The following is a 144179-nucleotide window of genomic DNA, read 5'->3' on the forward strand; positions in this document are numbered from 1 at the left end:
CTCGTCGTGTTGTGGCTGTCCAGCATGGTGTGTAGTTAGACAGTTGAATGTGTAATTCGTTGTGAGCACCGATACCGTCTGTGTTAATGAACTCCCTGTTGTGTGCTAGTCGGGTGGAGCGGAAGTTATCCTGTCGCTTGGTCCGTTGACTGTCTGTCGGGTTGTTGGGCCGATTGCCTGTCTCACTTAAGCGAGCGTTAGTGTTATTATTCCAGGCCGACCCGTGGAAATTTCTGAACGCCGTTTGATGTGCTGCCTTTTTTTATTTGTCCTTGTTGTTTGCTTATGTATGACTTACAGCCGATTTTAAATTAAAGTTGTTTTGCCCTTAAGGCGTAGATTGTTTAGTCCTTCAGCCCGATTGAAGGAAAATTTAGGATAAGGCCTTCTGCCTTTTAAAATTCAAATTCCTTTTTTGAGCTTTAAGTTATTGGTCTTCTGCCGATTTTAAGCTAAAGTTGTTTTGCCCTTAGGGAGTGAGATTGTTTGGGCCTTTAGCCTAATTTAGAAAAATGTTTTAAGGTAGGGCCTTCTGTTTTTTAATTTCAAATTCCTGTTTTTGAGTCTTAAGTCATTGGCCTTCAGCCGATTTTAAATTAATGTTGTTTTGCCCTTGAGGCGTGAGATTGAATGGCTCATTTAGCAAGGAATTAAGTTCTACAATTAATGTGACCATGTAGGCTTTCCCGGCGTAATAAGTCTTGAAAGTCCCTTCGGGTTTGCTGCCGGATCCTAAAATCAACTTCACTCGATATTTCGGCGATCCAACTGACCGACATCTTCATGAGAATTCTGCTTCTGCTGATGAGTCCCGCTGAGAACTGACGCCAGGCTGCAAATCGACTTCATACATAGGCCACCGTTCACTACACGGCGCATGCGCCGCCCATCACGGTTGCTGCCCTCCAAGACAGGGAGATGCCGCCGCCCTTAGTAGAACACTGCTGGCAACGATATATAATACTCAGGGCCGCGCCGAAGAAAGTTCAATTATGATGCGAGATAATACAGGATTCCACGCCTTGCTAAGAAGAAACCCATTTTCTCTGCCGATTAAATTATCTGCCAACCTAATTTCAATCGTCTCTTTGTTCCAAAAACCGGAAATGTCGGCAACTACCACAGTTTCATCAAATTTCATACTGTGTCCCTCATTTAAGCAGTGCGCTGCTACTGCCGATTTTTTCGGCTATTGTAGCCTCGTATGATGGCGATGTTCCACACACCTGTCATGAAATGTGCGAATCGAATGGCCAATGTAAGCTTTCCCACATTGACACGGAATTTTGTATAAATCGCGTTTCCTAAGCCCCAAATCATCTTTCACAGAGCCGGACAGTGCCCTAATCTTAGAAGGTGGGCGGAACACACTCTTAATGATAAAATTCCTTAAAATTTGTCCAATCTTAAACGATATGCCTCCAGCATAAGGAAGATAGGCCACCGATCTATGTTCCTCTTCAAACACGTCCATAGCCCGACGAATCTGCTTCTCGGAGTATCCATTTTCCTTAAAAACAGCCATCAAATGCGCAAGTTCTTGGGTTAAGCTGTCCGCATCAGAAATGGCATATGCTCTGTGTACCAAAGTCCTAAGGACGCCACTGCGTTGGTGAGGTGGGTGACAACTCTTAGAATGCAGGTATCGATCTGTATGTGCGGGCTTTCGGTGAACGCTGTGTCCCAAAGTACCATCTGGTTTTTTATAAACCATAAAGTCTGAAGTTAATGTTTGGCTTGCTCTGTTTTCAAGGTTCAACGAGGCTGCATGCGCTCTCATCTTGTGTTGGCATGGTCTCGTACCGCATTCTCCCAATCTATTCCCGAGAAGTTCCCCAGACCAGCACAGATACGAAGAAGTTGTTAAAGCATTGACCGATTATTACAAGGAGAATCTTTACATTGTGGTGCGCCTATTTCCGCACAAAACGTGCACCTCAGCAGATTTACCTTGAGTGGGTAGCAACTGTGCAAGGCCTAACTGTGAATTTTCATGGTTCAAATGGCTCTGAGTACTATGGGACTCAACATCTGAGGTCATCAGTCCCCTAGACTTAGAACTACTTCAACCTAACTAATCTAAGGACATCACACACATCCATGCCCGAGGCAGGATCCGAACCTGTGACCGTAGCGCCAGTGCGGTTCCAGACTGAAGCGCCTAGAACCGCTCGGCCACAGCAGCGGGGAAACAAACCACATGCAATGGAAATGAGTGCTGTAAATTGGCCTCCAGTACCTGTGAGTTTGCCCGATTGTGACAATTTCGCTTGTGATGCCAGTGCACGCCGACGAAAGAAGTCCCGCCACCCACGATCCGCCTGTGAACATTTGTCAGTGAACATTACTTCTCGGAAAGACATTTTTCGCTGACGACAGAACAAACTTATTGTCGACTTGCACATTCAGAATCATATGATTTCTTTTGAGTTGGACACTGCAGCGTCTGTTTCACTAATGAATCGTAAAACTTTCGAATTGCTGGGTTCACCTCCACTGCATAAAACTAATGTTACATTAGCTACCAAAAGTTGTCGAAGTATCCCGGTATTAGGGCTGTGCAGTTTGCCAGCGACATAGCGTGGACAAACTCAGGTGGTTTCCTTTCATTTACTGTGTTCAAATATTTTTGGTCTTGATTTATTTGGTGTATACTCCTTAACTGTGTACGATGAGGTACTAGGCGTCATTAAAAGTATTTTTCGCCAGGTTTAGGTTGCGCGAACAATTTTCAGGCGAATATTGAATTGAAGGACAATGCACAGCCTAAATTTTTGCGCGCTCGCACAGTGCTTCACGAGCTTCCAGATGAAGTTGCTAAAACATTGCATGAACTTGAGGATCAAGGGGTGATTGAACCGGTGACAGCATCGCTATGGGCATCACCGTTGGTTGTCTTAATGAAACCATTAGCCAAATTAGGACTATGCGTGGATTTTAAAGCCACCGTCAATCCTCAACTTCTTGTTCCAACATTTCTTTTGCCACATCCAGAAGACTTGTTTGATAAATTGAGTCCATTAGATTTGCAAGATGCCTATCTTTAATTTCCTTTGGATGAAGAATCGCAGAAGATTCTCGTCGTGAATACACATTTATGTTTCTACAAATTTAAAAGGCTTCCGTTCGGACGTGCCTATGCACCGACAGTATTTCAGCAGTACTTACAGACTCTTTGTGCGTCGATTCCTTCAGTGTTTAATTACCTAGATGACATCATAGTTTCTGGTTCTACGCAAAACACTTGCAAAATTTGAGAGAGTTGTTTTAAATGCTCCGTGAAAATGGACTTAGACTCAATAAGGAGAAGTATACATTTTTTTCAGAACAGTTATACTACATGGGACATGTGATAAACTCTCAAGGCATCTATCCAAGCCCGGATCATTTAAGAGCAATATCAGAGCTACCAGCACCCAAGACGGTTAAAGAATTGCGTTCAGTTCTGGGCACGGTGAATTATGATCACAAGTTCTTGCCTAACGCATCGTCTCTTGTAGCACCATTATATCGTCTGTTTCGGAAGAACGTTCCGTTCATTTGGTCGCCTGAATGCTAGCGTGCCTTTCAGCTTCTTAAATATGCATTGTCATCTAACACATGTCGTACTCCCTTCGATCCTGCAAAACCTCTTGTCCTCATGGTAGACGCTTCTGATTTCGGGATCGGAGCTGTCTTTGCTCACAAATTTGGCCTGCGCGATCGCCCGATCGCATTTGCATTGAAGCTACTCTCCTGTGCGCAGCGTAACTACTCGCAGATCGAGAAGGAAGCTCTTCCTCTGATTTTTGGATTACAGAATTTCCACGACTTCTTATATGGCAAGTTTACAGTTATCACCGACCATAAGCCTCTGACGTCTGTGGTTCACCCGTCAAAGCCCGTGCCTCCGAGTACAGCTCAAAATTTTATTCGCTGGTCACTATTTTTGTCGCACTACCGTTACGACATCTTGTATCGGCCTACTGCCCAGCACGGTAAGGCCGACGCGTTATCATGATGGCCAATAGCTGGAGACCCGCTGTTCGACTCTTCCGAATAGGCTTGTATGTTCATTGATGTGCAAAATGAAGATGTTGTAGAAAGTTTTCCTGTTGACTTTCATCGTATAGCCACAGCAACAGCTAACGAGACAGTAATAAATGTTGTTTTGCTTTATGTCACTACGCAATGGCCTTTGCCTAAAATTCGGATTGAAGATCCGTTGGTTCGTCGTTTTTTTTGTGCACCGACAAGGCCTTTTTGTACAACGAGGTGTCCTTCTGCTCTGCACGGAGAACGATCAGTCTCGTGTTATTTTTCCACCTTTGCTGCAGTCAGTCGTGCTACGACTTCATCACCAAGGTCATTGGGGCTTAGTAAGGACAAAACAGTTAGCTCACCGTCACTGGACCTGGGTTGGAACTGAAGCTGACATAACCAAGATCTGTTCCTCTTGTTCTGCGTGTGCCGGAAAACCAATCGCAGAAACTTTTCTCTTGGCCTAATGTAACTTTGCCATGGAATCGGTTGCATTTAAATTGCACTGGTCTTTTTTGGGACGCACGATGGTTAATTCTTGTTGATGCTTTTAGCGGTTTTCCATTTGTTGTTCGCATGTCATCAACGACATCGTCTGCTACCATCAAAGCCTTACGTTCTCTCTTTTGCGTAGAAGGACTGCCACAAGTTTGTCACGGATAATGGACCTCCATTTGTGCCTGCAGAGTTCGAAACCGTTTGTGAATCTAATGCTATTCAGCAATTAACTTTCGTAGCGTTCTCTCCTCAATCGAACGGAGCCGCTGAAAGATTCGTACCGACGTTTAAGTCGCAAATGTCTACAGTGCGCGACTCCCATTCTCGCCAGGACGCTCTTTCGTTGTTTTTATCTTCGTACCGATCTCAGCTTCGCGACGCTACTTCGACGGCTGAATTGTTGCACGGTCGACCTCACCAAAGTGTGATGAATTTGTTGCACCCTCCGCACCGCGTTTCTTTGCCACGGCAGACTCACAAATTCCTGCCAAATTATATTGTCTATTTTCGTAATTTCCGCAGCAGTCACCGGTGGTTGAAAGGGCGCATTCTTCGCTATCTTGGCCGCTCTGTGTTTGTCATACCAGGTCTACTTGGTGAGGTGCGCAGGCATCAGAATCAGATGCGCCTCTTTCGTCGTGGGGTCTCTGCCGCTCGCCCTACGCTTCCGGTGTCGGCGCCGACGGGGCTGCCCCCCCGGGGACCTCTTCCTCGCCCCTGGCTGCCAGCGCCCGTAGCTCCGTCTCTGCCACGCGACGACGCGCCAGCGCGGACGCCGTGTTTCGCGCCGGACTCGCCTGCAGTGCCAGCGTCGCTGCGGCGACCTGATGATCATATGGACCAGGAGCCTTCGACTGTGATAGGGCACAGTGACGTTCCGGTTACAACGCCGTCCACCGCCGTAGAACAGTCTGCACTTCCTGGTTTCCAGTCATTGTTGCCGGTCGTTTGCCCCGACCCTTCAGCTCCTCCCATTGTTGTTCAGGCGCAGACACCTCATGTCGACGCGCACCCTGGAGCAGGTTTGCAGGCGATTCATGCCTCCCCTCGGTCAGAAGGGCAGGATGCGGGTGGGCGTGCCTCGCCTGGAGTCAGGTTCCCAACCCCAGCGTGGGGTGCTGCACCCGGCGCTCGTAGGCCATATTCGACGGCCGTTCTCAGATTTTCGGGAGAGTAATATGGTATTAACTTTCAATACCACACTTGTTAGGGGCTGTAGATGTCGACCGCGGTCCGTAATAGATATCGATGGACCCGTGAGTCGCGACCAGCGCAGCTAGCGCCGCCCCGCGCCTCTTGACAAGTCTCTAGCGAGCTCTTGTCCACTCTTGCTCGGGACGTCAACTAGCATAGCCTTCAGCTGATAGGAAGCAACCTATAACAAGGCGCTTAGTCAAGTATGGCATAAGGAATGCCTCTCTAGATATGTTTTTTTGCAATTACATGCATGTGGCATATGAAGAAGCCTGTAACACAAGTTAAGTCCAATATATATTATTTTTTACCAACGACTACTAATTACTTCATTCTTTGCAGATACAGACTATGCAGCCAGTTCCCTACTGATTACACTGTCAAATCTGAAATATGTGTTTCTATTTACCTGTCACCGTAACAACTGACGGCAAGAATTATAACATTTCCAACCCTCGTACACGAAACTCTTGCACGTAAGATTTAAAGCGTCTAGGTGCTGGATGACAATATTAATTTCGTCGTTCTTGTTAAATGTCGTTGAAGCGTAAGGTTTATGCCAGAAGTATTCCTGGCGTATGATTCGCTCATCATATTCCACTGGGTGAGACATATTGACCGACGCCATTGGTATGTTTCAAGCTCTCTAATTTAAGATACTCATAGGTCTCATGTGTTATCACCTTGCCGTTCTGCTGCGAAGTACTGTGCTGTGCGCTGGTTTTATACCTTACACCCATCTTGCCTTAGATCTAGTCATACAAAGATTTCCTCACCAGGAAGGTCAACAAGTTGGTTTTTCTCCAGATAGTCCAATGTCAGAACTGTCAGACGGCATACAGCGTTGGTAGGAGCCTCCAACAATCTTGTACCATGTTCCAGCTGATGGGAAGAATCTGTAAACCGAATGAACAAATCTATCGATCAGATATAATTCGTTGTAATTTTACAGCAAACCGGATTGTACTGATAAGGATAATATCCACTGTCTGACCATATTTGTAAAATTTACTGTGATCCGTCGTCACCAGTCGTGGGTCTATGGTAGCTTTCTGCTTAAATCCAATCGATGCTTTCACAGTCCTTATTTCAGATTTAATTGTATTGATGTTTGCACGGAGTTCAACCCCTTTCCAGGACTGTTTTAAAACTTCTTTTAAATCATCGATATCGTATGCATCAGGTTCAATTTCCACAATTTCGGTTTTACCATTACTTTCCAGATGCAGTTTATTGTTAGCTTCTGTGATATTTCGGATGGTGTTGTATGTCTCCAGTCCAATCAGCGCCTTACTCCAATCTACAATGCTTAAATCACGTGGTGGGAAGTTCAAAATGATTCAGATGGCTCTGAGCACTATGGGACTTAACATCTATGGTCATCAGTCCCCTAGAACTTAGAATTACGCACACATAACTAACCTAAGGACATCACACAACACTCAGTCATCACGCGGCAGAGAAAATCCCTGACCCCGCCTGGAATCGAACCTGGTGGGAAGTAATTCGCAAGCAATACAGATGATCGTTCCTTTAAAGTAAGAGTGTTCGACATTGCTTCCAAACATCAAATGTTGAATATCAGTCTACGGGTAGCGTTTTTCATTAGCAGCCGCGCAGAGTGGCTGCGCGGTTTGAGGCGCCATGTCACAGATTGCATGGCCAGTCCCGCCGGAGGTTTGAGTCCTCCGTCGGCCATGGCTGTGTGTGTTGTTCTTAGCATAAGTTAGTGTAAGTAGTGTGTAAGTCTCGGGACCAATGACAGCAATTTGGTCCGTTAGGAAGCCACAAGTCGCACAAATTAGTACATTTTTTTAAAAAAAATAGTAATCAACCAGTTCCGCTTCTAGCACCGAGCCGACAGGTTCTTGTTTATTTCACTTGCCGCAGCGTTGCTTGTGTGGAGTTTTCCTCGTTAGTGGTGTTCTTCTGCCGCGTGAGTCGTAGCGCCTCCGCTTCTCCTTGCTGTCTGTGTTCGTCTGCTTGCTGCGGCGTCAGCCACTTCGCTTTGGTTGCCATGGTTTCCATGTGTATTCCACGAAAATCAACTGTTAGCTTAACTTTCGATAAATCCTCGCGTCACGTGCAGCCTGGGTCTCTAGAAATCCACGATTGGCTTGTCGATGCAATTTATGTGAACTCTGATCAGGTCCACACCTCTTATTTTCACCCGGACGAGTACGCGTTGAAACATGTACTCGTGAAATTTATGGATCCCCTTCACGTTGAAAGATTGGTTCTCAAGCCCCGTTCTAGCACCACGGTAGTTGAAGTACTATGCTGTCCCTCCTGACCGACTCCCTACGGTAACACGAAAAACTTCCGTCGTTAACGTTGCTCCACTCAACACAATTTACAGTGCTACAGTGAAATTCGTGCCGTAGAAATGCATGTCAAACGCAATATCCCATCACATTTACAAGTGTGTGGTTACAGCGTTCATGTCATGTGCACTGGTCTAGAGGGAACCTGCTTCCTATGCAATGAAAGTGGGCACTTTTGGTCTAATTACCCGCGGAGGATTTTTGTATTTAAGTCGTTATTAATGCAGCGTCGCAAATTGATCGTTGCTCATCTTGTTCCTTCCACTCACGACGTCAGACCTACTTCTGCTTCAGATCATAATGAACAAAAAGTCAGATCTGATAATCAAGTGAACAAATTTCCACCTTTACCTCTGCGGCAAGTTCAGCATCCTCTTGTCCCCGGGATAGAATCTGTAACTGTAATAAACAAGCGACGTGTGACTCAAGATGGTGATGGTGCGATTTGGCTGTGCCTTCTGCCCTAACCGTCTCCTCATCGATTATGTCCCATGCTTCTCTCGGTGCTACCGAGGTCCGGTGAATGGCGAAGAAGTTATCTCCAGCATTCTTGCTACTTGGGAAGTGACTTCTTCTGAGCTGCCTGCGTATGGGCAGGGAGCGGAGTCCTTATCCTTCGTCGTTATGTCCTCCGTTACAGTCTGAGACGATGCAATGTCCTCGTGCACCTTCGTCTTCAGCCGCCGGCGGTTTCCCGAATTTGCTGTCTACAGCAAGTTTCGAGGAGAATAAAATTAGCGACCAAGTGTCACCCGTTGCATTGGTACTTCCACAGAATGCTTCTGCCTTAGTGACGGGATCTACATTATATGATCTTTGTTCTGAGGAGCAGGAAGCTGTGCCTATAGCCCCTCCCACACCTCCATATGCAGAGGCCGCCATGCAATGTTGCCGACAGAAACAGTGTATGTTTATGATGAAGCAGTAGTCGATTTCCAAGAGTTAGTGGATCCAGTATTAGAAAGAATTTAAGAGAGCTTTGGACGACTTAAGATCAAATACGACCGAAGGGATAGAGAACATTCAATCAGAATTTCTAAAATCATTGGTGGAAGCGGAAACAAAATGACTGTTCGCGTAGGACTGTGGAATGTATCAGTCTCACGACATACCATCTGACTATCGGAAAAATGTCATCCACGCAATTCCGAGGACTATAGGAGCTGACAAGTGCAATAATTATCGCACATTCAGCTTAACAGCTAATGCATTCTAGTTGCTGACAAGAATAATATATAAAAGAATATAAAAGAAAATTAAGGATGTGTTACCGGCCTGGGTAGCCGATCGGTTCTAGGCGCTACAGTCTGGAACCGCACGACCGCTACGGTTCAGGTTCGAATCCTGTCTCGAGCGTGGATGTGAGTGATGTCCTTAGGTTACTTAGGTTTAAGTAGTTCTAAGTTCTAGGGGACTGATTGTAAGTAAGCTATTTAGGTTTTTTTATTGGTAACGCCGCCGCCACATAACGCTCTGTATAAAAATCACTGGCTGTGCCGTGTGCAGTCTGTGGCTGGTTTGCATTGTTGTCTGCCATTGTAGTGTTGGGCAGCGGCAGCTGGATGTTAACAGCGCGTAGCGTTGCGCAGTTGGAGGTGAGCCGCCAGCAGTGGTGGACGTGGGTAGAGAGATGGCGGAGTTTTGAAATTTGTAAGAATTGGTGTCACGAACTGATTTATATATTATGAATATTAAGGTAAATACATTGTCTGTTCTGTATTAAAATCTTTCATTTGCTAACTATGCCTGTCAGTAGTTAGTGCCTTCAGTAGTTTGAATATTTTATTTAGCTGGCAGTAGTGGTGCTCGCTGCATTGCAGTAGCTTGAGTAACGAAGATTTTTGTGAGGTAAGTGATTTGTGATACATATAGGTTAATGTTAGTCAGGGCCATTCTTTCGTAGGGATTTTTGAAAGTCAGATTCCGTTGCGCTAAAAATATTGTGTCTCAGTTTAAGCACAGTCTTGTAATAATTTTTCTAAGGGGACGTTTCATATGGCGACCCTGCCAGGATACCTCACTGGAATCTTCTGATTTTTTCCCTTGTAGTTTGTGTAATTAGTGTAGCTTTTGTTTATTGCTAGTGCATAATTGTAGAGAGAATTTCCTCTGTAGTTGCAGTCTTTCATTGTTGTACAGTAAAATATTTGTGGCATGCATGTAGTTTTGCACGAAGTATTTCGCAGCTGCGCTTGCAGTTAATTAGATATTATTTTCAGTGCTATGTTAATGTGTTCTTTTATTTTTGTTCTTCAAATTGTTTTTTTCTGTGTTGTCGTATGAAAAATTGTGACAATAATGGCGTGTGAAAAACGTAACACTAGGCTCCAAAGTAAACTGAGAAATGACAGTGAAGACGAAAGCAGTGTGTTAACGTCACCATGTAATGAATTCACAATGTTCAAAGTAGTAATCTGGTAATAGCGCATAGGGAAATGGAGCGAGTTGCAAATAATGGTGTAGACAGTGAAACAATTAGTGAACAGGGAAGCATTATCGATCGATCGGTCGGCAACAGCTCGCCTCAGGATTCCGAAATGACAGGACACAATCTTGCAAATACTGTAGATTCAGATTTTGCGTCCTCACCGTTTTCTCAAATAAATCAAGACACATTTTCTGCTTTTCAAAATGCGAATATTGCTGGTTCAAATGCACTGCCGAAAAGCACTGAGGATTATGTTTCAGACACCAGTGCACTGTTATTACAGTTAATGCAACAAATGGGACAAAGGTTACAAAAGTTAGACACAACGCTTGAACAAAATCAGAAACAAATGGGACAAAATCTTCAAAAGTTAGACACAATGGAACAAAGTCTTCAAAAGTTAGACACAATGGAACAAAATCAGAGACAAACACAGCAAAAGCTTCAAAATTTAGACACCACACTTGAACAAACGCGTGAAGATTTACCTAATGAGTTACGTAACATCGAATCGAAATGTCAAAAAGTCTGTAATGACGTAAAAACACAAATTTGTGAGCATTTCCAACCTATTTTTTCGCGGCATGAAAATGCATTACAGAATCACGAAGCAGCCATAAAAGAACTGCAAACTATTGTTCATGAAAATCATGAGAACTTGCAAGCTAAAATTGACTCAGTTGCATCTACCGATTCGGTTACGCAACTTGCAAAAACTCAAGCGAACTTAAAGGCCACAGTAGATACTCTGAAAATTGGTTCAGAAAGACACACAGAGGAAATAATTTCACTGTCGGATAAAGTAGCCGAACTTTCAGATCAGTTCACTAACTTATCTACGAAGGTAGATGATGATCTGAATGACACAAAGCATGTAGCCTTCACTGACACTGAAGAGTATGAACAAATTAGGAAATTCAAACAGAATCAAAATCAAATCAACACACAGTACAAAAGAGAAATGCGGGAAGTACAAGATCAGTTGGCTCAAGTAATACAAGAATTACGTATTTCAGAGGACACTCGCGCTCCAACACGGGAAGAGGGACTTAGAAATACGGAAAAGCCACAAAATGATAACACAGGGCATTTCGGAAATCATGAAAGTAATTGGCAAGGTGCACGGAATTTTGAGATGGAACCGGCGATACGACGTAACAATGACCGATATGCTACCCGCCGACACGATGATTTTGACTATAAGCTGTTCATTACTGCACGTAAATTCAAAACATTTAAGAATTCTGGCAACGACATTCATCCACAAGCGTGGCTCCATCAATTCTCTCATTGTTTTCTTCCCAACTGGTCATTAGAACATAGATTAGAATTTATGTGTGGCTACTTAGAGAATGAACCAGCTGTAAGAATGCGATCGGTCATTCACGATTGCCACAGTGAAGGAGAATTTTACCATGCCTTCCTCTCAGCATATTGGTCCCAAGCCACACAAGACCGAGTAAAACATAGCATCAGAATGATGAAACATTTCGAACAAACTGAATTTTCCAGTCTTGTCAAATATTTTGAAGACATGTTACATAAGAATCAGTATCTTTCAAACCCATACAGCCCCTCAGAACTCATCCGCATTTGGTTAATCATATTACCTGAACATTTACGACAGATTATTTTAGCACGACGATGCAAAGACGACATTGAAGCTTTTCGGCGACTCTTACAAGAACTGGAAATTGACACTGACAATTGCGGAACGCGAAAACAGAAGCACAACAATTACAGGTCATATCTGTCGCAATTACGCGGTGAAAGAAATAATAACTGGACACGACAAGGCTATTCTCACAATACAAATCGTGACCAAAACAGACACCACCCGTATGACAACCGTTGGCAGAGTAGTAATTATTACAAGGAAAGATCACCTCTCCGCGGTAATGACTACCACAGAGACAATCAGAGGAACAGACAATATGGAAACCAAAATAATTACTGTCAAGGGAGACAGAATAACTTAAAACGCAACGGTCCAGCGCGCAGTTACTATTCAGGGAGAAATTCTCCATCACTTAACCGACAAGAAAGAAACTACAGGAACTACCGACATGACGACAGACGATATAACCATAACGACCGACCGGAATTTCATCAGAACTGGAGGGATTCAAATAGAAGTGGGCCCTCTCGGCAGGGTGAATTTGTAGAAGTTAGGTCTCCTAATCCCAATAATGGCGAGCGTCAACAAAGAGACAGACAATGACTCGCACCGCAGGCAGCCGCGTGCGCCGGCTGGCTCAGAGAAAAATAACATAGACGCTAACCTTGAGCAGAATTCCAGTGTTCCTTACCGACGTAATCACATGATAATTGCTTTTCAGTTGACAGTCTGCGTGCTAGGACGAGTAAAGGTTTACACCACATTTAACATGTAAAACCGTTTATTGAAAGATAATCTGCCTTTTAACTTTGTCTTTGCCATAAAACATTTCACTTCACATTTCTAGTATGCTTTGTCATACTGAGAAACTATTAACATGCAACAATGTTTTGAAGTTAACTATCCAGTCTAGAACTTAGAGAACTTATTTAGACAGTATTTACGAGTGCATTGTTATAGTGAACAGACGTCACAGTTTTATTGTGTGTGTACATTCTTGCTTGTTAGTTGCACGATTACGTAACGACTGTAAGGCTTACATACTTAGAACGCTTACCAGTACTGCTAATGAGATTTTAATGCAACATTTTGGTTTACTTGAAAATACGTTCCTTATTTGAAGTACATTTGGTGAGATTAAAGATGACTTGGCATTTGGTTTCTCTGATAGCTACACGATTTTATCACGACGCTACTAATGAGTGACAATTTACAATGTTGCTTTTGCAGTTTATCTGTTTTATATCTGCACAGTTTTTCTGAATTTTTCTGGAAAGTGAAACATGTTTTAGTAGTAACGTTTGTGGTATAGCTACAATGAGACAGCCTTTTCTGTAGCACAACAATACGTACAGTACAGTACTTACTTCATCACGGCAATAAGCGTAATAACTAAGATATCTATACGCAAAGCATTTCAATTTCGTTTATCATGAGGTAAGTACATTGACTTCTGCAGAACTTAGCTTTCGGAGGACAATAACTAAGACACTTCCACAGAGATTGTCTTACAGCGAGACGCACATTTAGCGCTACAGGACACGCATTAAACTATTTATTTTTCAACATATTTGAATTACAAAGAAAGTTTTCCGTAATACATTTCATTCCATTGCTGTAATCTGTAACACCTGAGGATATAATTACATTAATCCTCAGGGGGGTACACGCTTACTTTGTGTACCATGTGTATGGCAAGCACAAGGAGCCCTAGCTAATATGGTATTTGCTTATACAACTTTACACATCGGTACCATATTTCTCTAACACATAAATTACACAGCTATCTGATCATTTAACTGAGAGAAACAAACATTTATTTTACTTCATCAGTGACAGATGTTTACGTAATTACACTGTTGGATAACTTCACACTTACGAAATTGTATTTTGTCTGTACTTTGTGAACTGTTCACATTTTTTCGGAACCATTGTGATACTACGAGAGCTTTGAATGACATATTTGGTATGGGATCATGATTTTTAAAGTACGTTTGAGGTAGATGACACTTTTGACATGAGCAGAGAATTTTTTTAGGTTTTGAAATTATTGGAGGAAGCTACGACGATTTTGAGAATTTGACTGAGGTGTTATGATGTTATTATTACGATGACGATGTGTATTATGCTGTTGTGGCATGTTTATGATCAATAAGCTGATGCTATATCAGGAATTTGATTATGCTACGTATTTGTTATGATGAAATATTTAAGAAGTGTGGACGAATATGTATATGTGTAATAAGGTAAGGAATAATGAGTAGTGGTTAGGGACTCTGGTTTGTGAAAAAGGTGGTTGGAAACCAAGAATCGTACTTTAAGAGTTATGAAATGTATGTAAATGCGTGAATGTATTACAATGCTGACGAAAATTTTTTGGACACTCTTATATTTATAGGATTTTATTTTCTACACATTTATAACGCAAATTCTCAACCTGTGAAAATATTTTTATAAGAGACTGTCACTGTAGCGGAAACTGCTGTCGTAAATTTTTCAGTAAGAAAGGTAAGTGACCACCTGCACGTAATGCGTCGTGGGCACCCAGCTGCGCGACAGCCACCAGGAAACAAGCCATTAGTGTGTGCCTTTCAGAGGCACAGGTAAAAAAAAAAAAAATAAGGGAAGCTATTATCCTCGCTATTGACATTTCTTTGTTGAAAGCGTCACAAATAGGACATGCTCATTACTTGGAAACATTCTTACATCTGCACACATGATTAACAAGTGTCTTTCTACGAGAGTTGAGAGAATGTCTACTGACTTATGAAATGCCACATAGCTATTGAATGATGTTTTTATTCTTTGCTTTGCATAATTGCTTATTTCATTTGATATCTGTTTTCCAGCTGTGTTACAGCATTGGTTTTATAAAATAAAATTAAATGTATTTGCTAATGTGAAAACTTTCTGTCAACAGATCTATTAAATAATTATTTTATGATCCACATTCTTCGAAAAAGGAGCTCTTGGAATGGAAAGAGCAATAAGAAGCGACTAATAACAGTAACTGTATATATAATTTTCTTTTCAAGTACTTGGTAATTTATTTAATAGAATAAGTTGTGGTGCACCACTTTAATTACATAGTCATTAAGATGTGATTATAACTTTCCCTTATCTGCATTGTTGTCTTTAGTATAACATTTTTTTCTGCTTGAGCTTTGTCATGTTTAAGTATAAGTTATAGCATTTGCTGCGGCTGTTTGCCATTGATAGTGCTACTGAATGTCGCTTTGTATTACTAGGTTAAGCCAATTTTATTACTGATTTATTTTTCTTGTTTGCTGCGCATTGCCTTTATTAGTTGTAATGTTGCTGCCTTTTTTTCCCAATTTCCATTTTTTTTATCATTGCTGTTTGTGTTAATTGTTTTGTGCTGCTGCATTGCCTCGTCCCTTAGTTTAGTATCTGAGCTCAGTAGATTTAAGTTAGCTTAAGAGGGGGTAGACTATATAAGAAACTAACTATGATGAATTGGAAGAAAAGCATTGAGAAGCTATAAGGAAATGGTTTGGCCAAAAAAGTAGTGTATAGTGGAGAAAAACTATTTTTGAAAGAGGATATGAGAAAAGTACAGAAAGCATGTATAGATAGGACTTTTTGGAAATAATGAAGAACGAATGGAGATCTCCAAGAAGTAAAGAAAGTTTTGTTTGCAAGATACTGCAGTAAAACAAACCCTGTCCTTTCCCTTTCTATTATTCCGCTATGTGTTTGTGTACTCTTGTATATTTGTGTTCTTCCTGTCTTATGTGTTTAGCTAATAATATTTACATTGTAGAATTTTTCTGATGTTTAGACATTATTTATTCTCTTTTATTTTAATGCTAATGTGTGAAGTTGATGTTTCAATAATTATTCTGATCTTTTATGTATGTACTTATGTCATAATTTTTGCAACACCTATGAATTTGTTATTTCGATTCTTTTGTAAAGCCTGTACTACTGCAAATGTTCTCTGTCTTGTTATGTTATTTAAAGATGTATTTTGTACCTTTGTTATTGTATTTTCATGTTATAAAATTGTAATTGACACCAGTTCATCAAATTAAGTAACTTGTAAATTACATTCCATTGCACACGTTTCTGTTGGTCATAGTATATGGATAATATGTGAGAAGTAGGGACTGATAGTGTTTGCACGTGTGTTAATAATTCAGCAAGGGACTGGATAACAGCATTGCTGGTGCTAAGGACATTTCAAAAAAATAAAATTGTGAGTGCACAAGTGGTGGTTATGGACTTGCTATATTATTCGCAAGACTCTTCAATGGTGATTGTGCGCCTGCGCAGTCAAACAGATGGCTGCTGGCCATCTCTACAAGGACTACAGTTGGTCTACACCTTTGATGACCCACCAATACCATTATTTCTACAAGGTCTACAGTCGGTCTGCATCTCTGGTGGCCCACCAATACCATAATCTCTACCAGGACTACAGTGGGTCTGCTCTGAGATGACCTACGTACCAATATTCTTCAAAACTTCGACTGACTCTGCTGTGGGTTTGCTCTGTTGTGGCCCATTACCTGTCTGCATGTCAAGAGTCAGCACTGTCTTACCGTTGGAGGGACAACACTACTTCTTCAAGACTGTATGGAAATCCACTACTTCCGTGTGCATTTTCTTTTACTACTCAGACTTTGAGAAAAACACTGCAATTATACTTTGATGAATGATCAGGACTGTCTTTATGGACTGTGAGAAAATTATAGCTCTTGACCAACATTGTATCGATAAGTGTGTGCATTTCATTTCTTTGTTATTGTGTTGTTGTTGTTGTCTTCAGTCCTGAGACTGGTTTGATGCAGCTCTCCATGCTACTCTATCCTGTGCAAGCTGCTTCATCTCCCAGTACCTACTGCAACCTACATCCTTCTGAATCTGCTTAGTGTACTCATCTCTCGGTCTCCCTCTACGATTTTTACCCTCCACGCTGCCCTCCAATGCTAAATTGGTCAAAACATGTCCTACCAACCGATCCCTTCTTCTAGTCAAGTTGTGCCACAAACTTCTCTTCTCCCCAATCCTATTCAATACCTCCTCATTAGTTACGTGATCTATCCACCTTATCTTCAGTATTCTTCTGTAGCACCACATTTCGAAAGCTTCTATTCTCTTCTTGTCCAAACTAGTTATCGTCCATGTTTCACTTCCATACATGGCTACACTCCAAACAAATACTTTCAGAAACGACTTCCTGATACATAAATCTATATTCGATGTTAACAAATTTCTCTTCTTCAGAAACGCTTTCCTTGCCATTGCCAGTCTACATTTTATATCCTCTCTACTTCGACCATCATCAGTTATTTTACTTCCTAAATAGCAAAACTCCTTTACTACTTTAAGTGTCTCATTTCCTAATCTAATTCCCTCAGCATCACCCGATTTAATTTGACTACATTCCATTATCCTCGTTTTGCTTTTGTTAATGTTCATCTTATATCCTCCTTTCAAGACACTGTCCATTCCGTTCAACTGCTCTTCCAAGTCCTTTGCCGTCTCTGACAGAATTACAATGTTATCGGCGAACCTCAAAGTTTTTACTTCGTCTCCATGAATTTTAATACCTACTCCAAATTTTTCTTTTCTTTCCTTTACTGCTTGCTCAATATACAGATTGAATAACATCGGGGAGAGGCTACAACCCTGTCTCACTCCTTTCCCAACCACTGCTTCCCTTTCATGCCCCTCGACTCTTATGACTGCCATCTGGTTTCTGTACAAATTATAAATAGCCTTTCGCTCCCTGTATTTTACCCCTGCCACCTTTAGAATTTCAAAAAGAGTATTCCACTCAACATTGTCAAAAGCTTTCTCTAAGTCTACAAATGCTAGAAACGTAGGTTTGCCTTTTCTTAATCTTTCTTCTAAGATAAGTCGTAAGGTCAGTATTGCCTCACGTGTTCCAACATTTCGACGGAATCCAAACTGATCCTCCCCGAGGTCTGCATCTACCAGTTTTTCCATTCGTCTGTAAAGAATTCGCGTTAGTATTTTGCAGCCGTGGCTTATTAAACTGATAGTTCGGTAATTTTCACATCTGTCAGCACCTGCTTTCTTTGGGATTGGAATTATTATATTCTTCTTGAAGTCTGAGGGTATTTCGCCTGTCTCATACATCTTGCTCACCAGCTGGTAGAGTTTTCTCAGGACTGGTTGTCCCAAGGCCGTCAGTAGTTCTAATGGAATGTTGTCTACTCCGGGGGCCTTGTTTCGACTCAGGTCTTTCAGTGCTCTGTCAAACTCTTCCCGCAGTATCGTATCTCCCATTTCGTCTTCATCTACATCCTCTTCCATTTCCATAATATTGTCCTCAAGTACATTGCCCTTGTATAAACCTTCTATATACTCCTTCCACCTTTCTGCCTTCCCTTCTTTGCTTAGAACTGGGCTGCCATCTGAGCTCTTGATATTCATACACTTGGTTCTCTTCTCTCCAAAGGTCTCTTTAATTTTCCTGTAGGCAGTATCTATCTTACCCCTAGTGAGATAAGCTTCTACATCCTTACATTTGTCCTCTAGACATCCCTGTTTAGCCATTTTGCACTTCCTGCCGATCTCATTTTTGAGACGTTTGTATTCCTTTTTGCCTGCTTCATTTACTGCATTTTTATATTTTCTCCTTTCATCAATTAAATTCAATATTTCTTCTGTTACCCAAGGATTTCTAGCAGCCCTCGTCTTTGTACCTACTTTATCCTCTGCTGCCTTCACTACTACATCTCTCAGAGCTACCCATTCTTCTTCTACTGTATTTCTTTCCCTTATTCCTGTCAATTGTTCCCTTATGCTCTCCCTGAAACTCTGTACAACCTCTGGTTCTTTCAGTTTATCCAGGTCCCATCTCCTTAATTTCCCACATTTTTGCAGTTTCTTCAGTTTTAATCTACAGGTCATAACCAATAGATTGTGGTCAGAGTCCACATCTGCCCCTGGAAATGTCTTACAACTTAAAACCTGGTTCCTAAATCTCTGTCTTACCATTATATAATCTATCTGATACCTTTTAGTATCTCCAGGGTTCTTCCACATATACAACCTTCTTTCATGATTCTTAAACCAAGTGTTAGCTATGATTAAGTTGTGCTCTGTGCAAAATTCTACTAGACGGCTTCCTCTTTCATTTCTTAGCCCCAATCCATATTCACCTACTATGTTTCCTTCTCTTCCTTTTCCTACACTCGAATTCCAGTCACCCATTACTATTAAATTTTCGTCTCCCTTCACTATCTGAATAATTTCTTTTATTTCATCGTACATTTCTTCAATTTCTTCATCATCTGCAGAGCTAGTTGGCATATAAACTTGTACTACTGTAGTAGGTGTGGGCTTCGTGTCTATCTTGGCCACAATAATGCGTTCACTATGCTGTTTGTAGTAGCTTACCGGCATTCCTATTTTCCTATTCATTATTAAACCTACTCCTGCATTATCCCTATTTGATTTTGTGTTTATAACCCTGTAGTCATCTGACCAGAAGTCTTGTTCCTCCTGCCACCGAACTTCACTAATTCCCACTATATCTAACTTTAACCTATCCATTTCCCTTTTTAAATTTTCTAACCTACCTGCCCGATTAAGGGATCTGACATTCCACGCTCCGATCCGTAGAACGCCAGTTTTCTTTCTCTTTGTTATTGTAATTATTAAAAAAATTTTCAAATCTGTATTGGCCACTGCCCAAAACAATTTGTAAATTTTTTTGTGGGGAGCATGGGGGCTATGTAAGTAAGCTGTTTAGGTTTTTTTATTGGTAACGCCGCCGCCACATAGCGCTCTGTATAAAAATCACTGGCTGTGCCGTGTGCAGTCTGTGACTGGTTTGCATTGTTGTCTGCCATTGTAGTGTTGGGCAGCGGCAGCTGGATGTTAACAGCGCGTAGCGTTGCGAAGTTGGAGGTGAGCCGCCAGCAGTGGTGGACGTGGGTAGAGAGATGGCAGAGTTTTGAAATTTGTAAGAATTGGTGTCACGAACTGATTTATATATTATGAATATTAAGGTAAATACATTGTCTGTTCTGTATTAAAATCTTTCATTTGCTAACTATGCCTGTCAGTAGTTAGTGCCTTCAGTAGTTTGAATATTTTATTTAGCTGGCAGTAGTGGTGCTCGCTGTATTGCAGTAGCTTGAGTAACGAAGATTTTTGTGAGGTAAGTGATTTGTGAAACGTATAGGTTAATGTTAGTCAGGGCCATTCTTTCGTAGGGATTTTTGAAAGTCAGATTCCGTTGCGCTAAAAATATTGTGTCTCAGTTTAAGCACAGTCTTGTAATAATTTTTCTAAGGGGACGTTTCATGATGACCTCAGAAGTTAAGTCCCATAGTGCTCAGAGCCACTTGAACCATTTTTGAGGATGTGTTAGACGCTGATCAGTTTGGCTTTAGGAAAGGTGAAGGAACGAGAAAGGCAATTCCGATCTTGCGTTTGATAATGGAAGCAAGACTAAAGAAAAATCAAGACACGGTCATAGGATTTGTCGACGTGGAAAAAACGCACGACAGTGTAAAATGGTGTAAGATAATCGAAATACTTAGAAAAATAAGGGTAGGCTGTAGGGACAGACGGGTAATATACGATATGTGCAAGAGCCAAGAGGGAATAATAAGACTGGTCGGTCAAGAGCAAAGTGTTTGGATTAAAAAGGGAGTAAGAAAGGAATGCAGTCTTTCGCTCCTACGGCTCAATCTGTACATCGAGGAAGCAATGATGGAAATAGAAGAAGGATCCAGGAATGGAAATAAAACTAAAAGTGAAAAAATATCAGTGATATGATTCGCTGATGACATTGATATCTTGAGTGAAAGTGAAGAAGAATTACATGATCTGCTGAATTTAATGAACAATATAATTTACATAATATGGATTGAGAGTAAATCGAAGAAAGACGAAAGTAATGAGAAGTAGCAGAAAGGAGAACAGCGAGAAACTTAACACCAGGATTCATAGTCAGGAAGTAGATGTAATTCAGGAATTTAGCTACCTAGGCAGTAAAATAACCAATGACCGATGAAGCAAGAAGGACGTCAAAAGCACACGAGCACTGGCAAAAAGGACATTCCTGACCAAGAGAAGTTTCTGAGAATGTCCATCTAGAGTACAGCATTGTATGGTAGTGAAACATGGACTGTGGGAAGAACATCGAAGCAATTGAGATGTGGTGCTACAGATGAATGTTGAAAATTAGGTGGACTGATATGTTAAAGAATGAGGAGTTTCTGTGCAGAATAAGAGAGGAAAGTAATGTGTGTAAAACACCGCTAAGGAGAAAGGACAGGATGAGAGGACATGCATGGGGGTATGACTTCTATGGAACTAGAGGGAGCTGTAGAGCGCACATACTGTAGAGGAAGACAGAGATTGGTATATAGCCAGCAAATAATTGAGGACGGAAGTTGCAAACATCACTCTGAGATGCAGAGGTTGGCACAGGGGAGAAATGTATAGCCGGCTGCACCAAACCAGACAGAAGACTGCTCACCAAAAAAAGAATTGCATATACCATTCGAAAACATCAAGAGAAACATGATGCGTATATGTCCATATGAGTATGTATTAAAGTCATGGCAGCATCGAAAATTGTAGAAAACATGTCGTCTGCCTGTGAAATATAGTTGTAATTCTTCTTGAGGGTAGCAAGTCACCGAATGAGTAAAAATGTTGTTGTTGTTGTTGTTGTTGTGGTCTTCACTCCTGAGACTGGTTTGATGCAGCTCTCCATGCTACTCTATCCTGTGCAAGCTTCTTCATCTCCCAGTACTTACTGCAACGTACATCCTTCTGAATCTGCTTAGTGTGTTCATCTCTTGGTCTCCCTCTACGATTTTTACCCTCCACGCTGCCCTCCAATGCTAAATTGGTGATCCCTTGATGCCTCAAAACATGTCCTACCAACCGGTTCCTTCTTTTTGCCAAGTTGTGCCACAAACTCCTCTTCTCCCCAATTCTATTCAATACCTCCTCATTCGTTACGTGATCTACCCATCTCATCTTCAGTATTCATCTGTAGCACCACATTTCGAAAGCTTCTATTCTCTTCTTGTCCAAACGATTTATCATTCATGTTTCACTTCCATACATGGCTACACTCCATACAAATACTTTCGGAAACGAATTCCTGACACTTAAATCTATACTCGATGTTAACAAATTTCTCTTCTCCAGAAACGCTTTCCTTGCCATTGCCAGTCTACATTTTATATCCTCTCTACTTCGACCATCATCAGTTATTTTACTCGCTAAATAGCAAAACTCCTTTACTACTTTAAGTGTCTCATTTCCTAATCTAATCCCCTCAACATCACCCGATTTGATTTGACTACATTCCATTATCCTAATTTTGCTTTTGTTGATGTTCATCTTATATCCTCCTTTCAAGACACTGTCCATTCCGTTCAACTGCTCTTCCAAGGCGTTTGCTGTCTCTGACAGAATTACAATATCATCCGCGAACCTCAAAGTTTTTATTTCTTCTCCATGAATTTTGATACCTACTCCAAATTTTTCTTTTGTTTGCTTTGCTGCTTGCTAAATATACAGATTGAATAACATCGGGGAGAGGCTACAACCCTGTCTCACTCCCTTCCCAACCACTGCTTCCCTTTCATGCCCCTCGACTGTTATAACTGCCATCTGGTTCCTGTACAAATTGTAAATAGCCTTACGCTCCCTGTATTTTACCCCTGCCTCCTTTAGAATTTGAAAGAGAGTATTCCAGTCAACATTGTCAAAAGCTTTCTCTAAGTCTACAAATGCTAGAAACGTAGGTTTGCCTTTTCTTAATCTTTCCTCTAAGATAAGTCGTAATGTTAGTATTGCCTCACGTGTTCCAACATTTCGACGGAATCCAAACTGATCTTCCCCAAGGTCCGTTTCTACCAGTCTTTCCATTCGTCTGTAACGAATTCGCAGCTGTGACTTATTAAACTGATAGTTCGGTAATTTTCACATCTGTCAACATATACTTTCTTTGGGATTGGAATTATTATATTCTTCTTGAAGTCTGAGGGTATTTAGCCTGTTTCATACATCTTGCTCACCAGATGGTACAGTTTTGTCATGACTGGCTCTCCCAAGGCCGTCAGTAGTTCTAGTGGAATGTTGTCTACTCCCGGGGCCTTGTTTCGACTCAGGTCTTTCAGTGCTCTGTCAAACTCTTCACGCAGTATCGTATCTCCCATTTCATCTTCATCTGCATCCTCTTCCATTTCCAGAACATTGTCCTCAAGTACATCGCCCTTGTATAAACCCTCTATATACTCCTTCCACCTTTCCGCCTTCCCTTCTTTGCTTAGAACTGGGTTTCCATCTGAGCTCTTGATACTCATACAAGTGGCTCTCTTTTCTCCAAAGGTCTCTTTAATTTTCCTGTAGGCAATATATATTTTACCCCTAGTGAGATAAGCCTCTACATCCTTACATTTGTCCTCTAGCCATGCCTGCATAGCCATTTTGCACTTCCTGTCGATCTCATGTTTTAGACGTTTGTATTCCTTTTTGCCTGCTTCATTTACTGCATTTTTATATTTCTCCTTTCATCAATTAAATTCAATATTTCTTCTGTTACGCATGGATTTCTATTAGCCCTCGTCTGGTTACCTACTTTATCTTCTGCTGCCTTCACTAATTCGCCCCTCAGAGCTACCCATTCTTCTTCTACTGTATTTCTTTCCTCCATTCCTGTCAATTGTTCCCTTATGCTCTCCCTAAAACTCTCTACAACCTCTGGTTCTTTCAGTTTATCCAGGTCCCATCTCCTTAAATTAGCACCTTTTTGTAGCTTCTTCAGTTTTAATCTACAGTTCATAATCAATAGATTGTGGTCAGAGTCCACATCTGCCCCTGGAAATGTCTTACAATTTAAAACCTGATTCTCTGTCTTACCATTATATAATCAATGTGATACCTTTTAGTATCTCCAGGATTCTTCCATGTATACAACCTTCTTTTATGATTCTTGAACCAAGTATTAGCTATGATTAAGTTATGCTCTGTGCAAAATTCTACCAGACGGCTTCCTCTTTCATTTATTCCCCCCAATCCATATTCACCTACTATGTTTCCTTCTCTCCCTTTTCCTATTGACGAATTCCAGTCACCCATGACTATTAAATTTTCGTCTCCCTTCACTACCTGAATAATTACTTTTATCTCATAATACATTTCCTCAATTTCTTCATCATCTACAGAGCTAGTTGGCATATAAACTTGTACTACTATAGTAGGCGTGGGCTTTGTGTCTATCTTGGCCACAATAATGCGTTCACTATGCTGTTTGTAGTAGCTTACCCGCTTTCCTATTTTTTTTATTCATGATTAAACCTACTCCTGCATTACCCCTATTTGATTTTGTATTTATAACCCTGTATTCACCTGACCAAAAGTCTTGTTCCTCCTGCCACAGAACTTCCATAATTCCCACTATATCTAACTTTAACCTATCCATTTTCCTTTTTCAATTTTCTAACCTACCTGCCCGATTAAGGGATCTGACATTCCACGCTCCGTTCCGTAGACGCCAGTTTTCATTCTCCTGATAACGACGTCCTCTTGAGTAGTCCCCGACCGGAGATCCGAATGGGGGACTATTTTACCTCTGGAATATTTTACCCAAGAGGAAGACATCATCATTTAATCATACAGTAAAGCTGCATGCCCTCGGGAAAAATTACGGCCGTTGTTTCCCCTTGCTTTCAGCCGTTCCCAGTACCAGCACAGCAAGGCCGTTTTGGTTAATGTTACAAGGCCAGATCAGTCAATCATTCAGACTGTTGCCCCTGCAACCACACGTTTGTCTGGCCTCTCAACAGATACCTCTCCGTTGTGGTTGAACCTACGGTTCGGCTATCTTTATCGCTGAGGCACGCAAGCCTCCTCACCAACGGCAAGGTCCATGGTTCATGGGGGGGGGGAGGGGGGGGGGGGATGAGTCGAAATAGTAGACGTTATTTCTCTCTTTTTTTTCTTTTTTTTTTAAGGTCATGTTACCCAGTGAGTTCCAGGTCCCCCTGACACATCCAGATTCCGCACTCTCCTGATTTTCACATAGTATTCGGCAATGTATTCCGCATAATCAAACCTCGAACTCACAGCATATTGAATTTCTTCTTAACAAACTTAAGCAGATGTGTATTTGTAAGCGCCCTGTCTGGTGGGACTGCTAGGGGCTTTCTCTTTTTTGTTCATGAAGAGAGCTAGTCATTTCTTGTATGGTTTCAAGTACAGCCCTTTTGCGATGACTGCTGTCTCCGTCATGCGGCTATAGCTGTGTGCCACGAGCAGCTGCTCCTGTGAGTGTCGTGCATTCTGGACCGTCCTGGGAACAGCGGCAGCACCGCCGCCAGTGAACCCGCCGCTGAGTGACTGTGGGAGATTGCGGGGCAGCCTCACTGCTGGTTTGGTGTTATGCCAATGGAGTGTGATCTTTACTGCGATTTGATGAAATGGTGGGCAGTAGTTAATGGTCTTGTTTGCGTGCCCTAGAGAAGGAATGACGGTAAGCTTTAAATGCGTTCAGAGGAATAGGGTGCCGATTTAAATGACTGCACTAAAAGCTGCGGCGATAGCGGACCCAGCAAAACGCATTTTTTTCTACATAACGTGTGGAGACATTTCTGGACGGCCAAGTTCCGCAGTCTCATTGTGAAGATACATTTAGCTGGCGCCGGACGGGAGACAGTCGCGTCCAGGTATACAGACGAGCGCCGAAAAGTCGCCGATGCACTGGCCAACGCATTGTAGACCGGCAGTAAAGCGCATGATGGGCCCTTTATAGGGAGGAAGCCGAAAAAAGAACTGTGAACATTCTGCGAAGTTCCGTGGGACAGGCCGACTGGCGCCCACACGTCCAGACTCTGTTTCAAAGCACATTTGTGAAAGCACGAGGCTTTTACTGAGTTTATGGCCGTTCTTTGGAAACTTTGTAATGCACGCAAGAGGAGAGATAAGAAGCTGTTTATGGAGGGCTGTGCTTCCATCCTCAGCATTTTGTTATCAAAAGACACGGGAAACGCGTGGGAAAGAGGCTGCGAAGCTGAATCTTTTTTCCTTTTTCTCGCAATTAACTTTAAAGTCTCTGATTGGTCAAATCGGTGTTTGCAGAGCAAAGGCCGCTCTTGCAGCTAAGAATGCCGGGCTCCAGCTCGTGATTGGCTTGTGCAAAAGTGGGGGGAGTCTAAACTGTAAATGTGCTTTTGTACCAAGCTGAGGAGGAAGCGAGCAGAAAGGAAGAAGACACTCTTGTACTGGCGCTTCGCTAGTGAAGAACTGCAGGTCTCTACGTAAACGGTGAGACTTGTGTCCTTTGCTAGTGGGCCACTTAGAGCCTGTGCCACTCACCTTCTGAACTGTCAGACGTACTGCTTATATCATCACGCTCACAGTGAGTGAAGTGTGGGTGTACTTATTTGTCTTGCGTCGGCCGTCTAAACATTTTACATATTCCGTCATGCACAGTTGTGGCACGGAGTCAAAGTGGTTTGGCAGACCAGCGAATGGGTCCGCCTGCACACTGGAATGCAGAGGCTCATATGAAAGTACCTGCTGTCCGAATTAACCGAATGCGAGACCGCGTACCTACATTTTTCGGGGAATGCGCCATTAGTAAGGGATTGCTGCAGTCCACGACGTAATTCGCCGAACGCTCCGTGGTGTGCCGCCTTGACCAGCAGGAGGGAAATGTATTTGCTGCTGCGGCCTAGACCTCTCTTGTGCATTGTAAGTGAATATTAATAATATACACTCCTGTAAATTGAAATAAGAACACCGTGAATTCATTGTCCCAGGAAGGGGAAACTTTATTGACACATTCCTGGGGTCAGATACATCACATGATCACACTGACAGAACCACAGGCACATAGACACAGGCAACAGAGCATGCACAATGTCGGCACTAGTACAGTGTATTCCACCTTTCGCAGCAATGCAGGCTGCTATTCTCCCATGGAGACGATCGTACAGATGCTGGATGTAGTCCTGTGGAACGGCTTGCCATGCCATTTCCACCTGGCGCCTCAGTTGGACCAGCGTTCGTGCTGGACGTGCAGACCGAGTGAGACGACGCTTCATCCAGTCCCAAACATGCTCAATGGGGGACAGATCCGGAGATCTTGCTGGCCAGGGTAGTTGACTTACACCTTCTAGAGCACGTTGGGTGGCACAGGATACATGCGGACGTGCATTGTCCTGTTGGAACAGCAAGTTCCCTTGCCGGTCTAGGAATGGTAGAACGATGGGTTCGATGACGGTTTGGATGTACCGTGCACTATTCAGTGTCCCCTCGACGATCACCAGAGGTGTACGGCCAGTGTAGGAGATCGCTCCACACACCATGATGCCGGGTGTTGGCCCTGTGTGCCTCGGTCGTATGTAGTCCTGATTGTGGCGCTCACCTGCACGGCGCCAAACACGCATACGACCATCATTGGCACCAAGGCAGAAGCGACTCTCATCGCTGAAGACGACACGTCTCCATTCTTCCCTCCATGCACGCCTGTCGCGACACCACTGTAGGCGGGCTGCACGATGTTGGGGCCTAACGGTGTGCGGGACCGTAGCCCAGCTTCATGGAGACGGTTGCGAATGGTCCTCGCCGATACCCCAGGAGCAACAGTGTCCCTAATTTGCTGGGAAGTGGCGGTGCGGTCCCCTACGGCACTGCGTAGGATCCTACGGTCTTGGCGTGCATCCGTGCGTCGTATGCTGCCATGAGCTGTCGTAGCCGTTCTATTAGATCATTGGGGTCGTCGTAATATATACACTGCGGGAGTCGATTGCTCACTCTTTTATTATCACAGGTTAATCACAGGTTGCTTAAGACCTACCCCAACTGATAACTGCCTGGCTGGAATAGCGCCACCATTTATACGCAGAATAGTGGCTGCCAACAAGGAGAGACTGAAGTGAAACTGGACAGTGGCCATTCACAGCACGGACATAATCCACCACAGCAACGACTGAGATCGCGAAAAGAGCTTCCTGAGAAAATCCGAGAAGCTCACCATTTCACCAGAGTAGGCAAAACTGGAGTTATGGAAGAAGTCGACACCTCACCTGCAGACGCCAGAAGCTGAAGAACTACCACCTGGACACACCGAGAGCTGGCTGGTGTCGAAATCTTTAAACAGATTACGATCAGGGGTTGGACGATCCAAAGACAACCTGAAGAGATGGAGCTTCATAACAGAAGATACGTCCTGTCGTTGTGGACAAGAACAAACCACAAGCCACATGCTCCAGTGCCTTTTGTGCCCTACATCCTGCACGAAGACTGATCTGCTGCAAGCCACTACAAGCGCCTTGGAGGTTGCAAAGTACTGGCCACATGTAATATAAATACAATTTGTGTATATATATGTACATATTTGTTGATGTGTATGGCTACTGTAAATTTGTATGTTTCTGATTCGAGAATATATATATGGCTACGAGTATACCTGCAATCATTCAGTTTTCTTGTTTTATCAATAACGGGAAACCAATTCCGTGAGTGATTGCAGAAATCTGCACCTATCTTTATAAAATCATTGAATGACATGTCAATTCCTGCATAAACCTGGTAAATGTGTTTTAAATTCAGATTGTCCTGTCTGAATGCTATAATTAAGTTTTGCATTATCCCTCACCAGATATTTTTGGATTCTGCAATATGTCTGACTCAGATAAAATACATAAGTCACATGCGGCCAAAACAAATATTGACGAAATTGATCTTGATTTGCCACAGCAGCAACGTCAAATATGAACACTGTGTTCAGCTTTACATTTTCCGGTGGAGGGATATCACTGCTCTCACTGAATGTCGTGTATGTGACACCGTGTACATCCTGCAGTATCTCCTACAATATTTGGTATTTGGGCAGAAACAGGTTTTTTTTTTTTTTTTTTTTTTTTTTTTTTTTTTTTTTTTTTTTTTTTTGGAAAATACATATACATGCTCAAAGCAGATTCCATCCAGATGTGTTAGCAGCATTCGTCTTGCTGCGGTTGGATGCTGTGGGAAAGGAATACACCTTCCTTCTTCCGGTCTCATTGCACACTGTCAGAGCTCCAATCGCTTAAACAAAGTCTTGATGCTTTACCCCCCTGCCAAGATACCTTCTATGTCCGTTACTGGCGTGCAATGAATTTATATAGAAAATAATGAATGCTATGCCCTGCAATGATACAAGCTGTGTCGGGTACTGACATGCAATGAGCTTTTACAGAGAATTTAGTTAACTTACATAATTTTCTGCTGTTGCATGTTTGCAGTGAAAATGCTTGTGGCAATAGCTTTACAACTTGCAAAATAATGAGAGGTAAGAAGTAAAAACACATACATGGTTGTATACATTTTATTCAGTAATGATAGACAGGATGCGCTGCGTCAGCAGGTCCTTTGTTTATCTTAATACCAGTACAGAATGTAAGAAATAAACCCTTCTTGTATACACAGAATTCAGCATGCATTTTTCTCAGCCTTATTGGCAAAACATTGTTTTCCGTAGGCACAATATTGCACCAGATGCACACTGATCATACATAAATATTCTGCAATGTCCCTGTACACAGGCTTAACACTAGGCAGCAATCTGTTCAGTCTTTCCAACACAGTGGGTAGAACCATCTGTAGACTGAACATGTTTGGACTTGTAAATCAAATGATGTGTCACTCGATTTTACATGGAGAATGGAGTCAGTGTACAGTATTGTAATGGATAGAGTTAGAGCAGCACAGTAAAGGTCTAGAGGAAGATGGCTTGGACGATATTCGACTGCTGCGGGATGTGAGATTTTATACGACACCTCTATAAACTGCACTTTAACGCTTTTAGGTGCATTCTTGAATACTATCACAACACGCCACCCTCTGTATGCAGTTCCTTCTATACCAACATGTAAACACGTAGAACCACCAGCGGTTAAATTGTACATTGAAGTGAACAGTAATGGTGCACAGGCCTTAGGTGGTATCTTCTATTCCACTACATCGTCTCTTTGTCCATGCTAAATGTTCAAATGGCTCTGAGCACTACGGGACTTAACATCTATGGTCATCAGTCCCCTAGAACTTAGAACTACTTAAACTTAACTAAACTAAGGACATCATACACATCCATGCCCGAGGCAGGATTCGAACATGCGACCGTAGCAGTCACGCGGTACCGGACCGAGCGCCTAGAACCGAACGGCCATACCGGTCGGCTTTGTCCATGCAGTATCACTGGAATATTCTGCGATGAGACGTACGGTGGAGGCCACTAACGACCTGCGTCATACTGATTAGGCTCCCTGGTGCACTTCTGTGAGTCAGGGGCTGGCTGGGTGTCTTCGACCAACAATAACAGCTGACTGTCCTGCTCCATCAGGCGCGCGACAATATCCCAGGATGCTGTCGCTGCTGTGGGTCCTGACAGGCTGGCAGATGTCGCTGTTGCGTCCCTGATGAGCTGAAGGACACTGCCTGACATTCCCTCCATTGACTGCAGCTGAGGCTGCAGAGATGCTGAACTGTTTTCTATTCCCATTGTGATCGTATGCTGCATTTCTATTGGCTACTGTCAGTTTCAGGCGCCTCTGTTGGTACAATTGTGTTCGAGGTTGTAACTCGGCGTTTCCTTCCAGAAGGACTAGAGTTAGTGTCCCGTAAAGGGCACCGCCATTTTGAATTTCCCGCCAATTTCTGCGGAACGTCAGCACAGCCCCAAGATAAAGAAATTCCCACAAAAATCGAAATTCCCATCAAAATTCGAAATTCTCGCCATAATTCGAAATTCCAGCCAAATGAGTAAGTGGCCGACGGGAAACGGCGGGGAGGGGGGAGGGTCAGGGAGCCACTTGCAGGCAGAGGAAAACATATGATCTCATCTGGTGTGTCTGTGTGTGTGTTCAGTGAGTAATTCATTCGTCAATTTAATTAATTTGCATATCTATTTGGTGTAAATTTGATATCGAAATTGCTGCACACCGCTCTTACCCTAATACTTACGATGTCAGTTACAGTCGCACACTAAATCAACATTATCTAATCAGTTATTTTCATTTTAAACCTAGAGATAGACATTTGCAGATCCTGCGAGAGAATTATCTCTATGAAACAGTCAGGCCACAAACCAATACAAAACTGAGAACTACCGGACCCCGACTTATAAAAGTAGAAAAATTTGATGAGGACAAATTTTAGGGAGGCACATGTGACATCTGCAACGATGTCAACGTGCGTCTAGAAACAACCACCATTCGAAACATCAACGAAGACAACATAACACCCACGTCAGTAGAGCCGCTGCTCAACCTCATGCCCCAGGTCTGCTTGCGTAGGTCAAAATCATTCGACTTGGACAAAATATATATAGATTATGCAAGAGCACACGGACGAACATATTTCGATTATTCACAGACATTCAGTAGATGTTTTGTATACGTAAAGCACCCAGAACACATAGACGAGAAATGAATATCTTGCAACATAACACAAAAAACAGTACGACAGTCAGAGCGGAAATCCCTAAAATAGCACAAGACTTGCAGGCAAACATTATGGGCTTACAAGAACCTTATAATAGAAATGGGCAACTAATATGACTACCAAAACATTCTACCACATTAAGAGGAAGCAACAACTGTAAGGCTGCAATAGTAATTTAAACAGAACTCATAACGTAATTTAGGTAACACAACTATGCAATCAACACTTAGTTACCATAGAGATAGTTAATGGGAACGCTACATGGGTGACTGCATCCACGTACGCCCAATATGACCATCAAATACAGCCGTACGCAGATTACATCAGAGACCTAGTAATGTATCCCAGAGGCAAAAAATTGGTAATAAGTCCAGATGGACTCTCTGGAACTCAGACAGAACGGATGAGAGGACGTGTACTCACCGACCTAATACAAGAAACACAGTACATGTAATGAACACGGAAGGATCTATACCAAAATATGCAGGGTTGTATGGTACGAGAAGTAATATCGACTTCACGCTAGCAAACATGCAGCAATGGCATATGTAACAAAATGGACTGTACACGACCACATAGGGAATAGTGATCACAACGTTATAACATACACACTAACGCGCACTCAGAACACAACGAGCAAATCACACACCAGACTTTTATTGTTACACAAAGCAGACTGGAGCAAATTCACGGAAATTATCCACCAACATTATCTAGAAAACATCAATGGAGGTATCGAATATAGAGCACACAAGCTAATACAGTTAATACAACATGCACAAAACAGATCAATACCGACAGAAAATAACACAAAATTCTCACCATTACCATGGACCAACGAACTCACGAGACTCAAGCAAGTTGCCAAACGAAAACGAAAATTATATCAAAGGGCGACAGCAGATAGGGACAGACGAATAAAACTTGAAGCATATAGGCATGCACAAGACATACAGACAGACCTTATACATCAAGCGTAAGCAACAATGGGAGCTCTTTATAACAACACAAACAGAGCAAAATACGTGGGGGGAACCATACAAAATTCTGACACAGAAGGTAAAGACCCCACTAGATCTGGGAACGCTAAGGCAGGATGACGGCGCGATGACGAGGGCATGGAGGAATACAGCGGAGTTCCGTCTGTGTAAACTGCTTTCTGACGACGTTATCGATACAGTCACTCAATATCATACAACACTAAGAGAAAACCTACACACACCATACAACATTTCACCTGTCACCTGTCCTTTTGCGCAAGAAAAGGTTGCGCTAGCAATCTCAGAGCACAAAAACAAGAAAGCGCCTGGACCAGATGCTATCTACTAGGAAACACTGGAAAAACTAGCACCGCGGATCATCCCGTTCCAAACAACGTTACTGAACGATGCCTTACGGCTGGGCAGGGTACCTACAGTATGCAAAACCTCCAAAACAGTCATATAATCATTATTAAGCAATCGACGCACAGTTATCTGTCAGATACAAACACCTTCCTAGACTACTGTAAAGACCTAGTACTGAAATGGCAGATGGACAGCCGGAAAGTAATTAAAAGAATTACCAAAGGCTATCCTCAACAGTCGATCTGCAGCCCCATCTTCTGGGACATAACAAACGAACCCCTTCCACAACGTCTGGATGGGGACGACAGGTCTGACGGAATTGTCGCCTACGCAGATGACCTATTAGTTGCAGACATTTCAAACAACAGAGACAAGTTAGAAGAGAAAGCTAGTGGAATACTACAAACAATTACACAATACTGTCACAACAGTAAGGATAGCTGGAAAAAAAACATACACATTACTGAAATGATCAATCCAAAGGCACCCTCGGTTAAAATTGGGGTCACAAACATCAAACGAGCACAAGTCACGGGCTATCTTTTCGTACACATAGATGAAAAATTGGATTTCCACGAACACATAGAGCTAACAACAGACATAGCAGAAAATATACTACACAAATTGGTGAGGCTAAATTTAAAAACAGTACAGATTACCTCTACCATTCATACGGACATACCACTGTGCACTCTTATATTCAGTCTTCAGCTTCGCAGCTAGCACGTGGGCACACAGAGAGTGAGCCTGGTCACCAACAAAGTATCGGTCAGACGAGGGCAGCGACGTGTCCTACTAATTCTATCTGGAGCCTTCGGCACCACCTCAGCTGATGCACTGTGTGTGGTGCTTAGAATATGCCTCATAGATATCACGGTCAAAAATAGAGCTGCAAGGTACTGGTTAAAGGTGGGGAGAGTCGATGAAGTAGAATAACTGGTGCGCCGAGAGAGACGATACGTTTGGATATATGGCAAGGTGAGTGGGATGTAGGTGATAAGAGACTTAGACTGCACGACTTCCTCCCTGGCATAAGGGAGGGCTGAGAATGAAACATATAGTTCACAGCCGCTGAATGGCACATTCCTTAACCGGACACGGGCCTTATCCGATGCACTTAAACCGCGTGAGTCTGACGCAGACACCTATGAGCAATGCGGGGAAGAAGGTTTCCCAGAACACATTGTCTTTTTCTGCGGACAATACGCGAACAATAGACATACACTACACTTAGAGTACACAGAAACATCCTATACACACAGCAATAAAAGACGAAGAACAATGGGCACAATTAAACGTATCGACAAACAGTTTCAGAAACGACACATGAAGAGTATATGCGGACACAAAATTAACAACAGTCCCCAGAGAGTGGACAGCGATATCCACAATGACAGTTAAAACGGTAACAATGAGGAGGAATAGGAGGAGGTAGCCGAGATGTGACAGTAAATAAGCATAACGTGATGGCGACCTAGCCCAGAAACTACCAAATTCAGTGGGCACGTAAAGTTAATACACAAGATTAGTAATAAATAGCATAAGCAATACTATTTCTCTACTAACAACCATTTGTGTGTGTGTGTGTGTGTGTGTGTGTGTGTGTGTGTGTGTGTGCGTGTCTTTATTTCTGTGTGTGTGACTGGCGGTCAACGGCTCGGAGAAACTATTATGAGGTATTCACCGTCAGTCACATTCGGTGATGGTGCTATCGAAACTCTCCTCTGTCCTGTCATCTCTTTATATTCTTGTTAAAAAACAACACAATTTATATTTGACCATTACGTTATTGTTAGTTTGAAAAGTACTATTCTTTGTAAGTGTTGTAGATAAAACAAGAGATAAGAAAACTACAAAAAGATGAAAAACGAAAATTGTAAGACGTACGATCTGTTTTAAAACATCAGGTAACAGGTCTATAATTTGGCAATAAATAAATAAATAATACTGTCTGATTGTTTCAGCAAGAGAGCAGGTCACCAATTTGAATTTATATTTAGTGTGGAAGAATCTGAGTACTCCACACCCTAGAATGAACGTAAAAGAAATATGTCAACAATAAGAAACAGAGATGCAATTGCTAGCTATTATCTAATTGAAGCTAGTAAAGTGTCTTGAAAGAACAGTGAAATCTGAAGTGTCACATTACTTCTGTATCTGCATCTATAGTCCTCAAGCAACAGTACGGTACGCGGCGGAGGGTACCTTGTGCCCCTGCTAGTTATACCGTCATCGTCAGCTGATACTCGTATCCGAGTTTTCATTTCTCTCCTGAGATTTCCTTTTGTCACGGTTCAGGCGTGGAAGTGTCGATGATGGCTTAGCAATCCAATCCTAGCGTGGAACAGGCGGAAACAGACATTACAGCTGATGGAAGGTGGAGGACGTGGCTGAGCCTGGAGGAGTTTACGTCTCCGGCGTTTGTCATCCTCCATTCTTCGACGTTCCATCTCAAAGTTTTGAAGAGCATTTGAGGTAACTGAGCTCCAGCGACTTCGGTCTTCTGCTATTGTGGACCAGTTACTTGGATCGATGTTCAAGTTTTTCAGATTTTTCTTGTACTGATCCTTATAACGTTTGAGAGGGGCACCTTGTGGCCTTTTACCTGTGCTCACTTCACTGTACAGCATTTGGCGTGGAAGTCTGTCATTTTTCATCCGGTAGACATGTCCGACCCATCTGAGTAGATGCACAATGATAAGAGCTTCCATGCTATACATTTTTGCTTTCTCAAGAACAGCCGTGTTGGATATGAAGTCATCCCATTTCAGGCTCATGATATATCTTAGCTTCTGTTGATTGAAGCAGTCTAGTTTCTTCAGATCACAGCGATATAACGTCCAGGTTTCGCAACCATATAGCAGGGTGGAAATGACTACAGCTTTGTACACCATCAGTCTGGTGTACAGTGTGAGGTCTTTATTCAGGAAGACACGCTTTGTAAGACGACCAAATGCTACATGGGCAGCACGTAACCTATTCCCTACATCTTTTCCAGATGAGCAGTTAGAAGACAGTATGCTTCCCAGGTAGAGGAAATGGTCCACTTGTTCCAAGGGTGTATCATAAATGGATATGCTGAAGTCAGGAACGGAGGAGCCAGGAGTTGGCTGCACCATCACCTTTGTCTTTGGAATATTGATGGAGAGACCAAATCGTTCGTACGCCCTACTGAAGGAATCAACTGACACCTGAAACTCTGCAGGTGAAAGAGCTGGAGAAGCATTGTCATCAGCATACTGCAGCTCTGTCACACGAGTGGTACTGGTGAACTTTTTTGAATGGAGTCTGGACTGGTTGAATAATCCTCCACCAAACCTGTACTTTAGTTCTATTCCTGCATTGTTTACGGTTCTCTCGTAAAGCATAGCTGCCAGATACAATGCAAATAATGTCGGTGCAAGAGCGCATCCTTGTTTAAGCCCACTTGTTATTGGGAATTCACCAATCGTTGCATTCTTGCAGAGGATCTGTCCAGTCATATCATCGTGGAGAGCTTCAATCGGGTCAACAAAATGTTCAGGGCAGCCGAAGCGTTTTAAGATCATCCACATGGCTGCTCTGGGAACTGTATCAAAGGCCTTCGTAGAAAAGAAGTAGTAAAGGCTTTTGCTGTTCTCTGCACTTCTCCTGTAGTTGTCGCGCACAGAAAATCATGTCAGTTGTCCCTCTTGAAGGTCGAAACCCGTATTGAGACTCAGGTATTATAGTCTCTGAGAGTGTCTGGAGGCGATTTAAAAGGATTCTTGCAAAAATTTTGCCAGTGACAGAGAGTAGATATATTCACCGGTAGTTACCACAGACGCTTCTGTCGCCCTTCTTGATGATGGTGACAGTTGTGGAGTTCTTCAAGTCAGCTGGTACCTTGCGGGTTTCCCAAATCAATAGAATGAGTGAGAAGAGTATAGTTCTTAGAGGCAAGCCGCCACCCTCAGTAAGCTCCATCGGGATGCTGTCAGGTCCAGGAGCCTTCCCAGGTTTCACACTCTCGACTGCCTTACAGAATTCTTGAAAAGTTGGAGGATCAGCCACCCAGGGTTTTGGAGGGTGCTGTGGAACATTTTTGAGAAAATCTCTAGCGACAGTAGAAGGGCGGTTTAACAGTGAGCTGAAGTGCTCTTTCCAACGATTTAAGATGTCCGGACTTTCAGTTAGAATAGTGGAGTTGTCAGCAGCTTTCAGTGTTCCCGATGAGGAGCGGATAGGTCCATACAGCTCTTTAATACCAGCTTAGAAGCCACGCAGGTTCCTTGTATCAGAAAGATTTTGGAGTTCTGTGGCTTTCTGTTGCCACCATTTGTTCTTGATTACTCGTATTTCACTTTGACATTTCTGCATGAGTTCTTGAAAGTGTGCTTTCTTTTCTGCGCAGGACGGATCTTGAGCAAGAGATAGGTACGCATCCCGCTTTGCATTGATGATGGCTTGGATTTCTCCATGGTTGTCATCAAACCAGTCACTTCTTTTCCGTGCACTAAAACCAACAACAGTCTCAGCAGTTTCTTTGATGATGTTCTTTAATGTGGTCCATTCTTGTTCGACGTCATCTGTGGTTGCTGGAGCTTTGTTAAGTTGTTCAGACAGTATGTCTTGGAAGTGTGAGCGAACAAAACGGTTCTGTCATACTTCCCTGGGGTACCCCTGGTGAAACTGTGATTGAACGCTCGACGTCGAACACAGAATACTGGGTTCTATTGCCTAATAATCCTTCGAGCCATTCATATACCTGGGAACGTAATCCGTGTGCTCACACCTTCATTAAAAGTGTGCAGTGGGGCACCGTCATACACGCTTCTCAGAAATCCAGGAATTTGGGACCTGCCTCTTGCTCTCCGTCCATGGCACAGTGGACATCGCGCTGAGAGGAGCTGACTGAATCTGGCACGAGCGATACTTTCCAGATTCGTTCTGTGTGGAGAGAAGCTTCTCTGTCTGAAGGAAATTTACTGTATTCGAACTCAGAATATGTTCAGGAACTCTCCAGTAAACCGATGTTGGTATGTAATTTTGCGGTTCCGTGCTTTCACTCCCTATCCTATGTATAGGAGTCATCTGTGGCTTACCAATTCGCATGGGACTCTACGCTGGGCTGGAGATTCGTGACAAATGAAAACTAAGGGACAAATGCCCCAGAATACTTTTTGTAAAACGGAGTTCCTATTGCTCTTCTATGCCAAGAACGGCTGTTTCTATGTCCTCCATACATGTAGCACTCAGATGGTCAAACGATCCGACAGGTATGTTTGTACGATCCTCTTGTGTCAAAGATTCCTTAAAAGCGAAATTTTAAACTTCAGGTTTCACTTTGCTGTCGTTTATTTCCATACGAGACCGGTTGACGAGTGATAGGATAGAAGCCTTCGAAATGCTTAGTGATTTTATATTGAACCAGAATTTTCTCGTTTCGTCAGCAAGATCTTTTGCTTACGTATGACGGTGGCAGTTGCATGCTGCACCAGTCGATCTTTTTCAGATGCACGAATACCTACTGACTTGTCATCTCCTTAGCTAAATCACGGTCCTGTCAATAATACTGAGAATTAGTTTCAGTAAACACGGAACTTTGAGTGTGGCAGAAGAAGCGACTCGGGAGGCCTAAGGAAATAAGAGATAGCGTGACAGAATTAATGAGGTAAGGTTCTTAGGCAATGATTGCGAAACAGAACAATGATGTGAGAGAAAAGGAAAGGGGAGCTCGTTGTGGGGGCTATAATACGTCATGAGAAGCCAGTGATTAGTGAGAAGCTTAGGAGCTGTTCGGTGGTTGTATAGGGAAAAAATTTTTCGCCTCTTTTAAGAGTAATTGAAGAATAACAGGCCAATGTAGCACATACGCGATCTGAAGCCTTAGACGTTACGTCATGTCAAGAGCTGGCGGCGACTCAGAGAACGGCGAACAAGATACCAGGCCCGGAGGTCCGGCAAGCAAACAGAAGCAGGCATGTTCAGAAACGAGCCACAAACACATAATATAAGAATTGGTACATCACTTCTGGGACAATAACGTACCTGTTACCGTGTGGCGTGGCCTACTACGTGCTGCGCGAGACATGCGGTTTGGAAGACTTGACCCACCTGGTCTATGTGGTCGGACAACTCCTCGACTGCTTAGGATCCCCAACATTTCGAATTAAAGAAAGACGTTGAAGCAGTTCTGCTAGATCTGTTACCGGTAGGTTCAATCAGCCCGCAAGTATTACGGAGATACTTCGTCAAGTAAAGATCCCTGAAGACGATATTCTTTTCACGAAACTCTATTTCCAATATTTAGAAAACAGTGATTTTAAGCTGAGCGCAACACGATTCTACTGCCACCAATGTACACCGCGAAGGTAAGGTAAGAGAAATCAGGACGCGTTCCATTTGCTTTAAATTATGAAAAACGGGTGGAGCCACAAGCAACCTGTGACATAATATAAGGAGAAAACGTAAAACTTAGCATTTAATTTATAGTTCAGAATAAAAATAGAACGTAACGTTTCTTTTCCTTCTTCCTTCATCACTTTCACTACAGGCTCACTCAAATCACTCAAATCTTCTTCAAAAATAAATCACTTGTCACAGGACATTGCGACCATATTGTTGCTGTGTATCTCTAACGAAAACACTAAGGAACGAAAGCAAATGGCTTCAAATGGTTCTGAGCTCTATGGGATTTAACTTCTGAGGTCATCAGTCCCCTAGAACTTAGAACAAGTTAAACTTAACCAACCTAAGGACATCAAAGACATCCATGCCCGAGGTAGGATTCGAACCTGCGACCGCAGCGATCGCGCGGTTCCAGACTGTAGCGCCTAGAACCGCTCCGCCACCCCGGATGCCTAACGAAAGTAACATCACGTCGTCGCATAGAGAGGAAAACGGCAGTGAACGTAAAGGAACGAGGGAACCGAGGACCGTTAGGCGCGAAGACCGCCCCCTGTGATTTAATAAAGGGGGAATTCGAGGTCACGAAGGACCTAAAGATGGGTTCTTCTATGGTTTGCGGGTAAACACTTTGCAAGGCTAGGAAAAGCAGATGAAATAATTCATTTGAAGAGAAAAGGGCAATTTTTTTATGTGTTTTGCCACTTTCCAAGAATTACTGATTTCCCCGATATTTAAACAGTCTTCTGTATGGAAACCAGACGACCTACAAAAAATGTTGCCGACATAAATGGTGGGTAATATTCTCCTCTTTATTGTACGATTGTATTGCGTAATAGCTTGTTTTTAGTATTTTTTTGACGATGTATCATATTTGCGGGGAAAAATTTTGTTGGACAACTTAATATTCGTGTTCGGCATCCCAACAAACATTGAATGAACCACTGGAAACACTTACGGCACAGCTTTGCACTCGGAGCCCTTTTTATGCACCGTTTGAACTGAACCTTTGCTGCCACGCGACTTGTATCGCGCTATGGGCGCAGCTGCCGGCAGCAGCGGAATTCCGAAGGCGCCCCGAGCCCTGTGGACTTTTGCCCCCGTGTTTAGTTTAAGTACTGTGAAAGTCTAGGGACCGAATTCACACACATCTGAACACACACACACCTCACACCCTGTCCATCTCTTCCTGCCCCCTCTTCTTGTCAATCTGCTCCTCCACACTCTGTCCACGTCCTCCCTCGCCCTAATTCCACTTCCTCCTCCCCCTCTCTCTGTCCATTTCCCCCTACCCACCCTTCTTCCTGTCCATCTCCTCCTCCATCATCTCTGTGCTTATCTCCTCCTCCCCCTGTCTCTGTGCTCCTCGACCTCGTCCTCTTTCCTGCTCTTCTCTCTCCTCTCTGTCCACTTCCCCCTCCCATACAGCTGTCGCTCTACTCCTCTTCCGCATATCTGAGCCTACCTCCTCCTTCCCATTGCTGCCGTTCATCTCCTCGTCCTCCCTTCTCTCTCCACGTTGTCAGACTCACTCCAGCCGTAGGCTAGGGGTTCTTACACCCACAGTATTTCTTTACTGATTGTAACTAATATGTGTTCCAAATTTGATTTGAAATCGTTCAGGGGTGTAGGATTTTTCCCATGACTTAATCCACGTCTGCACATGCTGAATATATTTCCCACATATTTAATAAATTTCATGCGTTTTTGTAACGTATTTCACCTGTATGTCTACCAAATTCTGCCCAAAAGTTTCATTTCCCCCCAGCTCAATGTTTATGACGTTGTATGTCCTGAACTATCTGCTGCACAGCCGGCCGCGGTGGTCTAGCGGTTCTAGGCGCGCAGTCCGGAACCGCACGACTGCTACGGTCGCAGGTTCGAATCCTGCCTCGGGCATGGATGTGTGTGATGTCATTAGGTTAGTTAGGTTTAAGTAGTTCTAAGTTCTAGGGGACTGATGACCTCAGAAGTTAAGTCCCATTGTGCTCAGAGCCATTTGAACCATTTATCTGGTGCACAATAATACGATATTGCAAGGAAATTTAGTGGTACATGTCCCAACTCTCTGCAAATTGCGTTGTGAATAGAGTTACTGGTAAAGAAGTAATTATTAAAACGCGATGCGGCAGTTTATCACTCGCCTCAGTATTTATGACGTCTTATCTGCTGAAATGTGTCCCGGACAAGGATACGACTTTGTAGGTACATTCAGTGCAATTTGTGGATACCGCTTGCGGAATTTGTTCCTAATATAATTATTAGCAAAAAAGTAATAAATAAAAAAGCCGTGCGTGATGGGGCAATTTTCACGCATCTTAATATTTGAAGTCATATCTCCTGAACTATAAGTCGTAGAATCATATATTTTTGTATGTGCATTCAGCGGAAGATGTGGATAATGGAAAGCGTCGCTAATAGAATTAACATTAACTAAGTTATGCTTGTAAACGTCTTGGATGACTGAGTAATTTTTCATGTATCTTTATAACGACATATCTTCCGAACTAAGTGTTGTACAGTGATGAAAGTTTCTTGATACATTCAGTGATACATTCGCATACTGACTGTAAAATGTGTCTCGAATACAATCAGTAGTGAAGGAGTAGTAAATTTAAACGGCGCGCTTCATGTAGCAGTTTTACAACACGAACAGCGAAAATGTAGAAAGCCATGACCATTCTTCCTTTCGTCAGTTTGTGAGCATCCTGAGCGAGAAGTTTCGTAACAGTTCGAAATCATGTGTAAAGTTTGTTGCAAGTTCTCATTTTCAAATATGGACGCCTAAAATGCGGGTGTTCTCGCGTCGTGGGCAGCACTGTTTCTTCGCACCCTTCCAGCCCTCTGATGGGTGGTTGGTTCTTACCCTCACAGCGATTCTTTCTACAGAGTAAATGATACGTGCACTAAGTTTGGTTGAAATTGGCCGAGTGCCTTAGGAGGAGAGGTGGAAGATAGGTACGTATATACATACGTGTATCCATTTTTATAATTCGTGTGGATAATGTAACTCTTTTTAATAAAGTTGTCAAAAATAGCTGCTCCGCGTCCATCTGTCGCTGCTCTGTGAGGAAAGGTATAATGCTTTCGATCCGCTGATAACAAATGTGTGCTCAACAAAGAACACAGTCAGACTGCACTATTTTCACAGAACGTTCCCATTAATAAGATGAATCACTTTCTCCACTCTTGATATACTGCCCATGAAATACGTTGACGGAAACATCCCATCCTACATCTATACAACGCAGTGTTATTCCTTACTCTATGCTAAGATCTCACCGTTAGATTCTTGCATCTGTTGTAGAATGCTTCGATACTTATAATGGGTTACCCAGCAGGAAGTATTATTTCTCAGTGAATGTTTTGCGAATAAAATCATATGAAACTATATTTTGACACTTTTATTTTGAAAAATATAAACTGAGTACATATTAAAACTTGCACACACACCAGTAAAATTGAAATTCATGTAGAAAATCATCATTATATATGATTGCCATACAGTTTGCAATTAATATTTTTGTAATTGACTTATCTGTCTACACACTTGCGGAAGGTAGCTGCCGAAGAAGTAATTCCAGATGTCTCAAGTCTGTCTGCGAATTCGTGCAGGAAGGCAATAATACGACTCCACACAGGCTTAGACACACTGGAAGACATCAGAGCAACATTACAACATTTCGCTAGAGCGCTCAATTGCTGGGATCGTGAACCTCCTGGTACCTACACCAACATCGTTCTGTGAGACCCAGCAGTCACTTCCGCTGTAAGGAGGAAGCCCATGTCTCTTCGTGATCTTGTATTTGTGTAATAATAATCAGTAATTTGAGAAATTCGTAGAACAACGGATAGCGATAGCATTAAGGAGGTTTAATTAAATTTTTCAGCTGGAGATACTGCTTGCTGTGATGGTAGTAAATTGCTTGGTGGCAGCAAAGAGCTCGATACGGTTAAAGGCCGCTGGGGAAACGCTGAGCACACTTTTGTAACTGACGCCGGCCACAATTCGGCTGCAAGAAATGTAACGTCTCCCTGGGCGATGCCGTGGTCCTCAGTGTGAGAGTGTGACCTGCGAGTCCATTGTTCAGGGGTGTGGGAAAGCCAGAAACCTCGCTTAGCTGCTCTCGCTCGGTCGATTGCTGTGCCATTGGGAATTCTGGCCTCACTAAAGTTTACTGACTAGTAGTGTTGACTGTGAAACCTTTATGGCCTCTGGTAAAATAGGGTATATTTTAAACACATCTGAAGATCATGGGATGAAACCAATACTACGACGACAACTTTTGTGATCGTAGACTGGAACTGAAGAAACAAATTCTGTATTGGGAATAGCTGTGACACCACAGTGGCCCTGGGGTCATCGTGGTTGATACTGTGCACCGAAAGCCTCTGGGTCGTCGGCTGCAAAATGCTGCTGCTCCTTTGATAAGCAGTCTCTGTGGCTTCTGGAGTACGACGAAAGCGAGAAACTAAAGTGATCTTACTCGACAGCGAAGTAGGACGGGAGTATGTTGGCGTTGTTGTTTAGAAATTTGATAGTGTACCAAGCGACAGCACAGTGGCTGATCATAAATGAGTGCGGTGTGTGGGGTGGGGTACTGAGTGCGATAAGTGAGTGGTGGCGGGTGTGGAGGGGACCGAGGAAGTAGCAAGAGCTGTCACTGTGGCGGTGGACTCCTCAGAGGAGTAGCTGTCACAGCGAAAGTTGAAGGGGGCTTGCAGCAGGTTTTCTAGAGAGAAAGAGGAATTCTGTCCCTAGAAAGGAGGAAACTAACTGCAAGGAGAGGCTATCAGTTTCAAAGAACGTTAGTAAGAGAAACATAAGGTTTATTCGCAGTGTGAGTAATAATATAAAGTTGGTAAGTGAATATTGCGGCAGGTCTCATTATAGGTAAGAGAACTGTAGCAGTAAATTGTTCAGCACCAAACCCATTTGCATGACATCTTTGTGATCTTTAAGAAAGATAAAAGAAAAGGTGTTTCCCCTATAATTCCTATTAGCGTTTGCTTTCGAGTAATATTTACCGTTTTATTGTATTATGAGGATATTATGTGTTGTCGCTGTATTCTGGTGAGAGGACAACTCTTTATGTGTTCAGGTTAAGAAGCCCAACTTAAATTCAGTGTTGCCCGTAAATTATGTTTTGGTTCCGTTTATTTTCTGGCGTCGATGTCACTATGAATGGCAGTGTGTGTTTCAGATACGAACAGTTGGAGATGCTTGACGCTGTGTGTTTATAATACGACTTTCGCCTTACAGGGTTAGCATTTTACAGTCGACCACTGACCCAGTCGTTTGCAGATATGTGTGGTGGTGGGTGGTGCCGGAGTCTTTCGAACGTGGGGGGTAGCTGTAGGTGCGGTACGTCACAAGGTGAACACTGCGTGCAGTTAAAAATTCACGAGACTAGGGCGACAGCGGCCGTCATTGCTGGCGCCAGTCCTCTGCCACCATGTGGGCGCACTTCTCGCCGATCATGACGGAGGGCACGTTGGTGTTGCCCCTGACGACGAGCGGCATGACGGAGGCGTCGGCGACGCGCAGGCCCCGCACGCCGTGCACGCGCAGCCGCGCGTCGACGACGGCGTCGGGGTCGGCGGCGGGCCCCATCTTGGCGGTGCCGGCCGGGTGGTACAGCGTGGTGGTGAGCTGCGGCAGCGCGCAGCGCCAGTACTGGTCGGTGAGCGGCGGCAGCCCGGCGCACGCCGCCACGGGCACGTCCCTGACGAGCACCCCGGCGCGGCGCATCGCCTCCGTGGTGCCCAGGCGGTGCGCCAGCCGGATGCCGGCCAGCATGTTGTCCGAGTCCCTGGGGTCGCTGTAGTAGCCCGCGTGGATGGCGACCGGGTCTGCGGGGTGTGGGCTGCGCAGCGCGACGCGGCCGCGGCTCGTGGGCCCCAGCAGCGTGGGCAGCACCAGCACCACGTCGTGGCGCTCGGCCAGCAGGCGCAGCGCCGTGCGGTACTCGTCGCCGTAGCTGCCCGCCTCCAGGAACGCCTCCGTCCACTCCTCGAAGCTCGGCTCGAACCGCGCGTAGTGGTACTGGATGTCCGGGTAGGTCTCGTCGTCGTCCGGGGCGCTGTCCGTCCTCACGAAGCCCTGGTAGCTGGTGAGGCCGGTGTTGGACAGGATACCCGTCCTGTTCGTCAGGTACTCGAAAGCGCCCTGAAGCACCTGATTCTTCTTACTCTCCAAATCTCGCTCGGAATTCTCTATTAGGTACACGAGTCCAGTGTAAATGGTATGATCTTGAAGGTTGAATCCGACTGAGGTCCTTCACCACCGGTATTCCCAATTCCTCCAAGTGTTCCTTCGGCCCGATACCGGACAGCATCAGAACTTGTGGCGTGTTGACAGCTCCCGCAGACACTACCACTTCCTTCGCGACCTTCACCTCGCGCTCTTTCCCGTCTTTGAGGTACTGGACTCCGTACGCCTGCTTCGTCGCGGGATCGACGAGGACTTTGGTGACGTGTGCGTGCTTCACGACGTGGAGATTCTCTCGGCTCTTCGCCGGTACCAGGAACGCTTTAGCCACGTTCCACCTGGTCCCGTTCCGCACCGTACCGAAGTTGTTTGTGAAACCGAGATAGCCGTCCGAGTTGAAGTCGTCGACGACTCTGTGGCCCGCCTCCCTGGCGGCGTCGCTGAGCGTGCGCATGAACGGGTCGTCGGGGCCGAACTTGCTGACGCGCAGCCCGCCGCCCGTGCCGTGCACGGCGGCCGCGTGGGGGCGGCGCCGCAGCTCGCCCGCCTCCACGTCCTGCGACTTGATGAAGAAGGGCAGCACGTCGCGGTACGCCCAGCCGTCGTTGCCGAGCGCCGCCCACACGTCGTAGTCCTGCACGGGCCCGCGCACGTGGATCATCCAGTTGAGCACGCTGGAGCCGCCCAGCGCCCTGCCGCGCGGCCACGCACACCGGCCGCCGCGGAAGGCGCGGCACGCGCGGGGGTCCGGCTCCGTCTCGAACTGCCAGTCCGCCTGCAGCACAACAGAGCAGCCCGCCGCGCGCTGGCTCAGCTCGTTTACGTGACAGCGGAACAACCGACTAAACACTCATCTCTGAAACTCTAGCGAAAAGTGTCAAATAAATGAGGCACAAACTTGTGTCGCCGGTACACAAAGCACCTTCCTTATTGTCAAAGCCTGACAATCAAATTACTTATGCCGTAACGATACGGACCACCACGAAGACTACAAGCAGTGTGTCCACGTGTTGGACACCTCTCCCACGACACGCGAACCACACTGGCCCTCAGCATCTACATCTACATTTATACTCCGCAAGCCAGGCAACGGTGTGTGGCGGAGGGCACTTTACGTGAAACAGATCTCCTCGGGAGGTATAAGTAGGGGGAAGAAATATATTCGATACCTCATCCAGAAACGCACCCTCTCGAAACATGGCGAGCAAGCTACACCGCGATGCAGAGCGCCTCTCTTAAAGAGTCTGCCACTTGAGTTGGTTAAACATATCCGTAACGCTATCACGGTTACAAAATAACCCTGTGACGAAACGCGTCGCTCTTCTTTGAATCTTCTCTATCTCCTCCGTCAACCAGATCTGGTACGGATCCCACACTGATGAGCAGTACTCAAGTATAGGTCGAACGAGTGTTTTGTAAGCCACCTCCTTTGTTGAAGGACTACATTTTCTAAGGACTCTCCCAATGAATCTCAACCTGGTACCCGCCTTACCAACAATTAATTTTATGTGATCATTTCACTTGAAATCGTTCCGCACACATACTCCCAGATATTTTACAGAAGTAACTGCTACCAGCGTTTGTTCTGCTATCATATAATCATGCAATAAAGGATCCTTCGTTCTATGTATTCGCAATACATTACATTTGTCTATGTTAAGGGTCAGTTGCCACTCGCTGCACCAAGTGCCTATCCGCTGCAGATATTCCTGCATTTCGCTAAAATTTTCTAGTGCTTCAACTTCTCTGTATACTACAGCATCATCCGCGAAAAGCCGCATGGAACGTACGACACTATCTACTAGGTGATTTATATATATTGTGAAAAGCAATGGTCCCATAACACTGCCCTGCGGCACGCCAGAGGTTACTTTAACGTCTGTATACGTCTCTTCAATCCAACCACACAGCTGGTCTGATATTCCGTAGGCTCTTTCTTTCTTTATCAGGCGACAGTGCGGAACTGTCAAGTCATGGAAAATAGCATCTACCTGGGAGCCTGTATCTAATATTTTCTGGGTCTCATGAACAAATAAAGCGAGTTCGGTCTCACACGATCGCTGTTTCCGGAATCCATGTTGATTCCTACACAGTAGATTCTGGGTTTCCAAAAACGACATGATACTCGAGCAAAAAACATGTTCTAAAATTCTACAACAGATCGACGTCAGAGATGTAGGTCTATAGTTTTGCGCATCTGCTCTACGACCCCTCTTGAAGACTGGGACTACCAGTGCTCTTTTACAGTCATTTGGAACCTTCCGTTCCCCTAGACACTTGCGGTACACGGCTGTTAGCAGGGGGGCAAGTTCTTTCGCGTACTCTCTATAGAATCGAATTGGTATCCCGTCAGGTCCAGTGGACTTTCCTCTGTTGAGTGATTCCAGTTGCTTTTCTATTCCTTGGACACTTATTTCCATGTCAGCCATTTTTTCGTTTGTGCGAGGATTTAGAGAAGGAACTGCAGTGCGGTCTTCCTCTATGAAACAGCTTTGGAAAAAGATGTTTAGTATTTCAGATTTACGCGTGTCATCCTCTGTTTCAATGCCATCATCACCCCGGAGTCTGGATATGCAGTTTCGAATCACTTACTGATTTAACGTAAGACGAGAACTTCCTAGGATTTTCTGTCAAGTCGGTACATAGAATTTTACTTTCGAATTCAATGAACGCTTCACGCATAGCCCTCCTTACACTAACTTTGGCATCGTTTAGGTTCTGTTTATCTGAGAGGTTTTGGCTGCGTTTAAACTTGGAGTGAAGCTCTCTTTTCTTTCGCAGTAGTTTCCTAACTGTGTTGTTGAACCACGGTGGGTTTTTCCCGTCCATCACAGTTTTACTCGGCACGTACTTGTCTAAAACGCATTTCACGAATGCCTTGAACTTTTTCCATAAACACTCAACATTGTCAGTGTCGGAACAGAAACTTTCGTTTCGATCTGTTAGGTAGTCTGAAATCTGCCTTCTATTACTCTTGCTAAACAGATAAACCTTCCTCCCTTTTTTTATATTCCTATTAATTTCCATATTCAGGGATGCTGCAACGGCCTTATGATCACTGATTCCCTGTTCTGCACTTAGAGAGTCGAAAAGTTCGGGTCTGTTTGTTATCAGTAGGTCTAAAATGTTATCTCCACGAGTCGGTTCTCTGTTTAATTGCTCGTTGTAATTTTCGGATAGTGCACTCAGTATAATGTCACTCGATGCTCTGTCCCTAACACCCATCCTAAACATATGAGTGTCCCAGTCAATATCTGGTACATTGAAATCATCACCTAAGACTATAACATGCTCAGAAAATTAATGTGGAATGTATTCGAAATTTTCTCTCAGTTGTTCTGCCACTAATGTTGCTGAGTCGGGAGGTCGGTAAAAGGAGCCAACTATTAACCTAGCTCGGTTGTTGAGTGTAACCTCCACCCATAATAATTCACAGGAACTATCCAATTCTACTTCACTACAGGATAAACTACTACTAAAAGCGACAAACACGCCACCAGCAGTTGCATGCAATCTATCCTTTCTAAACACCGTCTTTGCCATTGTAAAAATTTCGGCATAATTTATCTCTGGCTTCAGTCAGCTTTCTGTACCTATAACGATTTCCGCTTCGGTGCTTTCTATCAGCGCTTGAAGTTCCGGTACTTTACCAATGCAGCTTCGACAGTTTACAATTACAATACCGATTGGTGCTTGGTCCCCGCATGTCCTGACTTTGCCCCGCACTCTTTGAGGCTGTTGCCCTTTCTGTATTTGCCCGAGGCCATCTAACCTAAAGAACCGCCCAGTCCACGTGACACAACCCCTGTTACCCGTGTAGCCGCTTGCTGCGTATAGTGGACTCCTGACCTATCCAGCGGAACCCGAAACCCCGCCACCTTATGGCGCAAGTCGAGGAATCTGCAGCCCACACGGTCACAGAACCGTCTCAGCCTCTGATTCAGACCCTCCACTCGGCTCTGTACCAAAGGTCCGCAGTCAGTCCTGTTGACGATGCTGCAGATGGTGAGCTCTTCTTTCACCCAGCTAGCGAGACTGGCAGTCTTCACCAAATCAGATAGCCGCCGGAAGCCAGAGAGGATTTCCTCCGATCCATAGCGACACACATCATTGGTGCCAACATGAGCGACCACCTGCAGATGGGTGCACCCTGTACCCTTCATGGCATCCGGAAGGACCCTTTCCACATCTGGAATGACTCCCCTCGGTATGCACACGGAGTGCATGCACATTGGTTTTCTTCCCCTCTCTTGCTGCCATATCCCTAAGAGTCCCCATTACGGGCCTGACGTTGGAGATCCCGGCTCCCAGTAAGCCCACCCTTTGCGACCGCCTGCATCTTGCAGACTGAGGGGCAACCTCTGGAACAGGACAAGCAGCCATGTCCGGCCGAAGATCAGTATCAGCCTGAGACAGAGCCTGAAACCGATTCCTCAGACGAACTTTAGAGGCCTTCCGTTCAGCTATCCGGAATGTCTTTTGCCCCCTGCCACACCTCGTGACGACCTCACACACTACCACAGGTGAGGGATCAGCCTCAATGTGGGCAGTATCCCGGGCAGCCACAGTCGTAGTCCGATCGGGGGATGCGTGGGACGAGCTGGCCGTCCCCGACAAACCCCCATCTGGACCCCCACAGTGCTGCCCATTGGCAACAGCCTCAAGGTGTGTGACCGAAACCAACACTTCATGAAGCTGGGAGCGAAGGGATGCCAACTCAGCCTGCATGTTGTATAAGAAATAAAAACTACTGTTCAGTACCTCCAGACACCCATTTGGCGTTGGAATATGGAGGGGATGGGAAAAAATATGTAGATGCTGGCCAAACATGCGCTATTGAATCTGAGTACCAATCGCAACTGTGCAGCGTCCTCCATAAGCTGCAGATGCTGGTCGTGGTGAGAAGGGTGTCTCGTTTAGCTCGAGTGCATTGTGTCGCAGCTAAGTGAATTCAAACCAGGGAAATTTGTTGGTGCTCTTATGTTGGGTGCTTTCGTAACCGAGGAAGACAAATTGTTTGGTGTCTCAAGAAGCATCGTATCTACCTGAATATAACGAAAGCGGGAAAACGTAATTCGCTAAGTCACAACGCAGGCGAAATTGTGTGACGAGTGTTCGGGAAAGACGGTCATTGTTGTGGTTGGCAGGAGAGCCAACCGTGTTAGTAAAGGAGGCCGAAATGCGCGCGTTTTAGCTCACGCAGGCTGGCGTGAGGTCTGAAACATGACAAGGGAATTAGAATTGAGAAAAACGGACGTAGCAGGTGGAACACTCAACTTTAATCCACCTATGGAGAACGTCGCTCTTTATGGCACATGATTCATAATTTCAATAGTACGGATACCGGCGCCTTGCCAGATCGCAGCAAATAACGCAGCTGAAGGCGATGCCAACTATCGTCTCGGCAAATGAGAGCGTAGAAGTCAGTGAACCATCGCCAGCAAAGTCGGCCGTACAACTGGGGCGAGAGTTAGGAAGTCTCTCTAGACCTGCCGTGTGGCGGCCCTCGGTCTGCAATCACTGATAGTGGCGACACGCGGGTCCGACGTATACTACCGGATCGCGGCCGATTTAAAGGCTACCACCCAGCAAGTGTGGTGCCTGGCGGTGACACCACAGTCATTGAGGAGTACTGTGACGAAATATAAGAGGACGACAGTTGCGAACGTCATTGCGGAACTGAATGCCGTTCTTGTGAACGCTGTCAGCAACAAAACAACTCCAAGGGAGTTCCATACGCAGGGAACTGCAGCTGGAGCTGGAATTCCAAAACTACTCATCAGTGATGCAAATGCCCGCCACACGAAAACGTGGTGCCGAAGCCATAAAAAGGGGGCTATGGAGCAATGGAATAAAGTTATTTCGTGGAATCATTCTTGTTCCACTCTGTTTCCAACTTCTGGGTTACTTAACGTCCCAAGAGTGAAACATGGCGAAGTTTCGATGATGATATGGGCACTCGTATGGTGGAGTTCCACAGGCCCCACACTTACTTAGCAAGGTCTCATTATTGCCAAGGAATATGTGACTATTTTGACTTATTATGTCCATGCCGTGGGACAATGTTTGCTCCTCAACAGTGATGCTGTGTTCCAGGACACCGAATCTCTATTTATACCCCTCGCATCGTGCAGGACTTCTTTTGGAGCACAGGCGCCAATTTTAGCATCTGCCTTGCCCACCTGCGTATCAACATCGTAGTATCATCCAGCGTTTGTGGTTTTCTTTGGAGACAAGGACGCGTGATCGCTGACCACCCTCCATCATCGCTATCTGACCTTGCCAGTATTTCCTTTGGAAATAATGCAGAAGCTATATTTATCCATTGTGAGCGAACCGTCCGGTTTGCTTTTGTCAAATTCTTTAGTGCAGGTTTTACTGTCCTTTCTAACTTCTGGGATACTTGGACTGTTTTCTCGAAATTTTCCCGTCCCAAGGTTCCTTGTGCGGCGAGCGCGAGGCTATACGAGCTGGTGTGCGCTGCCGTGAGCAGAGCCGTGGGTGGCGGTGAGCGAGTGCCAGGTGACGAGTGTCCCCTGTGCAGTGGCCTGGAACTACGTGTGTCTGGATGGGCTCTGTTAGTATTGTGAAGAGCACACAAGGACACTGTTTGCTATTTTGTAACTGTGGAGTGCACTCTTCTAGAGCTCTCAATGAACTGGTGACAATGTGGCAGGCTACTGTGGGAGTCTTGTCAGTTATTATTACTCCGGTATCCTGTCACCACTGTGTTAATTCTAGCTAGTCTAGAGAGCTAAACTATTTGGCAGTAGTTTTCTTATACCGCGTCCTCTAGAAAGATGTGACAGTTTTCTACTATTCCCGGATCCTGGCTACATCTGAAAGCTGAGTTATGTTTGTTATATCAACGTTTGAACAGTGCTGTGAACTCAAGTTGGTCGTGTTCCGTTAACATTCAAATCAACAGCAATTGCACGTAACAAGTATGTAAGTGACATCGATTACGTTTTAGTTATGTTGGTTCCTTGTGTAAGTCCATTATAATTATCCGGGCTGTTATGCCGTGGTCGGTTGATGAATTCTGTGTCAATTCCCAACGTTTCGTCTCCGTCTGGGGTGGGTAGTGAGCCAGTGGGTGTGTTGGACCTTCCATCGAGCTACAGACCCCCTACCCCCTTGAAGATGTCCTCCGCAGACGGAGACGAAACGTTGGGAATTGATACAGGATTCATCAACCGACCACGGCATAACAGCCCGGATAATTATAATGGACATGATATTTCCGGCCCTGAAACTCTACATTTTAGTATCCTTGTGGTAACAAATCTATGTTTTACCTATTTCCATCCAAATTTTGTTCCTTCTTAACGCATTGTAGAGGCATTCTTGGTGACTGATGTTCTTTTTATACGCCAGGAAGCAGCCATTCGACAATGGGGCTTGTATCCGTGTGATATTACTTCGAACCTGTCTCTTCATTTAAGTAATCTGGGTTTTAATTTATCGTCTTGTAAACTAGTCAGAGTCTTAGCTTGTCGTGTTGTAAACTAGTCAGTGGTAATTTTTACTTCTGTTGCTACTCAATTCAAAGCTCTCACTACTGTTTTCTTGATCCTAATGAGATACATTACCTCTTAGTCTTCTGGAATTAATTTACGTCAAAAGTCGGGAAAGCGCAGGTACATTTTCTAGCTCAGGCTCTACTTTGTACAGTTGTTAGTTAAACTCTAAAAAACTGATGTTAGGTTTAAAACCTTTTTGTACTGAGTTACAGTCGGTGTGTAAAACTTGTAACTTGAGCTTGATTTCATGTGCTTTGCCATTAACCTGTTAAGCTGTTATTTTTGTATTATGGTGTCATTATAAATTGCAGTATGAGGTAAAGAAGCGCGGGATTAGCCGAGCGGTGTGAGTCGCTGCAGTCATGGACTGTGCGGCTGGTCACGCCGGAGGTTCGAGACCTCCCTCGGGCATGGGTGTGTGTGTTTGTCCTTAGTCCTTAAGCTTAGGGACTGATGACCTTAGCAGTCAAGTCCCATAAGATTTCACACATATTTGAACATTTGAACAAGTAAAGATATGTGACGTTTAGCTGTGAAGGAAAAGTAAGCTTTGAGATTTAATGCTGAAACCTAATCTTCGTGTAGCAAATTATTTTTTGATAATATGTGTAAAGTAATTTTGGCTCTGCATTTTAGATCTTCGTTCCCACTCCTACCGGTATAGGGAGACTACTGGAAGCTGTTTCGATTGCTAACGGGTTTCGCACGGTACGCTTGGTAATATTTTTTTTTTAGTGTTGCTGTAATTTTTCTCTAACTCGAGTAATTCTCATTAGCAGTACAGGAATTCTATGCGAATATGACTTGAGATACTTCTGCTTCTTGTTTCTGCCCATTATCCTGAACGCATTTAATGCTTTCATACGATATCTGCGAGGGTCGAAAGAGTGTTGACGAGGGGCGTAAATGAAGTTGGATATTAGCGCAAAAAAAAATTTAAACGGCCACGTTTTGTCGGAGGTACTGTCTTGTCACTGGCTGGCTGATGCCTGAAAACTCCCAAACGCGATTCTACTCTCTTAAGAACTGCGGTTCCTCGCTCTATACGCACAGAATTTACTGTAAGCACACTACTACGCATTAAAATTGCAGCACAGTGTGGGCGGCATGCGACAGACAAGTTCTCTTAAAATGTAAGACATGTGCAGATATACAAATGATGAGTATTCCAGCGTAAGTTCACAAACTACATAGGGTAACGGCTGTCTACATTCTATATATAGCAGAATAGTGCTTAAAGGCTCAAATGGTTCAAATGCCTTTGAGCACTATGGGACTTAACATCTGAGGTCATCAGTCCCCTAGAACTTAGAACTACTTACACCTAACTAAAGTAATGGCATCACGCACATCCAAGCCCGAGGCAGGATTCGAACCTGCGACCGTAGCGGTCGCGCAGCTCCAGACTTAAGCGCCTAGAACCGCTCGGCCACTCTGGCCGGCACTGCTTAAAGGCCTCCCATTCAGATACCCCGTTTGACTGTTGCTTCTTTGTAAGAAGGTCGTGTGTCATGCCTTGTGTAAGAAGTTGAAACGCCCTGCAATTCGGCAGCGACAGGCTGCTGTTGCACGGAGACTGTTCAGCGTTGTCGCTGCTCTCAACAGCCCAGTGTCACCAGCGTCCGAGAGCGCGGACTCTGGTGGTTCACTCGCCGCTGCAGCACACCACACGCCTCGAGTCAGCAAGTGGCACCCTTTCAGGAAGACAGGCACCCACATCCACAGGGAGAGCGAGACGGCGCCCCCAGGGCAGCACGAGCGCTGTCCGCGAGGAGCTGTCCCCGTACGGCGCCCAACGTATGCCAGTGTGAGCGACCGATACCGCCATACGGCATTCGCCAGTGTCAGAGCTGCCCAGCATCTGACGTGGTGGTGTGCAACGCTGGTAATTTGGACAGCAGGCCTTACTGACACGTCTGACGCGTCATGGTCAGCGACTTCTCCACGACGTTATCATTCAACAAGATAACGCAAGACTGGCTGCGGCCTGTGCCGTCCTTACCTGCCCCACACAGACGGTGTTCCACTCTTGTCCTGGCCGCCACGTTTCTCCAAACCTCGAACCCAATGAGGACATCTGGTCATGGCTTCCGAGGGACTTGCACTCCACCACGCACCCGTAGTTATCACCAAATCTCACTTCCATTCGAAGCCCAGTTGTGTTACAGCCACTTTTGCCTGTCGAAGTTGGCAAGCCTGCGCACCAAATCTCTCACCCTTTACATCCCAAACCATCCGCAAACTTAATCGTCTATCCTTCCTGCTATACTGTAAACACGCAGTAAGCAAAATTTCTTCTCTGATGCTGGAACTTTTAGTGCAACGATGTATATTTCATTACTTTCTTTTACTCTGAGGACGGCCGGCAGGTGTGGCCGAGCGGTTCTAGACGCTTCATTGTGGAACCACGCTACTGCTACGGTCGCAGGTTCGAATCTTGCCTCGGGCATGTGTGTGTGTGTGATGTCTTTAAGTTAGTTAGGTTTAAGTAGTTCTAAGTTCTAGGGGACTGATGACCTCAGATGTTAAGTCCCATAGTGCTCAGAGCCATTTTGAACTCTGGGGACGATATCGTTGAACAAAACAACTAGTGATCAGCAGGTGATGCTGCAATGAATAAGAAAGCTTTGGACCGTATTTCACACCAAACAAAATTAATGGACCTTTCTATAGCTCTCGAACAACTACTCGCTACTACATAAAACTAATAACTACTGAAAACATTCAGATTATAAAAGTTTTATGTAGCTTCTTCGTGACCCCACTGTTATCTGCCCCAAACGAAAGAAATACTATCATACACTCCACAATTTTCGCTGTTTTCAGGGGGATAAAATGACGTTACTTTAGTAATATTTGGCACACTAGAGAGCATGTAGTCACTATAATAACGTCCGCCCGGCTAGCCGCGTGGTCTTCCCGAACGGGAATGTGTAAAGACTGTTAGTGAACCCAAGGTTGGGATTCAGACACTCGTGGATAACATAGATTCCGAAATATATGATACCAAACAGAAGCAGTAATGCTAAATTCTGTTTTCCTAGGCTCCTTACAAAGGAAAGTGTAGAAGTAATCCCACAGTTTAACTGTGGCATCTTCAGAAAGGTGATTGATGTATATGTTAGGGCCAGTGATTCGCATCTACATAGATACCCTGAAAACCGCCGTATAGTACCACAACTACTCTTTTCCTTTCCTTCCCACTACATATAAAGCGAGGAAAAAGCGACTACCTATATGCCTACGTATGAGCACTACTTTCTCGTAATTTTGTGGTTCTTAGTCAAATGTGCGTATTGGTTACGGCAGATTCGTTCTGCAGTCAGTTTCAAATTCCGGTTCCCTAAGTTTTCTCAGTAGTGTTGCTCGAAAAGAATGTCGCCTTCCTTCCAGAGGTTCGAATTTAAGTTCCGAGCCGTCTCTGTGACGGCTGGATTGCCCCAGTTTGAATTACCGCCTACTGGCAACCTCCCGGAGGTGGGCGACGTAAACTTCTCGCTGCGACAAAGAGGGCTGACCGAGAGTGGTTGCAGTTTCGTTAGACCGGTCGGGGCGCACCGTCTGGCAGCCGCAGGCTCCCACCCGTTGTTGGGTCGAGTGGCCACGAAGAGGTTTATGAAAGGAGCCGCAGGAATTGCTGCATCCTGCCATTCGCCGAATTTTGGACTCTCAGCGGCGTTAAGCGGCCACATGAAAAGTAAGGTGATGTGGTCGAGATGGCCGTTTGCGACCGTTTAGCCTATGTTGATTTGAGTGGCCGTTACAGCTCGTAAAGGCGTATTCACTGGTCAGTCTATCGAATGACTTAGCTGATTGTAGTGAAGTACATTATCGGTGAGCATCGTGGTTATTGTTTTGAGCCCACGTGGTCTTCGATGGGCGTGCTTACCTTGACAGAATCGTATTTGTTACATTACGTGCTATTCAGTTTACTGTGTGTCCTCTCATTCATTTCATCATTGCTGACAAAGTTGTCGTTCACATTTTGGAAGGAGGGCTGTATATGAGTAAAGTTAACGTGTGAGCTATCAATTCACTATAGTAATTGACTCGTCTGTTGTGTAAGGATTACTTGTGGTCATTGTAATATTATTTATTCTGAAATGCAAGTCGATGAGCTCGTTGCGTAAATTTAAATCTTCTCTTGCCAATTGCTAGCATGGCCTTTATCTGTCATCTTAGTTAACGGGATTCGTTTATGTAAACATTATCTGTGGGCGCATCAAAATTGTTTATTCTAATTGCATGAAGGTGAACCCAGCACAAAATTTGAAAATTGTTTTGGTTGATTCCAAGTACCCTTATATCATATTGTTTCATTAGCTGCTGTCTTAATATTAGTTGTTTTTTGAAGGTAAAAGGGGAATGAAAGGGCAAATTGCAATTTTCCCTGTTCATTGGTCTTAAAAGTTGTATTTTATTTTAATGGAAAAGCTTTGTGTGATAAAATTATAAGGCTAATTGGGTATTGAAAGAATTTCTATTGAAATATTTGTGGTTACTAAAAGCGTGAAACTTTGTTCATTGGAATGTCATTACGTATATCTACAGGTAATTTTTACCACTGTGTACAAACTCTAGAGACTCATCAGTTAAAGTATAGAGAACAAAAGAGGCTAATGAACTCATATCCCGAAATGCATGGTTTCCATCCTAGAGACCATTTATTCAGTCACACATTGTTACAGAGTCTGTGATCTAATACGCGCTGTGCCATACAGCCACAGCTACAGCATATGTTCAAACTCGATGTCATGTGCCTCAACGCTAGCCTTAGTATGTTCTGTCCGACACGTTCACATCGGCCAGGCTGCATCCGTATGAATACGCTGCCCCAGTGTCTCCTCATCTGGAATGGGCTCTTCATACCAGATACTTCTGAGATGGCCCCATAACCAGAAATCCTACGGGTTGAGATCCGGTGAACGAGCAGGCCATCAAACTAACTCCCTCGTCCGATCCATCGACCAGGACAGGACTGAGATGAGTCCGGACGTTAAAGATGAGGTGGCCTCTGCAGAACCAACATACAGAAGCCACATAACCGTTCGAATCATCAATGGCACTTCTTCCAGTAGCGGATGCAAAGTCACCCGCAAGAAACGCCGATAATACCGCACGGTTAGGCGGCGTGAAATGACTACTGGTCCCAAAATACGGCCAAAAGCTATCCCTGCCCACACATTCCGGCAGCACCGCCGCTGATGACGCTATCACCATACCATGGAGTCTTCATACTATTCCACAGATGACTGTTATGAAAGATGAAGATACCACTCCACATAAAGGTGGCCCCATCTGTGAATAAGATAGATGACAGAAACCCCGGTATCGTGGTTGCCTGGTGAGGAAACAGGTGACAAAATCGCTCCCAACGTGGAAATTCTGTCGCCAGTAAGTCCTGCACACGCTGTACGTGATAAGGGTAGTGACAAGTGTCATGGATAATGTTCCATCGGCCACGCTGCATCCGTATGAATACGCTGCCCCAGTGTCTCTTCATCTGGAATGGGATCTGCGTACCCGATACTTCTGAGATGGCTCCATAACCAGAAATCCTACGGGTTGAGATCCGGTGAACGAGCAGGCCATCAAACTAGACTCCCTCGTCCGATCCATCGACCAGGACAGGACTGAGATGAGTCCGGACGTTAAAGATGAGGTGGCCTCTGCAGAACCAACATACAGAAGCCACATAACCGTTTGAATCATCAATGGCACTTCTTCCAGTAGCGGATGCAAAGTCACCCGCAAGAAACGCCGATAATACCGCACGGTTAGGCGGCGTGAAATGACTACTGGTCCCAAAATACGGCCAAAAGCTATCCCTGCCCACACATTCCGGCAGCACCGCCGCTGATGACGCTATCACCATACCATGGAGTCTTCATACTATTCCACAGATGACTGTTATGAAAGATGAAGATACCACTCCACATAAAGGTGGCCTCATCTGTGAATAAGATAGATGACAGAAACCCCGGTATCGTGGTTGCCTGGTGAGGAAACAGGTGACAAAATCGCTCCTAACGTGGAAATTCTGTCGCCAGTAAGTCCTGCACACGCTGTACGTGATAAGGGTAGTGACAAGTGTCATGGACAATGTTCCATGCGGTCGCCTGGCTACCCTGTACTGGCGGACCAACTGTCCGGTACTGACACGGCGATCGCCTTCCACAGCGTTAATCACATTTTTCTCCTCATATTTTTCTCCAAGTCTGGTGTCGGAACATTTCTGGTACGTTCTTCATGATTTGCTGCTTCCTGAAACGACACTGTCTCAGAGAAGCGGCGAAACATTGTTTCAAATATTGAAAACTGTGATGGTTGTCGAAGGGGATAGGTCTCCTGATGCAACCTTCTTGCCTGCCGCTCGCTGCCACTTGCCTTCCCGTAAGTAAACACCGTGTCGGCAAGCTCTCGATGCGACTACGGGACCACTGTGTACTACGCTGTATCAGATCCACTGCAATGCGAGTCAGCAAAATAAGGGAATCGGAGCCAACATTACCAATTACTATGTCAGGAGAGGGCGCTAGGGCACATCTACATCTACATCTACATTTACACTCTTAAAGCCACCCAACGGTGTGTGGCGGAGGGGACTTTACGTGCCACTGTCATTACCTCCCTTTCCTGTTCCAGTCGCGTATGGTTCGCGGGAAGAACGACTGTCTGAAAGCCTCCGTGCGCGCTCTAATCCCTCTAATTTTACATTCGTGATCTCCTCGGGGGGTATAAGTAGGGGGAAGCAATATATTCGATACCTCATCCAGAAACGCACCCTCTCGAAACCTGGCGAGCAAGCTACACCGCGATGCAGAGCGCCTCTCTTGCAGAGTCTGCCACTTGAGTTTGTTAAACATCTCCGTAACGCTATCACGGTTACCAAATAACCCTGTGAAGAAACGCGCCGCTCTTCTTTGGATCTTATCTATCTCCTCCGTCAACCCGATCTGGTACGGATCCCACACTGATGAGCAATACTCAAGTATAGGTCGAACGAGTGTTTTGTAAACCACCTTCTTTGTTGATGGACTACATTTTCTAAGGACTCTCCCAATGAATCTCAACCTGGTACCCGCCTTACCAACAATTAATTTTATATGATCATTCCACTTCAAATCGTTCCGCATGCATACTCCCAGATATTTTACAGAAGTAACTGCTACGAGCGTTTGTTCTGCTATCATATAATCATACAATAAAGGATCCTTCTTTCTATGTATTCGCAATACATTACATTTGTCTATGTTAAGGGTCAGTTGCCACTCGCTGCACCAAGTGCCTATCCGCTGCACATCTTCCTGTATTTCGTCAGTTTAATAAACAGCAATTGATAGGAGGTCCAAATGTTTTTCGTGGACTCCATCTGAACTTTACCTGTGATGTACAAACATTGTTTGGTGGGAGTACCTGGCTTACACTTGCTGTTGTATGGGGCAATCAAGCAGATTATGGTGGCCTTGAAGCATTTCCAGATGCTAATATTTTGGCTTCACTCCGATCTGATGCGGATCGCAAATGCTCCAGCAGTACTGAAGTATGGGTCACACTAGAGTCCTATAATCAGTCTCCTTTACAGATGAACCACACTTTTCCAAAATTCTCGTTGATTCGTCTTCCCTACCACAACGTATGACGTATGAGGAACAATACCACCGTCTAGGAGGCAATTACGCATACTGTAACTGTAGCTGCACGTATTAGACTGCAGCCTCTGTAAGAAGGCATGATTGAATGAAAGGTGTCTAGCATGGAAACCATGAACTTCCGGACATAAATTCATGAGATCTTTTTACGTACGTATACTCTTATCGATCAATCCCTAGAGTTTGTACGCGGTGGAAAAAATCACCCTGTCTACATCCGAGCACCAGCACTTCACTGTGCGCCACAATCTCCGTAAAACTTGCACGTTCTTCGAACCTACCGGTAACAATTCTAGCTGCCCTTCTCTGAATTGCTTCGATGACTTTCTTCACTCCGATCTGATGCGGATCGCAAATACTCCAGCAGTACTGAAGTATGGGTCACACTAGAGTCCTATACTCAGTCTCTTTTACAGATGAACCACACTTTTCCAAAATTCTCGATCATTTGTCTTCCCTACCACAATCTTCACACTCTCGTTTCATTTCATACCGCACCGCCACTTTACACTCAGATATTTAACTGGTGTGACTATTAACCAGGGCACTATTAATGCTGTATCCCAACATTACGGGTTTGTTTTTCCTACTCATCGATATTAACTTACATTTTCCTACATTTAGAGGTAGCCGCCACTCATCGCAGCAACTAGAAATTTTGCCTAAGTCATCTTGTGTCTTCCTGCTGTGTCTCGTCTTCAACACTTTTCCGTACGCCACAGTATTGTCCGCCATATCACTTCCCTTGGCCATTCCTGGCGATACCCACGTCTTTGCTGAATGCTCGCGCGTCGAGACGATGTATTGGGATCTATTACTTAAGAAGTCTTCGAGCTACCCACATATCTGGGAACGTATTCCATTTGCTCGTAGTTTCGTTATCAGCCTGCAGTGAGGCACCGTGTTAAATGCTTTTCGGAAATCTAGAAATATGAAGAATACCTGTTAACCCTTATCCATAGTTCGCATAAGGGCAAGCTGAGTTTCACACGAGTGATGCTTTCTAAAACCGTGACGATTCCTGGACACAAGCTTCTCGGTCTCTAGAAAATTTATTATTCAAACTGAGAACACATTCAAGAATTGTGCAGCAGACCGATGTTACGAATATTGGTCTGCAGTTTGCGGCTTCGTTCTTTTACCCTTATTACATACGAGAGACACCTGCGATTTTTTCCCTGTCACTTACGCCTCCTGGGCGAGAGATTCGCTATAAACGCAGCTACTCAGGGCTGGTGCGGCAGCAGAGAAACACGGATCAGGTGGTGAAGCACGGAGGACGCGGGGCAGCACGCCGCCACGTCGTGTTCGGCGAGGCTGTCCCTGGTGCGTACCTTCTCCCCTGTGTCTACCCAGTGTTGGCCGGGGGCTAAGGCACGATGCATCTTTAACCCTAGATATCCGGGGCGGACAAACTAGTATACATTACGTGCTTTCCGGTGATTTTAACTTTCTTCTTGCCTCATTGCGTACGCGGAACGCATGCGCTTGGGTTTTATCCGGGTAGGGTTTCAAGTGGTTGTCGTCTTCGAGAGCTCTCTACCACGTGGTTGTAACAGAACTGCCCTCGTATGGCAGCGAAACTTGGTGGGTACGCGGAAAAGATTTACGCTGAAAAGAAATGAGAAAATTAGTTCCAGTTTTGGCCACCAGGTGCAAATATGGCGCCGCGAAGCATCTCGTTGACGTCTCCGGTGCTCATACTGAACAGACTGTGTAAGTGCCTCATAGTAATAAAATCAACATTATGCCATTTTCACTTTTTTGATCTTTTCTATCCATGTCCCGTTCTTAATCCATTCGTATGGAAACATTTCTATACGTCTTTCTTTCACTCAAAGCGCCAGGTTTGAGCCTCATGGTCAAAACTGGAACTAATTTTTTCCAACCTAAATCGCTTCCGCATTAACGCATTAGAATCTCTACCAAGTTTCGCTGCCAAACGGTAGTCATACTGTATCTCTATGAGTAGTTGCTCTTTAATTATAGATGCCCGGTATTTCTTCAAATGTTACTCCCTGAGCAGCGACAGTTGGGTCATCTACATGGATGAAACATCGGGTTCCATTATTGAATGATTGACCATTGGTGTACATGTTGTATAATACTGGTGCCAACACACTTCCCCGGAGAAGGCCGTTCTTCTACATTCCTCGTCTACTGCTTTTGTGATTTTGGGTGACAAAAAATCGTCTGTTCTGCACTAGAAACTGAATAAATTGCGTCAATCAGGAATCCTTAGTATTTGTGTACAACTTCTTTGTTAGTTTCTTATGATTCACTGCATCATAAGCAGCTATCAGATAGATAAAAGCAACTCCTGTAATCTGTTTTCTTTCTTACGCTTACAAGATGTGCTGGGTTGATTTCACTGAGTATCTGACTATTACATGACTTTCTTGTCCTGAAACCTAACTGTTCTTTAATGATGTTCCTGTCGACAGACTCAGAAATTCTATTTAAAATTATTGTTTACAGAACATTAAAGAAGTGTCATGGAAGTTATACACGTCATAAGTTCTTAGGGTACGCGGTTCTTTACCTGTTTCAAGCAATGCCGCTACCCTTGCCTTGCTCCACATCTGTGGGATTGTCACAGTAGAAACACCAGTGTTAATCAGTTTCTCGATCCAGTTGACAATGGCAGGGCTTCAGCTCCTGCCCTGTGTTTCTCTGCTGCAGGGTGCCCCGCACCAGCCTGGAGCATCTGCATTTATAGCGAATCTCTCGCCCAGAAGTCCTAAGTGACTGGAAAAGAAATCGCAGGTGTCTCTCATGTGTAATAAGCCGCAAACTACAGACGAATATCTGTAACATCAGTCTGCTGCAGAATTCTTGAACGTGTTCTCAGTTTGAATAATAAATTTTGTAGATACCGAGAAGCTTGTGTCCACGAATCAGCACCGTTTTAGAGAGCATCACTCCTGCGAAACTCAGGTTGCCCTTTTGTCACCCACACCTGGAGCTTTCTTACTTTTAATGCCATGAATAGCACTTCTCAGCTCCTCGGTTATCACCGGTACGCAACCGAAATCTCTTACATACTTCGTAACTATTGGTACATTGTCGGCAACTTGACACTATTCATTTGTTAACTGATTTAAGTGGTTTACTGCGTATTAGTATTATCGTATCAAAGCTCTGATGACACGCGGCCCTCTCCAGGTATCTGCTAGGTCAAAAATAGATTTACATAACAAAGATTTGATAAATATAATTCTGAGATTCGTGCATGAATGTGTGTAGTTCCCCTACGTATAGATCGCCATACAAGAGTCGTTCTCAGGGCTGGCTACCTGTTGTCAAGTCAGCGAGACATTGCTGACCCGTGAGGTCCGTCCGTGACCGACGACTTCTGTGTGGGAAGCGGCTCCCCACCCTGCGCTGCTCAAGTCTGAGTTACCTGTGCCTGCCGAGCAGTCGGAATAAAATGTAACCTTTAGCAAGCAAAATGCCGTCCAGAGTAAGAGAAAGCTCACAGGAGCTGCGGCCGCCCATCATCTTCCATAATGATGGGGCACCCCCACCTTGGAGTCCGGACTTGCGGAGATGCCGAATGACACATTCCCTGAGAGGTCAAATGGCTCTTTATGGTCCCATTGCTTTGGATCTGTGATCTCGTGATGCATTAACGACAGAAATCGTTTTTTAGGCTTATGTCGAGGATCGCGTGTGCACAACAGCAGTCTATGCCATTGCACTCTTTGTGGACGAATCAAGGAAGCTTTCGGAACCGCTGATGCTAAAATGCTGACGCATACATGGGCGTAACTAGAATGTCGTCTTGGTGATATACAAGCAACTAGTAGGGCACACACAGAAGTTCTGACATTACAAGAAAAATATCTGAGAGCTGCTAAACTTTTTATAACCAATCGTGATGATCTCCCTTTAATAGTTTCCAGATCATAATTCTCTGAAATGATGCCAGCTCTTTATGGAGACAGTGTACATCACTGCACAGCAATTGTCATCCAGTCACCAGCGCACAGTTACAGACTGCCTATCTAACGGATTCCAGAGGAAATAAAAATTTTATTTTCAGCATTTCGTTCAAATATTAAAATTCTGACGTAGTCCCTCTTAACAAGTATGGTATTACGTTAATGTTTCAACACAATAACACAAGTATTAGAACTAGAAACTGTGTAAATGTCTCGAGGAATAACTCACGATGCGCAGATTACCCTATATTCACACAATAAAGAGTGGGAGCGTTTAGTGACTTCCATCAAACCTTACACATGATTTCAAATATACTCGAAACTTTTTCTCGTTGACACTCTCCACAAAATAAACAGTGGCAAAACGTTTATTGCTAACTTCATTTTCCTGTTCATCCAGTAAAATTTCAACACCAGGAGTGACAGTTTGATTTAATAGTTCTTCTACTAATAACTCTATTCACAACACGTTTTGCTGACTGTACCTACATTTGTTATACTGAATGTATATGCAAAATTATCATTGTACGACACAACTGAGGAGACCTGACGTTATGTAGAACAAGATATGTGAAAACCTAAATTCTGTGGAAGCTTTAGAGAAGAGAGTTGGACTTTTTATAAACCTTGGTGGTAGCACCGTTGTTACTTGCAGGCACTAGCCCAGACCAGTGGCACTCACATCGCTCCAGACCAGTGCAGCGCCCCTGCTATCCCATACCACTGCAACAGCCCTACTATTCCATGCCAGACCAGCACCCCTACTATTTCACATCACTACAGTGTCGCTGCTATTCCACACCACTGCGGCGTCCCTACTGTCTGCGATCCCATACCAGTCCTGCTAGTGTATACCAGTTCAGTGACCCTACAGTTCCATACCTGTGCAGTGCCCTACAATTCCATCCCTGTGCAGTGCCCCTACTATTCCACACCAGTGCAGTGCCCTTAGTACTGGGTATTATTCGGAGGCGAAAGTAGCGTGGCGGGCTGTGAATGCCGTTCGCCGGTTTGGGACGGTACCTCGGTCTTCTGTAGCGTCGGGAAGAGCCGCGGCACGTCGGAGGTGGGCGGCGGGTCGCCGCCGGCCTCGAGCAGCAGCACCGTCCAGTCGGGGTTCTCCGAGAGGCGGGCGGCCACCGTCGCCCCCGCAGACCCGGCGCCGACCACCACGAAGTCGTACTCCGGCAGCGGGCTCGCCGTGTCCGGCGGGTAGGCGCTGCGGTCCCCCAGCAGGCACTGCGCGTGCACCAGGGTGGCCAACAGCTGCGCGAACAGCGCTCCCCCGGCGCCGCCCACGGCGCAGGTGTCAGGGGCGACCGCCGCCCCCGTCCAGTGCGCCGTGCTCGCAGTCTCCATGCCGCGTTTCTCTGGCTGCCGACACAAATGGTGGGCGGTGAGTGTGTGTAGCTCACCAGCTAGGCCACGAGACAAATTCTACTTTTCACGAAAGCAGAACTTCGAGTTTAAATATTAAACTGAATACTTGTTTTCGACAACGTAATAGTCCACAAGGAGCAGCCATACTTTGCACATAGTACAGCAGTGATTTCAGCATAGTGTACTAAGAATTGCCGAAATTACCTTCTTCTTAACACGGTTAAAAACTGGGCAGTAGCCCTCACAACTACGTGTCTGATGGAGGTCAGCTAAAATATCAGCATAAATAGTGGAAATCTTAAACGACGATGAACAACAATAATATCGTATTTGTTTATCTGTACTTGCCGAATACGTTAATTGATTTATTACGCTATTCTAGGTAGCTACCTCATTTCTAAATGCTCCTGTTTAATAACAGCTATTGAATATCTTCTCTTATAAGTTGTTCTATAAAGGATATGTTTTCTTTTTCTCTGTCACTCGGTATTATAATGTATTTTCGAGATGGGATTACATCTGTTATGAATATTGTAAACATTTGCAAGTCATTGTCCCATGTATTTATTTCATGTTTTAATCTGAATCAAACGTAACGTATCATATGATTCTGTTGTATTATTTCGCGTAAATTTAATGGTATGTCATTTATGTAAAAGCGCTTTGACGTGGTACGAAATATTATCTGAGCCGTAGTAAAAATTGCTGTTTTGAAAAGTGCGCCGCAGCGCGTAGTGTAAAGCAAAAAATGGTTCCAATGGCTCTGAGCACTATGGGACTTAACATCTGTGGTCATCAGTCCCCTAGAACTTAGAACTACTTAATCCTAACTAACCTAATGACATCACACACATCCATGCACGAGGCATGATTCGAACCTGCGACCGTCAAGTCGCGCGGCACCGGACTGAGCGCCTAGAACCGCGAAACAGTGTAAAGCAGTCGCCCTCCGTTGCTGGCGGTGGCGCCGCTGTGGCAATCGCAGCTTTGGTGTCTCCCTCTGGTGTGAAAGGGGAAAGCTAGCCTGTTCACACGAATTTAAGGGGCGCTATGAGCTCGGCAACAGGTTAGTCTGTCGGTCGGGGGAAGTTAGTCAGCCAGGGGAGTCTGTCAGTCTCGGCGAGTCTAGTAGACCGATCAGTCGGAGAGAGGCTAGGTCAGTCTCGCGTCACCAGTTGCTGGTCTGGCTCTCGTTTGCATTTGTGCTGCAGTTGGTGTCTGTCTGTCGTCGGAGTGCTAATATGTCTGTCATTTGGATCGAACCTTAAAGCCAGAAAATGAGAGTCTTCTCACTCCTCCAGTAACAGAACTGAGCGAGTGCTCGCCCGGTCCCTGCATCTGAGTCTGCGCGTTAGGCCGCCAGTCTGCTCGAGTTGCTCGGGCAACGGTCATTGGCGGTTGGATCGGTCGGTTGGTCGGTCGCGCACTGAGACACAAGCTGTCTTGTCCTTCTTGAGCGTCTGCGCTTGTGAGGTCGCCACGTGAGTCCAGTGGGCCGCGCCGTATAGCGAGGGGTAGTGGCTTCCCGGTAGGCACGAAAGCAACAGGAGTCAAACCTCGACATCGGTCTGGCTGCTGCGAGCTGCAACGCCGTGAGACGGGAGATCGGCGCTCCTTCCTGGGTCCGTTACAGCGGCTGGTAGCGGACGGTTCGGGAGAGCGTTTTGGGGGCGCTGCGCCAGGTCTTCGCCAGAAATCGCAGTTATTAGAGGCTGAGTGATTAGTGATAGGTTGTTTAAGTTACTTGTTAAATTCTACTTGTGTTGTTGGCCAGTCTCTCGTCCCCAGCTTGCTCGTTTGTCTCTCGTCCGCATTTGTTAGGCAGTTAGTCTGTCTGTCGGTCTGCCGTATGTTAATAGGTGCCTCTGTCATGTTTGTCGGATTCGGTGTTAACGGATTTATAGAATTAAAGTAAAGGCCGAATTCCTGAAATATGTTTTTACCTTGCCTATCATCTTGCGAGGCGGTATATGTGTAATGTAGAGCATGTTGTACACTTTATGTAAGTCTGAATTGCATGGGTTTTATTTAAATAGTCGTTTTTATAAAGTTGCCACCCTTCCACCGTAAGAGCCCTTTTAAAAACAAATTCCACTTTTGGTGGAAAATAATTTCTTTGTGTGAGTGTTTGTACCATTTCCATCCCTCCTACGGGGTGCATAGTTAATGTATTTGTGTGAGTTGTTAAAAATTTTAGTTTAAAGTAATCTGGTGTGTTGCAGATTTGCACCAGTGTAGTTGTTCAGAGGTCATTGTGAGCGGTTGTGACTACGGCCGTGTTGAAAGGGAGCGGCAAGGATCTCAGCCCGAAAGCTCCTACTGTAACAAAAAAATAAGAAAAATTTATTCTGGTAGCTTTTCTGCTTATAATTTTAAATCTGTTTTGAAAAAACTTTCAGGAATAAAATTCACATTTGTTAAATTGTAACTTGATATTTCGAGGGCGCTTTTCTGCTTATAAATTTTAAATCTGTTTTTGAAGAGGCTTTTATGAATAAAATTTCCATTGGTTGAAATTTAGTTTGTTTCCATCAGTTACTCCTTGGCAACCGCTTTCACACTCACATAGTGTGTTAATTATCTTAATGAATCGCTAGTAAGTAAAGTAAATTCTTTAAGAAAAGATTTTGAAAGCATATACCACGGTTCATTATCTTTCTAAAAATTTGTAGAAGCAGAAGAAAAACTGAATAGAACAGTCTAAGTCGGGACTTGGAAGTGTAAAAATAGATGGAAGGAGCGTGTCGGGTTTTTGGTAGAAAATGAGTTGTATCTTGTATGAAGATGGTGTTTTTATAGTAATTGATAGACGGATCAATGTGAAGATGAGAACACGAGTTGGAAGTGCAGCTAGTCTTGTGCTGGAACTCGCTCACATAGTGAGTGACGGGTAGGCCTACAGACGTGACGTTAATTATACGCACACTAATTATTTCACGGGAGGAGAAGAGGTTTTATTTCCAGAGCAAGTCAGAAGACTTTAAAAACCACAACAGCACGTTTTTTGTCGTGGAAGTTGGACGAGTTAAAGAAGAAACCAGAAACATTGTACTGAAAAATGGTTCAAATGGCTCTGAGCTCTATGGGACTTAACTTCTCAGGTCATCAGTCCCCTAAAACGTAGAGCTACTTAAACCTGACTAACCTAAGGACATCACACACATCCATGGCCGAGGCAGGATTCGAACCCGCGATCGTAGCGGTCGCGCGGTTCCAGACTGTAGCGCCTAGAACCGCTCGTCCACTCCGGCCGGCCATTGTACTGAGACAAGCGTGACATACAAGTTTCCAGAAAAGTATTGCATCAGCACTGTCGCAGTAAAACAGTACATTTTGCAGAAGAGACCTGAATTCAATGCAGAAGATGGGTCGCAAGATATATTTAGAATAAATAAGATTGCAAGAAACAAGATTTTTGAAGACAGAAGGTTTAACAAGAAACCAGCACAAAAGACAACGGGAGGTCAACAATAACAATGCGTCGAGATGCCGAGAACGAAAAGCAGTTTCATCAGAAAGAGCTGTATTGTGGTATCACTGTGGCAGTGTGCAGAATTATTATCCATCCTATTTTGATGGAGAAGAAACTGAACTACGCCAGTACCAATGGCAGTGTTATGAAGAGGGACTGTAATCAACTGTTTCGTGTACTAAGAGATATTTTCCAAAATAAGTCTATCAAGGGTAAGGGCTAAACTCCACTTTTGTCTTGGAACATAAAAACTAATAAACGGTAAAACAGCTGCTAAATATATTTCAGTGTGGTCGTCCTTTACTGTGTGTTAAAACAGAGTGCATATTTCAGTCTGGCACAATCCAGTCCCACTTCCTTACCTAAAATAGTTCTTAAGTTTAACAGTGTGAGCTCCATGGCTAGGCAATGCCTTGGAGCGCCGACAGGAATTTATTTGATATGCTTCAAAATTAATTTGCATCTGCCATGTTGTCTAGTCGCACGAATCGCCAAACATCTGCAACTCGTCAACATTAGAGATTTGTGGCAACAGCGTTAACCTCCATGGGACATAAGATAACCAACGTTTTTCGTCTCGCTATATATAACCCTTAGTAGATTTTTCGCATGCTCATTTACAAAACACAAAGAACAGTGGAAATCGAATAAGTTAACCAAATGAATGATTGGATATTTAATGCATTTTATTTTCTATCAGGCAAAACCTTTCTCGCGGTAAAAATCTATTGTGCTACTAAAGTGGGTTATGAAAACATTAATGCTGAACGTTAAATCTACCACACGCGACTGCTGAAATAACAAATTACGTTGTCATTTTTCCAAATATGTTCATTTGCAATTGCTCAGATTTATACATACTTAATGAGATCAGGACTAAATCCGTACAATACCACACGCAGACTGCTGAGATGACAAATGACGTTGTAATTTTTCCAAATATGTTCATTTCCAATTTCTCAGATTTACACATACTTAATGAGATCAAGACTAAAATCCAACTGTTTTCACTGATTTACTACCGATATTTTGATCGAAAGTACTCATTGCTGAACTCAAGCAGAACGTCGCAGAGAAAGGAGTACTCACAAGTAGAGCTGCAGAGTGCTTACGAACGGTTAGTGACTCTGATTCATATTTTAAATGTTTTGCTGGCTACAAGAGGTGAAGTGCTAACATTACGGTTGCAAAGGGCAGTGTGCGTAAGCAAACAGACAGTGGTGGTTCCGAAGCGTTCTACTACATGACAGAAAAGAGAAGACGTAAGCAATGATATTTTAAGTCCTTTACTCGATGCACTCATTAGTCACACGTACAAATAAGGCCATCAATTTCTGTAGTTCCAAGTAACATACCTACGAACCTACAAAATAACGGTATCAGACAAATATGGCAAAAAATTTCTCATAGGTAGAGTTTAAGAAATTTTGGGCGAGCAAGTAGCTCAATACTAGAGTAGCGGAAAGGTGGAGGAAGAAGGCCAGCGTTCACTCTGTCTGCTTGCAGGGGGGTCTCGTACGAGATGTGGAGGAGGCCCTACCAGCGGCGATAGAGAGCACTGGGTGCATCCGACCGCAAATTGTTGCTCATGTCGGCACCAATGACTTCTGCCGTCTGGGTTCAGAGGTCATCCTCAGCTCGTACAGACAGTTGGTGGAATTGGTGAAGGCGGAAAGCCTCGTTCGCGGGGTGGAATCAGAGCTAACTATTTGTAGTATCGTTCCCAGAACCGATCGCGGTCCTCTGGTTTGGAGACGAGTGGAAGGCTTAAACCAGGCCCTCAGACAATTCTGCGGAGATCTGGGGTGCAAATTTCTCGACCTCCGCTATCGGGTGGAGAAATGTAGGGTCCCCCTGAATAGGTCAGGCGTGGACTACACGCCGGAAGCGGCTGCAAGGGTAGCGGAGTACGTGTGGAGTGCACATGGCTTTTTTTTAGGTTAGAGAATTCCCTCCCTAGGCCCGACAAGACGCCTCCTGAGACGCGGCAAGGTAGGAGTAGGAAAAATGCAACAGGGAATAACAATATTAATGTGCTAATAGTAAACTGCATGAGCGTCTATAGAAAGGTCCCATAACAGCTCTCATTAATAAACGGTCACAACGCCCATATAGCACCAGGGACAGAAAGTTAGCTGAAACCAGGCGTAAACAGTAATGAAATCCTAAACTCAGATTGGAATGTATACCGCAGAGACAGGCTGGACAGTGAAGGGGGAGGCGTGTTTATAGCGATAAGAAGGGCAATAGTATCGAAGGAAATTGACGGAGATTCGAATTGTGAAATGATTTAGGTGAAGGTCACGGTTAAAGCAGGCTCGGACATGGTAATTGGATGTCTCTATAGGCCCCCGGGCTCAGCAGCTGTTGTGGCTGAGCACCTGAAGGATAATTTGGAAAATATTTCGAGTAGATTTCCCCACCATATTATAGTTCTGGGTGGAGATTTTAATTTGCCGGATATAGACTGGGAGACTCAAACGTTCATAACGGGTGGCAGGGACAAAGATCCCAGTGAATTTTTTTTAAGTGCTTTATCTGAAAAGCAGTTAAACAGAGAACCGACTCGTGGCGATAACATATTAGACCTTCTGGTGACAAACAGACCCGAACTATTTGAAACAGTTAATGCAGAACAGGGAATCAGCGATCATAAAGCGGTTACTGCATCGATGATTTCAGCCGTAAATAGAAACATTAAAAAAGGTAGGAAGATTTTTCTGTTTAACAAAAGTGATAAGAAGCAGATTTCAGAGCACTTGACGGCTCAAAACAAAAGTTTTGTCTCAAGTACAGATAGTGTTGAGGATCAGTGGACAAAGTTCAAAACCATCGTACAATATGCGTTAGATGAGTATGTGCCAAGCAAGATTGTAAGAGATGGAAAAGATCCACCGTGGTACAACAACCGAGTTAGAAAACTACTACGAAAGCAAAGGAAACTTCACAGCAAACATAAACATAGCCAAAGCCTTGCAGACAAACAAAAATTACGCGAAGCGAAATGTACTGTGAATAGGGCTATGCGAGAGACGTTCAATGAATTCGAAAGTAAAGTTCTATGTACTGACTTGGCAGAAAATCCTAAGAAATTTTGGTCTTATGTCAAAGCGGTAGGTGGATCAAAACAAAATGTCCAGACACTCTGTGACCAAAATGGCACTGAAACAGAGGATGACAGACTAAAGGCCGAAATACTAAATGTCTTTTTCCAAAGCTGTTTCACAGAGGAAGACTGCACTGTAGTTCCCTCTCTAGATTCTCGCACAGATGACAAAATGGTAGATATCGAAATAGACGACAGAGGGATAGAGAAACAATTAAAATCGCTCAAAAGAGGAAAGGCCGCTGGACCTAATGGGATACCAGTTCGATTTTACACGGTGTACGCGAAGGAAATTGCCCCCCATCTTGCAGCGGTGTACCGTAGGTCTCTAGAAGAGCGTAGAGTTCCACAGGATTGGAAAACGGCACTGGTCATCCCCGTTTTCAAGAAGGGACGTCGAACAGATGTACAGAACTATAGACCTATATCTCTAACGTCGATCAGTTGTAGAATTTTAGAACACGTATTATGTTTGAGTATAATGACTTTTCTGGAGACTAGAAATCTACTCTGTAGGAATCAGCATGGGTTTCGAAAAAGACGGTCGTGTGAAACCCAGCTCCACGAGATTCAGAGGCCCATAGACGCGGGTTCACAGGTAGATGCCGTGTTTCTTGACTTCCACAAGGCGTTCGATACAGTTCCCCACAGTCGTTTAATGAACAAAGTAAGAGCATATGGACTATCAGACCAATTGTGTGATTGGATTGAGGAGTTCCTAGATAACAGAACGCAGCATGTCATTCTCAGTGGAGAGAAGTCTTCCGAAGTAAGAGTGATTTCAGGTGTGCCGCAGGGGTGTGTCATACGACCGTTGCTATTCACAATATACATAAATGACCTGGTGGATGACATCGGAAGTTCACTGACGCTTTTTGCAAATGATGCTATGGTGTATCGAGAGGTTGTAACAAAGGGAAATTGTACTGAAGTGCAGGAGGATCTGCAGCGAACCGACGCATGGTGCAGGGAATGGAAATTGAATCTCAATGTAGACAAGTGTAATGTGCTGCGAATACATAGAAAGATAGATCCCTTATCATTTAGCTACAAAATAGCAGATCAGCAAGCAGTTAATTCCATAAATTATCTGGGAGTACGCATTAGGAGTGATTTAAAATGGAATGATCATATAAAGTTGATTGTCGGTAAAGCAGATGCCAGACTGAGATTCATTGGAAGAAACCTAAGGAAATGCAATCCGAAAACAAATGAAGTAGGTTACAGTTCGCTTGTTTTCCCACTGCTTGAATACTGCTCATCAGAGTGGGATCTGGGTTGATAGAAGAGATAGAGAAGATCCAACGGAGAGCAGCGCGCTTCGTTACATGATCATTTAGTAATCGCGAAAGCGTTACGGAGATTATAGATACACTCCAGTGGAAGACTCTGCAGGAGAGACGCTCAGTAGCTCGGTACGAGCTTTTGTTAAATTTTCGAGAACATACCTTCACCGAAGAGTCAAGCAGTATATTGCTCCCTCCTACGTATATCTCGCGAAGAGACCATGAGGATAAAATCAGAGAGATTAGAGCCCACACGTAGCATACCGACAATCCTTCTTTCCACGAACAATACGAGACTGGAACAAAAGGGAGAACCGATAGAGGTACTCAGGGTACTCTCCGCCACACACCGTCAGGTGGCTTGCGGAGTATGTATGTAGATGTAGATTTCCGGAAGGGAAAATATTGCACACATATGATTTAGCCAAAGAGTGGTAACCGGAAGACGTAAAATAGCATTATTTACTGATTTCAAAAAAGGGATTTGACTTTGAGGACAAAGACATGAACGACAAAACCATTAAATAATTTGGTGTTAAAAGGAAGAATGGTCAACGAAATTTGCAGCTCTGCTACATGCGCATTATCTCAAAGTAATTCTCAGAATATTTCCACCATGCTTTTGGAAACAAATGAAAGATATGCAATTTGGAGTTCACACATCCCAAAATCTAGGAACTAAATGTAATGTGAAGCAGTTGCAGATAGCAGTACTTTAAGGAAGTCCGAAAGAAGCAAATACTCAAAGGACTAATTAAGAAGAAATAGAAAAAAAAGAACTGGTCCTAGAGCTCCCTCTGAAACAGAAATAAGATTCATGGCAAAGGTCTACATCTACATCTGCATCTACATGACTACTCTGAAGTTCACATTTAAGTGCTTAACAGAGGGTTCATCGAACCACAATCATACTATCTCTCTACAATTCCACTCCCTAACAGCGCGCGGGAAAAACGAACACCTAAACCTTTCTGTTCGAGCTCTGATTTCTCGTATTTTATTTTGATGATCATTCCTACCTATGTAGGTTGGGCTCAACAAAATATTTTCGCATTCAGAAGAGAAAGTTGGTGACTGAAATTTCGTAAAAAGATCTCGCCGCGACGAAAAACGTCTTTGCTGTAATGAATTCCATCCCAATTCGCGTATCATTTCTGCCACACTCTCTCCCCAATTACGTGATAATACAAAACGAGCTGCCATTTTTTGCACCCTTTCGATGTCCTCCGTCAATCGCACCTGGTAAGGATCCCACACCGCGCAGCAATATTCTAACAGAGGACGAACGAGTGTAGTGTAAGCTGTCTCTTTAGTGGACTTGTTGCATCTTCTAAGTGTCCTGCCAATGAAACGCAACCTTTGGCTCACCTTCCCCACAATATTATCTATGTGGTCTTTCCAACTGAAGTTGTTCGTAATTTTAACACCCAGGTACTTAGTTGAATTGACAGTCTTGAGAATTGTACTATTTATCGAGCAATCGAATTCCAACGGATTTCTTTTGGAACTCATGTGGATCACCTCACACTTTTCGTTATTTAGCGTCAGCTTCCACCTGCCACACCATACAGTAATCTTTTCTAAATCGCTTTGCAACTGATACTGGTCTTCAGATGATCTTACTAGACGGTAAATTGCAGCATCATCTGCGAACAACCTAAGAGAACTGATCAGATTATCACCCAGGTCATTTATATAGATCAGGAACAGCAGGGGTCCCAGGACGCTTCCCTGGGGAACACCTGATATCACTTCAGTTTTACTCGTTGATTTGCTGTCTATTACTACGAACTGCGACCTCCCAGACAGGAAGTCACAAATCCAGTCGCACAACTGAGACGATACCCCATAGGTCCGCAGCTTGATTAGAAGTCGCTTGTGAGGAACGGTGTCAAACGCTTTCCGGAAATCTAGAAATACGGAATCAACTTGAGATCCCCTGTCGATAGCGGCCATTACTTCGTGCGAATAAAGAGCTAGGTGCGTTGCACAAGAGCGATGTTTTCTGAAACCATGCTGATTATGTATCAATAGATCGTTTCCTTCGAGGTGATTCATAATGTTTGAATACAGTATATGCTCCAAAACCCTACTGCAAACCGACGTCAATGATATAGGTCTGTAGTTAGATGGATTACTCCTACTACCCTTCTTAAACACTGCTGCAACCTGCGCAATTTTCCAATCTGTAGGTACAGATCTATCGGTGAGCGAGCGGTTGTATATGAGTGATAAGTAGGGAGCTATTGTATCAGGGTAATTTGAAAGGAACCTAATCGGTATACAATCTGGACCTGAAGCCTTGCCCGTATCAAGCGATTTGAGTTGCTTCGCAACCCCTAAGGTATCTACTTCTAAGAAACTCATGCTAGCAGCTGTTCGTGTATCAATTCTGGAATATTCCATTCGTATTCCCTGGTGAAGGAATTTCGGAAAACTGCGTCTAATAACCCCGCTTTAGCGGCACAGTCGTCGGTAACAGTACCTTTGGCACTGCGCTGCGAAGGCATTGACTGCGTCTTGCCGCTTGTGTACTTTACGTATCACCAGAATTTCTTCGGATTTTCTACCAAAATAAAATGTGTTCCAAAATACATAAAAACACAGGTAGGTAGGACAGAAAAAGCAGTCAATTGAAGTAAAGTGGGGAAACATTACAAGAGGACGAATTGAAAAATCTGCAATAGGTATAGTAATTTGTAAAATGATATGAGCATATAGTTTAATGGAAATCATTTCGAGTAAGTTTATTTCTTCTAATACAAAACTGAAACACGATACTGCAGTTTTTTGTTGTGTTTTGTTTTGCTTACGTTATTGTCTAGATCACGGAATGCAGCAGTGTGTTTCAAATCCGACGTTTGACTTAACCTCGGTTATTTTCAGATAAATATCAAGTAAACTTGGAAAACATCAGTGGGGTTCTCAACTGCTACTGCATCTAAGGGTATTACCACTTTTGTCATTCTCTTTATAACCAAGGGAAACGTCCCACAGCTTTAGTCAGCATTGAGAGATTGCGACCAATTTCATTTAATTTCAGTGACATTGCTTAACATTGCTCGAGACAAAATAAAAGAATAGTATGTTTGTGTGTGTTTATCTGCTGCAGTGGTGAGACTAAAACCTTAATATACATGTGAATTCTTTAGACTGAATTACAAGCTGGATACTCTAGAGGCACTTGGGATCATTTGGTATTTCAGAAAATAATGTCTAGGACACAATAAGGGGCTACACGTCTTTGGACATTGCAGCCAATGAAAATCCGCAAGCTAAGGATAATTCTTGTACTTCTGGAAAGAGAAGTCAATCCCAGTTTCGCATGTACAATATAACTGGAAGCAAACAACAAAATAATACCGAAAACAAATATAAACACTTTTGGAACTAAGATCATCAGTTAAAAGGCTGCCAAGGAATAGAAAAAGGAATGTGGGAACAAAATGCACAGAAGGGACACACCTGTGGAGGAGGCGAGGGAGGACTGCAGAAGTTCTTTAATTTTTTACTTTTAATGAACCATCGCTTGATGTATAAACGTGGTTCTTGAAATGCCCATTTAGCCACTGTGTCCAGTTGAGTGGTCTGAGAGGGATCGCAGCTCAGCTGCCCCCAGCACCAGCTTCCGCACATAGGCGTTACGTGAAGGTGGGCCTGCACTTGCCCCCGTTACTAATGTGTTTTTGGAGCTTGAACATGAAATTTGGTAAGGGAAGTTTGTAATTCTAATGATTTGATGTGTAAGAAAAATAAAAATAGAAGGCAGGATCTGGGTGAACACCTCGCAGCTGTTATTTCGATCTGTTGATATACGCCAAGGGGGACAGTTGAAAATGTGTGCCCCAATCGGGACTCGAACGCGGGATCTCCTACTTACTTGGCAGACGCTCTATCCATCTGCGCGACTGCAGGTATTTATCCCTTGCACGCTCCCCTTGAGACGTTCATTCTCAATTAACGTCCACACACTACGTTCGTAGTACCCCTGCCCATTACACTCATTAGTCACGGCAGACAATCTGACCGTCCCATAAGAGTTCGGGCAATGCGTGTGCATCTTCTCAGAAGAAGAATAAGGTCAATGGACGGTTAGCCTTAACAATATGAAGATGGTATCTGTTCTTCCGGACATATCCTAAAGAACAGATACCATCGGTGACCATGCAGCTCTCTCAGAATGAAATGATTACATCAAGATCCTAAGCTGTCGACAGGCGTTGATATACATCAATCGGGACAGTTGAAAACGTGTGACCCGACCGGAACTCGAACCTGGGATCTCCTGCTTACATGACAGACGCTCTATCCATCTGTACCCTCGGGGGCTCAGATGAATAGAGCGTCTGCATGTAAGTAGGAGATCGCAGGCTCGAGTAATTTTGCCCTAAGACAGCGAGTATACTCTGTGACTCTCATACGCAGAGAGATAGATCGTAAATTAAGCACCGTGCTCGAGGGGTTATAAATATGTGGAGCGCTGTCTGGTATACTTTGATGATTTTTCTGTCCCAGAATTAACACTGAGCAGTAATCTATCTACATTCGCAATGATACTCGCAAAGTAGAGAAGGGGCGGCTTAGCTATGATACTGAAATTAGTGAAACATGCTGTCACATCCTTGGCCGGTGTTGAAGTTAGTGGAGTATTGCTAAAATTGTTCGCGCTATCAGCTGTGTTGCTTATTATTACAGTACATCGGCGGTGTCTTTTCCATCCCATCCGTACACTGGTGTACTGTTGGTTACCACATAATGATTGACAGACAACACTTGTCTGAGTTGGGGGATGGGTTTTGTGGATGGGTGGCACCTTCAGGGGGTTGCTAGCAGTGAAACAGTGATTGCGTACATGACTGTAATATGAGGAATCAGTCGAAATGGAACACAGAGCCATCACCTATTTGGTCAATGTCACAGATGAGTTTAAATGTAGTTTGGAAACCTACGCCAACGCCGTAAAAGTCTTCCAATTTCCATATGTTGTAAATGACTTGTTATTTAAAATCACCCAGTGTTATCGTGATAGGGGTAATAATATGGTTTACACAGTGAGACGTTCAGAGGTAGCCCATTCGACCTATGTGCTCGATGCCTGCATGCAGGTATTTTTTTTCGATTTACAGGAGGAGGGAGATGAGGTAAAAATCTTATTAGTTATGTATCGGCTTGAGCTTTTATACGTCATAACTTTTCTCTGATGGATGGGACAGAATAACGAAGGTAGCATGTTGGGTAGATAGATGTGAATGGACATGGATCTGTAGTATTTGTATGTAGTTTGGAGAAGCACCACAATGCAGTGACAAAATCCATGTCCTTACCCCAGTTCTTATACTGTCTTTTATACTACTTAATGATGCAAGCTCAGGCCTCATTTCCGTCGAATGGTCAGAACACAGTTCTGTTGCAGTAACTCAGCTTCGACTGTTTCAACACGGATTGCAGTAGGTGGTAGATATAGTTTCCTCTGACCCCGACCCCTACTCATTTCCGACTTACACTGGAAAGACCACGTGTGCAAATGTGCAGGGATGGTCGCACACAGCCTGAGGGGGCATTTGCAGGATGCATAGGGGCTACCTAAAACGATGTGATAATTTTACTGTAGCAGATAGATTCGAGAAATGTGGATCGTTTGGAGATATTGAGGTGCCAGAAACAGGGTTGAGTAGTGGTTGTAATCATTAAAGGACCCATTGCAGGTATGTGCTCGAATGGAAAGGCTTGATTCCAAATCCTAGACAGCATTTCTAGTGGATAGCGTGGATTTATAGATGTGTAAAGCTTGTGTACATTTCTTGCGACCTCAATCATCACACCATCTACTACTGTTTCTGATCCTTGTCAATCAACCATTGCCTATAGCCCATTGGATGTATCACGAACCCTCTGACATTGCATCGAGACAAAATGCTTTACAAATACAATAGAATTATACAGCTGGGGCGGTGTGAGGGAGTCGCTGATACTGCTTACATACCACATTCATTAGCCGAATCACTTTTAAAATGCGGTAACTTTATCTCAAGGTTGCATCTTGGGCTACACATTCCTATGATAACCATCTCGGTATTTCACTGGAAAAACCACCTCATTAACAGGTAATATCGTACCTCGGTTTGTAAAGCCAGTATAGCTTTTAACATGGATACTTGTGTGCACCAATAGAACCAGGACCGCTTGAGACAGTAACATATAGTAGTTGCTGTGATCGGTTTTTTTTTTAACATCTGGCTGATTACGTCTCTCTTTCTAAGAGACAGTGGTAGCACTCGCAAGAGAAAACCTATGAGACACGCCCAGCCATCATTGATTTTCGGTCAGTATGATTTTTCTTCGTGTGGAATCATCTATTGGTCAAGTATTCTACTTAGTAGTAGTAGGGGATAAGTGATAGGCTCACCTTGAGCATCAGTTTTATCAGAGAATGACTGTGTCTCGTCATAAGTAAGGTATGGATTTGATATCGAGTACTGTGATAGCAAATGGAAGAGTACGTCAAGCATAAGAATGGTACATATATTTCTATTTCCAGAGCCACAGCGGTCAACAGGGTGCTTTTTGGATACTTCGCTCATTGTCGAATGTCATTCAGCTGAGATCTCAATGGAAAAATTTAGTTGTATGTACATGGATATATATATTTGACCAGTTTCCTAGGGTGATGATCCAACCTGTGCGTGTTGGCGTGCTGTGCTGGTGACCTTTGTTGGGATGATTCAAGTTTCCCATTAATGGTGGAAGACCTCCGAATGCAGGAATATAGACGTCTTAACCAGATTGTCCTCTAGATGAGCGAATAGCGAACCAATACTTTGTATTGGACACCTTTCGTGATCGTGTGGAAATTTGACTAGATTCAATATGGACATGTGTTTGCGCTGGGCCGTTATTCCCTCCCATGTGAATTGTTCAGTTGAGTGCTTCTTCACATTTCGCAACTTTATTTAGTAGAGAGAACATCGATTGTGTTGTGAGCATATACCATGTAAAAGACACGTTTCTCTGTTCTCTAGGTGTCAGAAACACCTTAGTTGACCTTGTAAATTATAGGGATGATTTGGTATCTGTTACATCACCAACATCGGTATTCGAGAGTGGAAATATCAGTTTCCTCTATTTGTATTGAGTTCTCACATAAAGGTCACCGCAGATGGGATAACTGCTAAAGTTTCCGGTTTGTAGAGAAATAATTTCCAATCTGTATGTTCGGAATTATGTTGCGTGAGTTATTGGTAGGCTATTGCTCTGTACTTGATATCGAGAAGTACCGAGAAAATGGTAAAATATTATGGCGAACAATGCGGAAATACATGTGTTCTTGTAATCCCAGAGTCGGAGATGGATGTAGAAAAGCAAGCATCTATCAGGTCCGGACCAGAAACACTAAACCGTTTGCGACAAGGGGAAGCGAGTCCGAATTTGTAGAACACTTCTGAGCATGACTCCGATCCACTGAAGGTGCTCCGATCACGCGTTGGGGGTGGATGCCCGAGTGATCTAGCGGTATATATCTAGTACCGTGAGTTTATTTACTGTGCTGTCTGTGTTTGAGGTACATGTACGAATGATGTAAAAGGGTTGACTTTGTACGATGGATGATACCAATTGCACATTTACTACATCGACACAGTATGTGGCGACATATTGCTGGATCAGAGATCGGTTTCACATTCTAGTATTCAAGCTCTTGTCCTCAGTGTGCGAGCATTGTAATTCAGTAAGATTCTTTCCATTTTTGACGGTATGTAGGGCATGTTGCAGGGTTTAATTATTGGTGCAATATGGAAGTCTGTGTAAAATAGTTTTTTGCTGCTTAAAGCCTTGTGTGCAGATAGAAGAAAAAAGGCTTACAGTGCTTCCTCAGCAGGTAAATTCGATAAGAGCCAATCGTAATGCTAGATTCATTCACAAGACAGCCTTTGTGGGAGGACGTATGGAGCGTATACAAAGTGATTCGAACAAGGTGGAGGCAGGGTATGTACGGAAAGTTCTGAGACAGCAAGAGTTCAAAGGCAAGTTGAAGCATACAATCAATCTCTGGCGGGGATGCTGTCACTCATCCGCCACTGTAGCATTAGCACGTCTCCAGACATGTAGCTGTAGGATACCGAAAATTCATGAATTATTTTCTCTTCTGTATGGCAGTGCCTTGAATTCTGTTTGCGTAATTGTTCTGAAACGCCAGTAGTCTATTTGCTATCAAGGAGAATGCTCTTATGATTAAGGGTGTTTTCCCAAGCGTGCACAGCCTTTCAGCTGTGTGAACGTTTACCGTTTCTTAGAGGTATATTGACAGCAAGAAAAGGATTCACCGGGAGGCGTGAGCAATGTTTGGTATGCAGACACGGCTGGACACGTCACGCACGATCCATTAGAATCGCTAGGGAGAAAGCAGCTTGTGCTATTCTAGAATGGATTTCTGCAGCGTCGCTTGGCAATTAGGTCTTGGCCAGACTGCACGTAGGGGGAGGGTTCACGTGGGCAACATCGAAAACACGTATGTGCTGCCCAACTTGGAGTGTCTGCGCTTTGAAAATAGGTCTTCAGTCTGAAGACGTCATCAGTGGCTGCTAGGTGATAAGGTATTTCGAGATGAATTTCTCAAGTGTCAAGTATGAAGGTGACGCTGCCACCTCATGCTTGAGGGAGCTGAACATGCACCTGTGCCTGGCTTGGCAGTTGACAGCCACATCACTTCGCAGGGGTTACCGCTAGCCTCTGCTGTGGTCCAGTGGAAAGGGGGGGGGGCAGAGAGCGGTGCCTGCATATGTTGTTTGCGTCTCTGTTGCATTATTTTGTGAGCAGGTCTGTAGGCAGTGCTTTGTACTATTTGGACAGTTTACAAGTACTGAGCGTGTCTACACTTCAGTGTGATGCATTATTTAGGAGCACTTTGCAGGTCAGTAGGGAAATTATTTTGGTGTAGTAGCTCGCATTTGTGTGGGCTGTGGAATGCATTACTTCCACAGTCTACAATTAGCAAGCGTGTCTGTTGTATTGTTTACGAGTAGTTTGCAGGCCTGCAGACTGTGTATTTTGACCCCAAGCACATCAGGGCGAGTGTTTTGTGTCAGTGTGCTAAATATACTCCATCCCTAAATAAGTTGCTCCAAAATAAGTAAAGTACGCTCCTTCCTCTCTCCAGCAGCCCAGCACAGGCTGAGTCATTTTCCCCTCCAGACAGTCATCTTGGGGTATGTGACGGAACGGATGACAGCGCACTCTGGTGACAGTATTGTCTACTAGGTCCATACCTGGTGGCAATTACGCTATTTCCCGCCATTTGCCCCATCGTCTTGGGTTATGTGACGGATCAGATGACAGTGCTCTCTGTTGGCAGTATTCTGTACTAGGTCAGCTGGACTGTTGATATTGTCATGGAGCCATGGGATGGTGGTAGCTCCTCAAATTGTTTAAATAAAGATTTGTGCACGATTTCGACAGTTGACGATTATCAAGCATGTTTGCAGAGTCTTTTAGTGGTTTGCATGTGTGTAGGCTGTGACCCCAAGCATGTCAGAGCATGTGTTTTGTATCCGTGTAATAAATATACTCCATTCCTAAGTAAATTGTTCCTGAATAAGTACAGTACGCCCCTTTCTCTAGGAGGAGGTGGTGTTGGGATGACTTAGTGGGGTATCCGAAGCGACCATATCTTCCCGTTATGTTCTTAGGTTAGTAGAGATAATCATGACATGAGGCATTATCATTTCGGAATTTGAACTTCCCGCCATTGTTCTGGGGGATGTGAGGGGAGGGGGGTCAGATTAGTGGAGGTAGCCCAAGTGTCCTGCTTTCATGCCATTTTATTAGCTTCGTAGAGGTAACCCAATTGACCTATCTTCAAGCCAAAATTGAAACTTGGCGCCAGTTCCTAGTATGAGGTGGCGGTCGGATGACTTCGGTTAGTGGAGGTAACTCAAGTGATCCTTTTTTCCCTCAATTTTCTTAGTGTAGCAGAGGTTGGATTTTCCTGATAGAATTTGAACTTCCCACCAGGGGGGTTGTTGCAGTGCGGCATGGCATTTTCCCGCCACCTTGGGTACATCTAGCAACAATGCAGAGTGGCTCATAAATGGCCTTCCGCAATACTGATATGACATCTTTTGAGACATGAGGGAATAACTTCCATCGTACTAGAGGGAGATCTAGAGGGCAAAAACTGTACAGGAAGACAATGATTGGAATACATCCAACAAATAATTGAGTATGTAGTTTGCAAGTGCTATTCTGAGATGAAGAGGTTAGCACAGGAGAGAAAGTCAAGGCGGACAGCATCAAAAACTGATGACTGAAATGTGGGACTTAGAGAAAGTAGGAAAAGGTGTGAACAGGGCCTGATTAGTTACCGTTGGCTGCACATTAAATAAAAACCAGTTTATTCAAGGAAATAATTTTCTAAAAACATTTTTTTTTTTAAATTGACTGTAACAAAGGTACACTGACAGGTAAAGCCCTTACTAAGAAAGAATTCAAATTATTTGTCTGCTGATAGCCACGAGCAATGCTTCAGAACAATTAGCGGCTGAAAGGGTGAATTACAAGTGAGGAAAACAACTACACAATGAAAATACCAAAATCATTTTTAAAACAATCATTTATAAAAATTTACTATAACCAAGCTACACTGACATCTGAAGGCCTTATTTAGAAAGAATTCATATTATTAATCGGTTGAAGGCCACGAGCTATACTTCAGAACAATTAACGGCTGAAAGCCTGAATTAGAAATGAGGAAGACAATTACACGTTAAAAATACCAAAATAATTTTTTTACAATGATTAAAAAATTGACCACGGGCTACACTGACGGCTGATGGCCTTATTAAGAGCAATTAAAATTATTTGTCGGCTGAAGGCCACAAGCAACAGGAATAATTAAAACAAATTATTATTTTTAAACAATTGACATAACAAGACCAAATAAAACAAAGAGTGATCCACAGACAATGCTCTAAGGATCGACCTGAGAAAAGTCCCTACAGCTGCATAAGTGGTGAGACAGGCAGCCAAGAGCTATGCTCACCTAATAGGATGGCAACTCAAACCAGGGATAGTTTAAACGCCGATCAATGCCCTTACCAAATCCACCTAACGTGTGATAGCCAGTACAACAACGGAATAATTCAAGTGAGGGCGAAGTGACAGACAGCACTGCATCTTCAGAAACCGGTGTTCATAACATAGAAAGGCAGAAGGAGCCACTACAGCCAAGGTAGACTAAGAAACCACAATCCACAGCGCAATGAAGGAGGCTGTCAAATTACACGGGATGCTGGACAGCATCGGGAAGACGAGGAAAAGTACACTGCCGCAAAAATACGCTAACCTCCATGGCGTTAGTAGCCACCAGGCACACCAGGCAGTAAAATGCCGCTGGTTGCACTTCACCAATAATAACACAAAATTCAAAACTAGAAACAGTCAGTAGAAGACGGATAATAGATTCCATCAACTCGACACGGCTCACTTGTTGCTGTCATCTCACAGCGACCCTGTGAGCAGCAACGCACGAACAAACGGCGTGATTACAAAATAATGGAGGTTTCGCTACTGGATTAATGTGCACTAAACAGAACGTCTTGGGTGCAGTGGACAATGAGGTCGTGGCCCTCGCAACTTCAACCCCTCGATCCGGCAATGCCTGTGTACTGCCAGTGGTCCCGGCAAGTCCTCGCACTGCCGGCCCTCTCTGCTGCAACGTCCCAACCGAACTACCGACACACCCGACCCGGAAAACACTTCGCGGTCTTCCAAAGATAGTACGAGTACTAGATATCGATACACGCTGCTGTGCCACTCGTGAACACACAACGCTAGCAAACATAGTGGCGCCAGTAATCAGATGAAGAAAATGAGACGCCACTATACCTATTACACGATGCCAACCTACAAATGGCAACAACGTGAGTTGCACACAACTTAGTGACTAAAAAAAAATAAAAAAAATGAGCAGACGTTGACATGTACCAGGCAAATGTTTCATTTCCTAGCGAAGCTGAAAATATATATTAATGGCGTACTTTTTGTGGTTTATTTCGGAAGGATCCTTCCCAGGGTAATATGAGATCGTTAGTGCAAAATCACTTTCTTTATCCCCCAGATTTAGTCCCGTAAGTTCGCCCCCCCCCCCCCCCCGTCATGAAACCTGGACCTTGCCGTTGCTGGGGAGGCTTGCGTGCCTCAGCGATACAGATAGCCGTACCGTAGGTGCAACCACAACGGAGGGGTATGTGTTGAGAGGCCAGACAAACCTGTGAATCCTGAAGAGGGGCAGCAGCCTTTGCAGTAGTTGCAGGGGCAACAGTCTGGATGATTGACTGATCTGGCCTTGTAACAATGACCAAAACGGCCTGGCTGTGCTGGTACTGCGAAAGGCTGAAAGCAAGGGGAAACTACAGCCGTGATTTTTCAAGAGGACATGCAGCTCTACTGTATGGTTAAATGATTATGGCGTCTTCTTGGGTAAAATATTCCAGAGGTAAAATAGTCCCCCATTCGGATCTCCGGGCGGGGACTACATAAGAGGATGCTGTTATCAGGAGAAAGAAAACTGGCGTTCTAAGGATCGGAGCGTGGAATGTCAGATCCCTTAATCGGGCAGGTAGGTTAGAAACCTTAAAAAGCGAATTATATAGGTTAAAGTTAGATATAGTGGGAATTATGGAAGTTCCGTGGCAGGAGGAACAAGACTTTTGCTCAGGTGAATACACGTTTATAAATACAAAATCAGGCAATTTACAATTTGTACAGAAACCAGATGGCAGTTATAAGAGTCGAGGGACATGAAAGGGAAGCAGTGGTTGGGAAGGGAGTGAGACAGGGTTGTAGCGTCTCCCCGATGTTATTCAATCTGTATATTGAGCAAGCAGTAAAGGAAGCAAAAGAAAAATTTGGAGTAGGTATTAAAATCCATGGAGAACAAACAAAAACTTTGAGGTTCGCCGATGGCATTGTAATTCTGTCAGAGACAGCAAAGGACTTGGAAAATCAGTTTAATGGGATGGACAGTGTCTTGAAAGGAGGATATAAGATGAAGATCAACAAAAGCAAAACGAGGATAATGGAATGTAGTCGAATGAAGTCGGTTGATGCTGAGGGAATTAGATTAGGAAATGAGACACTTTATGTAGGAGATGAGTTTTGCTATATGGGGTAAAAAAATAACTGATGATGGTCGAAGCAGAGATGATATAAAATGTAGACTGGCAATGGCAAGGAAAGCGTTTCTGAAGAAAGAAATTTGTTAACATCGAGTATAGATTTAAGTGTCAGGAAGTCGCTTCTGAAAGTACTTGTATGGAGTGTAGCCATGTATGGAAGTGAAACATGGACGATAAATAGTTTGGACAAGAAGAGAATAGAAGCTTTTGAAGTGTGGTGCTACAGAAGAATGCTGTACATTAGATGGGTAGATCACATAACTAATGAGGAGGTACTGAATAGAATTGGGGAGAGGAGGAGTTTGTGACACAACAGGACAAGAAGAAGGGGCCAGTTGGTAGGACATGTTCTGAGGCATCAAGGGATCACAAATTTAGCATTGGAGGGCAGTGTCGAGGGTAAATATCGTAGAGGGAGACTAAGAGATGGATACGCTAAGCAGATTCAGAAGGATGTAGGTTGCAGTAGGTACTGGGAGATGAAGGAGCTTGCACAGGATAGAGTAGCATGGAGAGCTGCATCAAACCAGTCTCAGGACTGAAGACCACGAAAACAACAAGTTCTTCTGCACTCTGCGCTGCTGAGAACTGAAATTCTTTCGGGACAATTGACAAACTTGTCAAGCACACCTGTGAGAATAAATTCGTGGTCTAATTTCGGACTGAGGGCGACTGGTAACTAAGAAGGACCATAGAAGTCTGACACAACATGAAATGAATGTTGGAGGTTAAAATTTGTTGGATACCTGTGCAGAATTAATGAAAATATACTAATCAAACACAAATTTATCAATCTCCGGAAATAAAGAGAAATCACTGCAAGAGGATTTAAGGAAGTTAGAGAAAGAGAAGTTAAAAATCGCAGAGTAGCAATTGTTAAGAAGAAGTAGATTTAGGACCAAACTGAATAATTTGGAAGGGTTGCAAGCTGAAAGAAGCCCTAGAAGAGAAGGGGACGAGTTTGGATAGAAGAATAAAGTGAAGTAGGACAGCGAACACATGAAGGAGTACTGCAGATAGGGAGAACTCTCTACAATGAGAAAGACAGTCAAATGAGGTTGTAGCGTGATGTTAATAACATAGTCACTGAGCTAGTAATAATGAAAAGTATTTCCCTGATTTAATATACGTTATAGGCTACTAGTTGCTTCTCCTTCTCGGCGCGTCTTTCTACTCGGACAACTATTATCGTTGTTGGCTTGTGTTTAGCCCCATGGCATCTATCGATGACTAAAACGACTGACGGGACGAGAGGATCAGTGCTCGATTATCACTCAGCGACTCGCCAGCAAACGACGTTGGGGTAACTAGTGGTCACACTTGATGTTAACCAGTGAAGTCCTTGAAGTAAATTTTCGTTCGAAGAGGGCCGTCGTTCGTCCCAAGCTGTACGTAAGACACATAAAGAACCTGCAGTACAAATTGTAAGTCGGATGTTTAGGTTTTTTTATTGGTAACGCCAACGCCAGGTAGCGCTCTGTAAGAAAATCACTGGCTGTGCTGTGTGCAGTCTGTGGCTGGTTTGCATTGTTGTCTCCCATTGTAGTGTTGGGCAGCGGCAGCTGGATGTTAACAGCACGTAGCGTTGCGCAGTTGGAGGTGAGCCGCCAGCAGTGGTGGACGTGAGGAGAGAGATGGCGGAGTTTTGAAATTTGTAAGAATTGGTGTCATGAACTGATATATATATTATGACTATAAAGGTAAATACATTGTTTGTTCTGTATTAAAATCTTTCATTTGCTAACTATGCCTATCAGTAGTTAGTGCCTTCAGTAGTTTGAATCTTTTATTTAGCTGGCAGTAGTGGCGCTCGCTGTATTGCAGTAGCTTGAGTAACGAAGATTTTTGTGAGGTAAGTGATTTGTGAAACGTATAGGTTAATGTTAGTCAGGGCCATTCTTTCGTAGGGATTTTTAGAAGTCAGATTGCGTTGCGCTAAAAAACTATTGTGTGTCAGTGTAAGCACAGTCAGGTATAGTTCTTCAAAGGGGACGTTCCAGATGTCGACCCTTAGCAGAGGATACCTCACTGGAATCTTCTAATTTTTTCCTTCTAGTCTGTGTAATTAATGTAGCTTTTGTTTTATTGCTAGCGCATAATCATAGAGAGAATTTCCTTTGCAGTTGCAGTCTTTCATTGTTGTACAGTAAAATAGTTGTGGCATGCATGTAGTTTTGCGCGAAGTATTTCGCAGCTGCGCTTGCAATTAACTAGATATTATTTTCGGTGATATGTTAATGTCTTCTCTTATTTTTGCTTTTCAAATTATGCTTTTTTGTGTTGTCGTGTGAAATATTGTGACAATAATGGCGTGTGAAAAACGTAATACTAGGCTCCATAGTAAACTGAGAAATGACAGTGAAGACGAAAGCAGTGTGTTAGCGCCACCATGTAATGAATTAACTAATGTTCAAAGTAGTAATTTGGTAATTGTGCATAGGGAAATGGAGCGGGTTGCAAATAATGGTGTAGGCTGTGAAACAATTAGTGAACAGGGAAGCGTTATAGATCGATCGGTCGGCAACAGCTCGCCTCAGGATTCTGAAATGACAGGACATAATCTTGCAAATACTGTAGATTCAGGTTTTGCGTCCTCACCGTTTTCTCAAATAAGTCAAGACACATTTTCTGTTTTTCAAACTGCAAATATTGCCGGTTCAAATGCATTGCCGAATAGCACTAAGGAACATATTTCAGACACCAGTGCATTGTTATTACAATTAATGCAACAAATGGGACAAAAGCTTCAAAAGTTAGACACAATGGAACAAAATCTTCAAAAGGTAGACACAATGGAACAACATCTTCAAAAGTTGGACACAATGGAACAACACCAGAGACAAACACAGCAACAGTTAGACACAATGGAACAACACCAGAGACAAACACAGCAACAGTTAGACACAATGGAACAACACCAGAGACAAACACAGCAACAGTTAGACACAATGGAACAAAATCAGAGACAAACACAGCAAAAGCTTCAAAAGTTAGACACCACACTTGAACAAACACGTGAAGATTTAACTACTGAGTTACATAACATTGAATCGAAATGCCAAAAAATCTGTAATGAGGTAAAAATACAAATTTGTGAGCATTTTCAACCTATTTTTTCCCGGCATGAAAATGCATTACAGAATCATGAAGCAGCCATAAAAGAACTGCAAACTATTGTTCGTGAAAATCACGACACCTTGGAAGCTAAAATAGACTCAGTTGCATCCACCGATTCGGTTACGCAACTTGCAAGAACTCAGGAAAACTTAAAGGACACAGTAGATTCGATTTCAACACAAATGGACACACTGAAACTTGGTGCAGAAAAACACAATGAGGAAATGTGTTCACTATCGGAGAAAGTAGCCGAACTTTCAGATCAGTTCATTAACTTATCTACAAAGGTAGATGATGATCTGAATGATACAGAAGAGTGCGAACAAATTAGGAAATTCAAACAAAATCAGAATCAAATTAATACACAACACCAAAGAGAGATCCGGGCAGTGCAAGATGAGCTGACACAGGTAATACAAGAATTACGTATTTCAGAGGACAGTCGCGCTCCAACACGGGAAGAGGGACATAGAAATACGGAAAAGCCACAAAATAATAACACAGGGCATTTCGGAAATTATAAAAGCAATTGGCAAGGTGCACCGAATTTTGAGATGGAACCGCTGACACGACGTAACAATGACCGATATGCTACCCCCGAGACGATGATTTTGACTATAAGCTGTTCATTACTACACGTAAATTCAAAACATTTAAGAATTCTGGCAACGACATTCATCCACAAGCGTGGCTCCATCAATTCTCTCATTGTTTTCCTCCCAACTGGTCATTAGAGCACAGATTAGAATTTATGTGTGGCTACCTTGAGAATGAACCAGCTGTAAGAATGCGATCGGTCATTCACGATTGTCACAGTGAAGGAGAATTTTATCATGCCTTCCTCTCAGCATATTGGTGTCAAGCTACACAAGACTGAGTAAAACATAGCATCATAATGATGAAACATTTCGAACAATCTGAATTTTCCAGTCTTGTCAAATATTTTGAAGATATGTTACATAAGAATCAGTATCTTTCAAACTCATACAGCCCCTCAGAACTCATCTGCATTTGCTTAATCAAATTACCTGAACATTTACGACAGATTATTTTAGCAGGACGACGCAAAGACTACATTGAAGCTTTTCGGGGACTGTTACAAGAACTGGAAATTCACACTGACAATCGCGGAACGCGAAAACAGGAGCACAACAATTACAGATCACACCTGTCACAATTCCGCGATGACAGAAATAATACACCACAAGGCTATTCGTACAACGTAAATCGTGACCAAAACAGACACCACCCGTATGACAACTGTTGGCAGAGTAGTAATTATTACAGGGAAAGGTCACCTCTCCGCGGTAATGAACATGACAATCATAGAAACAGACAATTTGGCAACCAGAACTATTATTATCACGGGAGACAGAATAACTTCAGACGCAAAGGTCCAGCGCGCAGTTACGATTCAAGGAGAAATTCTCCACCACGTGGCCGACAAGAAAGAAACTATGGACTCTACCAACATGACCACAGACGATATGATCGTAACGACAGACCTGAATTGCTTCGGAACTGGAGAGCTTCAAACAGGTCAGGGCCTCCTCGTCAAGGTGAATTTGTAGAAGTTAGGTCTCCTAATCCCAATAACGACACTCGCCAACAAAGAAACAGACAATAACTCGCACCGCAGGCAGCCACCTGCGCCTGCTGGCTCAGACAAAAATAACAGAGACACTAGCCTTGATAAAAGATTTAGCATTCCTTACCGACATATAAATCATGATAATTGCTTTTCAGTTGACAGTCTGTGTACTAGGAAGAGTAAAGGTTTACACCACATTTCACATGTAAAACCGTTTATTGAAAGATAATCTGCTTTTTAACTTAGTCTTTGCCATAAAACTTTTCACTTCATGCTCTAGTACAATTTGTCACACTGAGAAACTGTTAACATGCAACAATGTTTTAAAGTTAACTATCCAGTCTAGAACCTAGGGAACTTATTTAAACAGAAATTACGAATGGATTGTTATAGTGAACAGACGACACAGTGTTGTTATTTATACATTCTTGCTTGTTAGTTGCACGATGACGTAACGATTATAAGGCTGACATACTTAGAACAGTTACCAGTACTACTAATGAGATTTTAATGCAACATTTTGGTTTACTTGAAAATAAATTCTGGATTTAAAGTACTTTCTGTGAGATACCAGATGACTCAGTGGTTAGTTTATGTGACAGCTACACGGTTTTATCACGACGCTACTAATGAGTGAATATTTATAATGTTGCTTTTGCACTGTATCTGTTTTATATCTGCACAGTTTTTCTGTATTATTCTGGAAAGTAAAACATATTTTAGTAGTAACTTTTGTGGTATAGCTACAATGAGGCAGCCTTTATCGTAGCACAACAATACGTTACATTATAGTACTTTCTTGATCATGGTAAGGTACATAATAACTACGATATCTATACGGAAAGCATTTCACTTTCGTTTATGATGAGGTAAGTACATTGACTTCAGCAGAACTTTGCTTACAGGGGACGATAACTACGACGGTTCCACAGAATTATCTTACAGCAAAACGCACATTTAGCATTACAGGGCAAGCATTTGAGTTATTAATTTGGTACTTAAACCATTTATTTATCAAGATTGTTGAATTAAAAAGAAAGTTTTTCGTGATACATTTCATTCCATTGCTGTAATCTGTAACACCTGAGGGTATAATTACATTAATCCTCAGGGGGGTACACGCTTACTTTGTGTACCATGTGTCTGGCAAGCACAAGGAGCCCTAGCTAATATGGTATTTGCTTATACAACTCTACACTTCGGTACCATATTTATCTAACACATAAATTACACAGCTATCTGATCATTTAACTGAGAGAAACAAACATTTATTATACTACATCAGTGACAGATGTTTACGTAATTACACAGTTGGATAACTTCACACTTACGAAATTGTATTTTTTTCTGTACTTTGTGAACTGTTCATATTTTTTCGGAACCATTGTGATACTATGACAGCTTTGAATGACGTATTTGGTATGGGATCATGATTTTTAAAGTACGTTTGAGGTAGATGACACTTTTGACATGAGCAGAGAATTTTTTTTAGGTTTTGAAATTACTGGAGGAAGCTACGACGATTTTGAGAATTTAACTGAGGTGTTATGATGTTATTATTACGATGACTATGTGTATTATGCTGTTGTGGTATATTTATGATCAATAAGCTGTTGCTGTATGAGTTATGTGATTATGCTACGTATCTGTTATGATGAAATATTGAAGAAGTGTCGACGAATAAGGTAAGGAATAATTGGTAGTGGTTAGGGACTCTGGTTTGTGAAAAAGGATGTTGGAAACCGAGAATCGTACTTTAAGAGTTATGAAATGTGTGTATATGCGTGAATGTATCACTATGCTGGCGAAAATTTTTTGAACACTATTCTATTTAAAGGATTTTGTTTCTACATATTTGTAACGCAAATTCTTGACCTGTGAATTTTTTTATATGAGACTGTCACTGTAGCGGAAACTACTGTCGTAAATTTTTCAGTAAGAAAGGTAAGTGGCCACCTGCACGTAATGCGTCGAGGGCACCCAGCTGTGGGACAGTTGCCTGGGAAAAAAGGCATTAGTGTGTGCCTTTCAGAGGCACAGGTAAAAAAAAAAGTGCCATTATCCACGCTATTGACATTTCTTTGTAGAAAGCGTCGCAAATACGACACGCTCAAACTTGAAAACATATGATTACACTTTGGAGTTCTTAATTTATGATATTTACTGAAATGAAATGATGAGAAACATTTCATGTCTATTGTCTTGCTAGTTGGAAGATTGTTACTGCATTATGAAATGACTTATGGCTAGCGAATGATGTTTCACGCCTTGCTTTGCCTATTTTGTTTAATATCTAGTTTCTAGCTGCACTGCAGCATTGGTTAGAATAAAATTTAATGGATGTACTAATATAGATATTTTATGCCTACAGATCCAGTAAATAATTATGATGTACTTAAAAAAACGAAACAGCACAAAAAGACTTCCCTTCACAGGAACTGCATACATAATTTTCTTTTCAAGTACTTGGTAATTTTTATGGTAGAATAAGTTGTGGTGCACCACTTTAATTATATAGACATTAAGATGTGAATCGACATCTCCCTTTTCTGCATTGTTGTCTTTACTGTAATATTTTTTCTGCTTGAGCTTTGTCATGTTTAGTTATAAGCTGTTGCATTTGCTTCTAATGTGTGCCATGCATATTGCTACTGAATTTCACTTTGTATTACTCTGTTAAGCCAGTTTTACTACGGATTTGTTTTTCTTGTTTGCTGTGCATTGCCTTATATTAGTTTTAATATTGCTGCTTCTTTGACAACTTCCATTTTATTTCATTGTTGTTTGTATAAATTGTTTTGCGCTGCTACAGTGCCTCGTCCCTTAGTTTAGCATCTGAGCTCAGTAGCTTTAAGTTAGCTTAAGAGGGGGTAGACTATATAAGAAACTAACTATGATGAATTGGAAGAAAAGCATTGAGAAGCTATAAGATAATGGTTTGGCCAAAAAAGTAGTGTACAGTGGAGAAAAACTATTTTTGAAAGAGAATGTGAACAGAATACAGAAAGCAGGTTTAGATAGGACTTTTTGGGAATAATGATGAACTAAGGGAGATCTCTATGTAAAATACTGCAGTAAAACAAACCCTGTCCTTTCTTTTCGTATTATCCCTCTATGTGTTTATGTACCCTTGTGTATTTGTCTTTTTCCTGTCTTTATGTGTTTAGCTAATAAGATTTATGTTGTAGAATTTTTCAAATACTATGTTATTTTCTTTGTAAATATGTTCAGACATTATTTATTGTGTTTTGTTTTAATGCTCATGTGTGAAGTTGATGTTTCAAAAGTTATTCTGACCTTTTATGTATGTACTTATGTCGTAATTTTTGTAACACTGATGTATTTGCTATTTCGATTCTTTTGTAAAGCCTGTACTACTGCAAATGTTATTTGTACTATTATGTTCTTTATAGATGTATTTTGTACCTTTGTTATTGCATTCTTATGTTATAAAATTGTAATTGACACCAGTTCATCAAATTAAGGAACTTGTAAATTACATTTCACTGCACACGTTTCTGTTGGTCATAGTATATGGACAATATGTGAGAAGTAGGGACTGATAGTGTTTGCATGTGTGTTAATAACTCAGTAAGGGACTGGATAACAGCATTGCTGGTTGTAAGGACATTTCAAAAACAATTTTTCTGAGTGCACAAATGGTGGTTATGGACTTGTTATATTATCCGCAAGACTCTTCAATGGTGATTGTGCGTCTGCACAGTCAAACAGATGGCTGCTGGCCATCTCTACAAGGGCTACAGTGGGTCTAAACCTTTGATGACCCACCAATACCATTATTTCTACAAGGACTGCAATGGGTCTGCACCTCTGGTGGCCCACCAATAGTAATCTCTACCAGGACTACAGTGGGTCTGCTCTGTGATGATCTACCTACCGATAGTCTTCAACGTCGACTGACTCTGTTGTGGCCCATTACCTGTCTGCATGTCAAGAGTCAGCATTGTCTTTCCGTTGGAAGGACAACACTACTTCTTCAAGACTGCATGGAAATCCAATACTTCCGTGTGCATTTTCTTTTATTGCTCATTCTTTGAGAAAAACACTGCAATTTTACTTTGATGAATGATCAGGACTGTCTTTATGGACTATGAGAAAATTTTAGCTTTCGACCAACATTGTATCGATAAGTGTGTCCATTTCATTTCTTTGTTATTGTATTATGAAAAAAAATTTTCAAATCTGTATTGGCCACTGCCCAAAACAATTAGTAATTTTTTTTGTGGGGAGCATGGGGGCTATGTAAGTAGGATGTTTAGTTTTTTTTATTGGTAACGCCAACGCCACGTAGCGCTCTGTAAGAAAATCACTGGCTGTGCTGTGTGCAGTCTGTGGCTGGTTTGCATTGTTGTCTGTCATTGTAGTGTTGGGCAGCGGCAGCTGGATGTTAACAGGGCGTAGCGTTGCTCAGTTGGAGGTGAGCCGACAGCAGTGGTGGACATGAGGAGAGAGATGGTGGAGTTTTGAAATTTGTAAGAATTGGTGTCATGAACTGATATATATATTATGACTATAAAGGTAAATACATTGTTTGTTCTGTATTAAAATCTTTCATTTGCCAGCTATGCCTATCAGTAGTTAGTGCCTTCAGTAGTTTGAATCTTTTATTTAGCTGGCAGTAGTGGCGCTCGCTGTATTGCAGTAGCTTGAGTAACGAAGATTTTTGTGAGGTAAGTGATTTGTGAAACGTATAGGATAATGTTAGTCAGGGCCATTCTTTCGTAGGGATTTTTAGAAGTCAGATTGCGTTGTGCTAAAGACTATTGTGTGTCAGTTTAAGCACAGCCTTGTACAATTGTTCAAAGGGGACGTTTCAAAATGAGTCGTTTGTTGGTGGTCGGTTAGTATGTCGGAACTTTTACGTGGGTGTGCCACTGCCTGCCTGGGAAAGCGGCCCTAAACTGTTACCGTGGTAGACGGTCAGGCCTTCGTGGCGGTGACCAGCAGCACTGAGAGAAGCCCTGCCCAGAGGCGGGTGCTCCCTGCCGCATTTCCCCCACCGCCAGCGCCGGCGCCGGCGTCAGGTACACCCCCAACCGCCCCCCCCCCCCCCCCCCCCCACCAACCGTGGCTCACACACCACATCAGCCTACAGCAGTGTCTGGCAGCTTACCGGAGCCACCAAGTCTGCCTCAGTGGCTCAAATCAGTTGCAAAGCTAATGGTACAAAATTAATGTGTCTGCATTACATTCGCTTTAAAAAACTATTATGAGTAAGAGAGTCTTTAATTATCTTAGCTGCACCCCTCCCCCCCCAACAGATACACACAGACAGACAGTATACAAAAACTGAAATGCTCCACTCATATTTATGAACAATCAACAAAGGCACTCGAAATTTCGTGGCAGATTAAAACTGTGTGCTGGAACCTTTGCCTTTCGCGGGCAGTAGCTCTACCAAATTAGGTACCCAAGCACTACTCACGCCCCGTCCTGACAGCTTTAATTCCTACCTTCTAAACTTCACAGAAGCTCTCCTGCGAACCTTGGAGAACTAGCACCCCTGGAAGAAAGGATATTGCGGAGACATGGCGTAGCCACAACCTGGGGGATGTTTCTAGAATGATATTTTTACTCTACAGCGGAGAGTGCGCTGATATGAAACTTCCTGCCATGAAGTTCCATATCAGCGGACACTCCGCTGTAGAGTGAAAATTTCGTTCTAAAGGCACTCGTTTTACAAATGCCTAGTAAGAATTATAAATAAATGAATTTTTCGGAGGTTTTAATGAAGTCAGCCGCATTTGAGCACTGAAATGTATCAGCGATAACAGTCGAAAATCTGTGCCGCGCAGTGAATGAAAAGCCGGATTTCCCCGCGTTATGTGAGCCGCCTCGGCTATTCAGGCGCTCTTCCCTTTCCGACGCAGATTCCTCGCCTGTTGACGCAGCGACACGGACCCCTTCATCGCAGCCCCTGATTTCGACGAGAGGTCGACAACGACAGAGAGGATCGTTGCTCGTCGTCACGATGACAAACGCGACTTTTTCGCATCCATTTTCCCAATTTTATATTAGGAGCCGAAACAGTAATTGAACTACGTTTGTAGTGAAGCGACAAAAAAATATCATTTCCATATATTCGCTAAAACACATTTGAAATTATGAAACATACGTACAAAGAAATATATGCAATGTACAAATGTATAAGCTCAGTATCTAAATTATTTGTAAATATCTTTATGGCAACACCTCTTAATACACTTAGTTCTATCGCCGCGTATTGTTTTCGCCTACAGCCGTTTGTCCTTCGCAGTTGAAAGCTGCGAAAAGGACTGCCAGGTGTGAGAGATTTCCTTAAGTTTTAGTAGTAAAGAATCAGTATATAAAAAATGAGGGGGCGTTTTCCACACATCTCAGTGTTTGTGACGTCATATTCTTGAAATGTGAGCCATGTAATAATGTATTTGTTGAGGTACATTCAGCAGCATATGTGGATACTACTTGCGAAACATATTGTGAGGCAGGCCGCTGTGGCTGAGCGGTTCTAGGCGATTTAGTCCGGAACCGCGCTGCTGCTACGGTCACAGGTTCGAATCCTGCCTCGTGCATGGATTTGTGGCATGTCCTTAGTTAGGTTTAAGTAGTTCTAAGTCTAGGGGACTGAAGACATCACATGTTAAGTCCTATAGTGCTTGGAACCATTTGAACCATATACTGCGAATGGATTAGTAGTAAAGAAGTAATAAATTTAAACGTCATGTGTGATGCGACAGTTTTCTAAGCATCTGATTGTTTAAGACGTCTCCCATACTATAATAACTAAGTGGTTCTTACCCCACAGTGATTTTTGCCTCCCAGTGTGTGGTCGCACACCACACACAGTGAGGCAAAAATCGCTGTGGGGTAAGAACTACTTAGTTATTATAATCTGGCAAAAGATACGTCCGAAAGGACAGACGCCAAGTATGTATATGTAATTAAGGCGAGGCGGCCAATAAGCTCTTCTGTCCAGATGCATACCAAGCTCTAATTCTTACGGGAATCGGCGAAAATATTAGTATGTGGATAGATTGAGGATTTGGGTCTCACAGGAGGCGAGCTACTATACAGTCCGTGCAGCTGCAGCGACCGCTGTGTCCGGGTGGGTCACTGGTCGGTCAGAGCGCCTGCCTGGTAAGCAGGAGACGTGGGTTCGAATCTCAGTCCGGCACAGAGTTTCAGCCTTCCCCGTTGACTGCAAGCAATGCCCGCTCACGTCCGTTTCTTAAGGCGCAGACAGGGTTTTCTTCTTTCAGCCCTCCTTATCTTCAAACATTTAACACAACGAATCATTTGCAATCAGACGTTTGAAGTACATGCGAGTACGATGCTTTTAAACAATCGAGGGTACTGGTATTATCTAACAGGATACTATATAAAATGTTTTCGTATGTATAAGGCAATGTCCTGACTGAATGACTTCTTATCGCGCAGTCCATACCGTTAAGGGTAGAAACTTTTAATTTGGAGTGAGTATTGATCTTATACTGTCACTGTCGTTTAAGAAGGGATGTTTAGAAATTTCTCTCCTAAGAGGGTAAAACAAGAGATCAAACTATTTAAGAAAATATTTCGATATATTAAAAATAAATTAAGCTAAATCTTCGAAAACTGGTATTTCACTTCTCGTTAGCTAAAATGAAATATGTGTTAGGGGGTGAAAGTTTCTATGGGAACATTACCACAAAAACGCAAAAGGCATGATTAACAAAAACCTTCCAGAATCGCTTTTTGGTCAGAAGGACCTCAGAAGAAGATCAAGCCTCTACGACCTCAATTAGGAAAAAGTTTAGGTGTTTTATTTTAAGTAAAAGTTTTTTGCAGCGCCATTCATTTGCTTACGCGTAGTGATACAAGTTAAACGAAAAGCTCGTTTCGGCGATTTGACGTTATCAGGTGTACCTGCGAAGATGATATAACAGGTATAATACTGAAACTTCCTTGCAGATTAAAACTGTGTGCCGGACCGAGACTCGAACTCGGGACCTGGACGTGGTAGAGCACTTGCGGAAGGCAAAGGTCCCGAGTTTCGGTCTGGCACATAGTTTTAATCTGCCAGGAAGTTTCATAACAGCGCAGACTCCGCTGCAGAGAGAAAATCTCATTCTACGTATAATACTGTTCCTTTCGTCTATGTTAGTCTATGTCCACATACGGTGCCTTATGCTTTCGCCTCAGCTGCTGTGAAATGATCCATATGCAACAAGTAGCGGAAGCGTAGGTTGTCTCTCTGTTATGATACGATCGCCTTATTTTTATGTTTACCTTTTATTTTAGTGATCTTGTAAAGTTATAATTTGAGAGCTATCGTGGCAGCGTTGGCTCCAGCGGCTCTGTATGTTTACAAGGGAATTTTTTTTCATCGAAAAGTCAGTGATTAATTTTTGAGACATAGTATTTTTGAGGTTTTTACGTAACTAAGTGTTGTATTGTTCTGTGTTTATAGTGATAATTTACCCATTTTCTTTAATTATGTCAAAAAAATTCGAGGAGTTTTGTATGTTTAAAATCTGGTTGTGCGTTGAGAATGTTTTCTGCGTATTATTCTGAGCGACTGTATATTTCCATTTCCTCGAAAATGTTCGTAGTGTTTCCTTTAGTTTCTTTGTGTAAACTTTTTGAGCATTTTCAATATTTTCCGCTTTATGTTGTTGGCATTTTAAATGTATGTACTATGTTGATTTAAATGTATGTTCTATGTTGATAGGCTGCTTTCACAATTTCGTGTTTGTTATCTACATCTGACTCCGGAATTCCTGCCTATTTGTTCGATATAAAATTTATTTCAGTCGTCACAAGAAAGATTGTGGACGCCTGAATTTGAAAAAGTGGAGCTATTATTTTTCGTTGATCGTATTTTGGTCTTCAACCTGTCATTCATAAGAAATGCTAATTTCATTTTTGCTTTCTTAAACAATTACCGATACGTGGCCTATGTATGGTGATGTAACAACGGTAGGTTTACTTGCGATTTTTCGTCTCTTTTTAATGTTACTTCTTTACCTATGCTGTTTGTCTTGGTTTTATGTGCTGTTCATTCAGTTATAACACTGTTTTGGGGAGGAAGCTATTTTGTTGCGCAATGTATCATAGCCTTTTTATTTCATACTGTGTCGCATTACACTCGAGAGGTAAGTTTAAAGTGATGTTAATTATTGATTTGAAATTTGCGTATTTAGGCGAATTTGTGTGACAAGAATTTTTATTTATGATAGTTTCAGTCGTGGTAGCTTTACTATATATTTCGAACTGGTGGTCACAGTTGTTGCTTATTTTTAGGTGTAAGAAGTTTATCAGTTTGTTCTGTTTTATTTCCATAGTAAATTTTATCTTAGTGTGCAAGTTCTTTATTTGCTGACGGATCATTTGTATGTCTTGGACATCTCCTTATAGTAGTAATTGTGTGTTATCCGCATATTTGTCGTAACAAATAATTTTGTTTAGAATTGGCTTGTTTGAACTAAAAAATTTTCTGCTTACATATTAATGAACATGTCTGCTATGGGCTCTGAGATACAATTTCCCATAGCTATGTACTCCATCTCATTGTTTATTAATTTTATTTTCAAATTCAAAATAGAACTGAGATAAATTTAATATTAATAGATTTATCATTTCATAAGTTCCGATGACATATACTTTTCTGTTGTTTAGGAAGGTTTTCTTCATAGCGTGTTTTGTTTCCGATACTGGCATATTTGCATATATACTAGTTATGTTAAATGAAATTAATTTTCCCCCTTGGGGAATCTGTAAGCCTTTTACATTCTTTAATAATACTCTCGAAATTTTTTGTGCATATTTTAGTTGTATGTGTGGGGTACACCTATCAGTTTATTTAGATATTTGATTAAGAGATATGGTGGGCAACCAGTACGGTTAATTATTAAACGACTCAGAATTTGTTCCTCATGCATTTTTCGCTGTGCATGTAAACATAATGTTTGCGGATTCATGACAATGTATGATTTCTTATCTTTTTCTGTAAAAACTGTATTGCAATTTTCAATTGTATTCTTACCTTGGGCGTTGCATTTGTTGGTGTGATTTTGCTGTATGTGTGTGATATTTTTATCCAGAAAGAAATTTACCACTTTTTCTACATATTCGTCGAACAAACAGATTTTAAACATGGAAGAATATAATTTAATTGACATCAGTAAAGAAAAACGGTAAATTATCATAATAAGAACAGAAAAATAGAAGACTTATCAATTACGTAATACCCACAAAAATACTACCTCTGAAAAATTAATTGTAATCACTAACCTCCGCGACGTAGAAATTTTATTTTAACCGTAAATATATCATCGCTGTCAGGAAGGGTATCAAGAAATAATTTTACAAAACCACGCAAATAAAAACTAACCATAGAGAAGGCGTGGTTGTATCACACCAAAAAGACCACCAACATTCACGCTCCATGTTGCCGTATGGGCCACGTCATAAGACGTAAGCATAATGTGCCACACGTAGCCACAGACTGTCATAGAAGTAAAGAACAAGATTCTAGCTATTATACAATATTCACAGGTACACTTGAAGACGGCAGATCTCTGAAACGAGCTCGTTGTGTAACTTGTACCACAGTGCATCAAAATACTTGTTCTTAAAAACAAATATCGTCCTTCGACCTCATGCAAATTGCGGACCCACTGGAAAGGAAATTTCAAAGACGTTTTCACGAACAAATGGAAATGAAATTTTTTCGGTATCTCACAAAAAAAAAACACAGTTCAATCTTTTCTTTCGTTTCTAAAGGAAATTGACAAAATGGTGGAGTGAGGTTTCGTCAGCTAGTATATAAAATAAAATGCCAAGGATTTGCCCGTGGGAGTATAATAAATTGTCGTGATGTCACGAAACATAACGAAATATATTCTTCTCATTTTAGGGGCAGTTTATAAACAGAACACTTGTTTCATCAGTCTGTGTTAAGGAAAATGCCGGAGTGCAAAGGCAGCCTTCCAGTATCACACACGACACTCCTTGCTTGTTTGAAAGTGTAATAAAAAGACTGTTACTTCAAGTAGGCGGAATATGTACGACTACTGAACCGAATACACCAGGAGAACTTCTGAAAACAGTTCCCCGAAGGTGCAACATTTTCTAACATTTTGTATTTAAAGAAGAAGCCACATGGGTCGTAGTAAAATACCACGAAAATTTTCTATATATTTTTTGTTTTTCCAGTTCGAGTGTCATTCAAAACGAAATGTTGATCTTCAGAATAATGTCACATCTCTTTCATTATATATATACGTCTCTCTGCTTCTCGAAGAACAGTAACATGATTCAAATTTTGTCTGCTACATGCTTTTCATCCCTTAAATATGTAACAAATGTCGATAGTGTGCTTTTCTCGGTGTCACGCTGTTCTTTATATTATGCACATATTTTTCTACCGATTTGTCTAATGGAATCATCCTGTGGTTTCCGCATTGAAATCCAATATGATTGCTAAAGCTTGTGGCGTATTGAGGAGAACGAGAATTTATCTTGACCGGGCGTCCCAACGTCGAAGGTGTTAAGTATACTGTCTACTGGGCTGACACGAAGATAAAATGAGGTCTTTCCTCTTCTCAGAATCGCTACATTTCAGTTTCACCAAACAACGTGAATTTTAACAGAATGAAGAGCTCTCTACCCGACACCACCATCTGCCTCGGAATTGGAACAGTATCTATGCAAGAACAGTGCGGAACTTCTCTACGTAATGTTCAGAGTTTATACACGTCTTTCCCCGAGAGAAGTCTCGGGCTTAGATGTCTCTTCACATTAAAGTCTTTCATTCAAATCTTGGGTTGTCAAACAATGGACATTCTCGAAAAGAAATACGTGCGTAGGAACACATCAAGCCGTTTACAGTGAGTATGGTGAGGAGACTATAAAATTAATTGTAACGTCCCGACGGCAGCAATCTCGTGACGAATTAACCGATCCGTACCTTTCTAGTTTCTGCTGCCATCCAGAACAGCCCTCTCAGTCACCTCTAGGAACGCCGCAGCTCCCAGAAACGTGATAGATACACGATGTCAAATTGCGTTTTACCAGTACATGTCCACAAACTTAATTTGCGTTATTCTGTGTTCATTATCTCATATGCCATTTTCATCAGTCAACGCATTTTATTCACAAACTTCTAATGTAAATTTCTGCTATCATGCTAGTTTAGTTGGAATGCCTTTTATTGTTTCTCAAAATATTCGGCTATAAGATTTATTCAGTTTTTCATTCGTTCCAATCATTTTTAAATATTTTTCGCACTGTTATGCTGGTGGTACGAAATCATGGTTTCAATATTCAACAGATCCTGAAGATTGTGAGAACAAGGGAACAAAAAGAACTCGGCAGTCGATAAAATAGTTCATTTACTGGAACTGAAACATTAATTCCGTGTTTTTCTCTGAAAAATAATGAGTTGTTCTACGTGTTCTGTGGTGCGACTGTCATGACTGCAAATTATGTAAAATTTTCGATATGTTTTCCTGATATCATCAATGTAGCAATCAAATTGTTGTATAGCGTGCAGTATTAATTCTTCTTAGAAATGCAGAGGCAATGTTTTTAACATGTCGATCGTATCAGAAATAACGAGGGATTACTTTCTTGGAAGAACGTTGGTAACGAACCACTTCCTCTTTGAGCATCCACGTAGTTGATTGCTCCTTAGATTCCGTCTTGTATAATTATATACAAGTTTTGTCTGCTGTAACGATGCTGAGTACGGATTTTACATTTCCGCCGGCCGCGGTGGTCTAGCGATTCTAGGCGCTCAGTCCGGAACCTCGCGACTGCTGCGGTCGCAGGTTCGAATCCTTCCTCGGGCATGGATGTGTGTGATGTCCTTAGGTTAGTTAGGTTTAAGTAGTTCTAAGTTCTAGGGGACTGATGACCACAGATGTTAAGTCCCATAGTGCTCAGAGACTTTTTTTTTTACATTTCCATGGTCGAAATGTTTTCGTGCACCAGTTGGCACACGATTGCTTTTAAAATTTGGTGAAATTGTGGGAACTCATAGGGAATATATTTGTCATTGCTTCATGCCAAATCGAATACACTCTTCCACAAGTCATCTCTCCCGGTTCACCACAACCTCTTGAATCATTTGAATCGTTTTGTACAAAGCACTTCCACTCGTAACAAAACGGGCAGGACAGGAAACAGCATCTTCCGTCAAACAGACGATATTAAGTCAGATTAAACTCTGTCTACCAACGGTAAATGCTTGGCGAATTTCTGAGGTATCGTTGTTTTCATAATAAAAAAAACACATTTTATGAAATAAATTACTACTGTCAAATGTCAACAGCGCTATCTACTGATCAGCTGCGCACCCCTTCTGGTACGGTGTAATGACTATTCGGCAGTTTGAAACACTTTTAGCGTCAAACACTAGAAGGCACAATTCCGGTTAAGTTTGTGGGCTGTTTGACGCGAAAGTAACGGAGCACGGAACAGCGGTCGACGCCCGAAAATCTCTGCACAGTGTAAGGTGGCTGCAAGGTAGAGGATCAACGAACTGAAACGCTTCGAGTACGACAAATGCGGACGTAGAGTGATATTAACAGAACAATGGGAACGGGAGAAACAAAAACGTTTGCGAATATAAAGCGCTGTTGAAATTCTGCAGAGTGTAGTTACTGCAGCAGAGAAGTCAAGTTACCAGTGCGTCACTGATTACACGTGAGCGAAGTGAATCGGTTAGGTGAAGTCGAACGCTTGATAGTGTTCATCTTCCGGCCACAGAGCGTCCATAGTAAATTACTTCGGGAGTACTGTAGAGTACTTATAGCGAGTACCGTATTTCCATTAGTTATTTTACATATGTTATCCTTACTGAAAAACGTATAACAACGACATTTGGAAGATACGTACCGAGGGCGTCAGACGACAACTCGGTGGATCTGAGACACGGTGTGTGCGACGGCTCGTGTGCGTCGTCTGCTTTTATAGTGACCTCAGCTGGAGATAGCGGGAGCCGCAATGTTATCACCAGTCACCCACTGCTCTTGTCCACCACAAAGTGTCGCCTGTCTCTGGCGACAAGAAAATTCGGCTCCAAAATAGCATACTACGTTTAACAGCAGATATCATATCAGATGTAATTTGAAGGACTGTGAGATTCACAGCGAAGAACTCTTCTGAGGTTTCGTCAGACGCGATCGTTTCGTTTCTTCCAGTGAATCCCCTCAACTGTGTCTGTACCTCGTTTCAGTATTTATTTTTTTTATTTTACTTATAGTTTACAGCTCATTGGTTTGTTTCTCGCAATCTCGTACACAAGCCTTTGGCTCCTTGTATAAATCATCTTTAAAATTTCTTCTTTACGTATCCTCTTCCATTTCCTTTTTTTTTCTTTCTGCACAGGATTTTCCTTCTTTACTCATGTACTGAAATTGCCATCGTTCACCCTTAGTCTCATCACATGCCCATAAAACTTTAAACGCCGGTGGTATGTGCGGGGAGTATTCCTCATTTCATTGTTTGGGAACTTGTCTCACCTTCGAAGTGTAAAACGTGTCCTAAAAAAAAATTCCCTTTGCGCGGCTGTAAGTCTTCTTCTGTTTTGTTTTGTCATTTCCCAGGATTTCGCTTCCGTATGAACATATGCTTTCTATTATTGACTCATGTAACCTTTTGTCCTTAATTTCATCCGACGAAAAGATGGAATTCAGTTAACTGATTGTTTGTTTAGCTTGTGTTATTTATTGTTTTCTGGACAACTGATCTGAGATAGCAACTCCCAAGTATTTGTACTTTTATTGTTTAAAACTGAACATGAACAGTCACAGATTTATATGAGATGATCGGTTTCGGTCTGTTTTAGACCATCTTCAGATCTGACACCATGATGGGAGTAGGTGGTTATGAATGGAGGTGGCGCTGGACTCCACAAACGCTAACAGTAGTTAGCAGTTAGCATTTGTGGAGTCCAGCGCCACCTCCATTCATAACCACCTTCTCCCATCATGGGGTCAGGTCTGAAGATGGTCTAAAACAGACCGATCCGATAACCTCATATTTTAAAAAAAAGAAGTTTCTTGCGGTTGTGTCTGTTCATGTTCAATTTTAAGTAATAAAAAAAAACCGCTGTACTCCAAGAGAAATGTTCAAGAAAATTTAAAAAAAATTTGTGTTTTGCAAAAAAATTTTATTGTCCGGCCTTATTGTATGTTTCTATGATTTTCTTCATATGTACTCACAGTCATCAGCGAATAGTACACTCGACAGGAATCGCCACCTTTGTCTACACCCGTTGGTCAACACTTTTTCATTCATTTCTTTAAGAATTTATAATTCAGATACTATTTAAAGAGAGCACATGGCATACGTATTGGCGGAACCACAAAATGTATACGACGTTTTACTTTTCATTTCATGTCATTTGAGTTTTTGAAGTTTTCCTGACTGGTGTATCTGATGATCACCTTCCGTTATATCTACGACCTCAAGCTTTGTTCTTCTCATCACCGTCGCCTCGTTCACCTGTTCCCATTTTTTTATCTTTTTTTAAACCGTGGCAGAATAGTGACGGTGAGTGCATCTTAAGTGTGGTAAACATAACTGCTGTGAGCCGCGCGTGGCTCGTGTTGCCGCCATCATGTATCCTACACCCTGTTTTTAACGTACTTCCCCCTCACTACGCTAATTTACATTACTACTGTCACTGAGTTGCTGCTTTGCCTGACCATGAGCGGCGCTAGCCCCTCTCGCAGTATCTTTGCTCGACTGCCATTGCTTCCCGGTCGTTGTCTACCGTAGGCAAGTCGGTCGCGTGTTCGGATTGCGAGTTCGGGTCTGCCAGTCAGTTGGAACGCGTCTGGAGCGCAGTCCGGACCTGCCAGTCCGGAAGTTGTAATGCGGCATTAGTGCAGTCGGGTTAGAGCAGTGAGGTTTGTGTCGACACGGTTCGCCCGATCATTGCGCTACGCATCAGTTGACCCGGGCCACAGTCTCGTCGGTGGATCGTCGGTCGGTCGTCCAGCCGGATGACGCGTTTTGCGATCGTCCAACTGGACGACGCGTTTTGGTTCGCCGATCGTTCATGAGTCGGTTGTGTGTGTGTGTGTGTGTGTGTGTGTGTGTGTGTGTGTGTGTGTGTGTGTGTGTGTGTGTGGAGGGGGGGGGGATTCCTGATTTGTCTTATTTTAGATGTTGTCGGCTTTCTGAGTGGAGTCCGTCGATTGCTGCGGACCAGGGAAGTTATTTCCGCGCAGGGCAGTCGGTTGGGTTCGCTGGCGGTCTCTGCGCAGTGTCGTGACTTGTGTGGAGCTGTTAGATAGCTACGAGATTCGTGGTTTACCGACCCAGGACGTAAAAGTTGAGTAGTGGTTTCAACTACCCGACTCACGTCCATTCATGTTGTTGTGGTTCGTTTCGGTGGTTCGCTGTTGCGGAGGTTTTCCTGTGAGCAACACAGAGCCAATTGCTGAAATTTAGCCACCATGCGGTGGAATTAACTATATTGGTTGGCTACAATTCGAGAGCACCAGCGGAATTTCCTGCCTTGTGGCCGTTAGTGTTCCGGTTACCTGCCCTAGCCACTAACGTAATTTCAGGCAGCGTCCTTTCCTCACCTGTTGTCGCTATCCAGCGTGGTGTGTAATTTTGACAGCTAATACATACTCCATTATGGATTATCACGTTCGTAACCTTTTGTGTTTGAGTTCTCGTGCACTGATTGATGGCAAGCAAGTCGTTGTGTCGGTCGGTTCGTGGCTGTACCCTCGTTGGGTTCCGATGGATCAAGTGTAGTTGGGCCTACCACCTGTCTCACCTAAGCGAATGAGGGCAGACCGACCTCCCTGGAGGCTTCTGAGTGGCCTTTATTGTCTTTCCCAGCGGTGTTTAACTATCTGGTTTCAGCAATTTAAAATGTAGGTCTTATGGTTATATTTTTTAAAAGCTTTGGAAAATTAATTGTGGGCTTCCAGTCTTGCAACTTTATTCTTAAAATTATCTTTCAACCTTAAACATAGCGGCCTTCTCCCGTTAAAATATTATGGTGATATATTTTAAATTTTTGAAATTTAATTATGGCCTTCTGCCATTTATATTCCACCTTGCATATGTTTGTTCTATCTACTTTGCCTTGAGGCTTTCCACCTAGCTGTGATGTTTTTTTAATTATTTTACTTCCTATTTTAACTGCATTTGTATCTTGTTGATTTTTAACATTTCTTTTTTCGAGGCCTTCAGATGTTGAAGAGTTGCATTTGGTAAAGGTTCGGCTATGTGCCGCTTCCGTTATAAATGTGTTATTAAATTACGATAATTTACAATTAGAAGGCGAAACTGACCCCAACCTTATTTGGAACTTTACGCAATCCTAATTACCTGTTCTTGCCGGCGGGTTTAGCGGGAGTTTCATGCTGGTTTAAAATTTTCATCAAGAAAATCGTTCAAATAGCTCTAAGCAGTATGGGACTTAACATCTGAGGTCATCAGTCCCCTAGACTTAGAACTACTTAAGCCTAACTAATCTAAGGAGATCACACACATCCATGCCCGAGGCAGGATTCGAACCTGCGACCGTAGCAGCAGAGCGGTTCCGGACTAAGTGCCTAGAACCGCTCGGCCACATTGACCGGCTTTCACCAAAAATTAAACATTTCTTTGAGTGGTAAGCTTGTAACTCAGTGCTTTTTGCAAGTAAAGCGTAGACTCACGCAAGTTCGGAAGATTCGCAAGTGGTAACAGAATTTGACGCTGCGAACGCCTGCCGAAAGTTTTTGCACACAGATACAGCACGAAAACTTTATTAAAAAGGCCGCAAAATTAATTACGAGCTTTTGAATACAGTACATTTAAACCGACAGTAAGTGCAATCACAGGGTAATATATTTGAGAGAACAACGCCAAGTTCGTGAAAGAAGGGTTCAAAAAGCATGAGGACATAAACTATGTAATGACACGAGTACATGTGTACGAGAGAGGGAGACTACGTGATACCAATCGAAACAACGTTAGCTCTGGAAATAACAAAGCAATGTTTACGCAACACAAAATTATAACAGGTCTTCGTGAAGGTGTGCGTCGTTGAACTTAACTACAGCGAAATTCTTCGGTGTTAAGCGTATGTAAATTGACAAAGTTTATATTAAAGTGAGGTCGGTTAGTGCAGCACCAACTTATGCAGCTGGGCTAAGGTGCCGCAGCTATCATCGCCTTCAGATAACTTCTGGGAGCAATTTGCAAGTTATCTGCCCTGTTGTGCAAGTTTCGCGGTAACGGGGCCTGTACCGTAGGAACAGAGGTGGCGACGCGGCGCAGACTTGCGTGTACTATCCTGAAGATGAAAAACCGGCACTGGCGCCTTCTAACTTTATTTTTACTGCCGGGCTGCACATCTGGAAATATGGGCCTCACGATTCACCCTATCAGATGAAGAACAAACGACGCGCCCCTACATATCGTCTGCTGGTAATGTCGACATGACGTGTCATCTTCAGACTGTGTTCTTTGGACCATTCCACTTCACTTGCCCCTGGCCATCATCTGCAGGGACCAATATGCGGTACGACGTGGCTGGGAAGACGTGCTGCTGTCCAGATAAAACTGGAAGATAATTTACTGAAATAGGGTCTGTTCGGCAAAGCTGTTGTGTGTTGTTTGCAATAGTATTTATTCTGCAAATCTATGTTAGGTTCCAACCTTGTAGTATAAAATAGCGAAGATGTTTTATTTTCTGTATTGGGACTGTACAACAATCATTTGAATATAAGCAGATATTACACGCACTTATACGCTTGGTTAGCATGGTGATCTCCATATTCCTACCGTTGTTCGTGAGAAGTTCCCCACCTCTAAAGGCTAAAACCGAATGAAATTATTTTAAAATACGTATATTAGGCTGTTCTGCCATACGACGTGTCATTTATCGGCATTTGCACAGTCGATGTTTGAAGGCTAACGAATCGAAAGGCACAGGTTGCTGACGAAAAAACTCCTTGAAACAGCAGTTTCACATGTATCGGAAATGATGCATCGTGAAGAAACCCCTAAAACACTAAATGTTAACACGTGCGGTACGTACCGTTATATTGCTGTGCTGTCGCACCTTTTTCTGTTATTCGCCAGCGACGTGTGGAGTTTCAATGAAGTGCTAGAAACACAACGGAATGGAACAGTTTGCACACTGGACAATGTCAAGATGTCCACTTTCTACTAAAGTTTCGTTGGATTCGTACTGTACTAGGCCAATTCGAAAAGCTCAAGTGTTCAGCTTATCAAATGATGCAGCAGGAATGCCAACTTTGTAACCCGTCCTATCGTTGCCACGCGAGTGATAACGTAGCCCGCGTCACTGTACAGAACGTTGGCTGTACTGCTTTTTTTCGTGCAGCCACTCGGGAAGCCAGCAGGTTTCAGGTGCTTTACTTGCCGGGCTACAAACAGCCCGTTCTGCTGTTGGTTTACTGTCTGCGTTAAACATATTTTTGCGTAAAATTGAAGGTCTCTATGTATCTCCTAAAATCCTATACTTACATCCTGTTGCTGAGAAACCTTTGGTTGCCTGCTCTTATAGGAACATGGCATGTTTGCGCTTATCTGCAGTGATTTAAAATTTTCAGTAGTCACATCACAACAGGAGTATGAACGGTGCAATTACTCAATATTTTTGACATTTTGGAATCAATTATAGTTTATGGTGACTCTTGTTGTTAACACTGTATTACCGAAGAGCAGTTGTGTCATTTTTCATTGAATTTATTTAACTGCTTGACGATTACTTGGCGGTGCACGGTTACTTATTGATTCTAATGTGGCATTCTATAGGCAAGCTATTGAAAGACGATTGTGTGAAATCGTTCCTTTTCGATTACGTGTCACCCCATCTCATGAGCACCACAGTCCTATTCTTCTGTTAAGTCTCTTGCATTACCATTCGTATTTCCAAACAATATTAACTTATTTTTACTCCCCTCCCTTTCCACATTCATGCTCCATGGCACAAATTAACATTTTAGGGATATCTTATCGGTACAGTATTTTTCCTAGACAAGACATATGTGTGCTGAGTTTTAATTTTAACCATGCATTTTCCCCGAGGGTGGGTACCCTGAAAAGAACAGTGATAAGAAGTCGTCTCAGAATTTCAAATGAAAAACAAAATTAGTTAGTAAATTTAAATATCGTGAATCAGTCATACAGCAGTATGGACTAGAACAATATTGAACGCATGTAACAGTGAATACAATGGAGAGAGCGTATGGTTTGACAAAACCATCCACTACAAGAAACGAAGATCTAAAAATAAAAAACTAAGATGCTATGTAGTTGTTGTTGTTGTGGTCTCCATACAAATACTTTCAGAAATGTTGTTGTGGTCTCCATACAAATACTTTCAGAAATGACTTCCTGACACTTAAATCTATACTCGATGTTAACAAATTTCTCTTCTTCAGAATCGCTTTCCTTGCCATTGCCAGTCTACATTTTATATCCTCTCTTCGACCATCATCAGTTGTTTTACTACTTTAAGCGTCTCATTTCCTAATCTAATCCCCTCAGCATCACCCAACTTAATTCGACTACATTCCATTATTCTCGTTATGCTTTTGTTGATGTTCATCTTATATCCTCCTTTCAAGACACTATCCATTCCGTTCAAGTGCTCTTCCAAGTCCTTTGCTGTCTCTGACAGAATTACGATGTCATCGGCGAACCACAAAGTTTTTACTTCTTCCCCATGGATTTTAATACCTACTCCGAATTTTTCTTTTGCTTCCTTTACTGCTTGCTCAATATACAGATTGAATAACATCGGGGAGAAGCTACAACCCTGTCTCACTCCCTTCCCAACCACTGGTTCCCTTTCATGTCAATCGACTCATAACTGCCATATGGTTTCTGTACAAATTGTAAATAGGTTTTCGCTCCCTATATTTTACCCCTGCCACCTTCAGAATTTGAAAGAGGGTATTCCAGTCAACATTGTCAAAAGCTTTCTCTAAGTCTACAAATGCTAGAAACGTACGTTTGCCCTTCCTTAATCTAGCTTCTAAGATGAGTCGTATGGTCAGTATTGCCTCAAATGTTCCAATATTTCTACGGAATCCAAACTGATCTTCCCCGAGGTCGGCTTCTACTAGTTGTTGCATCCGTCTGTAAGGAATTCGTGTTAGTATTTTGAAACTGTGGCTTATTAAACTGATTGTTCGGTAATTTTCACATCTGTCAACACCTGCTTTCTTTGAGATTGGAATTATTATATTCTTCTTGAAGTCTGAGGGTATTTCGCCTGTCTCATACATCTTGCTCACCAGATGGTAGAGTTTTGTCATGACTGGCTCTCCCAAGGCCGTCAGTAGTTCCAATGGAATGTTGTCTACTCCGGGGGCCTTGTTTCGACTCATGTCTTTCAGTGCTCTGTCAAACTCTTCACGCAGTATAGTATCTCCCATTTCGTCTTCATCTACATCCTCTTCCATTTCCCTAAAAGCTACCCATTCTTCTTCTACTGTATTCCTGTCAATTGCTTCCTTATGCTCTCTCTGAAACTCTATACAACCTCTGGTTCTATTAGTTTATCCATGTCCCATCTCCTTAAATTCCCACCTTGTGCAGTTTCTTCAGTTTTAATCTACAAGATACTATAGCAAGGTGGTAAAATAAGAATGTTTATCAGAATGAGATTTTTTCGGTCTGCAGCGGAGTGTGGCTGATATGAAACTTCCTGACGGATTAAAACCGTGTGCCGGATCGAGACTCGAACTCGGGACCTTCGCTTTTCACGGGCAAGTGCTCTACCATCATCAATATTCACAGGAGTGCTTCAGTGAAGAGTGGAATGTAGGAGACAAGCTGTTGACAGAAGTAAAGCTGTGAGTCGGGGTCTCAGTCGTGTTTTGGGCTCGGGCTGGCACATGGTTTTAAGCTGCCAGGAAGTTTCGGAATGTTTATATGCACATAAGTGCTTTATGATAAACTATAAGCTGGGTTGAACAGAGATTAATGTGTGGAATACTTGCCACAGTTTGTTAGGAAATGAGAAGTACTATCTGGCATAATTGGCATAATATACAGTAAATATTAGAACTGCAACATTCACAAGATAATTAAAAAGATAGAAGTGCTGGCAAAGTTAAAGTTAATTTTCTTTGGAAATCTTTGTTGAGTAAACGACTGCAGGTTTGCGAAACAAATACTCCTGTATTTGTGGGAAAAGAAATCTACAAGCGGTGTGTGGCGGAGGGCATAATTCGCGCCAGAGTCATATGTCATTTCCCCCCCTCCCAACGCTGTTCCACCACTCGCGGATCGTGCGAGGGAAAAACGACTGTGTGAACGCCTCAGTACGGGCTCTTATATCCCTTATCTTTGATTCGTGATCATTGCGCGATTTGGAAGTTGGTGGTAATAATATATGCTTTACATCCTCGGTAAAGATCGGTTGTCGGATTTTAGTGAGCAGCGCCTTCTGTTTAGCGCGCCGTCTCTCTGCAAGTGTATCCCACTTCAAACTTTCTATGAGATTTCTAACGCTCTCCCGATGGCTAAATGTACCAGTCACGAATCTTACCGCTCTTCTTTGGACATTCTCAGTCTCTTCAATCAGACACAACTGGTAAGGGTCCCAAACAGACTAACAATACTCCAAGACTGGACGACCTAACGTATTGTAAGATATTTACTTTGTTGAAGGACTGCATTTCTGCAGGATTATACCATTAAACCGCAATCTAGAATTCGCCTTGTCCGTTACTTGTGTAATCTGATCATTAAAAAAATGGTTCAAATGGCTCTGAGCACTATGGGACTTAATAGCTCAGGTCATCAGTCCTCTAGAACGTAGAACTACTTAAACCTAATTAACCGAAAGACAACACACATCCGTAGCAGTCGCGCGGTTCCAAACTGAAGTGCCTAGAACCGCTCGACCACTCCGGCCGGTCTCATCATTTCATTTGAGATCATTTCGAATAGTCACTCTCAGGTACTTGACGGATCTTACCTCTGGGCATTAATTTTCTAATCGTACATTAATGGGAATTTTCGCCTTATACGCAGTAGGTTACACTTACTAATATTGAGAGGTAACTGCCAGTCATTACACCACGTATTTATTTTCTGCAAATGCTCATGGATTTGTTCAGAACTTACGTGTGATACTACTTTCCTGTAGACTACAGCACTATCGGCAAAAAGTCTAAGGCCGCTGTCAATACCACCAACTAGATCGTTTATGTAAATCGTAAAAAGCGGAGGACCTATTACACTGCCCTGAGGCACACCTGAAGTTGCGCTTGTTTCTGCTAAAGTCACCCCGTTCAGGACGACATACTGCTCCCTGTGTGTTAGAAAACATTCTATCCAACCGCATATGTCATTGGATAGACTTAAGCGCGAAATTTTTGTAGCAACCTACACTGCGGAACTGAGTCGATTCGTGATTCTTAAGCCAAGAGTTAAGCTCCACGAAAAATTCAATCAGACGGTCTTCTCTACCATTCCTTTCCCTCAGACCACACTCGTTTATTATTTTTCGTTTTCTTCCTGTTGCTAGTGACGGATTCCAGTCGGCTATGACGATTAAATTTTCGTCTGCCTAATCTATCTGAAAAATTTCTGTTATTTTATCACCCATTCTAGAATCACTTCATCATCTGCTGCTGTGGTGGTTATGGGCTTCGTGTCTACTTTGGCTACGATAATCACTTCACTATGCTGTTCATAATAGATACGTTCATTCCTATTTTCTTATGCATTATGAAACACGCTCCTGCATTATCCCTACTTGATTTTGTATTTATTCACCAGACAAGAATTCCTGCTTCTGATGCCACTAATTCCCAGTATATCTAACTTCAACCCGTCTATTTCGCTTTTTAATTTTTCAGCTCTTCCTGCTCCATTAAGGGATCTAACATTCCACCCTCAGATCCAGTATTGTTTCTCCTGAGACGACCTCCTCCTGACTCGTCTGCACCTGGAGATTCTAATCAAATGGCTCTGAGCACTATGGGACTTAACATCTGTGGTCATCAGTCCCCTAGACTTAAAACTACTAAAAACTAACTAACCTAAGGACATCACACACATCCATGCCCAATGCAGAATTCGAACCTGCGACCGTAACAGCAGCGTGGTTCCGGACTGAACCGCCTAGAACCGCTCGGTCACAGCGGCCGGCCACCCGGAGATTCGAATAGCGGATTGTTTTACCCCCGGAATAGTTTACCCAAGTGTATGTCCTCATCGTGTAACCATATATTAGAGCGGCATGCTCTCAGGAAAAATTACGCCTGTTGTTTCTCTTTGCTTTCAGCTTTCAATAATACAGAAAGTAAACAGCAATTGACAATAAATATGTTCTATCTCGGAATCCATTCGTATCAGTGAATACATCCACTTGAGGGGTTTTGTTCAGAATCACTAATACTACCACCCCTGACAGCATGAACCTTTCCTGTTCAAATGTGTGTGCAATCTTATGGGACTAAACTGCTAAGGTCATCAGTCCCTAAGCTTACACACTACTTAAACTCAATTATCCTAAGGACAAACACACACACCCATGCCCGAGGGAGGACTCGAACCTCCGCCGGGAACCTTTCCTGACTCACCCTGTATTTGTGGAACCAGATTAACAACTATAGAGTGATGTGAATGGGAAAAAATTGTGAATCGTTTTCCTTGAATTTTCTAAACACTTTCGATTAGGTTTCTTTGGTCGTTCTTCTGTTTTCTACACTCGTTGGATTTGTCAGACGGGACGTGTCGTTTTCCCCTATCTTTTCTCTCTTTACTTCTCGAACTACCTCTTCTCATGCTGTTACAAGTATGGTTTAAATAGTATTCCATTAACTTGATTCCAAAGTTTTCTTGGCTGTATTCCGCAGGTTTTCTTAATTATTTTAAGAGTCATGTGAAGGAGTTTTTCTCCGCCACGAAATAATTCAATGTATTTTCGGTGATAAATAATATTAAGAACTGACGATTTTGGGTAATTTTTATATCATTAATTTTTTCATCTAAATGTTAACCAACTTAATGTATTCTGTAAATATGTTGTTATGTTTTATGTAACTTTCACTATTTGTAATTTGTATATAAACGGGAGTTCTTTGGTCCGATGGAAGCAACATACTCTTTGAAAAACTGTATTAAGATAGAGGTGAAAACTGAAGAGCGACAGCTGGCAATGCAATTCTGAAGTGATATGGTGTACAAAGAGGGATATGTCGATTATTAGTTGGAAAAATCAGTTGTGTTTGTGAGAAGAAAACGTTTTCTGCTGGAAATGAATGGGAGAGGAAACGTCGAAAGGAGCATAGAAATGTTGATATATGAGTAGCGGAAGCTGGGATGTAGAAGCAGACGAAAGGAACGAGTTGTTCCATTAGTGGAAAAATTAACAATTTTGATGAAAAGAGACAGTTTTATTTGTATTTGTAAGATGTTATATGGAGAAGAGAATTGTAGTACAGAGACAGCTGAGGCATTTACAGCGAGCAAATATGGGACAACGTAGAAGTAGCCATGGTATTATCATGCAGCGTTGCTATAATGAAATACCAAAATTGAAAATGAGATCTCAGTTATCCGAAATTATGAACGGAGAGGAGAAAACTAAAGAGGAAGCAGGTGCAAGAGATAAGATTGAAGAACTTAAAATTCAGCACATGATCGGTGTAGAAGCAAAGGAGATTGTCAGCATTGTCATCACGGAGCATCAAGACGTGCAAAGTATGAGAAGGTACCAGGTCTCAAAACGAGAGTACTGCACTAGCAGAAACTGTGTACGAAATTGATGAAGGCGCTGTATTGACAAGGAATAGGACAGATTGTAAATTACAGCGGTAGTGCAGACTGTGTTACGAAAGCAACTATTTGTTAATATCCGTGTTTGCGGAGATGGACTGTGAGGAGAGTAACTACTGTTAAATTAAGTTCTGTGAATGCCAAAGCAAGCACTAAATGTACAGGGAAATGTTAATGCAATGAAAACACACTACTCAAATTACCATTATGCTGTCATCCATCGTTGGGCCTAAAATAGTGTCCCTATATCAAACTACAACGTTCCATTCATGTTTTCTTTTAGTATCAGTTGTAAAAAATTTTATCTGTGAGGTTTATCAATGAAGGAAGTGCACCAAAGCAGCAGTCAATGTTTCTGGGACTTTGTAATTAATTTCATCATTTTTGAGGTTGGTGTTCGCCATCTTTGCATCTTCCCACCGCATAGGAAACATCTGCGGAAACAGGAGTGCCAGAGATTAGCAGCCAGTTTCTGGAGAAGGTCAGGAAGCAACTACATCTCTCTGGTGGAAGCCATTATTTTCGCCGGACCAAACACGGTTTGTCTCAGAACTGTACAGTACATATGGGTTTTAACTACAAGTAGACAACAGTAAAAGATATTAAGGGCAGAGAATGTTATTCAGAACAACAATATGACACTGGTTATATTATACTTAACAATCAAACACAGCCACTCATTCACAGTTTAATGTTCGACAGTAACGTTTAACTCAAGTGAAAGAAACTTTCGATGTTATAGAAGAAACGTCATTAAGTTCCAAAAAAATTCTTACTTCAGTTCTGTAATAATATAAATATGCTTTGTTTGGACATTTATTCAGCTGTCAGATCGCATCACGGTATTAACAAAAGCGTAGTTACTTTATATTACGATTTCTGTTTAGTCATAATTTTTACGTACACATCAAATGGCTCTGAGCACTATGCGACTTAACTTCTGAGGTCATCAGTCACCTAGAACTTACAACTACTTAAACCTAACTAACCTAAGGACATCACACACATCCACGCCCGAGGCAGGATTCGAACCTGCAACCGTAGCGGTTGTTCTGCTCCAGACTGTTGCGCCGCACGGCCACTCTGGTCGGCTTACGTACAGATCGTTCAGCAGAGTCAATATATTTATAAGAGTTAAACATTGTTCACTTTGGGAGGGAAAGATCATTCTAGTGACACAGTGCACTCGCAGTAATGTGAGCACTTGTCGAAAGCCAGAAGCTTTTGCGGTGCGCACCGCTACGAGGCGCGCAGAAAGAGAGAGATTGTGGAAGGTGCCGAAAGAGATGTGCAGCCACGCCAACTACAGAACCACGGCCAGCTACGCTAGGTTTCACGTTTGATCGTCCGTGGCGCGAAGAGAGCAATCGAGCCTGTTCCTCAGATTCTCAATTGGGATTTAATCAGAGAGTTTGATGGCCGGGGGAGAACGGTAAAATTATCCTCAAGCTCTTCGAACCACGCACGTACAATGCAAGTCGTGTGACACATTGCATTGTCACGTCGGTAGATGCCATTGCGCAGAAGAAAGAGCAAACTGCATGTAAGTGTCCCCGAGGATAGAAGCATACTTGTGTTGAGCCAATGTGCTCCACTCGCAGGGAACGCTACTAAAATGTTCCCCAGATCATAAGACTCCCTTCTCCGGCATGTTGCGGGGCCACACATGACAACGGCCATCTGTCCGTTGGAGCATAAAACGTGATTCACCTGAAAATGCCGCATGTCGCCACTCGGTTTAGTTAAAACTGAGAAGTAAATATGACAGTGATCTGTATTTGTACCTGTGGTTCTGTCGTGCAGATTCCAACCTTCGCCGCCAGTCAGCAGCACCCAGCACGGCTGCAGACACTCGCACGCAGCAACGTTTTCTGTACGGTCGTTGACGAGACACTGCCGGCGGCTCCTCGGTTCATCGCGGTGCTCGGCGGCCCAGTAGCTGCTCGTACTTTAGCCCGTGCACACCTCCGCAGCCATCGTTCCCTCCTGTCATCTAAGGCCCACGCTGCACCACAGTTGCTTTGATGCCGGTTTTGGACAACAGCATTTTGCCACGCACTGTATCTTTTAACCACGGCTGTATACAAGAGGGTTTCACACTTAGCCGTTTCTGAAATGCTTCCTCCCTTGTCCCGAAGCCCAAAGCTCGCGCCCTTTCGCAAGTTAGGTAAATCCCTCCGTTTGCCCACCACGCCAACGATTGAACTCTTTTCCGCGTTCCCCCGACACTGCTAGTGCCGACTGTGAGCGGTTATTTCACGTTGACATCGAACATTAATGTGACAGGCCTGTGCATTACGCCACACAACAGTTAAAACCGAGAAGCATGTATTCAAAAAATGGCTCTGAGAACTATGGGACTTAACTGCTAACGTCATCAGTCCCCTAGAACTTAAGGCCGGCCGCGGTGGTCTCGCGGTTCTAGGCGCGCAGTCCGGAACCGTGCGACTGCTACGGTCGCAGGTTTGAATCCTGCCTCGGGCATGGATGTGTGTGATGTCCTTAGGTTAGTTAGGTTTAAGTAGTTCTAAGTTCTAGGGGACTGATGACCACAGCAGTTGAGTCCCATAGTGCTCAGAGCCATTTGAACCATTTTTGAACCTAGAACTTAGAACTAGTTAAACCTAACTAACCTAAGGACATCACACACATCCATGCCCGATGCAGGATTCGAACCTCCGACCGTAGCGGACGCGCGGTTCCAGACTGTAGCGCCTAGAACCGTTAGGGCCAATCCGACCGGCAAAGCATATATTAATATAATTCTGTATTTGTACCTGTTTTTACAGAGGTGTAAGAAAATTGGCACCGGTCACATTAGTGTGTCAGGCCTGTGTATATCGACACACAACATTTTAGTTAGAAGTAAATATTACTGTGATTCTGTATTCGCGCCTGTTTTACAGAGGGGTAATTGTGTGTGGATGTGTGTGTCTATGTAGCTGTAAGTTACATGTTAAATACACTACTCGCCATTAAAATTGCTAGACCACGAAGATGACGTGCTACAGACGCGAAATTTAACCGGCAGCTAGAAGATGCTGTGATATGCAAATGATTACCTTTTCGGAGAATTCACACAAGGTTGGCGCCGGTGGCGACACCTACAATGTGCTTACATCAGGAAAGTTTCCAAACGATTTCTCATACACAAACAGCAGTTGACCTGCGTTGCCTGGTGAAACATTGTGATGCCTCGTGTAAGGAGGAGAAATGCGTACCGTCACGTTTCCGACTTTGGTAAAGGTCGGATTGTAGCCTATCGCGATTGCAGTTTATCGTATCGTGACATTTCTGCTCTCGTTGGTCGAGATCCAATGACTGTTAGCAGAATATGCAATCGATGGGTTCAGGAGGTTAATACGGAACACCGTGCTGGATCCCAAAGGCCTCGCATCACTAGCAGTTGAGATGACAGACATCTTATCCGCATGGCTGTAACGGATCGTGCAGTCACGTCTCGATCCCTGAGTCAACAGATGGGGACGTCTGCAAGACAACAACCATCTGCACGAACAGTTCGACGACGTTTGCAGCAGCATGGACAATCAGCTAGGAGACCGTGGCTGCGATCACCCTTGACGCTGCATCACAGAGAGGAGCGCCTGCGATGGTGTACTCAACGGGTTGGGTTGTTTGGAGGAAGAGACCAGACAGCAAGGTCATCCGTGTTTGGCGACATCGCGGTGAACGCACATTGGAAGCATGTATTAGTCATCCCCATACTGGCGTATCACCCGGTGTGATGCTATGGGGTCCATTGGTTACACGTCTCGGTCACTTCTTGTTCACATTGACGGCACTTTGGACAGTGGACGTTACATTTCAGATGTGTCATGACCCGTGGCTCTACCATCCATTCTATCTGTGCGAAACCCTACATTTCAGCAGCACAATGCACGACCGCATGTTTCAGGTCCTGTACGGACTTTTCTGGATACAGAAAATGTTCGAATGCTCCCCTGGTCAGCACATTCTCCAGATCTCTTACCAACTGAAAACGTGTGGTCAATGGTGCGCAAGCAACTGGCTCGTCACAATTCGCCAGTCACTACTCCTGATGAACTGTGGTACAGTGTTGGAGCTGCATGGGCAGCTGTACCTTTACACGCCATTCAAGCTCTGTTTGACTCAATACCCAATCATATCAAGGCCATTACTACGGTCAGAGGTGTTCTGAGTACTGATTTCTCAGGATCTATGCACCCAAATTGCATGAAAATGTAATCACATGTCAGTTCTAGTATATTTGTCCCATGAATACCCGTTTATCATCTGCATTTCTTCTTGGAGTAGCAATTTTGATAGTATAATTGTACCTGTTTTTACAGAAGTGTAAGAACATAGGCGCTGGTCACAGTGATATGACAGGCCTGTTTAGTTAAAACCGAGAAGGAAATATTACTGTGATTCTGTATTTGTAACTGTTTTTACAGAGGTGTAGGTGTTAGTATGTGTGTGTCTATGTGGATGTAAGTTACAAGTTAAATACAAGAGTTGAAGTAATGATGGCTGCGAGTATGTCAGGCTAAATTGCTTTGGCGAAACAGGTTTGATGATAGCAATCGGTATTTTTTTTATTCGCCGTGGAAGCTTGTAGTCGTTCAAACGTACTTCTGTGGTATCCAAGTATACAAAAGCAGTACTACAGGGTTGTTTAGGTAATCAGTTAAGGAGTGAGTCAGTATTTTAAATCAATACAAATGCTTTACAATAAACTATTTTATCAGTTGTCTCTTTCTAATATCTTTCTGGCACAACTGCAGCCAGCAAGATAGTTTGCTGATGGCATAATCGCCTACTACGAAGAGTCAGAAAAAAGAAAATAAAAGGACAGATAAGGAGATGATGAGGCGTCGAAAGCTAGATGACATTAAAGATGGACGAATGTAACAGCGGAGGAAGGGAGAGGCCCCGCACCTCTGAGGGAAATGTTTCAGGTGCGACGAGGGAGCGCCGGCTGTGGCGACTCACTGCTCAGGGCAGCAGGCGAGCGCGTGTCATGTGGAAATCGTCGCCGGAGCGTTCCCAGCGGCGCGTCTGCGGTCGCGCGACGGCGGCGGCACTAAACGAAGCAGGGAAGTGCCAAAGGCAGGTGCTCTTGTTGTCCGGCCGCGCAGTCAGCGGGAGCAACGTTTACTGCAGAGGACACAGCCCAAGTTCCTACTCACCTGCGGGGTTTTCGTAGGTTGTCGTGGTCCAAACGATGATCCGAGTAAAGCACGCCACGAAAGTGATTATTTGTTGTCACCATGGAATAGCTGGAAAGCGGTACCAGCACTCTTGCAAACATACAGTTGAACACCATTTTAGCAGTACAGAGACCTACATACTCATTTTTTTTTAATTTGACATATTTCGAAAGTACTCGTTCAGTTGGACACACCGGGTTTCGAGCACACTTTTTCAACTTCACACACACGGTTTTTGTGAGAAGCAATGAAGTGACAGAACTGAACGTGTATGCTGCCGTAGAGGAAGCAGACGGCGTCCACTCGCCAGTGCCAGCGTTGTTTTAGGGAGGCGTGTAGTGTGGGGCAGCGCCAGGTACACTCCAGTGTTACACACTGTCACGTCTTGTTCGGTTATCTTCTTCTTTGTTTTGGAGACATGACGGTTTAGTGAACGACTGGCCGGGAAAAGCGTTGTCGTCGTGAAGTGGACATAGGAACCCTGTCCACGCGGAATCGGACTTGACATGTTGGTTCAAATGGCTCTGAGCACTATGGGACTTACCATCTGAGGTCATCAGTCCCCTAGAACTTAGAACTACTTGAACCTAACTAACCTAAGGACATTACACACATCCGTGCCTGAAGCAGGATTGTAACCTGCGACCGTAACGGTCGCGCGGTTCCAGACTGCAGCGCCTAGAACCGCTCGGCCTCGCCGGCCAGTGGACTTGGCATGTGCCGTTCGACGTACGTAACAGCCTGACACGACCCAGCGCTATTGACACTAACGTCTGTTCCGCAGCCTCGGTGGTACGGAAATTTGTCACGGACTTCAACCTTGCATTTTCGCTGTTGTGGTCTTCTGACCCAAGACTGGTTTTGTGCAGCCTTCCACGGTATTACGCACACTTTTTTATCGCCGAATATTTACGCCGCCAACAACCTTTTGAACCCGCTTACTGCGTTCATCACTTGCTCTCCCTCTACAGTTTTAACACACGCCCTCCCATACTTCCCTCGAATCTGATGGCTCACAACGTGTCCCTTTAAGGCACCCCTTCTTATCATCAAGTCGAGCCGCAAATTTCATTTCTCCCCAAATCTGTTCACTACCTACTCATTAGTTACATGATCTACTCGTCGATCCACATTTCCAAAGATTCTGTTCTCTTTTAGTCTGAACTGTTCATCACCCACGTTTCACTTCCATACGAGGCTATACTCGAGACAAATACCTTCAGAAAAGACTGCCTAACACTTAAATCTCTACTGGACGTTGGCAGATTTGTCTGCTCCAGAAGCGCTCTTCTTGCCCTAGCCAACCCCCCCAGAACGGCCCCAGCTTTCCCCACTGGTCAGAGGCGGTCAGGCCGTTGCGCTGGCCGCCCTCTCCCTAACAGTGCCGAGGCCACGGTAAGGCCGCATTCTACCCGCAATTGGGTCAGCGCATTCACGGGAATCGGAGGACGGAATGAATGGTGATCTGGTTTAAAGTGTCCGACAGCTCAAAATGAAACTGTTCACGCTGGTGAGCTTCCGTTCAACATGTAATGCTGACCAAATGCATTTCCTCAACATACGTTAAAATTGCGGCATCGGCCGCACTCTGAGCCACGCGCGCCGCCAGCTCCACCGCCGCTTTTCCTACAGGCCGACCCAGCGGCACGAGGTCGCCGTCTGCCACGAACGATTACGCCGCTGCCAACGAGATGTAAGCATCCGCTCTCTAGAGCTGCAGCGACGGGTGTACTTTAGTCCCGACGGTCATGCACTGATCCCATTTTGTGTGTTTGCCAGTTGAATTACATTTAGAGACTTTCGTAGCACCCAGGACTCGTGACCTACTGAATAGTTATTGCACTGAAGAAGTGATTGATTTGTAGATCGGTGGTACCTGTATGTGCTTCAAAATTCATAGGTACTGCTAGTAACTCAAGGTGCCAATACAGCATCAAAATTATGTATAAAATGCAACAACAAGTTTACTGTTACCAGTCGCTGTTTATTTATCTCCACGACGCGTTTCAAAGGTGTAAACCACCATCATTAGGTGGATTTACATTTGTTAGTGTGATATTTGTGTGTTCTGTGTTACAATTTTGTGTAGGAAATTTTGGCACTGTCTAGTGGAGAAACAAAAATCTGTTTTAGACTATGGTTTTGGCTATATTATGACAAAAATTTGAACGTATTTCTAACGGTAAACGTAAAATAAATGAAACATAGTACCTCGAATAGTCACTCAATAATGGCAAAGCAATCACAACACAAAAAACCAAACAGAAAATAACATCTTCCATATATTCCCCTTTCTAGGTAACATTTCTTATCAGATTGTCAATGTCTTCAAATGAGAAGGCCTAAGCATATCCTTTACCACACACAATAATATTGGACACAAGCTACCTCACAACATGTGGCGTCGCAACTAGTGCGAGCGCACAGTTTTCTATCAAATATTTACTGTGAAATGTAGACAGACTGTAAAGTAGCCATCAGATTAGCATATGTGCTGTAGCGGGCAGATTACCGGTGTCCGTTCGTCTGACGTCACGACCATATGGCATGTCTGTACCGTGAGAATGTAAGACCTGTGCGCTAACTAGCCGCGTGTATAACGTGGAACTTTCATCTTTAATAACTTCTAACTGAGGAACCTGAGGAAATTAAAAGTTAATATACTAGTTTCTGTTATGAATAAAAATAAGTCATCCAAATTTGAGCTTTGAAACCTGCATATTTTGGAAATTAGAAAAATCTTACAGAAAACGCAAATTTCTACAATTTTCGAGTCTAAATAAATACCATTATGTATAGATCACCTTCAGTGACCATCCAACTATGAAACAAAATCACCTTCCGTGCTTTTGTATTTATTTTGAGAATTTTACTTTTAGAAATTCACCTATAACTTTGTTAAAACCATAAATGTTTTGAATTTTTGTGAACAGTTATTTTATATGAGTAGGTGAGAGTGAATGAGTGTGCCTGAGTGAATGAAAGAGGGACATTCGCCATTCTTTGCAAGTGTATAAAATCTAGGTTGGAACTCGCAAGTGTTCAGACGATGTAACCGTGGGAACAGAGTCGCCAGTGGTTCCCCATCTTAGTGAATGTCGGATGTCCAAGAGTGTATGGTATTGTACAAGCAGCCAGAACGTTCGCGAGTATTTAAATAATTTCTGGAAATAAAGTAAAGTCTAGTTTTCCTTTCGGTTTGTTAAATTATACAGTAAATTTTGTGTAACAAGAAATCATGACGTAAATGATTCAGAAGTCATGACTGGTGCGTGCTAGATTTTGGCGCGAGGCGCACCCAAAGAGTTAATTCTGATTGGCTGTGTGATGTGTGAGCCAATGAGATGCGAGGACGGTTAGCAGACTAGGAGAGGGAGTCGCGAGTGGATGAGGAGTCGCGAAGGAACTGTGATCGAGAAGAGACATGCTTGATGTGTCCTCGCGAATAATGTGTAAAATGAAGTCATAAAACGGCTTCATCGGTTCGGTACTGTGCGATTTGAGACTGGAAGAGTCCAGTAACGCGTAGTGTGAGTTTGAGCGAGTTGTGACTTTTCGTTCCGCGAAAGACGCGAGTAACTTTAATAATTAAAAGCGTGGCGGTACTTCGTAAACTTTTACTAAGTGCTTATGGCGAGCATTAACGTTAAAAAACGAACTATTATTGAACATCGACTGCAAACGTGTATGTTAGAAAATCGTCTGTGTTGCAGTTAAGTAAATTCCGTAACTTTGAAAGCTAATTCTGGCGGGGTTTGAGTGTGGATAGAATTGTGAACTGAACTTTCTTCAAACGTAGATTAGCGGGCTGATGGTCAGGCTTAAAGACAATAAAGAGCTTAAATAGAATTACCAACTTCGCGTTCTCGTTTGAGTAAACAATTACTACCATTCCAATAACTCAATTTATTTAGGAAGATTGCTCATAGATTGTATTTCAGCAAACATGTATCGCGGCCTCCGGTGAGCGGCTATTAAATTGCAGTTTCTTCAACACTGCTTTTCTGCAATTTTTCCAGTAGCTGCTATCAGGAGAGGCGAGTGCAGCAACTACCTAAGAAACGAGGTAGGTGGATTTTCTTTCAGGGAAAGGAAACTGCGCGATAAGAGCCTGACCCGTCGCAAACATAACCACACGAAACCTACTTTATCACACAGGTGTGTACAAAATTTAATGTTTGGACTGTGATTGCTTGTACATAAGCCAGACAGACAGATCGCTTGAGATTAGATTCAAAGAACATATGGCAGCACTAGAAAACAAAAAACACCAAACATCAGCAATAGCCATCCACCTGCATGAAACAAAACACCATGTTAACAACACAAGTATCAGTATCGTACACATCCAACCAAAAGGCAGAAAACCAGACCTTCTTGAAACACTCCACACACACACAAATACAAACACACACACACACACCGTAATATTTACCATAAATATTTAGTTATATTACCATGACAGCCTCCAAATGAATAAGAGAGTGACCTCATTTACAACACTATTTCAAAATATGGTTTTGAGTTTCTTATGACAAAAAATTAAACGTATATCTAACGGAAAACGTAAAATAAGTAAAATAGAGTACCTCCATTGGTCACAGGTTCCTTCCACTGTCGTAACACTTTGGAACCTGGGAGTCAAGGAAGGTAGAATTCGGTTATGATTGTGGACGGGGCCGTAATCAGTTACTGTTGGTTCCCTTGTACAGTTACACACACCGATATCAAAACGGTAATTTCAGACTCAGCAATAAATAAAGATATCACACGTTATTAATAAAGAGATAAACATCTGTATACTTCCCGAAAGAGATTTTCACTCTGCATCGGAGTGTGCGGTGAAATGAAACTTCCTGGCAGATTAAAACTGTGTGCCACCACTGACCAGACGTTTTCAATTGGACAATGTGATAACCAGGGCAGCATTCGAACATTTTCTGTATCCAGAAAAGTCCGTACAGGACCTGAAACATGCGGTCGTGCATTATGCTGCTGAAATGTAGGGTTTCGCAGGGATAGAATGAAAGGTAGAGCCACGGGTCGTGACACATCTGAAATGTAACGTACACTGTCCAAAGTGCCGTCAATGTGAACAAGAAGTGACCGAGACGTGTAACCAATGGACCCCACAGCATCACACCGGGTGATACGCCAGTATGGAGATGACTAATACATGCTTCCAATGTGTGTTCACCGCGATGTCGCCAAACACGGATGCGACAATCATGATGCTGTAAACAGAACTTGGATTCATCCGAAAAATGTCGTTTTGCCATTCGTGCACCCACGTTCGTCGTTGAGTACACCGAGCGAGGTGGCGCAGTGGTTAGCACACTGGGACTCGGGAGGACGACGGTTCAATCCCGCGCCCGGCCATCCTGATTTAGGTTTTCCGTGATTTCCCTAAATCGCTCCAGGCAACTTCCGGGATGGTTCCTTACAAAGGGGACGGCCGACATCCTTTCCCATCATTCCCTAATCCGATGAGACCGATGACCTTACTGTCTGGTCTCTTCCTCCAAACAACCCAACCCGTTGAGTACACCATCGCAGGCGCTCTTTTGTGTGATGCAGCGTCAAGGGTGACCGTAGCCACGGTCTCCTAGCTGATTGTCCATGCTGCTGCAAACGTCGTCGAACTGTTCGTGCAGATGGTTGTTGTCTTGCAGACGTCCCCATCTGTTGACTCAGGGATCGAGACGTGACTGCACGATCCGTTACAGCCATGCGGATAAGATGTCTGTCATCTCAACTGCTAGTGATGCGAGGCCTTTGGGATCCAGCACGGTGTTCCGTATTAACCTCCTGAACCCATCGATTGCATATTCTGCTAACAGTCATTGGATCTCGACCAACGAGAGCAGAAATGTCACGATACGATAAACTGCAATCGCGATAGGCTACAATCCGACCTTTACCAAAGTCGGAAACGTGACGGTACGCATTTCTCCTCCTTACACGAGGCATCACAATGTTTCACCAGGCAACGCAGGTCAACTGCTGTTTGTGTATGAGAAATCGTTTGGAAACTTTCCTGATGTAAGCACATTGTAGGTGTCGCCACCGGCGCCAACCTTGTGTGAATTCTCCGAAAAGGTAATCATTTGCATATCACAGCATCTTCTAGCTGCCGGTTAAATTTCGCGTCTGTAGCACGTCATCTTCGTGGTCTAGCAATTTTAATGGCGAGTAGTGTATTTAACATGTAACTTACAGCTACATAGACACACACATCCACACACAATTACCCCTCTGTAAAACAGGCGCGAATACAGAATCACAGTAATATTTACTTCTAACTAAAATATTGTGTGTCGATATACACAGGCCTGTCACACTAATGTGACCGGTGCCAATTTTCTTACACCTCTGTAAAAACAGGTACAAATACAGAATTATAGTAATATATGCTTTGCCGGTCGGATTGGCCCTAACGGTCCTAGGCGCTACAGTCTGGAACCGCGCGTCCGCTACGGTCGGAGGTTCGAATCCTGCCTCGGGCATGGATGTGTGTGATGTCCTTAGGTTAGTTAGGTTTAACTAGTTCTAAGTTCTAGGGGACTGATGACGTTAGCAGTTAAGTCCCATAGTTCTCAGAGCCATTTTTTGATTACATGCTTCTCGGTTTTAACTGTTGTGTGGCGTAATGCACAGGCCTGTCACATTAATGTTCGATGTCAACGTGAAATAACCGCTCACAGTCGGCACTAGCAGTGTCGGGGGAACGCGGAAAAGAGTTCAATCGTTGGCGTGGTGGGCAAACGGAGGGATTTACCTAACTTGCGAAAGGGCGCGAGCTTTGGGCTTCGGGACAAGGGAGGAAGCATTTCAGAAACGGCTAAGTGTGAAACCCTCTTGTATACAGCCGTGGTTAAAAGATACAGTGCGTGGCAAAATGCTGTTGTCCAAAACCGGCATCAAAGCAACTGTGGTGCAGCGTGGGCCTTAGATGACAGGAGGGAACGATGGCTGCGGAGGTGTGCACGGGCTAAAGTACGAGCAGCTACTGGGCCGCCGAGCACCGCGATGAACCGAGGAGCCGCCGGCAGTGTCTCGTCAACGACCGTACAGAAAACGTTGCTGCGTGCGAGTGTCTGCAGCCGTGCTGGGTGCTGCTGACTGGCGGCGAAGGTTGGAATCTGCACGACAGAACCACAGGTACAAATACAGATCACTGTCATATTTACTTCTCAGTTTTAACTAAACCGAGTGGCGACATGCGGCATTTTCAGGTGAATCACGTTTTATGCTCCAACGGACAGATGGCCGTTGTCATGTGTGGCCCCGCAACATGCCGGAGAAGGGAGTCTTATGATCTGGGGAACATTTTAGTAGCGTTCCCTGCGAGTGGAGCACATTGGCTCAACACAAGTATGCTTCTATCCTCGGGGACACTTACATGCAGTTTGCTCTTTCTTCTGCGCAATGGCATCTACCGACGTGACAATGCAATGTGTCACACGACTTGCATTGTACGTGCGTGGTTCGAAGAGCTTGAGGATAATTTTACCGTTCTCCCCCGGCCATCAAACTCTCTGATTAAAACCCAATTGAGAATCTGAGGAACAGGCTCGATTGCTCTCTTCGCGCCACGGACGATCAAACGTGAAACCTAGCGTAGCTGGCCGTGGTTCTGTAGTTGGCGTGGCTGCACATCTCTTTCGGCACCTTCCACAATCTCTCTCTTTCTGCGCGCCTCGTAGCGGTGCGCACCGCAAAAGCTTCTGGCTTTCGACAAGTGCTCACATTACTGCGAGTGCACTGTGTCACTAGAATGATCTTTCCCTCCCAAAGTGAACAATGTTTAACTCTTATAAATATATTGACTCTGCTGAACGATCTGTACGTAAGCCGACCAGAGTGGCCGTGCGGCGCAACAGTCTGGAGCAGAACAACCGCTACGGTTGCAGGTTCGAATCCTGCCTCGGGCGTGGATGTGTGTGATGTCCTTAGGTTAGTTAGGTTTAATTAGTTGTAAGTTCTAGGTGACTGATGACCTCAGAAGTTAAGTCGCATAGTGCTCAGAGCCATTTGATGTGTACGTAAAAATTATGACTAAACAGAAATCGTAATATAAAGTAACTACGCTTTTGTTAATACCGTGATGCGATCTGACAGCTGAATAAATGTCCAAACAAAGCATATTTATATTATTACAGAACTGAAGTAAGAATTTTTTTGGAACTTAATGACGTTTCTTCTATAACATCGAAAGTTTCTTTCACTTGAGTTAAACGTTACTATCGAACATTAAACTGTGAATGAGTGGCTGTGTTTGATTGTTAAGTATAATATAACCAGTGTCATATTGTTGTTCTGAATAACATTCTCTGCCCTTAATATCTTTTACTGTTGTCTACTTGTAGTTAAAACCCATATGTACTGTACAGTTCTGAGACAAACCGTGTTTGGTCCGGCGAAAATAATGGCTTCCACCAGAGAGATGTAGTTGCTTCCTGACCTTCTCCAGAAACTGGCTGCTAATCTCTGGCACTCCTGTTTCCGCAGATGTTTCCTATGCGGTGGGAACATGCAAAGATGGCGAACACCAACCTCAAAAATGATGAAATTAATTACAAAGTCCCAGAAACATTGACTGCTGCTTTGGTGCACTTCCTTCATTGATAAACCTCACAGATAAAAATTTTTACAACTGATACTAAAAGAAAACATGAATGGAACGTTGTAGTTTGATATACGGACACTATTTTAGGCCCAACGATGGATGACAGCATAATGGTAATTTGAGTAGTGTGTTTTCATTGCATTAACATTTCCCTGTACATTTAGTGCTTGCTTTGGCATTCACAGAACTTAATTTAACAGTAGTTACTCTCCTCACAGTCCATCTCCGCAAACACGGATATTAACAAATAGTTGCTTTCGTAACACAGTCTGCACTACCGCTGTAATTTACAATCTGTCCTATTCCTTGTCAATACAGCGCCTTCATCAATTTCGTACACAGTTTCTGCTAGTGCAGTACTCTCGTTTTGAGACCTGGTACCTTCTCATACTTTGCACGTCTTGATGCTCCGTGATGACAATGCTGACAACCTCCTTTGCTTCTACACCGATCATGTGCTGAATTTTAAGTTCTTCAATCTTATCTCTTGCACCTGCTTCCTCTTTAGTTTTCTCCTCTCCGTTCATAATTTCGGATAACTGAGATCTCATTTTCAATTTTGGTATTTCATTATAGCAACGCTGCATGATAATACCATGGCTACTTCCACGTTGTTCCATATTTGCTCGCTGTAAATGCCTCAGTTGTCTCTGTACTACAATTCTCTTCTCCATATAACATCTTACAAATACAAATAAAACTGTCTCTTTTCATCAAAATTGTTAATTTTTCCACTAATGGAACAACTCGTTCCTTTCGTCTGCTTCTACATCCCAGCTTCCGTTACTCATATATCAACATTTCTATGCTCCTTTCGACGTTTCCTCTCCCATTCATTTCCAGCAGAAAACGTTTTCTTCTCACAAACACAACTGATTTTTCCAACTAATAATCGACATATCCCTCTTTGTACACCATATCACTTCAGAATTGCATTGCCAGCTGTCGCTCTTCAGTTTTCACCTCTATCTTAATACAGTTTTTCAAAGAGTATGTTGCTTCCATCGGACCAAAGAACTCCCGTTTATATACAAATTACAAATAGTGAAAGTTACATAAAACATAACAACATATTTACAGAATACATTAAGTTGGTTAACATTTAGATGAAAAAATTAATGATATAAAAATTACCCAAAATCGTCAGTTCTTAATATTATTTATCACCGAAAATACGTTGAATTATTTCGTGGCGGAGAAAAACTCCTTCACATGACTCTTAAAATATTGAAGAAAAACTGCGGAATACAGCCAAGAATACTTTGGAATCAAGTTAATGGAATACTATTTAAACTATACTTGTAACAGCATGAGAAGAGGTAGTTCGAGAAGTAAAGAGAGAAAAGATAGGGGAAAACGACACGTCCCGTCTGACAAATCCAACGAGTGTAGAAAACAGAAGAACGACCAAAGAAACCTAATCGAAAGTGTTTAGAAAATTCAAGGAAAACGATTCACAATTTTTTCCCATTCACATCACTCTATAGTTGTTAATCTGGTTCCACAAATACAGGGTGAGTCAGGAAAGGTTCCCGGCGGAGGTTCGAGTCCTCCCTCGGGCAAGGGTGTGTGTGTTTGTCCTTAGGATAATTGAGTTTAAGTAGTGTGTAAGCTTAGGGACTGATGACCTTAGAAGTTAAGTCCCATAAGATTGCACACACATTTGAACAGGAAAGGTTCATGCTGTCAGGGGTGGTAGTATTAGTGATTCTGAACAAAACCCCTCATGTGGATGTATTCACTGATACGAATGGTTTTGGAGATAGAACATATTTAATGTCAAATGCTGTTTACTTTCTGTATTATTGAAAGCTGAAAGCAAAGAGAAACAACAGGCGTAATTTTTCCTGAGGGCATGCCGCTCTAATATATGGTTACATGATGAGGACATACACTTGGGTAAACTATTCCGGGGGTAAAACAATCCGCTATTCGAATCTACGGGTGGCCGGCCGCTGTGACCGAGCGGTTCTAAGCGGTTCAGTCCGGAACCACGCTGCTGTTATGGTCGCAGGTTCGAATTCTGCATCGGGCATGGATGTGTGTGATAGGTTAGTTAGGTTTTAGTAGTTTTAAGTCTAATGGACTGATGACCACAGATGTTAAGTCCCATAGTGCTCAGAGCCATTTGATTAGAATCTCCGGGTGCAGACGAGTCAGGAGGAGGTCGTCTCAGGAGAAACAATACTGGATCTGAGGGTGGAATGTTAGATCCCTTAATGGAGCAGGAAGAGCTGAAAAATTAAAAAGCGAAATAGACGGGTTGAAGTTAGATATACTGGGAATTAGTGGCATCAGAAGCAGGAATTCTTGTCTGGTGAATAAATACAAAATCAAGTAGGGATAATCCAGGAGCGTGTTTCATAATGCATAAGAAAATAGGAATGAACGTACCTATTATGAACAGCATAGTGAAGTGATTATTTTAGCCAAAGTAGACACGAAGCCCATAACCACCACAGCAGCAGATAATGAAGTGATTGTAGAATGGGTGATAAAATAACAGAAATTTTTCAGATAGATTAGGCAGACGAAAATTTAATCGTCATAGCCGACTGGAATCCGTCACTAGCAACAGGAAGAAAACGAAAAATAATAAACGAGTGTGGTCTGAGGGAAAGGAATGGTAGAGAAGACCGTCTGATTGAATTTTTCGTGGAGCTTAACTCTTGGCTTAAGAATCACGAAAGAAGATTGAATACCTGGAAGAGACCTGAGACACCAGAAAGTTTCCGTCTGATCATATAATGATATGACAGAGATTTCCATACCAGATTTATTTTGGAACCAGACTGTAAACTGTGAGACATCTCCAGGAGTAGACGTGGACTCTGACCACCGTTTGTTGGCTATGAACTGTAGACTAAAATTGAAGAAAATTCGAAACGGTAGGAAACTAAAGACTGGGGACCTCAATAAATTGAAAGAACCAGAAAAGTTGCTGAGAGTTTCAGAGGGAACATTAGGCAATGATTGACTACAGCAGTGGAAAGGAATATATTAGAAGTATAGCTTGCTTTGGGACCCGAAATAGTGAAGGCAGCAGAGAATCAAGTAGGTAAAAGAACAAAGCCTCGTACAAGTCCTTATATAACACAGGAGATATTGAATTTAATTTACGATAGGAGAAAATGTAAAAAACGTAGCAAATGAAGCAGGCTAAAGGGAATACAAACGTCTAAAAAATAAGACTGATAGGAAGTGCAAAATGACTAAGCAGGAAGTGCTAAATGAGAAATGTAAGGATTTAGAAGCAAATTTTATTTGGGGAAAGGTTGAGGTCGGCTACAGGAAAATTAAAGAGGCCTTTGGAAAAAAGGAGGAGGAGCTGTATGAGTATCAACAGCTCAGATGGAAAACAAGTCGTAAGCAAAGAAGGGATACTATGAGAAAAATTTGAGACAGCACAGCACTTGTTGAAACTTGGCCCCTGGAGTGAACGACATTCTATCACGGCTACTGATAGCCTTATGAGAACCAGTCATGACAGAACTCTGCAATTTGGCGTACAAGATGTATAAGACAGGCGAAATACTCTCAGGCTTAAAAAAGGTAATAATACCAATTCCATAGCATTGAATATTACTGAACTATTAGTTTAATAAATTATGACTGCATAATACAGAAGAATGGAAAACTGGTAGTAACCGACCTCGCGGAAAATCAGTCAGGATTTCAGAGAAATAGAGGAACGCGCGAGGCAATACCGACCTTTCGACTTACCTTAGAAAAAAGCTTAACGGAAGGCAAACTGACGTTTATAGCATATGCAAGCTTAGAGAAAGCTTGTGACTGGAATACTGTCTTTAAAGTTCTAAAGGCATTAGGGGAAAAATACAAGAAACGAAAGACTATCTACAACTTGCACAGAAACCAGATGGCAGTTACAACAGTCGAGGGGCATGAAAGAGAAGCAATGGTTCAGACGTGAGTGAGAGACGGTTGTAGGTTATCTCTGGTCTTATTCAACCTGTACACTGAGCAAACAGTAAAGCAAACCAAAGAAAAAATTGTAGTTGAAATAAAAGTTCAGGGAGAATAAATAAAAAGTTTGAGGTTTGCTGATGATATTGTAATTCCGTCAGAGAGCAAAGGACTTAGGAAGACAGTTGAGCAGAATGGACCGTGTCTTTACAGGAGAATATAAGATGAAATTCAACAAAAGTACAAGCAGGATAACGGAATGTTGTCGAAGTAAGTCAGGTTATGCTTGGGAATTATATTAGGAAGCGAGCCACTAAAATTAGTAGATAAGTTTTGATATTTTGACAGCAAAATAACTGATGATACCCGAAGTAGAGAAGATATAAAATGTTGTCTGGCAAAGGCAATTAATGTGTTTCTGAAGAGGAGGAATTTGTTAACATGTAATGTAGATTTAAGTGTTAGTAATGCCTTTCTAAAAGTATTTCTATGGAGAGTGGTCATATATGAAAGATAAACAGTTTTGACAAGAGGAGAATAGGTTTGGAAATGTAGTGCTACAAAAGAACGGCTACATCACGTAACTAATGAAGTACTGAAGAGAAACGTGGAAAAAAGAAATTTGTGGCACTACCTGAATAGAAAAAGGGGATCGGGTTATAGGATACACACTCATACATCAAGGTATCAGGGAACTGTGTGGGGTACAAGTCGTAGAGATATACCAGGAGATGATACAGTAAGCAGATTCAGACGGATGTAAGTTGCGGTGGTTATTCGGAGATGAACAGGCTTGCACAGCATAGAGTTGCGTGGAGGAGACATTAAACCAATCTTCCAATGAAGACAACAACAGCAACACTATTCAAACACTGTCGTTGTTTACAGTGTACCACAGTAGTGCAGAGGAACTTGAGACGAACAATTTGGTTCAGGACACTTACGATCAATCGAGTCTGGAAACTACCTCAGTTTGGCCTGCAAAGACTACCTAAGCTGTAACACATACACGTCACGCGTGATTTTCGGTATTTCATCGTTTTCTCCGTGCAAACTAGTAATCCTAGGGGAACAATGCATGGCACCTTTTCTGTAGCAAATTTTATGTAGTATAATTTGGTATCGGGGCTCGTTTACGCTGGAGAGTGCAGATATAGAGTGATTCAAGGAAACCGAACAAAAGTAATCTTAAATGTGTTCTGTCTCGGAAACCATTCGGAATGGAGCACATGACAAATGAAATTCTTTCTTCAGAATATGCGATACTGTCATGTACCTTCCACCCTGACTCATAGTGTATACAGGCTGGTCCATTGATCGTGACCGGGCCAAATATCTCACGAAATAAGCGTCAAACGAAAAAACTACATAGTACGAAACTTGTCTAGCTTGAAGGGGGAAACGAGATGGCACTATGCTTGGCCCCTTAGAGGGCGCTGTCATAGGTCAAATGGATATCAACTGCGTTTTTTAAAACAGCAACCCCCATTTTTATTTCATATTCGTGTAATACGTAAACAACTATAAATGATCTAGTTGGACCACTTTTTTGCTTTGTGGTAGACGGCGCTATGATAGTCACAAACATATGGAACACAATTTTAGACGAACAGTTGGTAACAGGTAGGTTTTTTAAATTAAAATGCAGGACTTAGGCACGTTTGAACACTTTACTTCGGTTGTTCCAAATGTTATACATATACCTTCGAGAACTTATCATTTCTGAGAACGTATCCTGTTATAGCGTGATTGCCTGCAAATAACAAAAATCAAATGGTTCAAATGGCTCTGAGCACTATGGGACTTAACATCGTAGGTCATCAGTTAACTTAGAACTACTTAAACCTAACTAACCTAAGCACATCATACACATCCACGCCCGAGACAGGATTGGAACCTGCGACCGTAGCAGTCCCGCGGTACCGGACTGCAGCGCTAGAACCGCAGGACCACCGCGGCCGGCCTGTAAATAACAGCCGGCCGATGTGGCCGAGCGGTTCTAGGCGTTTCAGTCTGGAATCGCGCGACCGCTACGGTCGCAGGTTCCAATCCTGCCTCGGGCTTGGATGTGTGTGATGTCCTTAGGTTAGTTAGGTTTAAGTAGTTCTAAGTTGTAGGGGACTGATGACCTCAAATGTCGTCCCATAGTCATTCCTCTCAACAGCGAGTAGTTCGCCTTCCGTAATGTTCGCATATGCATCGACAGTGCGCTGACGCATGTTGTCAGGCGTTGTCGGTGGATCACGATGGCAACTATCCTTCAACTTTGCCCACAGAAAGAAATCCGGGGACGTCGGATCCGGTGAACGTGTGGGCAATGGTATGGTGCTTTGACGACCAATCCATCTGTCATGAAATACGCTATTCAATACCACTTCAACCGCACCCGAGGTATGTGCCGGACATCCATCATGTTGGAAGTACATCGCCATTCTGTCATGCAATGAAACATCTTGTAGTAACATCGATAGAACATTACGTAGGATATCAGCATACATTGTACCAATTAGATTTACATCGATAAAATGGTGGCCAATTATCCTTCCTCCAATGCGGCACCATTCATTAACCCGCTGAGGTCGCTGATGTTCCACTAGTCGCAGCCATCGTGGATTTTCGGTTGCGCAATAATGCATATTATGCCGGTTTACGTTACCACTGTTGTTGAGCGACGGTTCGTCGCTAAATAGAACGCGTGCAAAAAATCAGTCATCGTCCCGTAATGTCCCTTGTGCCCAGTGGCAGAACTGTACACGATGTTTGAAGTCGCCGCCATGCAATTCCTTGTGCATAGATGTATGGTACGGGTGCAATCGATGCTCATGCAGCATTCTCAACACCGACATTTTTGAGATTCTCGATTCTCGCGCAATTTGTCTGTTACTGATGTGCGGATTAGCCGCGACACCAGCTAAAACACCTACTCGGGCATCATCATTTATTGCAGGTCGTGGTTGACGTTTCACATATGGCTTAACATTTCATGTTTCCTTAAATAACGTAACTACAGGGCGGGAGGTCCGGACACTTGGATGATGTCGTCCAGGACACCGAGCAGCATACGTAGCACACACCCGTTGGGCATTTTGATCACAATAGCCATACATCAACACGATATCGACCTTTTACGCAATTGGTAAACGGTCCATTTTAACACGGGTAATGTATCACGAAGTAAATATCGTCCGCACTGACGGAATGTTACGTGATACCACGTTTGTGACTAATACAGCGCCATCTATTACAGAGGGAAAAAAGTGGTCCAACTAAAATATTCACATTTCTTTACGTACAACACAGACATGTAATAAAAAAAAGGGGGTTCCTATTTAAAAGAAGGCAGTTGATATCCGTTTGACCTATGGCAGCGCCATATAGCGGGCCAATCATAGCTCAATCTGCTTTTGCCCTTCAAGCTAGAGAAGTTTCTTTCTTTTCAGTTTTTTTGTTTGATGCTTATTTCGTGAGACATTTGTCCCGGTCACTATCAATGGATCTCCTGTATATGCTACACAAAAATTGTTTTAAATATATGCTAATTTTGTGGTGCTTTGTAGCTGAAAACAGCTGTCCAGTAATTCTTGTTTCAACTGCCAGCTCGCCGTGGGATATTTGTAGCACTAAATGCGAGTTCGACTACTAAATGTTTTCCAGCACCTTCACGTAATGCATCGCGATTTCCCCACATATGGCTGAGACAGCAAGTCCGCAGGTTCGACGGAGTTGAGAGGGAAAAGAGGTGGGTTGTTTGGTAATGACATATGATATTCGACTGTAGCAAATGAATCGCTGTGCTATTATTATCTCACAAATACGCCCGACTCTTGCTTTTGCGTCGATCACATAGCCGAATACTCCGCTATGGGAAGACCCTGGTATAGCACACTTCCACCCTGAGTGTCGATCTGGAAGGTTGTTAGTTAGCGGGTCTCATTGTCACATGACGCGACAGCAGTGCTCCTAACACATAAAGTCAAGACTAATGTGTCTGTGACACTAATGTTTACGTGGTAATGGATTGATGTGAATGGCACCCATTTCCCAACAGCCATGCTAACAAGCTGACTCGAAAATAGCATTGCGGAATGTAAGTTTATGTCCTCGCAGTCTTCATATTTTCATTTATTTGCGCGTCGTAAGCAGTGCGTCTGATCTATCACATTTTGCAATAGCTGGCACAAACCTTCCATTAGAAAATTCTTCAACACCGTTAGTAAAGGAACTATGCTCATGACGTGTCAGTAGATCAAATTATGTGAAGATGGGATGCCAGGCATCTTGAAATGTCCTCATGGATACATAAATTCCTATAAAAGTAACTGGTCGCAGCTAATTCATTATAAATTGCCCAAAATTTCAACGTCTGTAGTGTTATAATACGTCCATACCAGACAAGAGTTAGTTGTAATGTTTATGCAAGAATGAACTGCAAACACGTGTACAGAATGGCGACTTGTCAGACTGACAAGAATTCTCCTCACACGCTCAGTACACGTTGGTAATACGGAGAATGTTTTGAATGACATCAGTGCCGTTCCTCGATGGTTCTAGCATTAACAATAACATAACACTCCCCCCCCCCCCCCCAGACGGTCATTATTTTGAGGTATTAACAATAGTATTGAATGTGTGAGGGCCTCATGACTTAGAGTGAAATTTCTATCATTGCTAATGGTACGCTCACATCATGTGTTGTTTACCCTGCACGAAAAGACCGCGACAGCAGCACCTGTAATGCATACGTTCGAAGACGTCTGTGACTTGCAGATTTGCAGATAATGCAGATAATATATTTGGACTCATCCCTAAGCTTTTCAAGGGAATATGAATATTATAGTGCATAGTGAAATACAAAAACTCGACCATACATCCAAAAGGAAGCTCTCCTGACTTGACAGCAGCTTGCCCAGCGAATAAGGTGGAATTTTGCTGTCCGTGACTGTGACAAAGCACATCCCATCTTCAGATGTTTATATTTATTTTCGCACCGTACCTTAACTTGTCGTCCTGGTTCCTTACAATTCATCATAATAACTCATACCTCAAATTAAACGTTTCAAGATCATGGGATTGCACAAAAACCCATGTGAAACATGGCGACTTTGCCTAAATCCAGTACAGTGAAGACATAAATTTTGCCATCAGCCATAAGGAAAGCTGAAAAATTACACTTGATAAATGTATTTACAGTGGTTAATTGATTTAAAAAATATTCAATAACAGATTAATGTGAGCTCAGAGTTTGAATTTTTAACACAAGGGTGTTGATGTCGGGTTTATGTAATTGATACTGAGTCTTGCGGTATTTTCCAGGTTGTCGACTGTTAACCGTGTACGTGTGTTGCATTTATTTGTTTTGATAAGAGAAAAAATTTGTTCACACTTATATGCGCTTAAAAAAAATACCTTGTTGCAAATGATCACAGTTGCTGATATATCTCCGGTCAAATACGTTTTATAAAATTCGGCCAGTATGTGGTAAATTGCTCTAACAATGATTTCAACTCATTAACATAAGAAACATAATCACATTTTCATGTGTTGACACTCTAGGACATTCGGGAGGACGACGGTTCAATCCCGCGTCCGGCCATCAGAATTTAGGTTTTCCGTTATTTCCCTAAATCACTCCAGGCAAATGCCTGGATGGTTCCTCTGAAAGGGCACGGCCGCCTTCCTTCCCCATCCTTTCCTAATCCGATGAAACCGATGACCACGCTGTCTGGTCTCCTTCCCCCAAGACAACCAACCAACACTGTAGGAAATTGGTAGCAGTTTCCAACCCTCATCTGCATTTCCCTCTAGCACACCTTTGTCTGTAAAGCTTTCAGATGGCTGTATAATTCGTGAATTAACGGACCTTGTTTTTGGACTTTGTAATTTAAGTCATTTAAATGAGCTGTGATATCAACCATAAATGCTAAATTACAAACCCACTGGGGTTATTTATTTATCAAATCGTTTCCCTCTGATAGCCATAAAATCTGCTACTTCTTTTCGAAGTTCATAAAAACGTTTCAGCATTTTCCCCTTACTCAGTCATCTCACTTGGCAATGGTAAGCTACATCTTCATGTTCAGAGCACAGGTCGTCCAAATACTGTTTGAATTGGCAGTGATTTAGTGCGTGGACTTAATTAAATTGATGCTCATGGTAACCACGTCCATGACATGTTTCATTTTAACTGATTTAACACACAAATTTTTTGGTGAATGATGCACTGAAGAATTGTTAAACTTTCATTGTCAATACTTAGCCCAGAAGATTTTTCATTTAATACGCCAGTAAAATCTCTTCGTGAACCGACCGTCGCAGGTGCTCAATCAGAACAAACTCCAGTCAGTTGACTCCACTGCAGGTTGATTTTTCAGCTGTGTGAAAAACTTATTCACCAGCAGTGGTTCCTTTTAATGGCTCTAGTTCTAATAATGCTTCCGTTACTTGAGCCGTGTCTGACAAATCAATGCTCTCGTTCAAAGCAATGGACAATGCTTCGAATGCGGCAGCACGATCACACAACCTCTTTTTAATGTCACCAGCCATCGTCTCAGTTCGTCGCGACAAACTTAGATATTTTTTAAACACTTTTTTATTGGGACATAGTAAATCTGCAACGTCCAAGCGCCACTCTTTCACGAATTCATCTTCAGAAAAAGGTAATGTTTCTGTTCACTTTAACCAATTGTCGCACTGCGTCCTCGGTTTGCTTTTACTTGTCCAAATTGGAAATTAATAACTTAATTTTGTTTCTGCGCAGTTTCCCTCTAAGCTGTTGTTGCGCAGTATGTTCCATAGAAAAGTGCCTTTTCATGTTATATTCTTTTACAACAGACACTGATTCACTACACAACGAGCAAAAAGTTTATTGTTGCACATCGTGAAGAAGTAATCCTCAGACCATTTCTCCTGGAACTGACGACTTTCAGTATCTACTTACCTCTCCTTTACACCAGACATTTTGAGAATGAACTCGACGCACAGAGACACTTGCACGAATTTAAGAAACAACTAACACAGAGGTCCACACGCGAACTGACAACAGAGAACCAGTTTTTTCAGCGGCACCTGCTGCCGTTGTTGAAGTCGACACATTTCGCGGGCAGTCGGTAATTTTTTGCGTAATAGAAACGATCGGGCTTTGTCACTGGCTGCGCATTTGTCTGCCGTGCTGCAGCAGCAGTGGGAGGCACAGTACCGCGCTACACATTCGAGGTGCTGTCGAGGTATCGGCCGGTGACGCAGAAACCGCTAGTCGCTTAGTCCATCCGTTGCCTTGTAAACACCAGCCATCCGCCAAGGTCTGAGACACGTCACCAGGCTGCGTAGTGTCTGGGCAAAGCGAGACTTTCAGTGGTCTGCATCATGAGCTGCAAACGTGTGCCGAGCCAAGCCGAGCGTTGGCAGAAATAGCTGAAATTGCGTCCCGGGAGGAATATAAGCGTGAGCTCCTTGTCCTCTTCGTGGATATCGGCCGCAGGTCGGATTGAAATCAAACGCGGACCGGATCTGGACCGCGAGCCGTCGGTTGCCCACCCGTAGTTTAGCTTCTCACCGCAGCGTTGCTCGCGCCTGGGCAGCTACTATATTCCTAGTTTTCGTCTTCGTGTATGTTTCACTCCGTCGTTTTCTCGGTGGCGTGTGTGTGCCATTTCTCTGGCTCGTTGCGTATCCGGCACTAACGTTAGCGACTTGTATTTCTGTTTCCGTCTGGTTCGGCCTACGCAGCCGCTGATTCGGCTGTTGCCCTCTGGAGCGTTTTCCGCGGGAGGCGCTCGGCTCGGCAGTTGGCTTCGCACCGAGCTGGCGGTATTTTGCCTTCCGCCCCGGCACGGAGGTGTGGTCTCGTTGTTGGCGGGCCTCGTTGATTTGGGCATTGGACAGTGTGCCGTGTTGTTGAGATGATGTCCTGTAGTGGACAACTGATGGATTCCCGCACGAGATCGCTCGAGGTTCTCAGCCTCTGAAAAGGGTGCCACGACATCGCTTGGGTTTCCGCACTTCGGAGTTGTGAGGACTGCAGGGCAGTTTGGTGTTTGTTTGCTCTGTCCGGTCTGCGTGGCGGGGTTCGTTTCACCTTACTTCAGCTTGTTCGTATTTTCTGCGTGCTTGCGTTTTGGCCGGAGTCTGGGTGTCGAGTTTCTGCTGGCGTGTACCCGGTCGTCGCCCCTGCTTTCCCGGCCGTATCTGTTGATGGGGATTATTTGGAAGCGTGTGTTTTGCGTGGACCCGGTGTGCTCACGCGCCCTGATTCTGAGTTGAAATTACTGTGGTCAGGCCGGCTCGGCTGCTGGAGTGTGTGTTGTTGGTTTTCTGGCTTGCTGGGGACTCCTCGCGCGCCCGTTCCGTTTGTGATGTGGCAGCAGTCTGATTTTTTATGTGTGCTTGTTAAGGTGCTAGCAATTGCTTTTAGCCTTGTGGTTATTTATTTTATTTAAATTGTTGATCATTGTCATTTGTCTGTCCTTTTACCTTTATTTGTAGTGTTAATTAAGCCTAAGACGATGTCCAAGGTGCTAGCAGTAGATTTTAGCCTCGTGTGTACTTAATCCTATTTAAATTCTTGAGCATTGGCATTTGCTTGTTCTTTTACTCTTATTTATTTGTTGTGCCAGTTAGCCCTAAGATGATGTCAGACCTTGGTACCCGCCAACCTTATTTTGGCTACTAGCGCTCAGGTGCAATATTGCCGGGCTTATCCCGGATTTGTCATTAATTGAGAGCTTTTTATACTGTATTTTAGTAGTAGGTTTGGCAAGTGCAATTGCGTATGGTACTTATTGTGTTTACCCCTCCCCCCTTCTTCCTCCTTCGTGTAAACTGATTTGGGCAAGATTGCAAGGTGGCCTGTGTTATTACCTATGTAAGTTTGCCCGCTTCTGCAGTCGTAACAGCCGATCCTGTACCGTCTCGTAGTCGCTGTAAACAACACTTCCAACCTGAGCGCGCGGCGGCTCGTAT

General features: G+C 43.2%; 1 protein-coding gene across 1 annotated transcript; it reads right to left on the minus strand.

The window, feature by feature from the left end:
- Positions 1–42641: 42641 nt before the first annotated feature.
- LOC126267970 (glucose dehydrogenase [FAD, quinone]-like) lies at positions 42642–105691 on the minus strand. Its single transcript, XM_049973316.1, is given in 4 exon segments — positions 42642–45524; positions 45526–46238; positions 65606–65956; positions 105585–105691. Coding segments are annotated over 3 exon segments (1893 nt in total). The 5' UTR covers positions 65942–65956; positions 105585–105691; the 3' UTR covers positions 42642–44680.
- Positions 105692–144179: the final 38488 nt, after the last annotated feature.

This window comes from Schistocerca gregaria, chromosome 4 (assembly GCF_023897955.1).
Source record: "Schistocerca gregaria isolate iqSchGreg1 chromosome 4, iqSchGreg1.2, whole genome shotgun sequence".
NCBI classification, from domain to species: Eukaryota; Metazoa; Arthropoda; class Insecta; order Orthoptera; family Acrididae; genus Schistocerca; species Schistocerca gregaria.